Genomic DNA, 144,179 nt, shown 5'->3' with positions numbered 1-144,179 from the left:
TCGCCCTGGGAAGGGGAAAGGCTTAAGATCTCCTGGGTAAACTGAGAGGGGGAGTAGAGAGGAAGGGATGGGAGGTAGGAATATGGGGGAGAGACAGGGAGGGAGAGCAATGAAAGAAATATCTTGACAGAGTGTACCATTAAGAGGATGGGGAGAAAACCGCAGCTAGGGTAACCCCCCAGGAACTCACAAGATTGTCTATCCCCAGCTAAGTCTCATAGCAATGGTGGAGAGGGTGCTTGAGCTAGCCTTCCCCTGCACTCAGATTGGTGTCTACCCTAATTGGCATCATAGAACCTACATCCAGTAACTGGTGGAAACAGATACAGAGACTCACAGCCAAGCAGATGTGGATCCTGGAGTTCAGTTGTCCTCATGTTTTAAAGGACTTGTTTGAAAGTCAATCATTTTTGCCGTATGTCCCTTTTATTAGCCGTTTGTTGCAAGTTAGGTTTTCAGCAGCCCACCAGGCACTCTGGGTTGAGAAGAGTGAGAATGTATCACACTAGGGGAGACTCAGAAATTTATCTCTTGGAGAGTCTGCTGCCTAAGATAAATGCCCATTTGTCTAGAAGAGTTTACATGCTGTTTTGTCAGCTTCTAATGACTTCTTGCTGGGAGGGGGGGCTCCAAATGGTCTTGGAATTTTAGGGATTATTTATACATTGAAAAATAATATAAGCATATTTTATATGATTTTTAAAAGCCACATGCTTGGCTGCTTATGATTTTGGAATTTATTAAGCCAGAAATAATTTCATATCATGAAGCTTTACTTTAGAGAATTCAAAAATTCCTCACATCCACAGGTCCTGTAAATGTTTATATACTTTCATATTGCAAATCCTTGCCTCTTTTAGCTGTCCCCAGCTCCATCCTTTCCTATTTGCTGAGAGCAATCTATTTATTTCTCTGGAAATACCAGCTTTCCCGACGCTAGAGAAACAGAACGGGCCATCTCGTACATGGCTTACTGTGTTGGAAAACTCTGGAGAGTTGGAGAACTCTGACTCAGGTCGGGGTGAAGGCTTGTCTTGTAGCTCTTCACCAAACTTTGCAGACAGGAATCCTGAGAATGCGTTCAGTTGCTGTGACTAACCTGAAGTGTGGACGTGCCTCTGCAATACTCTAAAGAAAATGAGTGCTTTCCTTTAAAGTGTGTGCCTCTGAAAAATGTGATGCCTTCTTAATCAAATCTTCATCATTCTGAAAAGTCAACATGTTTTCCAAAGGAACAGCTCTCCAATGTGGCATTTACTAAAAAAAATATTGAGAAACTGTCTCTCAACAGAGAAATCTGCTTTGTAGGAAAATATCCAGGGATTCACTTACTCCATAAAGTGGGGTTTTTGTATGAAAGGACACCTCTTCTCTACCCTGGTACCTTTGTTTTCTGGAAACAGGGTAGGGGCGGTTCCAGCCTCCGAAGCTCAGGTGTATCTCAGGGGCTTAAGGGAGCTTTGCACCTGCACAGTGGAGGAGGCAGGGGACTAGCCGCAGGGAGATTGCTGCTCATAATCTCCTGAACCTGAGATGGTGACTCCCACACCTGGGAGGCTGGAAACGAGGTTGAAACGTACTCCAACAAATCAGAAGCCCTTAAAAGAAACTCAGAAGGCAGCTTTTTCATCTATTCGGTTCTGTTCCACAAGATCCAGCAAAAACTTTTAAGGCCCTTTAGGGTTTTGATTGGTTGGTTGGTTTCTTTGGAAGTGATACTGCCATTTTTCTAAAATAAATTTTCAAACAGGAGGACAACTGCCAGAGACTTGGAAATATGTTTCTATGTATTGGATTTTTATTCAAATTGTACTTACCATTATGAGGCTTGGTGGTCAGAGCGGTTCTCCAAATATTAATAATCTTAGTGTTCACAAACTGTTTTCATTGTCCACCTCTTTTCATGCTTGCATCATTTCCACAGCTGCCTCTAAAGCCCTCGAGTCTTCAGGTACCCAGCCTTCACACAGACACTCAAATTCAGTTTGCTAAGGAGTTCACTTTCAGAATGTCCGTCCTTTCTCATTAACCATTGTCTAAAGCCCAAATCTGGCTACCTGGGTGCAGGGTTCTCTGTAGTGTGGCTACAGAATCTACCTGTAGGCCTGTGGCCTCCTTTCCCCAGATGGAACTTTTCCATTCAGCTGATCTACCTCCTACTCCCCTGGCCCAAACCTCAATTTTGCTAAATTGCTTCTTTCTCTAATCCGGGTATTTGGGTCCTACAGGCATCTACTACACAGACTCCATTTTGTATGTCCTGTCATCTAATCACACATAGCTTTTAATAGTTATTTGACTTTCTGGTCTATCTGTAGAAGGGCTAGAGAAGTCCCAGTTCCACGTCCATCTATCAAACCAAGCACAAATCAAAAAGTAATCAGAAAAACCATTCTGTCTGTACTGACTGCAAAACCTTTGATTTTCTTTTTTTTTTTAAATTCATTTTTTTTTATGTATACAGTATTCTGTCTACATGTATACCTACAGGCCAGAAGAGGGTGCCAGATCTCATTACAGATGGTTGTGAGCCACCATGTGGTTGCTGGGATTGAACTCAGGACCTCTGGAAGAACAGTCAGTGCTCTTAACCGCTGAGCCATCTCTCCAGCCCCAAAACCTTTGATTTTCTTGTCATTACCCCTGGGACAATACGATAATCACAGTGTTCTTTATATTGGTATTATAAACAATCTAGAGATAGCCTAAAGTTTACAGGAGGATGGCAGAGGCTATTTATTACAAGGGCCTCAAGCATCTGTTGCAGGTATTTCCATTCAATGGGAGTCCTGGGACCGATTCTCCTGGATACCCCAAGAGCATTTGTCTTGTCTCCAAGAAGTTTCAAACTTCTTTAGGTCAGAGTTTGGCTTATGGGGCACTGCTGGTGTTCCCCATATCTTCTAATGCAAAGGTAAGAACTTATAGATAAAACATACATTTTGGTGGACAGACTAACTCATCCATGGGATGGGAATTAATTGATATTTTATATTAGACAGTTCAACTTCTGATTTTGCAAAGACCATAAAATGAATTAATCTGAGAACACGTTGATGCTGGAAGCTTCATACATCGGCCATCAGTTTATTCTATTTACCAAAATTATTGCAGATGCCCCAATTTCCCCTCTAAAAGCAGCCAAATACAGGAGAAGTGAACAACTGCAGCTTTTCATTGAATGCTTAATGAGACGCTGATTCAGTTGAAAAATGTTTGTGAGACATACCTTCAAGAAGGTGGTTGCCATGTGGATGGCAGAGTTAGAGACATGTCAGTCTGCAAGCAGAAGAGTCGATTTTCAGAAGTGGAGGCTGGGAAACAGCCTTTGAGCGCCTTACAGAGCTTTCTCTATAGGAACCCAGAGGCAGGGGAGGCAGGGGAGGCAGGACGGACTCTGCAAGCTTTGCCCTAAACTGCAGTCTTCCTACTGCCTTTTGTCCCCTAAGCTTGCTCATCTCTGCCCTCACTTCTAAACAAACCCAGGAAGCTGTCCTACAGTTCCCATCAGAGAAACTGCTGAGGATCGGGCCATTTCAGAAGTATCTTCCAGCCTGAATACTTTCATGTCTGAGTTTGGGTTGCCTTCCAGCCCGATGGGACAGATTGGCTGGGATATCTTAGTGAATAAAAACTTACATTAAGTTCAGAAGATTATATGGCATAAACTTGTTTATACTCCATGATAGAGACGGAGAGGAGAAAAAGAGGCTAGAGCATGCTCTGTCTATAACCCTCCGCCCATACATTCTCTCTAGGAGGGCATCCAACTGCTGAGCATTGCATCCTCAGGAAAAGCAGCCGTGGGCTGGAAGACTCAGGGAGGGAGAGCAGCAGATGCAGGCAGCTGTTGGTGGAAATGAACCACCTCAAGGATCCTGAGAGGTGCCTCAAGTACCATCCCATAATCACTTCTGTCTGCTGCAACATCTTAAGAGTTTTGCAACTATTAAGATTTTTCAGATTGTAGTAACTATTTATTCTTAAGAACGGAGGCGATGGGTTGGGAGAAAAATGAATGTCTGGGATTTTGTCTACTAACCTTTTTTTTTTTTTTTCCTCGCCCTGTATAATGCAGCTTACTTTTTGTTACAGTGTTTGCATTGAGGCCGATCATCATTGTCCAGGAACAAATGCGGTCTTTTTATATTATTTGGGAGAACAGCGGGGCCTCAGCGAGTTGGTGGCAGTACAATAGCTCCCTCGGACTACTGCAGTCTAGCTGGAGACATGTTAATTAATATATTTCTCTGACACCTAGGTGATTGAAATAGCAATTAAAGAGTAATTAAAATGTTTACTTCTTGTAGGAATGTCAACTAAGATGTGGAATATAGCAATTACCTATGACGGATTAGAGGAAGATGATGAGGTCTTTGAAGTAATTCTGAAGTCCCCTGTGAATGCGGTTCTTGGCACAAAGACAAAAGCTGCAGTGAAAATTTTGGACTCAAAAGGAGGTATTCTTTTGATCCTCGTCTTGAAATCAGGAGCGGTCCTGGCGCCATGGCTGCCGGCTAGCAGCAGCCAACGTGCTTGATAACACCTTCAAATCAAAATGCGTGATTTCTTGTCAAGAGAGCCGCCTCCATCGTGGCTCTGGTTTCTTTATTCTGGCGTGTGCTTCATGTGGTTTTCCTCCTGCTAAGAGCAGTGGCTGCAGGAAAGCAACAAGTCAGTGGCCCGGTGGCTTTTTTCTAAGCGTTTGTTGTTCTCACCAAGGGGGAAACAATGTTGGTGAGAACCTATCGACAATTATTTTCCCCCAGAGTTTGCAGGGCTGTAATTATCTTCCTCTGTTAAAGAGCGCTCTCAGTGCCTAACCCTGGAGCCCCCCACTGTAGTGGGACCAGGGAAATTCTAAGAAGGGAAGGAATTGGAGAAAAATAGACGCGAAGATGCAGCTGGCTGGGGATTTGGGGGCAGCTGGAGAATACTAATGAATGGCTTCGTGATGCCCAGCCAAGCCATCCTGGGAAGGGTATGCTAGAGAGCAACCCGCAAACAAAATAACAAGCAAAGCCCTTGGCATTCAGAGGTTTTGTCCTGCCAAAGTCCTTCTGCTTCTGGTTCCTTATCTATGTGGCATTTGATATGTCCGGCGTGACATTCCATTTTAAGCCTTTATTTTTATGCTTCTCATGCCCCTCTGATCTGCATTTTTTTCTCACCTGTAATCTATTGTCTCCTCACTCACCCTGTAATAAAAGTGGGTGCTGTCTCCCTTGCTTTGCAGACCACATTTCCATGACCTCTCTCATCCCACCTTCCTCCTTACCCCGTGTGCTTTTTTTTTTTTTTTTTTTTTTTTCCCCAGCAGAAACGACTGCTCACATTAAATACAAAAATGTTCCGGGCTGGGAACGTAGCTCAGTGGCAGAGTACTTGCTTAGCTTGTAAAAGGCTCCATGCCCGAATCTCAGTGTAGCTAAAAACTAAGATAAATATCCGGCCAGCATCTGTCTGTAGGTTGTTTTTTGTTTTCTTTTTGATTGAGGTTTGTTATTGTACTTTAATTTTTAATGACTTTTTATTTATGGTGCTGAGGGGAGGTCAGAGGACAACCTGTGGGAATCTGTTCTCTCCTATTATGTGGGTTCCCAGGTTCAAATTCTAGTAGTCAGGCTTGGTGGCAAGCATCTTCAGCTGCTGATTCATTTCACTAGCTTAGTTTCTTTTTCCTTTTTCCATTCGTTTGTTGGGTTCTTTTTTTTTTTTTTTTTTTTTTGGTGACTTCCCAGAAATACTGATTGCCCAGGTTTCCAGTCAAAGCCTCCCTTGTGATTCGCTAGGGTTTTTGTTCCATTATAGTTGATTGCAAATTTTTGGAGCTGCTGTAAGATCACATGACATCTTTAAACAATTCCAGTTTCTACTTCTAAAAGACTGGAGGAAAGCTGAATGCTTTCAAAGGGTGTGTGGGGTGGCGCTTGGTCAGTGAATAAACCCTCGGTGTTGAGGAGGATCGCAGAAGGAGGGAAGTGCGCCGGTTTCCTAAGTGTCTGGAATGATTAGAAAACCATGACGATGATTTTCATCTATGATTTGTGGGATGGATTTCATGACTTTATAATCACCCCATCCATGTGCAGAAGGATACTGCTTTCCCAGGTGGAAACTGATGAAGAGAGGAGTTTCTGGCAAGCGGGCAAAAGGCAACATCTGGTGGGAGATTCATCTGTCTAGGTTTAATGACAAGCTGTTCCAGGAACAGTGTCAATGCCATCACTTATGTGTTTGTGTAGTGTACTGATCGCCTGCCATCTTGCATGCCTCCAGGACGGTGCCATCCTTCAAATTCCTTCAACCGAAGCAAGCACAGCACATGGGGGAAGGGCATTTGGCGTCCGCTGCCCCCAGGGTCATCCTCACTCACCACTGCCGGTTCTCCTCATCTGGAAAGAGGGCCTCCTCCATCTTCCACCAAAGGAGATGCCCTTGGGGGCTTTGATCACACAGAACTCTCTCAAAGGAAGATGAGGACCCGTGGGAATGGCCAATCAGTAAGGATGGGGGCGTTCTGGGAAGAGATGTGTGGGTGCGTAGTGAGAAGTGTCTGAGACACAGCAAAAACTGGATTCTCATAGGGAGTTCTTTGCAGAGTCATGCAGTGCTTTTTTTGTGTGCAAATATCATTATGCTGACTCACTCCACTAATTGGGGCAACTGAAGTGGTAGGTACATTCATTCAGCCATATGATCCTGCTTTGGTCCTTTTAGACCAAGACAGATAGGGTAATCAGCAATCCTAGAATAAAAGCACATTTAAGTGACACCCTTGGGTGTGGAAGCGATGACTCTAACAAGGCACACTCTCCTGTGTGTGTGTGTGTGTGTGTGTGTGTGTGTGTGTGTGTGTATGTATGTTCTTTTGAATCTTTCTGTGCTATAGATGCCCAGCCAGTATACTGGATGCTGAAATCAACACAACTATAAGCTCTGGTTAGACATGATGGTTTAAAAAAATTCTATTGAGCTTGACATAAAAAAAAATCTCAGGAAATGTTCTTTTAAATTTTCAATGATTACAGGGCCTTCCCAGAATATCTGGCTAATTGTTTTTTAAGTCAGCTTTGTGTACATACTGTGCTCTGTTGATTTCAGGTTCATCCATCTTCCATTTGTAGAAATGGAACAGACACCATCTACAATGTAAGCATAGAGAATTGCTGTATGCCATGTTCATGGATGAAAATACATAGTGCAATTATTATATCTTTTCTCTTTGTCTACTTATCTGAAGTTTTTTGTTTATCCAAAATTTGTCTTAGAAGATTGGGTGACCAAGAAAAATCCTTTTCATCTCTTTTGTTGATACAATCTTTTATATGCTCATTATTAGAACAGAAATTTTTGTTTGCTGTCTTGATTGTTTTTTTCTCCTTGTTTTTGTTTGTTGGTTTCCTCAAGTATCATGGCATAGTCTCCCTGAAACTAGACAGTGACAGTTCCTCAGCTCACCAACAGAAGGCCAAAATCTCCGTCATTAGTCGGCCACAAAAGACAACCAAGGAGGCAGAACTTCCTCCAGCTGATAAGGTGGAATCCACAACTGACTCACATCTCCCCAGACAGGTACGGAATTCGGAATTCGTTCTTCCTTCCTGTTTGCCTTGTAGCAAACTGTTCCCTGGGCCATGAACACACTTAATTCACAAAATGGACCACGTTCGGGGGTAGTTTACTCAACGCAGATGCTGTCCAGAAGAGGAAAATTCAAGGGAGGAAAGGGTATTATCAACTTCCATTAAATCGATTCTAAACGACTGCTCTTCACTACAGGGTCAGCTGCCCTTGTTTCCAAAGAACTGTTCCGTGGAATTGAAGGGACTGTTTCATTTTGAAGAAAGCACCCACAGATTGTATCTATGTGATGGGAATGCCTGGAAAGCCTGGAGCCCCCAAACCAAGGTAGGGCACTGGCGGAGTAGCGAAGTATCCTTAGTGGCAATATGCCCTGTGATGAGCTTATCTGAAGACAAGTAATCGGACATGTAATTCTTAACTCATGCTATCTCTGTTTTTACTACACCTGGAAAGCCACGAGAAAAAAAAATGCTACCAAGTGGCTTTTTAAGATCCAAAATATAGTATTACATCAGTCAATTTTGATTACTTATCAGACTGTCAGTGGTATAAAGTTGAAGCGCTTCTGACTGTGGGGGTGCTCTCTGCAGGAAGTCCACTGTCTCTCAGGACAGGAAGCTGCAATGAGGGTTGCCTCTGCCTGGTTGAAGTGCGGAGACACACAGGTTGCTACTGTGAGGTAGTCTCCGGATTATCGAGTTCACTCAAATGTGAACACTGAGAACTGTTTTTACAGGGGCTGGAGGACAAATCCTGCCCAGCTGGATGGCATCTGCACTCAGGCTACTGTCACACCCTGGTCACACAGCGGAAGGGCACCTGGACCACAGCGACCCAGGCTTGCAGAGAACAGTAAGGAGCCTATGTCACATCTGCCTGATGCTTTCTTTATGTTCACATGGAACTGCGACTGCATCAGTCATTGACTGAGTACTGTCTAATGTCCGTCCAGCTTTGTCGAAGAAGGCTAAGGGGAGTTCTTAGTTCAGAATGGATTTGTGGCTGACTTTGGTACTTCATGTCTGCTAAGATCTTTTCTGTTATGGCTGTACTGGTGCCAAAATCTTTTCTTTTTCCTTGTATCTCCATCTTTTAAAGAAAAGGTCAAAGGACTTTCCTGAGTCAGCAGCACTGGAGGTTCTGGTATTTTCTCCTCTCCCTCCCACCCTGCAGATGGCAGACCTCTATGCCCACTGATTTTTAAAATACCTGGTAATGAAAGGCCTTGACATCCAGCCCCTGGCAGTCTGGGAGGCATTGATGCCCATAAAGCCAGGCAAGTAGGACAAAGGCTCATTGGGTAACATCCAATGAAAGATGACTTGTGGTCAGAAAATGACAATGATATTCATCTCATCCAGAAGGATTTTGAAAACGCATATGCAGCAATCCTTGACCAACCTTTTTATTTGATAACCTGGATATTATCCAAACGATGTAATTACACTAATATGCATTCTTGTTGAAATTGAGACTACAGTAATTTCTAGTTAATATTGATCATATCTTATACTTTATTAAATTTAAAAGGGTATGCTCATCTAAAGACACCATTAGGAAAATGAAAGGACAAACCACATTCAGGAAAAGCTGTTCTTAAACCACATATCTGTTAGAGCTCTTGAATAGGGGACAAAGCTCCTACAAATTAGTAACAAAAGACAGCTGAGATATGGCAAGTGAAGATGAGGTGGCTAGTAACATGGAAAGGTGGAGAGAGAGAACCAACTCCACGAAGTGGTCCTCTGCCATTCACACACACATAGCAGTGTGTGTGCATCAATGCACACATATCATACACACAACTAAAACAGTTTTATAAATGACTTAGAGACCTCACAAGAAAAAAAAATAAACAGTAGGTTCCTAAGTAGTGAAAAAGATTCTCAGCATCATTAGAGACCAGGTAAGGGAAGATGAAAACACTTTACAGTCATTAAATGATTTAAAAAATCATAAATTGACCAGGCCAGTGTTGATAAGGGTATAAAGCAAAGATAATTCTCATGGGTTGTTATACATGGAACCACACAATGGAGTTTCCACTTTGTGGGACTGTCTGACAGTTTTTAAATAAAGTTATGTGCCCTGTGACTTAGCAATTCTATACCTAGCTACTTCACCAAGAGATTAAAATATATGCTAGAAAATATGAAAGAACTTTATGTTTATTCATAGTGATAATAATTTGGGTCAATTTTATTATTGATTTATAAAAGTACTGGCTGTTTTCTCCATCACTGAGATAATACATTATGACTGAACTCTGAAACCTCCAATAATGTGGGTACATTATGGATAAATAACATACAGAATATATATACTGCCTTACACAATTGAATATACATTCCATGAGTCCACGTATATGTGTAGGAAAATCTAATCTATGAGGCTTCAATAATAAAGGGTTCTCACAGATTGTGAGGATCAGGAACACCACCAAGAACTTTTCTAGTGCAAGGGATGGAAAGGTTCTGTGTCTTCATCTGCATAGTTATTATGTGGATGTAATACCTTTGTCAAAATCCATCAAATTATAAATAAAGATCTCTGCTTATATGTATATTTACCTGCTTGGTTTTTGCTTTGTTTTGTTTTTTTGAGACAAAGTTCTGTGTTGCCCAGGCTGGCCTCTAAATCATGGGCTCAACTCTCCTGCCTCAGCTTCCTGAATACTGGAGATTATAGGGTGTGCTACCACACCCAGATTTCCTTCTAGATTATTTTTAAAGAGAGTCAACTGTATTTTTTGTTACTGGTGTATTTTATATCTTAACTGTAAATAGAGTCATGACACAGGTTAATCAGGGCCTTTGGTGGTGGGGGGTTGTTGGTAAGTTGGTAATGTAATATAAATCCAGATGTTTAAAATTCTTAAAAATTAGTTAACTCTCTGTTGCCACAATGCTGCATGCTGAAGAATAAATAAGGTATCCTTTTACTAAAACAACCAGATATCCTACATCCATTTGAAGTTCATCTAGGGGATGGCAGGCTGGGGCAGCGGTCCTTGTCTTGCTCCTTCACTTCTTGAGAGATCTGGGATGTTAACATGGAAGCTGTCCAGCTAACCAGGAGAACGATGCTACCAAATCGACAGGGTCATGGATCTTACTGGCCAAAGGGAGGGTGGCGGATGTACCCTGCCGTCCAGGTTGTTAAGATCATAGTGTGGGGATTTCTTGGTAAAATGTAGACAAGCAGAACGGAATTTCCCAGGTTCACACTTGAAGCCGCTTTATTGGTTCATTTAACTGTGGCTGACTCTCAATGGTTAGAGCCTGACCTGTGACATCACTCACTTCCAGTGACTCCCAGAGGACGTAAGCCAGTCCTCAGTAAGCTTTGGGGATTACTTTTAAAAATTAATTTCTCTATTAGTTGGGGGTAATGAGGTGCTGTTCGTGCATGCCTCTGGAGGCTAGATGTTAGGTTTCTTCCTCAGTCACTGTCGTAGTTTTTGTAGATAGGATCTGTCAGTGAACCCAGAGGTCTCTGATTCACTCAGAGTTGCTGGCCCAGAGATGCCAAGGATCCACCTGTCTCTCTGTCTTCCCAGCACTGGGGTTGGAGGCACACGCCACTGTGCCCAGCGTGTATGCGGACCCTGGGAATCCGAACTCAGGTCCCCACGCTTGTACAGCAGTCGGTTCACTGACTGTGCTGTCTCCCAAACACGCACGATTACTTCTTACTTTTCTGTTTGAACATTTACTAATTTATTTACTCGTTCACTCCTCTCTCTCTCTCTCTCTCTCTCTCTCTCTCTCTCTCTCTCTCTCTCTGTGTGTGTGTGTGTGTGTGTGTGTGTGTGTGTGTGTGTGTGTGTGTGTGTGTTGGAGAGGAAACCTAGGGTTTGATAAATTCTGGTCACATGTTCTACTACTGAGCTACACCCCAGACTCTCATGGATTGTTCTTACAATGAGAAAATAAGGTAACATGCCCTGGGAATTGTATTTTCATCCACACAGAGATGTTGGTATAAGGTAGGCTGGTGTTTTTTTTTATTCGAATATCTATGCTTGATTCTGAAATCATGATCTTCTAATTTCTTAGTGTTACAAATCCTTTTTATAAAATACTGCACACTTAGAGTAGGTCTTCCTGTTGGTAACACTGACTCAGTCTCCCAATACCTTTAAAATATTTGATTGTGTCGATACATTTTATTATAGATGGCTTTTAATGGTTAATAGCCTACAAGTTACAGAGAGTTCCGTCATAGTTCTGTTAATACTGTCTGGTTTACTCATGCTCATCATAAACACAAGGCTGAAATTAACTTAAAAGCCTGCCTGCTTCCTCATGCACTTAACCCGAGACTTCATCTGCAATTTGGTGTTAACCACCATCACCCCGACCTAGACCAGCCTGACCTAGTTCTCTATGTTGCCTTGTCAATGACACCTTACTTTCATATTTTGTCATTTACTGAATTCTGTCACATGTATAACTTATCTCAAGTCCATCACTTCTGCAAGGGAAGCCAGTATCAATACCCACAATTTACAGATTTTAAAACAGGTTTAAGGAAGCGAAATCAATTGCTCATTGTCATCTAAGCAAGGAAGGAGAAAGGACTTTTCCATTACACTCCCTGAAAGCTCTCCAAAGTGCAAGGAATTTCTCACCACATATGCACTGACAAGTGTGTCTATTTTAACTTTATGGTAGGCATATCTAACACAAGTCTTCAAAATCATGTATTTTAAAGTCTTGTATCTCTCACAGCAAAGAAATAAAAATTTAAAATTGAATCCAACTGACCCCTTTGAGGAAAACCAAAAGTGTAATTAGGTTTTGAATTTATAGATTCATGTTTTAACTTTTTGTACTGGAATAAAGTGTGTCTAGATTAGAACACACCTTAAAATACTGTTCTTTGGTATTGGTCTCACAGACCAACACCTAAATAATTCCTTATTCATTAGGGAATAGACACCATAGCTCAGTATAGCTATCTTACATGGCAAGATGCATTTTATATTGGTAATGTCACAGACATCAGATCGTTCCTTTCCCACATCTCTTTCTCATAAAGCTCTATTAAGAATGTAGGTATTTCTGAATTTAAGTTCCTAGATTTAGCACTTACTGAGTTCATATCTTACTACAAGTCAAATTAAGAATTCCTCTGCCCATAAATATGAGTTTCCAGTAATATCTGTTGATTACATATAGCAGAACATGATTGACATTTAGGAATACTGTAAATGGAAGATTTTTGTCCTGAAAAATGTCCATCTCCCCTGGTGATTCAAGGGGTGTGCCAGAGTGCTGGCACTGTCAGCTCAAACATGATTTCATAAGGAGCTTCAGAACCACTGTTGTTCAAATTATCTCCAAGTTATTTAGTACACTTCAGTCTTGGGGAATAGTTTTAGGAACATAGTTTAAGAAAACAAACTACAGCTGGGCGGTGGTGGCGCACACCTTTAATCCCAGCACTCGGGAGGCAGAGCCAGGTGGATCTCTGTGAGTTCGAGGCCAGCCTGGTCTACAAAGTGAGTTCCAGGAAAGGCGCAAAGCTACACAGAGAAACCCTGTCTCGAAAAAAACCAAAAAAAAAAAAAAAAGAAAAAGAAAAAAAAGAAAAAGAAAAAGAAAGAAAACAACCTACTATCAATAAAATAAACTCAAATTGCCCATTATCTATTCACCTTGTTGACTAGGAAACTAAACAGCTCATCAAATACCATCTTTTATGGTATTCTAGGGCATGTAAGGCAATGTGACATTTCAGATGTCACTAAAAGCTTCTACACTTCCAATTTTAGTTGAAATATTAAATATTTTATTTGATTGCATTTGCATGGTACTTCAGAATGCATTTGATTTCAAAAGGACAAGGAGAATGATCAGAGATGTACATACTGGTTCAGTCACTTTTTAAAACACCACTGGGAGATTTAAACAAATTATATGATTTCAGGAGGAGCATTTGGGAGTAGTAAGGCCCCTCTCTAGCACGAGTTGTCTCTGCACCCAAGTCACCCCTCTACCATCAGCTTTAGTCATGCCCTGGGCCTCCTGCTTCCTTCACCCAGTTCTTTCTGGATCACCTTTATCTTGTTCACAGTCTGGTTGGCTTGACAATGGGCATTTCACTAGTGCTTGTCAATCCCTTTTTTGAAGTTAAAGTCACACATTTACATTTTGTAACTTACAGCTTTACTTTATCAGTAGATATTTTAGAAAACGGCTTTAGATTCCACCGTTAGAATTAGTACACATACAGAATGTGTTTTGATTGGGCTTGAGGGACTGCTATCTTATACTGTGCTGTTTCTTTGGCCTCTCCCTGGTATATGTCTGACTTTTTTTTTTTTTTTAATTTCCTGAGGGTCATTTAAAATGCCTGTGTTTCAATGAAAACAGTAAATTGTATGTTATCCCTTGTCCCTAATCAGATTACTAACTCAACTCAATCTTTATCTCCCATCTCTTTGCCTCTCTATTGGTGTTTTATTATTTTTCTAACCCAAAGGAGCCAGACTGCTAGATTAGGCATTTCTTGAATTTACATATTGTAATCTCATCTGCTCATTTCCTAAGGCAGTCATTGTACATTTGGTAATTCTATTATTATAGATCATTATCTATGATGCCATTTCCCCATCCCACAGGAGCGTCTGGAACCCCTGCTGGCCTATCCTTAAAGAGTTGCCCTGAAATATCAGGACTTTTGCAAAATCTTTTGAAGAAGTAGATGTTTGTTTTCATAGCCAGAAAAAGTAAAGCCTCTGTTTCTACTCCTGGACTTTGAATCTTTCACATTTTAGAGTTTCCGAAAGGATTTTACTTATATATATTACCTACATATTTCAATTTTATATCTATAAACACACAAGTCTATACAGATAGTATCTACCATATTTTATAAGTATTTGAACAAAATGAACAGGAAAATTTGTTTTTGCTTAAAGCCACCACACACACGCCAAAACATTTGTTTTGTGAATCATTGCTTCAGTATTTTGCACTGATGAGACACAGCTATTTTTCTACCTGTCTTTTGTTTGTTTTGGTGGGGGAACTTCTTGTTTTTTGGAGAGTTAAACAGAAAACTGGAACTGTATTTAAGCAGCTAAAATACATTTTACAAAGTCTGTTTTAAAGATAGTTTCAAAATCTTTCAAGCAGGGGAGATGCTAAGTATCCAGGAATAAACCTATATCCATCCTGGTTATGGTTGTGAGGTTGGTGGCAATTGGTAAGAAAATTACCGGGGAAGGGACAGAGGCACCAAACAGGAAATGGATCCTGCCTCCCTGATTCTTAGTCCAGCACTCCACAGTGATGGGATAGCTCAAGTCCATTTAGCACAAGTTGAACATTGTGTGTCCTGAGCCCAGAGCACAAAGAATGGCCACACTGGATATGAGGAGGTGTCTCATTGTAGTGGTTGTAACTATCAGACACAAGCCAGCAGTAAATAATGGGTTCAAAACCAAGTCATAAAGCTCCAATCCAGCAGCTTGAAGCTCTCCAGCAGTCTTACAGATCTCAGGAGGCCTATAAGACACCATTGAATTACAGAACAGCAAATCCTGTGATTGCGGAAGGAAAAATCATTAAGAAACAAATTGTGGTTACTGACTTTTGGAAAGACATAGGCAAAATGAATGAAGTTTAGCTCCGCAGTTATTTAACTTTGTATGTGTTGCTATTTTATGTTCCATTTGTTTTCATGTCAACAGATGTTGATCAGGCAAGAAAATCAGTGTGGTTTTATTTTCTTGTCATTTGGCTTACAATTTTTTAGGTTACATTTCATTTTCCTTCATTTATGGGCATGTGGTGCATGAGTGCTGTGGTGCCCATATGGAAGTCAGAGGACAGCTCAGAAGGGAGTCGGGTCCCTCCTTCCATGATGTGGGTCCCAAGCCTGAAGTCATCAGGCATGGCAGTACCCACTGGGCAATCCCACCAGTTCTTAACATTTTAAATTCCTACTTTATTTTTATTAGTTGGAATAACTGTATATCTATAGGGCACAATGTGTTGTTATGACATGTTATGTGCATACGTTATGTATTGTTTCTTCCTTGAACCCATTTCTTCTCTTTTCAAGAAGAACAGAACTTACTGGCTTTTATGGGAGTGTTTTTAAAGAGCTTTAAACAAGCCCCATTGGAGAATTCAGATAATAGACTGCTGCTTATAGGAATAACTCAGCTAGCTTCAATGTAATTCATAGAGAACTCTATTTTGAGGGAAAATGGTGTGTGCTAGCAGGAAGGGTTTCTCTAACTTCTGTGAAATGGAGGAGGTTTGATAATGGATCTAGTCTCTTTCACTGAGATATGGACAGGGTCATGTCTATTGGGTTATTTGAATAAACACACCAAGCTCAAAATTTAGACTTCAAATCATCTTAATCTGGGAAGAAAATTGTAGTACCTTACTGATCAAATTAAGTGGGTGACTGTCAAATTTATACTAGCTATAAAAAAATTCCTGTAAGGGGGTCAGAAGTTCAAGGGTATCTTTGACTGTGTGTGGAGTTTGGGGCTAGCCTGGGTTACATGAGATCCTGTTTCCAAGAAGGAGGAGGAAGATAATCTTTATAATATTTTGGTGTTAAGTAATTAATCTAATTAATCTTTACAAGCAGACAGTTGCTAATTTCCAAAAAGATATTCTAATTACATTGAGCTGTGATGTAAGTTGAGCTATGTAGTATGATACCACTTCCGTTGCTGCTGCCCATCTCCTATTCTATAGACTAATCAAAGCAAATAGAGTACTAAGATATTGAAAAGCACTTTCTACATATTTACTAATTTTCTTTTTATATCTATTATGCACATCATATGAGCAGCAATGTAGACTCCCTGGTGCTGAGACTCTCATTTTCATTTGTGTGTATGCAGGCACCAGGGCAACCTTGTGACCGTACTCTCCAGGAGGCATATGCAGTGGTTATGGGAAATCAGTGGAAGAAAGCCCTTCTGGATAGGTAAGTGTCTGCATTCTGCTGAGCAGGGAGCAAACACCCAAACAGCAAGGGAGCTGATGCCTGCCATGCCTGTCCATTGGCCAAGTGGTTGTAACTTATGATGACATGCAAGTGTGAGCTGGTCAGTCAGCTAAAACCATCTTAAGACCAGGAGTATGGTCCAGTGACAGAGCATATTGTGAGCATGTGCAAGACTCTGGGTTCAATACCTAGCATCAAGAGAGAAAAAAAAGACTACTTTAGACTTTTTGGCTTTTTGGAAGACGACTTTCATTCTTGGACATCTGTTTCAAAGACATAATGAGGGATGTAGTTAGACTGAGAGATACAAAAATTCAATACAATGGCATTTCTAAAGTTTAAAAATTTAGAAATATTTATAAATAGAGTAAGCTAGATTATAACATGCCTATGTGAAGGTGTAGTTAATATTTATTGTTCTTACATTAGCTAGTAAGGCTGTAACAATTTCTTATGTGTGTATATTAATTGATTCAACAATTATGTATTATATAAACTATATATTATATATGAAACATGGGATAATTTAGAATAAACAAGACATTTATGTGCAAGTAGAATGTGTATATACAAATAAAGTTACATGCTAAAGTTGGAAATGATTTACCACTACCAACAGTTCTATGTACTTGGAATGTTATTCCTTGATTTTTCAGATTTTTAATATTTTCTCTAATCTTGACAGTTATAACAAATCTTTACAAGTTACTTCAGAGGTAGAATTCTCAGGGCACATCAGAGTCCGTGTTCCCACTGCTCCTTTTAGAGGCATTGTATTTGGGGTAATAATTATAAAGGTAGTCTTTGGTTCTCAGCTTTTTCTGTTAGCTTCACTGGGCCTTTAAATTCAGACATGGTCTAAGAGTGTTGATTTAGTCTGGAACGTAAATTTCCTGTGAATCTGTAATGATTCTAAGGCTTTGTGTTTGCAAAGGCACATGTTATCTGATAAATAACCCAAGGAGGTAATCCAGTGCAGGATAGGCTGCTCCTGACTGAAATGTCAGTGGAGGAAGGCAGCGTGCTGGTAGCTAGAACTGTTGTCACGGTCAAGTCTGAGTGGCAAGATTTCAGACTATGCTACGATTAGAGAGTTCCTTTCTTGCACCCTTTCTTTTTAAAATTTCTATTATGAGAATTAGGGAAAGTGCTTCCTTAAGCAAATATTGCAGATACTTATATCATTAGAATCTAATTTTTAGAAATTGCCAGTGGGAGTAGAGAGGTAAAGAAAGGAAAACTGATTTTTATTGGAATTATAGCAGATTGAAACATCTTGGAATGAAAATGAAGGTTGTCTTACTTAGGGTTATACTGCTGTGAAGAGACACCATGACCATGGCGATTCTTATAAAGGGAACATTTCATTGAGGCTGGCTTACAGTTTCAGAGGTTTAGTCCATTATCATCATGGTGGGAGATGGCAGCATGCAGGCAGACATGGTACTGGAGAAGGATCGGAGAGTTCTGTGTCTGGATCCACAGGCAGCAAGAAGAGAGAATGCCACACTGGGCATGGCTTGAACATCTGAGACCTCAAAGCCTGCCCCAGTGACACACTTCCTCCAGCAATGTCACACCTACTCCAACAAGGCCACGCCTTCTAATAGTGCCAGTCCCTATGAGCCTATGGGCCATTTTCATTCAAATGACAACAAAGGCCTTTAAAGAATAGGAAGGAGGAATAATGGGCAACAAAATATCTGTTTCCCTGTAGTAGAAGCTTTGTGGGTAGGTGCCAGGGGCTTCTGGAGCTGGAGGGAGGGCTCAACAAGTTAAGGACACTGGCTGCTCTTGCAAAGGAGCTGGGTTTGGTTCCCAGCACCCACATGGCAGCTCACAGCCATCTGTAACTGCATTTCCAGAGGACTTTATGCCCTCTTCTGGCCTCTTCTGGCACTGCACACATACTGCTCAGATCTACATGTAGGTAGAATACTTATATACATAAAATAAAAATAAAAATAAATTCTAAAAGTAATAACAGCTGCCATTAAGTAGACACCAGATATGTTGAAAGATTTTTAAAAAAATCTTAAATTAAAATATAATTACGTTATTTCCCCTTTTCCTTTCTTCCTTCTAACACTGTGATTTTCAACCTGTGGGTCGTAACCCTTTAGGAATTGAATAATCCTTTCATAGGGTTCATCTAAGACCATCAGAAAACAGGTATTTAAATTACAACTCATAACAGTAGCAAAATTACAGTTATGAAGTAGCAATGACATAATTTTATGATTGGGGGGTCACCACAACATGGGGAATTGTGTTAAAGGGATACAGCATTAGGAAGATTCTCAAACCACAGCACAACACTTCCCTACCCCGCACTTGCTCTTTCTCAAATTCATGGCCTCTATTCCTTTAATTATATACATTATTATAATAATTATATAATTACATAGTTATATATTCTCAAACATATAAATACAACCTACTCAGTCCATACAACATTAACTTGTATGCACATAAACTCAGGTTTGACCAATTGGTGTTAGCTGGCCAACTGGGGGCTTCTTCCCTGGAAAGGCCGTTTCTTCCCCTCTCAGCATTCTTTAGTTGCCGTAGTTCTTTGTTTAGAGTAAGAGTTTTACATGGGCTAGCATCTTTAATCTTCAACAAACTACAGATACTGTTTCTATGCCCATTCTTTAGACGAGAAAACTAAAACTCAGAAAGGGTGAGTAACCTACCCAAAGAAAACAGAATCTGCTTGGCTCCAAAGTCTGATACTCCTAAGTGTGTCATGTTGTGTCCCCAAATCCTATTCTTGGATCTAGAACTAGGACTCATGTTTATTTATAGCTATGCTTAGTACCATAGACTAAGGCAAGTTGCTGGTACACTACTGTAATTACAACTATTTGGAAGTCTGAGGTAGGAAGACCACGTGTTCAAGACTAACTGGGGAACTTAACGAGACCATACTCAAAAAGTGAAGAATAACAGAGCAGGGACCTAGCCCAGTGGTAGAGTACTTGCCTAGCATGTATAAAGAAATAAACTCAATACCAGCACTGAAGGAAGGAGTAGAAAAAAATGGAAAAGGATAGCCATGGTACCTAAGTTTAAATGTAATAAAAATACTTGGTGTGTTCTCTTGACTCACATTAGGCTTGAAGAACCAAGCACGCACTGACCACTGGGAGTGGATTGGAGGTGAACCTGTTGCTTTCACCAACTGGAGGAGAGGGCCCCCTCAACACCCAAAGCATGGGAAGAACTGTGTTTTGGTTCACAAAAGAGGACAATGGCAGTCAAAGAACTGTAGTAAAGGCAAGGCTCACAATTTTGTGTGCTCAAGGAAACTCCAAATATAACCTGAGACTTCTCACCTATCTATTTCCAAGACCTACGTATATTGCTCAGTAGAAATGCATTGTTGTAGCTGGCTGGGCATGTCTTTGTGAGTCTATCAAGTAAACATGGAAGCTAGATCAACAGTCTCAGGAAAGTGGATGTATGAACATGTCTTTCAAGATGAGATACAATTTCTGTATCTCAATATTTTTCTAAATAAACACCTGCAGTATTATAGGCTGTAATAGTTGTTTCTTCTAGAAGATTCATACTCTTTCCTATGCCAACTCTGATGCAGTATATGTTTCCATGGACCTTAGATATTTTTGTTTCTACACCTCAAATGAGTCCGTCTAGAAAGAACTGTATTGCAGGTGCTCCTACCACGGAGTCTGAGTGAAGCTACCCCTTAAGATCCATTAAACCAAGGTTGAATGCCAAGAGTTGGCTTGTATCCTTAGCCTCTTTAATGTGAAACTTAAAATTAGAGGCTGTGGGTAGACAAGGGGGCTCTCTTTTGAATAGAAGAGTCTTTCAGGAGGATGCTCAACTGCACAGGTCTAATGAGGTAGAGGCAGGGGCCTGCCTCTACTCGACAGATCAAACCATACAACTCATGAACCATGTTCTGTCCCAATGCACTCATGGCATTATGCCATTCCTTGGCTAAATATTGGGTTTCCCTGCCTTCCAAGGTCGTGTGAATTTTGAAGTAGCAATATCTCCATCTCCATTTACTATGCTGACTAATATTTTTAAAGGACCTTTAGAATAAGGAGCAAATATGCATACTGGTTGACACACAGAAGAAAAATACCACTGTCTCAGAAGCATCCCCATGAACTGTACTGATGAACATTGGAAAACAATACTGGAAACAGAACCTTTGAAAGCCCACAGTCTTGGAAAGGGTTTTGATGTGACTTCCAGCCTTTAAATCTGTAATATTTGCAGAGATACTCTGCTAACTAGATTCTCTAATAGAAGGTACCTTATTAATTTATAAACTCAGTTGAGTGAAATGTTTTTGTAGCAATGAAGCATGCTGTGCCTCTCTCAACAATCCCTTCTGGAACCCAGGGTTAATTATAGGAAGTCAGAATGTCCTTTTTGAAATGTTTATTAAAATTTTTCTTTTCACGATCCCTGAAAAATACGGCTGTGCCAAATATAACTTGTCATATGAGCACCAGTGTAACTTTAGAATTAAATGAGGTATTCATGTAGACTAGAGCTTTAGGGCAGACTTTTTAAGTAGAATAATAATATCTCGAGTGTTATAGACACTAAAAATGGCTTAAGAAAGTCTTTCCAGTTTCTGGATATAAAACATGACAGGCCTGCTTCATTTCTGCTCATTTATCAAAGTTTCAGTTCATAGAAAATTTTACCTAAAGAGGTTAGGACAAGACTCAGACACTCTGTCTCTTACTGAAATCCAGATGTAATTGCAGAGTTGGGCGCTCTTACCTCGGAGGGCTGGAGTCCTCTGTAGACAGAAAAATGCAAAGATATGTGGAACATAAGGATCCTTCAGCGTTTAACCAAAACAGGCAAACCCTCCCTCCACTCTGGCTCCAGCCAAGTTCCTTGTGATCCACTGGCTTTTGTATTATGCAAAGGTGGGATCCAGGATGAAGGGAAGAGGATGGATCCCACAGCTCAGAGGGTGAGAAATTCATTCTAAACTGTGTATGGTCTGTTTTCTTTTCTTTTCTTTCTTTTTTTTTAATCAATTAGGAGTAGACCATTTTGAAATTTTCCTGATCATGAAAGCTTTATCAAATTGAGAAACCAGGTAAATGATTGAAAGACCATACAAGTCAGACAATCTTAGGTTCTGGGTATGACATGACCATCAGGGTTGAGTTGGAATGGCTGGAGATGAGAGCAGCCAGGAAGGACATAGGGAGGTGCAATCTGACTGTCCCCAGCCCTTTTCCTCTAACTTGAATGCTCACTCAGGAACTTCCCACATGCAAGGACATACATGCAGCTCAATGGTATATAAATTTTCAAAAATTTTCTAAAGTTTGGTCTTTAAAGAACACATACTGTATATTTACTAAAGAGAAAGATTAAAAGCTACAGTTAATCATTTCTTCTCCTTCCCTGCAGTGGTAAAAACAAACTAGGTAACATTTACTTGTATTTCTATTTTTAAAACAACCAAATATGTATGCATTTTAAAAAACACTATGGTTCTGTGTAATTTAAACCATCAACTGGTGCTGACTAATTTCTGTAATGAAGTAACATATTGAATCTACTGTATTTAGTGTTGTGTCAAAATTAATAAAATAAACATCTCATTCTCAGATATTGTACCTTTAGTTTTTTGTATTTTACATTTTCAATGGAGCCTCACAGGTATTGTTTTATTTCTATCACTTTATTTGCTTTTTCAAGACAGTCTCTCACTATGTAGCCCAGGCTAGCCTTGACGTCATGACCCTCCTGCTTCAGCCTCCCAAGTGCTAGGATGCCAGGCATGTGCCACCATCAGTTTGGATCTTAATGAGTCTATCCCCTTTTGAGAAGGGATGGGTGAGAAATCTCAACATGTCTGTTCTTTTTTTATTGGTTAGACTGGCTGTTAGTTATTAGCTTCTGTGCACCCATATAGTATTTATTCAGTGATATTGAATAGATAGCATCAGCTCTACACCTCACATGGTCTTAAACATCAATAAGATGGTAGTAAGTAGCCGGGTGACGGTGGCACATGCCTTTAATCCCAGCCAGGTGGATCTCTGTGAGTTTGAGGCCAGCCTGGTCTACAGAGTGAGATCCAGGACAAGCACCAAAACTACACAGAGAAACCCTGTCTCGAAAAACCAAAAGAAAAAAAGAAAAGAAAAGAAAAGAAAAGCACAGAGCATATATGAAAATTTTTGAAAGTTTTAAAGCCTGGGTTTCTTCTGTATAGCCCTGGCTGTCCTGAAACTCACTTCGTAGACCAGGCTGGCCTTGAACTCAGAGATCCGCCTGCCTCTGCCTCCTGAGTGCTGGAATTAAAGGTGTGTTGCAGTGGAGCTTGGTAATTACGTCTTCTCTTTTCAGACCAGGGGGGAGGCACACTCAGGGGCAAACGGTTCAGGATGTTTTCTGTTGCATTTCTCCAGATTAAGACATGATCTTAATAATAATCACTTCCTAAGCTTATAATCAAGGCCAAGTGCCATTAATACCAGTACTTCTGAATTCATGTCTCCACTAAAGAGATGGAAACAAAGAGTTTTAAATATGGTTAATTTATTTTCTAACTTTCCCCCCTAAACAATAGGCAGTTTGTGTCTCTAAAATAGATTCCTGGAGCAACAAAAATTAAAGAGAGATCTTTGATATCATCTTATCTGCCGCTCACGTTTTACAGAGGAGGACACTGAGATCCTCTGAAGCCACGATGTGAAATCAGCATCAGGACTGGTATCTTAGAGATGATAGGCAGCAGGATGGAGATGTAGTTAAATGAGTAACACGCTTGCTATACAAGCATGAGGACCATGTTCTTAACCAGCACCCACGTAACATGCCAGAGTGGGGGTTTGTGCTTGCAATCCCAGGGCTGGGAAGTGGAGACTGAAATGTCCCTAAGGCTCTCTGGCCAGGCTAGTCTAATGGATAAAACCAGGTCCCAGTGAGAGGCACTGTCTCAAAATAAGGTGGACAGCTCCTAAGCAACAACATTGGAGGTCAACTCTGGCCTCTATGTATGTACACACACAGATACACAGACACACACAAACACACACACACAGACACACACACACACACAGACACACACACAAACTGGTCTCTATGTACACGCACACTTCCCCCATACATATACTGACTTCTATGTGCATGCTCATTCTCTCTCTCTCTCTCTCTCTCACACACACACACACACACACACACACACACACACACACACAAATGGCAGGCAGACTCTCTTCCAATAGTAATATTCAGGTAGTTTTATTGTATTCTAGTACAACGTCTTTGAATAGTAAGTGTTATAAAATTTATGAAAGACACACCCTAAATCGTATATTGTATGATCCTATTTATATGAAATGCCCAAAATAGGCAAAAACCCAAAGTGGGCCAGAGAGTAGAGGAATCGAGGGGTTGAGACTGACTAGCAATAGGTATAGAATTTCCTTCTGAGGGGATGGAAATACTCTGGAGTTAGGTAGTGGTGATGATTACATAATGCAGGAATACACTACAAACTATTGAAGTGAGTACTTTATTTTATAGTTTGTTGAGGTGCTGGAAATTAAAACCAGCACACATTAGGTAAGCACTCTGTCACTGACCTACAGCCCCAGCCCCAAAGAGAATACCTTAAGAATGAATTCCAAACTGAAGTGCTATGGAAAGTCACCACATAAAATTCATTTTCAAGAGCTGGAAATGGAATGCTGGATTTGCTGTGTGTTTATCTTACTGACTCAGCTACACCTTCCATTGTATTGCCTGATGCTCACCTAGATTTGGTTTGCTTGTTTGTACCATTGGTCCGTGGGCTAGGAATGCTAAATTCGACATTGTTTTAAATTGGCAAGGTTGCCTTACTGATCTCCTCTTTCCTCCCCATCAACCATGGCAAAGAACTGCTACTAACGGCTGAGTGTGTCTGGATGTCTGTAATGTCCAGAACACCAAGATTTTCATGAAATTAATTTTACAAGCCTTTAGAGTAGGATCATGCAGGAAATGAATATACTATCCTCATAACTTACACATAACTGTTCATTTTGAACAGTTTTTATAGGCCCTAAACTCTGCTAGGTAGTAAAACTCAGTTTATCTTAAGACAGAAAGGAACAAAGATCAACCAACACTTCCATTAGTGGCCTCGAGGTAACCTGTAACACTTTCCAAGGAGCGCTGAGTGGTACACCTTCCCTCCTCTCTACACCTGCATCTTTACCTCCCAAAGGCAATCTGGCTCAACATGCTGTAAAGAAAAACCATGTTCAGATCCAACTACATGCTGCCTTTAAGAAACATGCTTTTAATATAAATACTCAATCCATGGAAAGTGGAAGAGTTGAAAAAGATATGCCACCTTAGACCCGGTCAAAGTTGGAGTGGCTATGGTAACATCAAACAGCATAAATTTTAAAGCAAAGAATATTGCCAAGGATACCGAAGGAAGATTAGTTCATAATGTTAAGGGATCGATCCGTAAGGGAAGGTTGTGATCTGAAACATACACGCACTTGGTAATGAAGTTTAAAAATAGGCAAAGCCAAAGCTGGTTGGAGAGAAATGGATAAATCTATACTCACAGTCAGACTTGTCAATGCTCCTTTCTTTAAAATCAATGGGATGAGTAGTGAGGAAATCAATGAGGATGCAGAAACGTGGATACTGCTAACTACATTAACATAACTGAGATTTCTGGAACCATCCAGAAGTATCAGAATCTGTCTTTAAGTGCCTGTGAAACATTTGCCAGGGCAAACGATGTTTTAGGGTGTAGAAATGAAGTGTCTGCATGTTTTTTAAGCCTTTCCCTGGATATAATGAAATTAAATTAGGAATCAATAACAAAAAAATGTTTCTGGAAGATTCTCTACATGGTTACTCACTACATTATACACTTCTTTAATGTGTATGTTATAGATAAAATAAAAAAGATTTTAAAGTATTTTTATCTGGATAAAAATGAAAATATATAAACATTTGTGGGTTACTGTTAAGGCAGTGCTCAGAGGAAACTTTATAATAGTAAGACCTTATGTTAAAAAGTAGATAGATCTTCACTTATTAACCCCCCTTCTACCTTCATAAGAAGAAACAGACCAAGTGTGACAGCACATGCCTTTCATCTCAGGACTTGGGAGGCAGAGGCAGTCAAATCTCTGTGACTTCAAGGCCAACCTAATCTACATAGCAAGTCCCAGGTCAGCAAGGACGACATTGTTGTAGAATATTAGGTGTGTTACTTTTGTTTATGGTGCATTTGTTTAACTCTGTGGAGCTGTGGTACTGGGCCTGTCTAAAACACCCGATGGTCTAATAAAGAACTGAATGGCCAATAGCAAGGCAGGAGGAAGGATAGGCGGGGCTGGCAGGCAAAGAGAATATATAGAAAGAGAAATCTGGGAGGAAAGGAGGAACGAGCCGGAGAAGGAGGAGGACATCAGGGGCCAGCCACTCAGCTACACAGCAAGCCACAGAATAATAGTAAGATTTACAGAAGTAAGAGAATAGGAAAAGCCCAGAGGCAAAAGGTAGACAGGATAATTTAAGTTAAGGAAAGCTGGCAAGAAACAAGCCAAGCTAAGGCCAGGCATTCATAAGTAAGAATAAGCCTCTGTGTGTGATTTATTTGGGAGCTGGGTGGCAGGCCCCCAAAAGAGCAGAAACAAACAACCAACAACACTACATAGTAGACCCTGTCTGGAAAGAAGAGAAATGGACAAGGAGAAGGCCAAAGTAAGGAGTTAACAAACATCATACTAGAACACCATGGAATGTCAAGAGCAGTGGTATACAGGCAGAGGCAGGAGGATTCCAAGTTCATCACCTATCCTGTGCTGTATAATAAAACCACGGTTCAAAACTCCAAAGGCTCCATTGTTGAGGGATTCTCTAGCATGTGAAAGATCTTGGGCTCTATCCCAGCACTATGAGAAAAAGAATGAAGAATAATTGATGATATCAGTGAAGCCAAAACGATGCTTTGAAAAAAAAAAAAAGTGTATGTAAATTCTATCCAGACTGACCAGGAAGGAAAGACACTGATTACCAAGACCAGGAAAGAGGCAGGTGGCAGCACCAAAGTCCCTAGCCATTCATACCAGTGGGGAATGTCACGAATAGTTTAGTAGAATAAATCCAGCAATCTAAACAAAACGGGTGAATTCTCTGAAAACACTAACTATTAAAGCTCAATAAAAAGCACGAACAACTTGAAGAAATCATGTTACAACTGAAGAAATCGAGTGGCTAGTTTGAAATTGTCTGATCTTTGCTATGTCAACAGCTCATCCGCTTTGTTCTTTTATAAAGACACCCACACAGCTTGTTCACTTGCTCACACAATAGAGGACATGTAGGCTCTTCAGAGTTGGGGCTGTTACAAATAAAACTGCTATGAACATTCACGTGTTAGTCTCTGAATGGATAGTTTGCTGTCTTTTCCCATAAGTAAATACCTAGAGGTACCATGGAGGATCATGCAGTGTGTTTTGGCTTCTAAGAAAGCACAAAATTGTTTTCCAAAGTGGTCACTCCATTTTCCATTCCCACCAGAAGCGCCCAACTATTTCAGCCCCTCCACATGCTCAGCAGCACTTATGTGGGCTGGGGGATGAGCTGTTTCTGCTAAGCCTATGGTTCTAGCACACCATGGATTGAATTGATGTTTTCCTGGTGACTAATGGTCATATTTTCATGTGTGTGTTTGCCATCCATAGATCTTCTTTAGTGAAATACCTGTTCAAATCTTGGCCCTATTAAAAATTCTTGTTCTTGAGTTTTACTCTGCATAAGAAAATGGTTTCTCCTAATCCTTGGCTTCTCCTTTTATTCTCTCAGCCGTTTCCTTGGTTGAGATGTGTAGCTAGAGTTTTCCTGCTTGGCCCACGGTCAGGGCAAATCTCTCTCACCCGCCAGTCCCATAGCCGCTTAGACCCGACCAAGTAAACACAGAGACTTATATTGGTTACAAACTGTATGGCCTTGGCAGGCTTCTTGCTAACTGTTCTTACAGCTTAAATTAATCCATTTCTATAAATCTATACCTTGCCACATGGCTCGTGGCTTACCGGGATCTTCACATGCGGCTTGTCATGGTGGCGGCTGGCAGTGTCTCTCTGACTCAGCCTTCCACTTCCCAGAATTCCCTTCTCTGCTTGTCCCACCTATCCTTCCTGCCTGGCTACTGGCCAATCAGTGTTTTATTTACTAACCAATCAGAGCAACACATTTGACATACAGAACATCCCACAGCAGAGATGGGTTAGCCATTTGCGTATGTTGTTGGTTTTGAGTTGGTAAGAGTTTTTTCAGACACTTTTGTCTACATTCATGAAGAACTCATGTGTGTGTGTGTGTGTGTGTGTGTGTGTGTGTGTGTGTGTGTGTGTGTTTTAAGAAAATGTCTATGTAGCCCTAACTGGTCTAGAACTCCTTGTGTACCCAAGGATGACCTTGAACTCTCGATCCTCCTGCTTCTGCCTCTTAAGTGCTAGGAATACAAGTATGTGTCACCACCACTTACAGCTCTCATTTTCTTTCAGAAACTTTATTGACACTGTTTATAAGACAGATAATAAACTATACATTTAACATGTGTCGTTTGGCATAGTATGTTCATATCACTTCTTATAATTAAGATAGTAAATACATCCACTTCTCTCAAAACTGTTCTCATGCCTTTTCTTTTTTTCTCTGTGTAGTTTTGGTGCCTGTCCTGGATCTCACTCTGTAGACCAGGCTGGTCTTGAACTCACAGCGATGCACCTGGTTCTGCCTCCTGAGTGCTGGGATTAAAGGCGTGCGTCACCACCGCTGCCGGGCTTCCTCATGTTCCTTTTCAATCTCTTGATCTTTCATCCCAAGGTAATACCTGATTGACTTTCTGTCACTATAGATTGGCTTATAACTTCTAGAATCTTCTATAAATGGACTACATATGCACTCTACTATTTTTGCCCTTCTCTTTCACTTAGCATAATTATTCTCAGAATCACACCAGTGACTAACTGCAACCAGGAGGAGGAAGTGGGGGGTGAGAACTGGGGTTTTAAGGTTCTGTATTACAAGTGATAACTTTCCCATGTGTTAAGGCACTTGTGTTCAGTGTGGAACTGTTTTTAGGAGACATCCAGATGACTATGAAAGCCCTCTTTGAAAGTCCCATGATGCCTTTCTTTTAGACAAGAACTGTAATGCACAAATCCCATTCTAATAAGAACTAAATGAAGGGATGATGTCCCACCTGACAGCAGGTGTTTGCTGTGCTAATGGGCTGAACTTGGGTATTAGCTATTTCCTGAGCATGGCTCCTGGAGCCACATTATTGAAATTTCCTTTGGCATTCAGCATTTAATCGTTCAACATTTGTTGCATGTACTGAAAAGGATGTATTTACAGATCATGCATCAAATCAATAATCATCTCAATGGGACTACATATGGAAGGAATGGTGGTTGGGCCTGTATGGGAGTGAGGAAGGACTCAGGGTAGAAGCTAATTAACAGGAAGGGTAGCAGGGAAAGTCTCCCAGTAAATACCTACGCCCACTGCTTTCCTACCCAGTAGAATCCAGGTCATTTTAGTGACCAGGTACAATAAGCCCTCTTAGGGTTTTGCATTAAGTTAAGCCGAACTTTGTGTAAATGTGTCTCAGCCCTTCTGAGTTTATGGTCAACCTGAGCCCAGACTCAGGCAAACAGCCTAAACGGAACCTTGGCCAGAAGCTTTGCTCTATTTTTCCATTTTATTATCACTGGGCTTTGTTGTTTTTTTCCAGTTTGTCTCCAGCCATCTTGTTACTTAATTCCCACACCTAGAGGTAATATTATGTGTAATACTTTAATATTTATGTTACAGATACTTAAGATTATGTTTCTGCATAGGTGTTGCCAAGATAGTAAAGCCAACTTTTATTTATAGAGGGTAGAAAATATAAATCTGTCCAAAACCTTTCATGAAATGAAGGTTTTAATATTTTCAAAGAGTTGATTCTAGTGCCTGCTCTTGGAAAGCCTCGGAGAAGGGCTGTCAATACAAGGCGTCATTGTTTTAGGTTTCTGATCCATGATTTGCACCCCACCCCCCCACATACACACAACTTTCCTTTCTTTTGGCAACTCCTCCTGCATTCTGTCCTACACTTGGCCCTGAGTCAGCTGAAAGCTTTGCAAGTTGATTTTCCGTCCCATCTGAATTGCAGCTTAGCTGCGGAACTGTTTTCCATGTGTTTTTAATCATTTGTCCATGTGTTATGAGCTTATAGGGACAATATGGCTCCCCCAAGCTGCCTGCATTGTATAAGCAGAAACTGGCAAGGCGGCCAGGAGGGGAACAGTTTTGAGACAGATGCCCCTGCACTCTCTGTTGGTGATACACCACCTCCATCTTCCAACTGGAGCATACCAACTGACAAGCTGCCTCCGTTACCTGGCAGGAACATCCTCCTCCTGCCCAAGTTACCTTTCTTAGGAGTGTCAAAATCCTCCCGAGAGTTATCTATGCGCTGTAGCAGCAGTATGACAAAGTTCAGATACCCACTCTGAGATGCAGCCAGCCTGGGAAATAAAGAATGGTTTATTCTGAATCCTTCCAGATTTAGTGGGAATTTGATTTTAAAATAGAGTCTAAGCATGGAGAGTTAAGGATAAGTCCTCTAGGACAGAGACCCCTCTCAGAAAGCACAGTACAGCCAGATTCTCGCCAGAAGTTTCCATCCACATTGCTATTAGGTTTGGGAGGTTGAAACAAACATTCACAAAGCTAACTGTAGAGCTCCAGGCCAGGAAAAGAAATGAAACAGAAAATGTGTTCAATAGAATGCCTGTGCTTGGAGTTTTGAACCCTGCAGACCCTAGACATGGTAGTCCTTACCCTGAATAGTCATCTCTCTGTGCTTAAGAAGCTACACATGGATCTTAGTTAAGCCTAGCTCTATCTGTCATTAAATGACTGAATAAAGAAGGAGCTAACCCCAACTCAGGGCACGTGCCTCTAGTACCAGCACTCAGAGTTAGAGATCTACCTAGACTATGTAGAAAATACCTTTCTTGATATTTAAAGAATTGCTCGATATCCTCAGTCATCAGGGAAATGCAAATCAAAATGACTCTGAGATACCATCTTACACCTGTCAGAATGGCTAAGATAAAAAACACTGAAGACAGCTTATGTTATGAAGACAGGATGTGGAGCAAGGAGAACACTCCTCCACTGTTGGTGGGAGTGCAAACTTGTACAGCCACTTTGGAAATCAGTATTGTGGTTTCTCAGAAAATTGGGAATCAATCTACCTCAAGACCCAATGGTACTACTCTTGGGCATATACCCAAGGAATGCTCCATCATACCACAAGGGCACTTGCTCAACTATGTTCATAGCAGCATTATTTGTAATAGCCAGAACCTGGAAGCAACCTAGATGCCCTTCAACTGAAGAATGGATAAATAAAATGTGGTACATATACACAATGGAGTACTACTTAACAGTAAAAAACAATGACATCATGAAAATTGCAGGCAAATGGATGGAACTAAAAAATATCATCCTGAGTAAGGTAACCCAGACTCAGAAGGACAAACATGCTATGTACACTCACTCATAAGTGGATACTAGATGTAAAGCAAAGGATAACCAGACTACAACCCACAGCTGCATAGAAGCTAGCTAACAAGGAAGACCCTAATAGGGACACATGGATCGACCTGGGAAGGGCAAATAGATGAGATCTCCATGAGTAAACTGGGGGTGAGTGGGGGCAATAGAGGATAGGGGATGGTGGATGGGAACATCAGGGAATAGGATGGTCAATCTGGAACAGAGACAGAGTGGGAGAGCAATGAGATACCTTGATAGAGGAGAAACATCACGGGGATAGGGAGAAACCTGGTGCTAGGGAAGTTCCCAGGAATCCCCAAGGATGACCCCAGCTTAGACTGACTATTAGCAGTAGTGGAGAGGGTGCCTGAGCTGGCTTACTCCAGTAATCAGATTGGTGAATACCCTAACTGTCATCATAGAGCCTTCATCTAGTAACTGATGGGAGCAGATGCAGAGATCCACAGCCAAGCACCAGACTGAGATCCAGGAGTCCAGTCGAAGAGAGAGAAGAGGGATTCTATTAGCAAGGGGCATCAAGATCATCATGGGGAAACCTACAGAGACAACCAAACCAAGCTAGTGGGAACTCATGAACTTTGGACCAACAGCTGTGGAGCCTCCATGGCACTGGACTAGGCCCTCTGCATAAGCGAGTTGTGTAGCTTGATCTGCTAAAGGCCCCCTGGCAGTAAGATCAGGATCCATCCCTGGTGCATGAGCTGGCTTTTTGGAGCCCATTACTTATGGTGGGACACCTTGCACAGCCTTGATGCAGGGGGAGGGACTTGGACCTGCCTCAACTGAATGTGCCAGGCTTTGCTGACTCTCCATGGGAGACCTTACCTTTTCAGAGGAGGGAATGGGCAGTGGGTTGAACGGGGAAGGATGGGGTGGGGGAGGAGGGAAGAGAGGGAGAACTGTGGTTGGTATGCAAAATGAATAAAAAATTTCTTAATGAAGAAAAAAATTAATAAAAAAGGAAAAACACTTTTCTCAAGACTGGTAACAGGCTGCTCTTGTAATTCAAAGATTTGAGATTGTCATGGCTTTTCACCCTCTTTCTGATGTTCATTTCTGTATTTAGTCTACTGAGGACTGACTCCATGAAAAAATGAATTCGATGTTGCTAAGAGTTCAGGAAGGCGGAGATGGTTCTCGAAGGAGGGAGGGGGTTTTAAAGAAGTGGAGGCCGGACTTCAGCGGGTGGGTGTGGAAGCAGATAAGAAATTAGAGGTTGGGTTTGAACGAGCAATCCCATGACTGAGTTGTGAATGCAGATGAGAACCCTGGAGGGCAGGACATGGAAGCTTTCAGGACTTCAGGAGACATTTTGAAAGTCTGAGCCTGTCCGACATTATGAAAATGCTAAGGGAGGTGACTAGGAGAGCTTGCTGTGGGGCTGTTCAGTGAAGTGTGGAGAGGATGCGATTCTGGGGGACGGGGAAGGAGACACTGAACTGGCAGGGTTTGGGGTCACATGTGAGAAACTCTTATCTGGTGACTTCTGTCTTTCTTCATATAAGAAGAGGTAAGGTCAGTTGTTGAAAATGAGGACAGGACAGAGTAATCAACGGGCAGAGATGACTGGAGTTCTAGTTTCCATGGAAAAGAAAGAGAGGACTAGAGTAATAGTGGAGTGCTGAGCAGGGCTGAGAGAAAGGGTTTTGTGCAGGACCGTTTGTCCCATCTTGCTGTTGTCTCTGGCAGCAGTAAGGTTGTGTTGTAGCCATGGGCCCAGGTGAATAGCTTCATGTCTCTAGGGTTGGAATGTGTAAAGGGCAGGGAACGGAGAAAGAAATCCAAAGTTATCAACCATGGAATTCAAGCTGAATAGTACAGTAAGTGAAGACCAGAAGATTCATAGATGTACGTTAATCGATGACCTCATTCATTCATTAAACTAGTACTTTTGAGCATTTACACTGTGAAAGGAACTGACTTACATCCTGAGATGGTGACAGGAACCATCTAGTTGATCGTTTTTTAGAATTTAAAATCTAGAGTAGAGACAAATACTAAATAAATGTTCACATAACCATTACTTTATTAGAATTGTGGTAGTAGGGTGATAAAGAAGGACCATGATGTAGAAACAACAGAGTGTAAGAAGTGAAGCCACAAACACGATGTGAGTACGAAACATCAAGCCACAGTTCAGAGGGCTGTGGCTCTTGGGTACAACAGGGGTCAGGTCAGAATATCGTGGGTGAGGAGGCAGATGAAGTGGAGGTTATTCCATTTCAGACAGGGTTGAGTGGGCATCCATCTGATACCAATGACATGTTATTAGTATAACGTGGTCACAAGCCATCCCTGTGGACACAGAAGTCACCCAGAATGACCAAACCAAGAGGCAGTGTTGTCCTTGGTGAAGTTGAGGGACATACAGTGCCCCAAAGCAAACAAGCTCAGGTCACTGGTGATCGTGGCAAGGACAGCAGTCTGGGAGGGAGAAGGGATCAGGGGAAGGCTTGCACTTTATTGTGGAACCTTTTTGTATTATTGAATCTGGTTACTTCTGACCTACTCAAAAAGAAAGGAAAGCTGTTGTATAATGTCTACTGATTTCCTTGTACTCAGTGAATACTTATTGAATAAAATGAAGAAAAACAGTGTGCGGTCCAATGTGTTTTGGCATTTGGGAATAGTTGATAGAGCCTGATTAGTATAAGAATGGTATCTGCCTAAAGATTTCTTACATTTTGATTAAACAGCACTTTCATTAAATTAAATAACACTACAAATTAAATCATCTACTAGTCATGGACAAGGACATCCTTATCGTTAGTCCCTACAATTCTACAGTGTTGGTCCTCACATATACATTGAATGAATGAATGAATGAATGAACAAGTGAATGAATGAGTTCAGGGAATGGAACAGGATTGGGGAAGGGGGTGCTTCTGAAAATGCACTTTCCATAAATGGGCCAGGGAATGATATTAGAAATAGTTCTATATTTTAAGTAACTTACTAGAGTAAATTACTGAGAAAATGGTTTGACGAGAAACCACTTACTCTACCTTTCTCCTTGTTCGAAAAATAAGGAAAAAGGGCTGGCGAGATGGCTCAGTGGGCAAAGGCACTTGCAGACAAGCCTCATGACCCGAGTTTCATCCCAGGACCAACACGTCAGGAAAAAGTAGACTTCTATATATGTTGAGGCTATGTACGTACACACACACACACACACACACACACACACACACACACAATGTAACAAAAACTAAATTAAATATTAAAACAGATTCTGCCTTAGTTTGCATTTAAGAAAATCTGATGTTCCCATGATTCTACTGCTATCCTATGTTTTGAGGAAAAGTAGAAATGAGGGGATGACATGCACCCTAATAGATTTCTCACACAAAGCCATCACACTGAATTTCCTTTTGTATCTCTCAATTGTCCTCTTGAGCTCACATACCTATCTCTGTCTCAGCAGTGGCCTCTCACCCTTTGTTGATTTGAGAAAAGGACTTTCAGGGAAGAATTGGCCTCTGCTTAACCTCAGAAAGCACTCCATGCCTTTCCAGCATCCTTCGGAGACGCTGTGGGAACAGAATTCTCTCATGGGCAGTTGTGAGGCCCTTAACACTTTTTTTTTTGGAGAGGTTGACTTTCATGGCTACCTTTTCCTGATATGCTGTAGAAATGCCACTGGTACAGGAAACAGTTCACACAGGTATCTTCAGTAAGGGCTCTAGGGCTGCAAAAGACACGTGACTTCCCTGAACACGAGATCAATTTAAAAGCAGAATCAGAGCATTTGTGGCCAGATGAAGTGAGTGATTTCTGAGCCTAGCTGCTGTGGCTCTCTCAATTACCTGGGCCCATGAAATGGATTTAGCCTCTTGGGTGTACCCAGCGTGGCTCAGGCTTCTCTCCTTGTGACAGCTGGTGCAGAGTACACCAGGAGTTTGTAAGACTCTTTCTCCACGGCAGCTTCCTGCTGTGTTTAGAAGTCTCCTCCAGACCTGCCTGCAGCTAACTCATCCAAATGGACAGAAGAGATGCCTATGCCAACTGAAGACCAACAGAGGTCACCCCTTTCCTCGGAAAGCAGCAAAATATTCACTTACATGTTTAAGGTTAAATGGTAAAATGTCACATCCAGAACTTTAGAACTGATGAGAATATACAGCACTGAGAAAGATGAGCCTCCCTGCCCTTAGTTGTAAGAGATGGTCTGGAGTTGGCCTTTCAGTCCATGCTTCTCCCACAGGAGGCTTCCTGTCAGTCAGGATATTTGTGTGCTTCAGCACCAGGAAGGAACAGACGAGCAAAAGGAAATTCTCCGAGAGTGATTTGTAATTATCATTTATAAGCACCAAAATTTAGGCCCAGAAGAGCGGAAGTTAAGACCAAAAGAAAATTAAAAATGAGTGACTGACGTCCCCATAGGCAATAAAATGAGAGAACCTGCACCCCTTGAATAGCTAAGCCGCTTAAGGCAGGAGCCAGATTTTAATCATTTTAGTCATTTTCTAGAATCGATTCTGACTTTTCATCCACAAAGTAAGACTTCTACAGATGTCTGTTCAACAGAAATTGTTCCAACTGTATCCAATAGCCAGTAATTCCAGAACCAGGTAAGATGAGACCCCAGGTAGAATCCCTGGATTAGTGCTTAGTTTGGGTCATGCTAGACCCTGCATGACTGACTGACCGGTGGAATTTAAGTCACTGAAAAAAAAAAGGAAGCAGGAAATGTATCCTAGTTGGCTTTCACACCATATTTATTACCAGAAGATCTAATGGCTGCTCTGGAAAGCTCAGCGCATTGGACGGCTGAGGAGAGCTAAGAAATTCAAGTGTCATGCAAGTTTTTAAAAAGACTATTTAAAAATAAATGGTGAATGTCAATGTTCTTGTGGTATGGATCAACAGGCCTTCAGTGAATACCAGGAAAAGTACCAGGGGCGTCTGGAACAAGTAAAATATACATCTTTTAGAAGTCTAGTAAAATGATAATCCACTTACACATAATTTATAAATAGCTTATGGGAGGCTCTGCCTCGTAGAGCTCAGCCGTGACTATCATGAACACAAATGCCTGGGAAGACATCTCAGTGGGAAACTTGTGGAGAGAAAGCCGCAAACTAAACAAAAAGAGAGTGCATTCTGGATTTCCTCTGCCAGCAAACGAAAGGCCTGCGGTGGCTAAATTAAAGGGGCCCTGGGAGATAAGCAAATGTGTTGTTTCCCGGCTGGGGTGCTACTTGGGGCGGAGAGGGCCAAACTGATATGTTTCTTGTACCCTGGGCTAATCTCACATTTGCCACCTACCCCCTTGGTCCCCGAAGAATTGTGTTTGTCTCAGTCTTTATTGAATCTGATCACCAGTTACTTAGAATTACGGCAGAGGTGGATTCAATCAGGTAAGGGCTCCCCACTCCAGCCTCATCCCCAAATCCATCAAGCCCGGTTTTGTCGTCCACATTGTCAAGCCTAGCTCAGTTAAAGGAAAAAAAAAGATAATAATAACAATGATGATGAAGTGGCTTGAGGGACACATTATCGTCCTTGATTGATGAGCTGTCAGCTTATGTCACTGGGGATCCTGTGGAGACATTTGTAAACAACTGCAAGAGTCAACTGATCTCTGGCCAGTTGTGAAATTTGGCACTCAGTGTTTGCTTCTTAATGTGAAAAGATTAACTCCAGAACGCTGAGTCTCCACATGTGGACAGGGAAGATGTATTCCCTTAGCTGCTCGACTGTGACCAGCAGCTCCAATCCACATGTGGATGCAGAGAAGGCTGCTGAGCCACAAGGCTAAGTCCTTTGCTAACCATTGTGGCAGACATCTCTCTCTCTCTCTCTCTCTCTCTCTCTCTCTCTCAGGCCTGGGCTTTTGCATTAACATGTCCTTTTGCTTTGCTTTGCTTTCCAGGCTTCTGGAGTACACGCAGGAGACAGGAGGCCGGGTCTCTTCTACCCCAGTTCAGTGCAGATGTGCAGCAAATGTTAGCGGGCTCTGTTTTTTTCTTCTAATGACAACGATGAGGAATTCAGACAAAGGGTAAGCTGTTTTTGCCAACACAGCCACTCATAAGTCTCAGACAACAGCTAAGCCACCAGCTAATTAACCCCTGGGTCTCAGGCTTTCCCTGGGGGGGGGGGCTTCAAAAATACAGAGCCAAAGTGAAGGCAGGAAGACACCATTAGCACTACATAATGTAAGCAAACACTTAATGTGTTTGCTTTGCCTGCCTGCTGACCACCTGCCTCCCCATTCTCCCAGGCAGGTAGCATATATGGGATGCCCTGGCTGCAGTCCTGCAGAGGGAGCCTCTCCTCTAGGCCTAGCCATCTGCGAATCTAATCTCCGTCTCTGGAACCTGGTAGCATGTATCTCCTCTTACTTCAGCTGCTTATGCTGTTGCCTCTGGGGAAGGCAGGCCGATGTGTGGACAGCTGCCAGAGTCAGAGCTCTTTTTCCTTTGTGCTCCTAGAAAGGGGTCGCAGAGATCTCCACATGGCCAACCATGAGGAAGCAGAAGACAAGCCAGATCTGTTTGTGGCGGTGCCACACCTCATAGGCGCCAGCCAGGCTGGGGAAGGCCAGAGGCAGAGAGAGAAGATGCTGTCCAGGCTTGGAAGACTCTGGAAGAAACCTGAGACAGAACTTCACCCCATAAAGGATGTGGAAAGTGATCATGTCTCACTGGGGATCCAGGCCCTCACTCAGTCAGCAGATGAGAGGAAAGTGGAGAGATCACCTCTTCAGGAGGAAGCCAAGAAATTCTGGCATCGCTTCATGTTCAGAAAAGGCCCAGCCTCCAGGGGGGTCATCTTGCCCATCAAAAGCCATGAAGTACATTGGGAGACCTGCAGGACAGTGCCCTTCAACCAGGTATGCACTCTAGGGCGAAAACAGCCAGAGTCTGTAAGACTTGGGGACAGCTAGGACGAATGGCAGGCTTGGAAGAGGCCAACAAGAGCCTTGCCTTGCCTGATTCCACATTTAGTCCTTGGGTGTTCATTGTGGGATTTGGCCAAAGGTGATCACCTTTCCATTCCTCTCATTTCCTTCTCACACCTCCCATTGTTCCTTGGCATGCTGGAAATGCTCCGTGCTAGCATGGTGGTACAGCCCGTATCGGTAGTCATCATTTGGAAGGCACAGAGCATTGTTGAGTGTGTATGTGTATATTTTTAGTGGGTATTATCTACAGAGAAAAGTAAGGCTCAGTTAGGAAACTGGGAATTTAGAGCAACTGCCAGCTCATCTCCATCTTCATGAAGATTAGAAAAGCATGTAAATCAAACTGGAGGTGAGGTGGGATACCCTGGCTATGTCTCTGGGTGCCCCTACATGCATTTCTGATGCTCACACCTTACTACATCACAGGTTCATGAAAGCTTTCTTTAATAGTCACTAAAATTATTTGATGTTTAAAATGTTCCTGCAGAAACTCTATGTTGTGATTCTCACTATCATTTCTTGGCGTTGTGAGAGCAAAACATAATTTAGAGTGTAATTTATGTTTCTCACAGGTTTTCAAAAATAACGTGTGAAATCACATCTCTTTCCTTATCCTACTTCCTAACTTGTGCTGGCTAGCTTATAGTGACCATGATCAGGTCTGCACCATTAAGACAAAGGAACATTCTACTATTCTGCTTCCTCTAGGCCTGGCAACACCTGCATTCCAAATGCTAAATTAAAACACAGAAAACGCATCAAAAAGACACTGAACCAGAAGCAGTGCAGGAGAGACTAAAATTTTACAGTCTAGTAACACCGCCCAATTAAGTAGGCAGTATTCTAAGGCAATTGACTGTGTAGCAAAGACAAGTCAGTCATCAAGTAATAATATCTGCTTTGCTGGTCCGTGTGCAATTAGAAAATTGCTCCTAAGACTAGGGCAATCAAGTTTCCTTTGAAATTCTTACTTTTTAATTCTATTGCTAATTAAATTAAAAAGAAGGAGTTTGACTCAGATATTTTGAAAGACACATAAAACTGGGCGTATAGGGTTATGAGAAAGTGGCACAGGTGATGTAACATAGGTCCATACATTGGGACTCTGCTGCTTCACAGATTTGACTGCTTTACAGCTAAATTAAAACAGGATGAAATTAAACTCGTGGTATCTGGCCTATTCCATGATTAACTGACCAGTATTTACTGAGAAGCTGCTGTACACAATGCCCTATGGGGGACAGAAAGTAGGATATGGTGGTTAAATAAGAAGGCCGCCATTACAGATTTTTGTTCCCAACTGACTGTATCCAATTAGGTGAAAATTCTTTCAAGTCTCCTGTTTATGATGGGAATGATTTTCATGTTAACTTAAGGCTTTTTAGAGGCTAACTGATGAGTTACTCCATAAGGAAAGCTTGTCCCTAATAGACATCATCTCTTGGCTATCACAAAGTATATTCCCAGTTCAGATTATTCTAAAGCATCCTTCTGTGTCATGAGTGGTATGAAATGCCTTGAGATGACCTAATCTGTTTGCCTTTCAGACAGTTGCCCACGAAGACTGTGAAAAAGTTGTTGTCCCGAACAACCTCTGCTTTGGGAAATGCGGGTCCATTCATTTTCCTGGAGCCGAGACACATCCCTACAACTTCTGCTCCCACTGCTCACCCACCAAACTCACCACCATGCACTTGAGGCTGAACTGCACTAGCCCAAGCCCCGTGGTCAAGGTGGTGACACAAGTGGAGGAGTGCCAGTGTGTGACAAAGACAGAACATGGAGAGGAGCACTTCCTAGCAGCTGGTTCCCACGAGTCCTTCATCCCTGGGCTTTCTGCTTCCAAAGCCATCCCACGATTACCTCTGAAAGCAAAGCCTTTGCAGAACAAGTGAGGGTTGCTCGATCTGGAAATGTTGAGTGGTTGCATAAAGGGGAAATTGTCTCCTCCCCCCTTTTTTCACTTGTGTTTAGACGGGGTCTTATGTATTCTGGGCCTCAAATGCTATATGGCTAGGGATGACAACCTTAAGCTCCAGATCCACTTCCTGAGTGTTGGGATTTCAGGCATTCACTGTAACACCTCGCTCTCAGAAGGATTTCTAAGAGGATTTTTGAATACTTTGAAGCTGTTTTTGAGATTTAGGAAATATTTTGATTCTATTGAGTGGTTCTTGCGGCAGATGTGGGAAGCAGCTTGCTTGACGGCCCATATTTTTCTTTCCTTTTTATACTCTCCACATGAAGTTTTTACTGTTGGTTATCTGACTTTGAAGAAGGAATATTGAGGCTGCTTTTAGCAGTTCACACATGGAGGGGGCTCAGGCACTAGGAACCAAACCATTTCCTGGAGTATGAGGAAAATACACGAACAGTGTTAGAGTCAAAGGCCACTCGTAGAAGTTACTAAGAAACTCAGTAAGTCTCCTGTTAAATACATTGCAAGTCACTTTAAAGGGAAACTGCTTATAGGTGAAATCTTCTCACAGGCCTTTGAATCTTGTAGCAAGTTGGGTTTCTATGTTTGGGCTTCTTGCTCTTGTCTAAGAGTATGTGTGACAAACAGGACTCAGCAGATGCTTCAATGTAAAGTTCTGAACATGATCTAAGTGTTGTAATACATTAAATTTCAGCGTGTGGAGAATTCTCGGAAATACTGTGTCACGTACTGTCTGGTACTGGTTTTTCAGGAGGGTTTCTGAAATGGCTTCATGGGCTTTATGACACTGGCCCTGGCTTCTGATTTCACAAGCAGTCCCTGTTTAAGTCACACAGCCACTGTCCCTTAGCAATTGCCTCCTTCCTGCCTGCATTTATTTGTGTCAAATATTATACAGCATTGGCTTTCTCCAGCCGGATTGCTTTCTAACAGTAGTTTTTTGATTATTTATTTAGAAATTACTTGATTTAAATCTCTTTACTTTTAGTACTCCCCTACACCCCCACACCCCCACACCTCCCCAAGTAATGACTAATAACTGTTTATAAAGAAATTAATTTTACATTTTAATTCTATCCCTCTTAAATCACCATCTAACATGCTGCTCTGAAGAAGCAAACACATTTATAGTTAGTGTATATTATGCAACACATCAATGTAATAGAATATGAGCTACAGAAATACACATGTGGCATTTACAAGAGCATATATTATACCCTTTGGTGGTCAAAGACAACCTAATTGGCCAAGATGTGGTCATAAGGATAAAACTGTTAAGCATTAATGATATCCCAGCTGGTCAATATATTTTGGTGCCAAAAGCTATTGAGCATCTGTTTGGTGTGCAACTGCCTAACCCTGATTATGTAAACCCATCTCTGCCAGTTGGGGTCCCCTTCTCCTCCTTACATCCTCCCAAATCCCTTTTATCTATACTTGCAAATAGGCTCTCAAGCCCGAGCTCCAAACAATTATTAGTTTTATTCAAACTTCTGGCCTGCCCTTCCCTCTCATGTAAACTCCAGATGGGCTAGCTGATAGAGGGGTCAGAGCTTACATTCGTACAGTGATTTGTGAGAACCTCATAAAAGTGCCCATTCACCAACATTTTTACTCGCAAGGAAAAGCAGTGTCCAGTGGCTCGATGTATAAAAAAACACAGGCGTGTAGGACACTGATGAGAGGAAATCACAAATAGTGTGTCATCAGACAGCAGATGCATCTTTTAAATCCATCGACTCCTCTCAAAAAAACTTATGAAGCAGGCAATCACCTATTTTACCAGTAAAGAGAGTCAGCCTTGTAAGACTTGTCTAAACTTGCATGGGCAGTGTTTTCCTTTCTTTTAACAGATTTTAGAATCCAGATTTACTAATGGCTGTATTTCCATCTGTGTATAGACTAGTTCACAGTAAAAGATGACGAGACAGCACTCCTTCTGTCACACTCTGGTCCAGATATATCTGCTCTCCTTACATAGCTCGGGGACCACATGAAACATGGAAGCTTTCCATTTGTGGAACTGACTGATGTTCTACACAGGGTATCCGTGAAAGGCTATAATCAAGGACCTCCTCAGCTCTCCAGTGGCTGACTTGGGTCTTCCAATCCAGCTCCTTGACAGTCTCAGTAGAGTGTCTATTACATTTGCTCATTCCTTCTCCAGCATTCTAGCTTTATGTCTCACAGGTCTATTATTACAGATGTCTCACCTAGTTGTTTATCTGAATGTGTCCCTGGACCAGGTTCTCTGCCAAACATTGCAATGACTTGATTGGTCCTTACTACAAAAGCCTTTCTAAGTCTTGGTTTCATATTCCTCTCATTGAGAGAGAGAGAGAGAGAGAGAGAGAGAGAGAGAGATTGGAGCTGGGAAAATGGCTCCGTCAGTAAAGTTCTTGTCATACAGCTTGGAGACTTGAGTTCATGTCCCCAGTACTCATGTGAAAGCTAAGTGGTGGCACTCCTCTGCAAACCCAGCCCTGGTGCATGTGCATGCATGTGTGTGTGTATGTGTGCATGTGTGTGTGTGTGTGTGTGTGCATGTGCGTGCGTGTGTGTGTGTGTGTGTGTGTGTGTGTGTGTGTGTGTGTGTGTACAGATTCCTGGAGCTGATGGACCAGTCAGCCTAGAGAAATCCACGAGCTCCAGGCTCAGTAAGAGATCCTGTCACAGAGATATTGAGGAAGACACCCAACTTTGACCTCTGACCTCCCCTCTACTACTCATTCATACGAATATGTACTTTTAAACTTTGGATCTCCTCCGGTGTTTTGGCAGTCTTGTGCACGCATTGCTCGGTAGCACATAGTATTGTCGTGTGTGTATGCTTTATTCAGCAAAGGCTCCCCAATTATACATGTGCCGTACTAGCTTGATTGCAAGTTCAACAGAAGGTCGGTTCCTGTAGAGCTTCCATGCCTGTGATGGGATGGTCAAGGAACTTGAAAATCAACCAACTGAAAAGAAGTTGTCTAGGAGGTTTCTTCTCTGCACAGTACCCTGTCCTACTTCTCCAATACCTTTTAGATATTTTTTTCCCTAAATGTTTCTCTATATTCTAGAAAGCTGACATTCAGTATTCCCCATGGAGAATAGCTGAGTGAGATTTAAGATTTTATTTTCCCAGTGTGCACTTGTTTTTGGCATCTGATGACAAGGGTCTATTTGTTTTTCAACATAATGCATTTGTCATTGGTTGGCTTTGCCTCTGCTTCACACTCTTTCGGGGCCTATGAGTTTGACAGGAGCAGACACTTCTGGAATAATCATCTTGTCTGAAGATTGCTCTAGAAGTAACACAAGTGACCTTTATTCCAAGGTTAGCCCAAGCAAGCCACATGGCAATCCTAATATTAATATTATTGATATTATCATTTCAAATAAAGGATTTCATGTGGCCCAGGCTGGCTGGGAACTCACTATGTTCAGAGAATGACTTAGGACTTTGGATTCTCCTATCGCCACCTCCCGGGTGCCAAGGTTACAGGTATTTACCATCACAGTCAGTTTCTGGTGTTTGCAGTTATAATCCTCCACCAAGGTGAGGTACAGAATTTTCTATGACCCGTTCATTGAATCCCTAATTAAGAATGCCGTTCAATCTCGGCATTTTTAGGAGATTTATTCTATGAAAGACACTACACTATTTAAAGATAAACGGGATACATTCCTTTCACTTCAAGCCTTTCTGTGTGCAGCAAAGATGTGTGCAACAGATAAGGCAACGCCTCTTTCAGGCACAGTAAGAGCTTCTAATCGTTGAGACTTTACTACATGTTTGGATGCTTTAAATCCTTCTAGGAGACATTTCCTGGTTGTGTGAGAGTGTGTGATATGAGTGTCTCTGAGAATGGAATCTATGGTCTCATGCATGGCAGGTCAGCTTCCTACCCAACCCTTATATATATATAGTTTTTTTTTTTTTGACCAGGAATTAAAGACTTCATTCATTCAGAAGAGTTAGAGAAGTTGCTCAGAGGCTAGGAGCACTGGGTGGATGCTCTTCCAGAAGACCAGGGTTCTATGCCCAGCTCTTACTTGGTGACCTACAACCATTTGTAACTCCAGTTCCAGAAGCGCCAATGTCCTCTGGCCTCCAAGGGCCCTGCAGACAAATCATATACAGATCTACATAAAGACAAAATGCACATACACATAAAATAAAAATAAAGGAAAATTTATTTCATTTATCCAGTCTCCTATATTTATGTGTGTCTGTGCTGAACACAGTACAAAGAATATGAATAAATAGACACATGATTATCTGGACATAATCCCAGATCTTTGAAGTCTACAGTACAGGAGCAAGTAAAAATACATGCTTTTGCTTCCTATTCATTCTTTTATAAAGCATACTGTGCTGATCCCTCCAAAAATCTCACCCCCAAGCTTGGAAACTGCTTTCGGAGGGAAGCCTTCCATAACCCCAGCCAAGCTTGGGTTCACTGCTTACACCCCTCCATGATACTGCATTTCTTTATATCATACTTCATCTCAGATCATAATTATACTTTTGTTTCTATCATTAACCGAATTCTACGTTCCGTGAGAACAGAGACTATATAGGGGTATCTTTCCCCATTGTAGTCAGTGCCTAGAGGAGTCTAGTACGGAGTGTGTAGAGCTCGAAAAATGGGTTTGTAGGTACAAAAGGTGCAATATTAATGTATGTCACATGCTGAACATATATAATGTGTCAAGAACAGTGCCAAGTTCTCTCTCTCTCTCTCTCTCTCTTTCTCTCTCTCTCTCTCTCTCTGTGTGTGTGTGTGTCTGTCTCTCTCTCACTCACACACACACACACACACATATATATATATGGAGAGAGATTTTAAATATAATTTCATTAAATCTGCATGAAGATGCACAGAGTAGAGAATTCAGTGCCGTTTTATAGGTGACAACGCTCAGGCCCCCACAACAGTAACCTTGCTCAGGTGTCACTGCTAAGGAGTGGCAGAAGGTGAATGATTCCCACCCTTGTTTCTCCCTACACTGTTTCAAGATAAATAAAAACGTGTGTGTGTGTGTGTGTGTGTGTGTGTGTGTGTGTGTGGTGTGTATGCCAGTAAACACATATATGCATCCATATGCACATAAAGACACGCACGCAACAAGCCTGGGGTTCATCTAACGTCTATCCCTTCTTTAGGTTCCAAAGCCCTTTCTAACATCGTAGTAACAGTAAAGTGCTTTCAACTCCAGTGCCAGAAAACACAGCCCAGAAGGCATTAAATATGCTTATTTCACCAAAATGGAAGCTGGCCGAGTCAGCATCTCCACACTCTCTGGGGGACATGGGCTCCTTCCTTCTTGCCTGTCACTGCCAATCCCCACAAAGCTCTTCTCAGTGACAATGTGGTTGTGGCTCCATCATCTACATGCCAATGTCTAGAGTAGAGAAGAAAAAGGATGTCCAGCGGTGTCTCTTCCTGCAAGAGTGTTGGGACTTGAGCCCCAGCTCTGGAAACATTTCTCTTCCACTTTCTTTCCCCTTGTAAAGAACTTAGTACAGTCGGGATTGCCCAAGATAATTGAATAATGAAATGAAGAATAAGAAAAAGAGAGCTGTTGGGCAGCCAAAAATAGTGTCATCCATAGCCATACTGCTTTTTGTCTGTTTGTCATTACTTCCTCTCTAGTTCATAAACCCTTTAACAGAAGTCCTGTGAATTATACACATCTTTGTTGTACTTCTGTCTCTCACACATTGTTTTATAGTGTATGTATACACAAATACATAATGCATCATTTTAATGTTTTAAAAGGATGAAATGAGTATAAATGAGTATGTTTCATGAACTACTCTTGGAAGGGTAGCTTACATGTGTGGGGCTTGTGAATATCAGTGCACACATGTAAACCACACGGAGTTTCTGAGTAGAATACTGTAAAAGGGCCTGAACTGAACTGTGCACAAATGTTGGAGTATTCAGGGCAGAAAGCTTTGCATTTTCCTGAGTGTCTCAAAGCTTGCCGAGGGGCAGAGATCGTACCACATGATAACAAATTGGAATAGAGAGGAAGAACAGAGGTCAGAGATGCCTGAAGAAATCTTAGAACACTCCTGCACAGGCCTCTTCCTGCTGGACGGCCACAAAGCCAGGTCTCCGTGTTGGGGACAGAAGTCACAGTTTTGAGGACAGCTCATGATCTCTGCTTCCTAGTCTAAGCCGGATCTGCACTGTGGAGTCCAAGGTGGTGACAAGGTGGTTACTCAGAGTAACTCAGTGAAGGACACTTTCCTGTAACACTCATTTCCTAAAGCCAGGCCTCCTGTCCCCACCCACACTTACAGCTCAGAGGATCACGGCACTGCTTCCCTCCTTCCTCTTCTCCTTTGTCCTCCTCTATCTTTGAAAAAAAAAAAAAAGAAAAAGAAAAAGAAAACAAACAGAAAACAAACAAAAAAGCAGCAGTGGGCGGGGTTTGGGTTAATACTTTCCAAGGAAATTATTACAACTTCCTTTTGTCTGCCAACTAAAAGAAACACACCTCTTTCACGACCAATGCCAGAAAACAAGAATTTCCAGTAGGCGTGTTTTGTACGGCGCAATCATGTCAATGGGAGGAGCCTGGATTCCTGTTCAACAAAGGAAGTGAACACTTACCTCAGGCAAAGGATGCTCTCTTCTAGATGATTCTACCTAGCTTGATGGTATCTTAGAAGACTGATGAATGCTGCTCCAGGGAACTTGGTTGGGTCATTACAGGGGTTCTCAAAAAAACAAAAGTAGACTCCACGCCCCATTTCCCTGCTTGTCCTTGTAGGTGATGAGATCATGGCAAAATCGTAATGAAAATTGTAAAGCAGGTAGACTTCTCTCTGGTGACCCACTAATCTACTGTGTCCCTCTGAGCTCACTTCGGTGTCTTGCCCCTTGTTCACCTCATTTCCAAATATTCAGTTATCTACAGTTCCCTAAGGCTCCTAATTAAAGTCGGCCAAGGTATCTAGCCCACAGACGTTATCAATTCAAAATAGATACATTGTGAATGGAGGAAGCCTCAGGAACTGGATTGGCTCATGGGGGTACCTTCACTGGCCAAGAAGGGTACCTTTCCGGCTCCCTGGCTCAAGAAGACAGAATGTGCCTTTTTGAGGAGTTTGGGTTTTATTCCATGGACAACTGCTTTTTAACCCTGTCTCTGTACTATAATTCTACTATACTTGAGATTTTGAAATGCAGACACTGTTCTAAGGCCTGGGGGTGGGAGCCAGGGCCAGCACATTGGGTTGCGTGTTTTAAGCCACACAGGTGACTTTTGCCAGTCAGAGTGACTGAAAATCTCTGATCGCACCCAGCAAAGTCCTGGGCTCACACCCAGCACTGGAAAGCAAGCAAACAACAACCGAAATAACAAAACAAAACAAAACTAGGAACTAAAATCTTCGTACGGCAGGAATTCCGAACACTTCTTCAGACTGCGTGAGAGTCCGGCTGTGCTGTTCCCTCACCCTCTCGGGCGGGTGCTGTGCTTTTCTGCCTGGACTCTGCTGAGTTAGTTCTTCAGGTCGGGGTGTGAAAAGCTAAGGAGCCACACTTCGCCCTTCTGATTTACTCAGTTGGTTTTGTTGACTCACACAGGTGAAGCAAGAGTTTTACTCAACGCATTTTGGTTTGGTTTGGTTTTGTCCAAAGAAACTTGGATCTTTAAGTTGATTTATTTCTCTCAATTATCACTTAAAAAAAAACAACACTTTTTAAATTGCATTTACTCTTTTCTTAGAATTCAACTTTATGGTTCCATAACCTTCAACTATTATGGCCAATTTTACTTGCTTCAGATACTCAATAGCAATGTCTGTTTCTGGGAGTCTGATTCAGTGGATTTGGGGCATTCTCTGGAATCTTTATTTTCCATAAAATATTTTAATATGGGAAATAGTTGAAAAAGTGAAAAGTGACAGGAAGAGTTCCAAGCTCTCCACCTCAGCTCAACAGCTTTGACATTCTGCCTTATCTCCCTTGTCGCTCAACTTGTATGGAGGTGTGTATTTATATTTGATATGCATTTGTATTTTGTTGGACAATGTGAAAAGTAAATGCCAGGGTCTAGAGAGATGGCTCAGCAGAGTAGATCACTTAGAGTCTTCTAGAAAACCACCCATCCTGTTCTGCAGATCCTAACCACACATGACTCCAGCCCTAGGGGATTTAATGTCCTCTTCTGGCCTTGGTGGGTGCATACAACACAAACATATGCACACACACACATAGATACATGTGCAAGAATAAAAATAATTTTTTTTAAAAAAATGTGAATTTCAAGTATTCTGACATTTCACTTTTAATGTAGTGTACTTACTTTCTAAGAATTATGGATATTATCATATGCAATTAAGATAATGTCACCATTCCTAAGAAAATCTACATTTTCAAGATATCATCCAGTTGTTTGCATTATGAGAGATACCTTCTGCATCTAGTGCTTTCTTTCTGGCATGATACCAAGGTGGAGCAGTAGAGACCTTTGTGGGATAAACAAGACTTCCAGCATCTGTCCAGTCTCATCTGTTCTGGGTTGACTTCAGGAGCAGATCAGAAAAATGTCTCAACTTGCCAGAATGTGCATTCCACGGCACACACAACCTATGCCAAGCCCGGCTGCTCATCCAGCTCTCAGATGCACCTCCACTCACCCGTCTGAACAGTAAGAAAGGAGAAAGGCTCTCCCTTGTCCTGAGAAACACCAAAGAAGGTCCACCTGCCCTCATTTTTATATGTGCTTATACAAGAAGGCGTCTGCATCATTAACTACACATCCTGGTTTAAGGGAAGAGTCTTGTGTAAGCGTAGGAGTCACTGATCAGGTGACTCCTGGTGTGATTAAAGAGTTAAAATTGCAGTCTGTGCGGTTGCTCTGGGGCAGCGGTAAGAAGGAGGGGTCATGGGAGTCATAGCGTGGTATGTTTTCATGCTGAAACTGTCTCCACAGAACAGCCTCAGCTGCCACTGCATATGCTGTAATTTTAACACTCTTAATAGTTACAGAGCACCCATACAAGACTTCATAATGACAGCCTGGTCGTTCCTGCAGCAATTAATAAATGACAGACAGCACATCCAGGGAAGAGTCTGAGAGTTCAGACTTTCACAAGTCAGGCCCGAGAAGGTTCCTGGATGCAGGACTTCCTAAACCCGAGGTCACATTCTACTGTTGCCTGGGTGTCTCCACATAGTCCCATCCCCAGGATCTTCCTAAGCAGCAAAAGGCAGAGAGAGGAAGGAGTGAATAGGATATTGCTTGCTAGAAAAACACCAACGAGGAGTGACTTTTTGTAACACTGTTGTAGTGAAAGTTTCCACGGGCCTGAGAGGGCCCAGAACAAGACTGTCAGAAGTGTTGTGTGTGCTGTTTATTGTGTGCATCTGGGAGCTTCCTGGGTGTCCCTATCCAGAGCAGCACAGGCAACTAATAAACCCAAGATGCATCTTCAGGGCGGGTGGCTGGTCTTTCACTGTTGATTCTACTGAATTCCCAGCTGCCTGTTTGCTGCAGGCTTTTCTCCTCATAACTGTATCCTGCGTTTCCTAGTAAATTTTCTCAGGCACACTTGCTGCTCCACTCATGTCAATCAGTTTGCACATGCACATGCACGTGCATGCGTGTGTGTGTGTGTGTGTGTGTGTGTGTGTGTGTGTGTGTGTGTAGCATGAATCTTTTTTTAAATTTAATTTAATTTTATTTTATTTTACAATATAATTTGTAGCATGAATCTTAAATGGTCTTAATAAAACCAACCTATAGCCAGATGTTGGGGATATTGGGGTGAATGCTGGAAGATCAGAGAAGCAGAACAAGCCACAGCCACCTCACCTTGCCAATTCCTTAGCTGATTCTGTTTCCTCAGACTGGAAGCCTCTGAGTCCTCATCCAAATGGATCTCAGCTGAACTGTTGCTCAAAAGCCTAAAAGCTTAACCAGGCTCTAGTTCCTCATCCTCATGCCTTAAACACCTTTCTGCTTCCTGCCATCACTTCCTGGGATTAAAGACTCTTGTTACCACGCCTGGCTGTTTCCAGTGTGGCCTTGAACTCACAGAGATCCAGGTGGATCTCTGCCTCTGGAATGCTAGGATTAAAGGCGCGTGTGCCACCATTTTCTGGCCTCTATATCTAGTGGCTGTTCTGTTCTCTGACCCCAGATAAGTTTATTAGGGTGCACAATATTTTGGGGAACACAATATCACCGTGTATATGTGTGTGTGTGTGTGTGTGTGTGTGTGTGTGTGTGTGTTCACTCATGAGCTCACATGTGTTTAACCAGCTAAGTCTGAGTCTTCCTTCTGTGGCACTGTGGAGTGTCAAAAAGGGGAAATGCCAGTGACCTAAATTTTCCCGGTATTAGATGTGGATGTCATGAACTCCAAGATGGTCTGTTGAATTCACACATTTGGAAAATCTGTTAAAAGTTATTTCTCCAGTGTTTGTGGCTGTAAGACACAACAGAAGTGACTGTTTCGTTTCTCTGATTTTCCTTAAAGGACTTGGTGATCTCTCCTGAGGTTGACAGACTCACAGTGAGAAGTGTTGAGTCTTTTTTCCACTCCCCTGGAGAGCACAGCACTTCTGTTCTGCTGCCCTAAGGGAGAGGTGAGAAGCCATTCAGATCTAAGCACTCAGCTCTCCTGCTCTCCACTTCAACACCTCCCACCCACCAGTCCCTGCCTCTTCTTTGTCGTTTGATGTTGCGGACTGAGTGACTGATCCTTTTCCTGGTGGCGCTAACCATCTTCTGGGTCTACTGACTCCACGGGTGTCCCTGTTCTCACCGGGTGTAAGCTCCCCATTCTCCTTTGTCTTTCTTTTCCCACATCAGGATTTTATCCTAAAGACAAACCAGGCATCTCTATCCTGAAACACAAATAAGAAACAACTTCTTTGGTTATCAGCTTCTTGCAGCAATAATCAATGCCTCCATTTCCAAATGATCTACCTTTTCTTGAATTATTTAGTCATTTAAATGGATCTGAGTCCTCCAGGAAATTTCTAATCATCAAATCCAATGGTCTTTCCTCAGCACCATGATGAGCCTTTTTTAGGCTTTCCTGTTTCTGACTGTACCCTCTCCTGACCCCAAGCCTTCTTTCACCTCCTGAATGTCTAAAACCCATCAATGTTCACAAGAGTTGAAGACCAGACTCAGACCAATCCCCAACTGTCTGGTCACCATTCTGACTCTTATTTTGAATGCCTTCTCCCCCCATTTTCCCACAAGGCAGGGGTCCATAGACACTGATGTAATGGGCCAGAGAGAGTCTAAACCCATTGTTGAAATTATAATTTTATTGGTACCCAGCCTTCCTGCTCATTTACAGATTGTCTAAGGCTGCTTTACAGTACAACATCAGAGCTGAATAGTTGCAACAAGAACTATGGGGCTCAAGATTCAAAATCGTTTCTGTCTCTTTATGGAATGTTTTACAGACCCCGTCCTGAGGGTTCTAGTCACTTCAATTGACATTTTCCCTTTTGGATGTGTGGTAGTGGGCAAGGACAGACATACAGCCTTTGGTCTTTCAGCTAAACCTCTGCAAACAACACATTGGCAGCTTACATTCTCCGCTTCCCCCTGCTCCTCTTCTTCTAAGTCATTTACTGTTTATGCTTCCTGCTACAGAAATGGGTGAAAGTTAAAATGTTCACATCCACTTTTGCCTTACTTCTCAGAAGCAGGATGTGACACGTTTCTTGCCCTAAGCTATCAATGGAGATACACATACTTAAAAAGGAAAAGAGGTTTTAAACAAACAGAACATTTATAAGTCAAGAGTTTATTGAGTTGTTTTAGTTTTGTGCATTAACTTAAGTTGTTATCATTTCACATGGGTTTGCATCTCGGTGAGTGTAAAGCCCAAACTAGAATTACCAAGAGATGAAACCTGGTGAGTTCATACATAATCACATAATCCAGGCCCTTTTCTGGGCATGCTCAGTTTAAAGTCATAGTTCAAGAAGGAAAGAAGGAAGACATATTTCGGGGCGTGCTCATCTTAAAGCCATCAAGCACGTGTTAAGATGGCGGGCAAAAATGTATGTAGACAAGCTTAGTTTGCATTATAAAGATGGCAGATGTACAGGGGTGCTTTTGGGCATGCTCCATTGAAAGTTTTAGAGGAAAACTTTCTTAAAGAAATAGACACTTTAAAGATACCAGTTGCAAGAACCATTACATTTTAGTCCTTTCTATCACTCACTAAAACTTTATGTATAATGAGAAATTAAATCTTTTTCTCTCCCTCACGTTTAAGACATTCCTACAAATCTTTTTCTCTGCCCCATCTTGTAAAACTTTATGCAAATGTTTTAATCCCTCCTTTCCAATGACACTTTTATTCACACAAAGATCCTGCTGCATTCTGGGAACTTAAGTGACTAAAGTGGCTTACTCCTTTCTGCTTTTTTCATTTCCTTTGCGATTCTTTTAAACTAGCCAATTGTGAAGACTGAAGTCCAATCCCAGTCAACGGGGAAAGACAACGACCACCTGGGTTAGAACTAAAGCCAAACGTGCTTCTTGCCTAGTGTGCTTGTTATGCTGCTTTTGGGAGAACACCGTTTTCATCAAGAGGAAAATTTAGTCTTGTGGAGTAGTAGTCACTCTCCCCTTGGGGACTGGGAACTTATTTCTCCCATTGCTTCACTCAACCACTAATGAGTTAACAAGAAGTCTTCAGAGAAAATGAAGTAGGGAGGCTTGGCCTGCCTTGGGAAGAACAATAGTACTTTCCCTGGACTCTCATAGCTGGTCCCAAAGACTTTGCATATTTGAGTGCACACAATAAACAAGGGTGTGTATGGGGTGGGGGAGTCTTCTTTTTTAATGTATGAATCTGAAGCTCAATAGAAAGCAGGACTGGATATTGACTTGTAAATAATTATACCACAGGGAATTATTGAATCATTTCCTCCTTTCTCGGATCTTTAATATATACGTCAGCTGGTTCTCAAGATTCAGCCTTCTTCTCTTGGCTTTTACTGCATTCTCTTTCTTGGAGACCTAATCCACCCATCATCTCTATCATCCCTGCTGATAGAACTCTACAGAATGCAGAGAAGAGCCTTTCCCCAGACCAGTCCTAGAATATCACTCATCTATTACTATGATGCTTCTCCATTTCCTTGGTGTGAGAGTTCATTCAATCTCTAGCTCTGATGGTTGTCACCATCAAAATTGTCTTGTAAATTATTATTTATTTATTTGAGGATGACACCCATTACCTGGTATATGCTACGCAAATGCTCCACCACTGTGCCATGTCTTGAACCCTTCTCTACTTTAACATAGTCTTTGTATTGTTTTTCCCAAGGCAGGGATTTTCATCATCTTTCTAGACTCATTTACTGCCTTACTGTTTTGGGGCTCTGCTAATCATATTTACGTAGATATGGTAACTTCAGCTATGTGTTAGTAGGCTGCATTAATAAAGCATTTTTCCAGGGAGGTATGGTAGCACATAACAATAATCCCAATACCTGGGTGGTGGAAAGCAGAGGATGAAGAATTTGAGGCCAGCCTGGGCTACATAGCCAAAACTTATGCACAACAAACCAAGGGCTGCAAATGTAGCTCAGTGACAGTGCCCTTGCTTAGCATGTAGAAACCCTGAGTTCAGTCACTAATACCCAGACAAGATGGTTTCCGCTTTGCCGTCTACTTTGACCCTCATTTCTTCAAAGGCTGAGGGAACAGTGACCATCTCAAAGCATCAGTTCCTCCCACCTTGGTAGAGTCCCTGTGTAAACTGCTGAGCCTCATTGCTGGGAGTGGAAGCTGCTTTACTGCGCCATTGACACAGAAAGGAGCCTATGTCCTGAAGAACATTGACTTAGAGTAGTGACAACGGAAAGCTTTCGTCATTAAATGGTCTGTTAGGACCCAGTCAGCCGACAAAGAGCAGAAAGAGGCCCGTAGCCTGACACAGTCAGATTTATTGTCTCCCAGGGAGGGGAGACACCCCTAGGCCAGAGGGATGAGGGACTGCAGGTTTATAAGGTGGACTTTTATTGAGAAATCTGTAGTTGAGTCTGAGGAAGCACAGGTTGCTTTGGGATTGATTGGCATTTGGAGGTGGGGTTAGGAGGAGGGAATTAACCAGGTATTGAGGTAAAGATAGCTGTGCAATTGAGTGTCAGAAGTAATGTGTGAAAATAGCCCACAGCCTGAGGGTTCCATGGCAAGAAGTCAGTTACCATCAGAGGGCATCATTATGGTGTAGTTTAACTGCCCTGTGACTTCAGCAGCAATGGTGCTACAGTCTACTCTTTGCACCTTGTTCTGTCTGTCTGTCTGTCTGTCTGTCTGTTTTTCCAGCATGGTGAGTGTCAGGCGTTCTTTTCTCTTTTTAGTTGATTTTCATTCTTTCTGTCTCAAACAGATTTTAATTTGTTTAGTGTCCTGGAATCTAAATTCATATGAATACCTACCAGAATATATTTCCCTTTGACATTTATCAAAATGTAGCAATCTCAGGTTAATATTTATTTGATGTAGTCACAACATCCAGAGTAAGCAGCAAACAAATACCAGGTTCAGTTTAGAACATTTAAATCCTTCCAAACATACCGCCACTCTGCTTTTTGACAACTGCAGTAGCAGTCTTTCCCAGCTTAGAGCAGGTAATGACCTTGTCGACTGGCTCTTCCTCAGACATAGCCTTGCTTTTGTGGCTCATCATGACTTGACTGTTTTATTCCATTCTCTTCTCTGTCTTTCTACCTATTCTACACTTGATCCATACCACAGGGGCCCTTACGTTTTCATGTCTTCATGCGTTCATCAGTCACATTTTCCTCCTCTGGAAATTTGAACCCTACTTCAAACCATAAACCCCATGGCCTGCTCTCTTTTGCTTCTCCATGAGGCCACCCCTGACCATGAGGCCACCCCTGACCCACCCTATTGGGACTACTGGCTTCTCCGTAACAGTAGCACTTAGCGTGTGTCTGTTCAGCATCACTTCCACTTTGTCTTCTGAGAACTCGGTGCTCTTCTGAGTTTCCCTAGCTATTTGAAATTTAAAAGCTCACTTTATCTACTTTTAACATCCTAGGGCAAGCTTTTAACCTGGTGTTCATAACTTCCTTGTGAGCCTCTTCAAATGTGGGAAGTGGGGCAGTGTGTAGAACTTCATACATAAATATGTGAAATAATTGTGCACACTCGTGTGTGTGTGTGTGTGTGTGTGTGTGTGTGTGTGTGTGTGTGTATGCTTTTCTGAGGAAGGGATCTACAACTTACATCACATGTTCAAAGAGATGTGCTACCCCAAACAAGGTTAAGACCAACTTTCAGATGATTAGTCTATTCTGGAATGGGCACTCTGCCACTCACACAGATGGAAGTGATGACTGGAGCAACCAAGAAATCATGAATGTGCATCAAATGTGGGTGCTTAGGGCATGGTACCCAGCTGGGCAGGTGGAGAACGCCATCCACCCAAAGCTGCCAGGGGCTATTAACCAGTGCTGATTAAACTCTGGACTGCACTGACTTTTGGAAATTGCAGCCAGACCCAGTCCTCCCTGGCATGGGCACAGGAGCACAGCAGTTGGCGGAGTTTGTCTCCACAAGTGCTCTCTGCCTGTGCCATTGTCAGACATGATGCTGGCAGTGGCAGCCCCTGTTACGTGTCCTTGTCTACTTTTTTTTTTTTTTTTTTTTTTTAAATTCTCAGATACAATCAGTTTGATTAGTAACCATGCTTCAGCATCACAGATCCGTGAAGTAGAACAGAATTCTGGAGGGAAATATGGTGTGTGACCTATTTCCATGCTTAAATTAAGTAGAAAGGCTCTTGGGCTGGGGATGGTGTTCATTGGTCGAGTTCTTGCCTAGCGTTTCTGAGGCCCCAGGTTTGATCCTCACTGTGACAGAATCAAAACATTAAGAAGACCAACAGCAGTAACAACCAAAAACCTCTTCAGGCAAGTATCTGCTACTGATGCCATATTTCTTCTGTGTACTCACTGTGACATGTGCCTATCAATACAATCAATGCTTAGCAGGAATCATGGGATGAGATGATGCAACCTCATGAGGGAGGTGGTCCTTTGTCTATATTCTTTAACTTCCCATGCTAAAGCAGGTCACCGTTGGGGGGATTTTTCTGACCACTGACCTTCCATGCTTTCCCTAGAAAACTTCTGTGGAATTGGCTTGACTGATTAGAGAAGGTTTAATTTATGAAAACAGGCATAAAAAACATGTATACTTTCAGTTTTCATGTGCACTCATATGTCTCAGCTAATTATTTTGGGCAGTGGTTGAGATCATTTGACACAGATTATTCCCCTCCAAAGAGATGTCTGAAGAGGTATCAAAACAATATGTAATTCAGGTCACTGGGTTTGGGGAATTCATTCTAAGTATTCTCCTTCAAAGTTACTCCTCACTTTTTTTTATTTTTGCCTGTTCAAAGAAACCAAGTAACAAAAATTTCACTGTTTCAAATGCATAATGATAACCAAAGTTACTTATTCCAAAAGCAACCGTGACAAGCTTTCCAACACCATAGCTGAGTGTGAAAGGGGGAACTTGTTAATGTGAAACAGAAAAAAAAAACCCTGCATATAGTCAAACCAGTGTCTACCATGGGGTTGCTTTAGGGTGTAACAGTCTAGCTGAACAATTCTAAGACATGAATGTGTGTCGGGGTTCAGTGTTGGGGTTCAGCCCCAACCTATTAAAGGGTCCCTCGAAGGGAGGAATGAGGAATTGAGAAATGCTAGATAGAAATATAGATGAAGAAAAAGGGTAGAGACACAGGATAGCTTCGGTAGGGCCCTGGGTCACTTCTCAGCAGCCTCAAGTTTATTTCTAATAGGCTTTTTATACACTGCCAAGGGGAGAGGCAAAATACCTCCTTCTTTCAAGAACAAAGCACAACGTACAACCAACTGTAGACCCTTCCAAACACCTGGTAACCATGCCCCAAGGCAAAACATCTTGTGATTAGGCCTTGAAGTATAAAACACCTGAGGACCATGCCTTTACACCCTATTATGCAGCCTTGGAGAGTGATATAAACTCTGACTCTCTGACCTTGAGTCAAACCACAAGCTGCAATCTTTGTAGGCTCCCACAAGAATCACCAGGCTGGTTGTTAGAACACAGGTTTGTAGACTTCTCCTCTAAAATTTCTAGTACTGTAGATTGGGGTATGGCTTAAAAATGTGATTTTTCACAGCTTCCCAGGTGACACAGATGCTGCTGGTCTGGGGGAATCACACCATGAAAAAAAAATTAACCTGTGACTTTAAAGGTCATGAAGTGTTTGCAGTCAGAAAGAACACATTTTCAATTCCCAAGCAGCTCATGACAATATGAAGGTGTAAGTGCTATACAAGTTCAGTAGTGACTCAGAACTCTGTTTTGGCAGGGTTCCAGATGACCCGCCTTCCACATACACACACAATTTGGGTAGTATTAAAAGTATCATGTCCAAAAGACGGACATAGAGCCACACTCTTGTATTCCCTCCACTCAGGAGCCTGAGACAGGAGGCTGGTCTTTAGTTGGAGATACAATACAGCATTGTCATTGGAGGACCTCCACAAAGGTAAAGCCTGAACTAGATTCAGAAAAGAATTCAAAGACTATCCAAGGCAATGTGAATTTATTAAGTATCAATAAGGGACAACACACACTTCAGATTTAAGTGCATGTGGGGGTATTTAAGTGCATTATGGGAGTGAGGAAAAAGAGAAAGAAGCACAAAAGAGGAGAGAGTGTGCTTGAGGAAAGGACAATACTACACACCTGAGACGTGATTGTGTGTGTGTGTGGGGGGGGAGGCAGTTATGCTAGGAGTCTGTATGATATATGCATATAAGTTTATATATGTGTGTATGTGTGTGTTATACACACACATATAATTCTTCAGCTTTCTAAGTTAACGTGTTCAAAGTACATAATTTACAAGGTTTAAAGATTAAGCAAATTTAAAAGTTAAGTACAGCTTAAAAATAAGAAAGGGCATGATTTACTTATTTCTCTTATCTTAAAGAATGCCCTTGAGGCAGAGGCAGGTGGATCTCTGAGTTCAAGGCAGCCTGGTTTCCAGGACAGCCAGGTCTACACAGAGAAATACTGTCTTGAAAAACAAAACAAAACAAAACAACAACAACAAAAAAGAATGTCCTTTTTTGTAAATAAGATTGTAAGGTTGTTTTACGAGGTTCATTGTTATAGATTTAGAGTTGAGAGAGTGGTGCTAATAGAGTTAAACTCAAAGCCACAGCCATTCTGGCTCTAAGTGACCACAGTGACTTTTAATATTGTTGTTTGAGATGTATCGGGGGAGGGAGGAATGAGCATTATTTCTGAAGGCAGCCTTGGCTTTACGTTGTTGTGTTATAGTTTCTTGACACCCAGCTAAGAGGAAATCAAAGGTAATCTTAGGGTGAGATTCTATTTTCCTTCCCCATGTCCCCTTTTTTTTCTCTTTCTTCCTATCATGCCTCAATCTAAGAGGAGAGAGAAGACATTTTAGGGAAATGAAATTAAAGAGATTCTATGGGAAATGACGCAAGCTAGTTGAAGGGGAGTTTAAAGTTAGTACAGCTGTCATCCCAGGACCTGAGTAATTGGTACCACCAGGAACAATTCCATCTGGAAGGTTTTCAATACCATTTAAAAAGAAGTACATACTTCCCACAGCAGGCAGTCTCTCTCCCATTCACACTTTGTCTCCTCTGGGTCAAGTAGGCATAACCAACTAGCTCCACACACCTTGAACAGTGGTAAGCTTTCCATAGCACTGTTTTAGAAGCTGGGGTGAGTTGCAAAGAGTTTTACTCACTGTATCTCAGGCGTTTGTGAGGATAACAACTTAGATTGGGAGATGGGTTATTTGAACTGTTGAGTCCAATAATTTTTCCTAGGTTTCACTGATTGGAAAGCTGGCAACTTATAGAGATCTCCTGAAATACATACAAAGAATATTTGAATGTGGATTTAGGTTGCCAACAAGAATTGGAAAAAGCTTGGATGGCTGGAGCATCCCAACAGAGGGTCTAGAGGCCATAAGACTGAACACTGATGCTTTTCAATCTTTGGGTTGCACTGATAGGAGTCACCTGCAGATCCTATTAAAAATCAGGTATAGAATGAGCAAGCCTGAGACTATGCATTCCCTACAAGAGCCAACGTTGGAGATGTCAATGTTGCAGACATTTTGAAACAAAGTACATGTGCAAAAAATCCATAACTTGTCACTGGGGAGAGAGGTCTGTCCCCTAGCAGAAGGAAGACCAGAGCTCTGCTTAAAGCTAAGGGTGGTCCTATGCAGGAAGAGTGTGGGGGACACAGGCGGGCCCCCTGGGCAGGGCCGGGGCAGCAGGGCGGGGAGGCGCAGGTAGCCTTAGGTGAAAGCCAGCCGGGCGCAGCTCTGGGCTGCGGAGCGCTTTCAGGTCTTTCGGCCCTCGGCGGCTCCCATCGCAGCTCCGGGGCGCGAAGCGGAGACGGCGACGGCGGCCGTGCCTCCGCGCGGGCGCGCGGGCATGCCGACACCCACTCGGCCGGTCCCGGCGTCCCGGCTCCCGGAAGCGGAAGGGGAGCGCGGCCCGGCCTGGGCGGCGGAGGCGCGGAGCCGAGTGGAGAGCTGCGGAGCGGGCGGCGGTGAGTGTGGGCCGGCGGGCGGTCTACTCCTGCCGCGGAGCATCGGTCCCGCAGGCCGCGCGGCCCCTCCCGGGCCGGTGGATTGACTGGGGTGGTGAGAGAAATCCGCCGAGTTCTCCCCGGGACTCCGGCTTCCCTGCACCTCCCGGGCCCGGGCTGTCCGTGCGACCCGGCGTTTCATTCATTTCGAGGTTGCCGGGGTGCGGAGCTGCCGAGGGTCCCCTGGAGAAACCGTGCACCTCCGTTGACCTTCTCTCTCCTCTCCCTCGGCCACACCGGTGGTTTTGAGAAAATGGCTTTCCGCGTGGCAGCACTTTGCACTTGTTACCATTCTCTGTAATCGCTACCTGGACTTACACTGCAGTGATCGTTTAAAATTTATGGTCTTTCTCGAGCTGTATTTGGGTCACATTTTAAGATCCCTTATGAGTCAGTGGAAGATGTTTGTGTCTTCAGGGCTAAGAAGACCTGGTCGATTATTACTTGAAAATACTGCAGTCTAGCAGCAGTTCATAAAAGTACAGGAGGGGAAAAAAAAATCAAGGTCATTGTGGGTGGGTCATAAATCATAGTGTAAAATTGCAGCTCAAAATAAGGGCAAATAAGGGTAATTAAGTGTAAGTTAAAAAGACTTGTCAAATGGGTCCTCCACCCACTGCTAATATGTGCACCCCCCCAAAAAAAATTCACTACCTACTTTGTGGTAAAAGATAATAATAGTACTTGCCATTTGATGACTGCTTAGTATGAGCCGTTCCTAGATGAAAGGGTTTGGTGCAGTATCTCATTAAGTTCTTCCAGTGCTTGAGATTCACAGATAAAGTTCAGAGGGGTCCTCTGTTTTTCCTTAGTTGTGCCCTCTCTCAATAGTAAGGCTTTTGAAGAGGTGTGAAATCAGTTGGAAATAAAACAAATAGGATTTGGAGTTGAGGAAAGAAAAACCAGATTCTCTTTTGGTTTCTGTACTATCCAGCTGTGGGGTCATGGGTAGGTCAGGGATCCAGTTTATTTTCTCATCTATATATTTAGGTAGCCAGGCTAAACTTTTCCAAAAACCGTTTTTTTTAAAAAAGCCTTTCCATGTTTATTTGGCAAATGCCATGTTTTTAATTTAACACCTTTTGACATGGTGAGGGGACATTTAAAGCGTTACCTCATGGGAAAAAAATGCAAATATGTTTGTAGTACCAGAACTCTAGAATTCAATTTGGATGTAAAAGAGTGCAATTATACTAGACATCTTCAGACTGTGGAGATTTCTGTTAGTACTATAGGAGCTGTAGCTGGAAGAAACCAAATAGTACTTGTTCAAGAGAAACTGCTGTCTAAGTATGCTTTGTTTTATTAAGAAAATTTAAACACTTAAGTATCCACACATCAATATAGCAATTAGGATCCAGACAAAAGGAAGTCAGTCGATCATAACATTTGTTCTTATTCGCTTACTGCCTGATTCTCTAGTTCATAGTGGGTAATTCAGAATCATAACAGAAAAGCACATATATTAGTAAAGAAACTGAGAACTCTGGGAATGTCCACATGGAGCCAATCGAAGTGTTTTCAGCATAGGGTTTTACATTGAACACTATAACTTTGTTAGACATAACTAGGAAAGCAAAGGGATGTAGACTTTTTTTATTTAAAAAATATTAAGACTTAGACTCAACTTTTCAAATGTTCTAGAAATAAAAGAGCATTCATTTATCATCTAGTGGACAGTCAGTGTATAAATGGCTCTTATTGAAATTGAAAATGTTTGATCTCTGCCGCATATATTTGAGGGGGAGGGGAGGAAGAGAATGGAAAACAAAAGTAGAAAGAAACACGCCTCCTGTCTTGTCAGGATTATGATTTGTTGGTTGAGTCCCCAGTAATTTGTATCTTTTGTTTGTTTGTTTTTGTTTTGTAGTTGGAAACAGTGTTTCCATGTGTAGCCATTGCTGTCCTGGAACTCAGAGAGATCCACCTGCCTCTGCCTCTGCTGGGATTAAAGGTGTGCGCAAACATTGCCTGGCTAAGCTGTATCATTTTAATTGGCATATTTTTCATGTGTTAGGCAGCTAGCCAACCCAAAACACCTTATTATAATGGTAGTCTATTTACTTGTTTCCTGGTTTACATCTCCCTGGGGTAAATTGTGACATTTTCTGGGTATGTCTTTTGCATTATAAGGCTCCTTTTCTTCTGTAGTCATCTTAGGGTAGATTAAGCATCTTCCAGGACTGAAAAGGCTGGATGTAGATATCTGTGTATTGTACATGTGTGTGCACATGTGCACGAGTGCACACACACACACACACACACACACACACACATACACACACATGCCATAGATTGATCAGATTAGGTACAAATTAGTAGTGCTTGATGGTGATCTCCAGTTTCTGGTCTTAGGCCTTTTTTCTGTGGTTATAGAGTTCCTAAGTTGTTCAAAACTTGTGGGTTTTCATCGTTAGGAGCATTAGTATTAGTGTGCTTAACTCATACTTGTTTTGGTAAATTCTGCTATTGTGGGCAACCTAATCTAGCTTCCTTTTCTTCTCCCAGGATGTCTTGGCCCGGTGGCTTCTTGAAGGGCACTGGCTTACTTACTTTCCTACTTGGAAGAGCATGGGGGTCAACAGCCAGGAAGAACCTTACTTAGCTTCTTCATTTCTGGCTTTTACTTTATATGAACATGTGTTTTTTGTGTTTTTTTTTCCTGGTACTATTTTTGGAGGAAGGTTATTATTGAACCTGTCCCTACCCTACGTTAATGTTGCCTTTTGTGTTCTTGTACTCCCATGTTCCTCAGTGAAAATTCCCACAGAACTTCTGTATGGGCTGAAACAATGTTTGGTAGTCTGTCTTTAGTTGATACCATTCTACATCTTCCAAGTTATTTATTTATTTATTTTTGTTAGAGTTTACTGAAGTATGTAACTCTAGCTCAGTGTTGAAGTATGTTCTTGGTGGTTATTTCACTCATGAGACCAGTATACAGAACAGCAAATACATGTGAAGAGCAACAGCCATTGTTCAAATTCAGTGGCTGAAAGCCTTCCACAGAGTCCATTCTTGAACCGCTGGAGGTGCAAGGGTGGGACACTTGGACACTGCTGCACCCACACCTTCGGACTCTTCTTGGAGAGCTGTCTCAGAATGCCTTCCTTGCCTGGACTTGTTCCGAAGTCAAGTGCTGATTTCCATCCACACTTCACTCCCTAGTTTGACGTCTTGCTTTGTACTTGAGACTTGGAGTAGGGGCTTTGTTTCAGATCAAACCCATAGTTTTCTTTTTCTGCTTGAAAATCTATCAGGCAGCATGTGGCACACCTCTTTCTTTCCTGCATACTTATAATGCAACACAATGCCAGTGGCAAGACTGCAGTAACTGAAGGGGTTTTCCTGACTGTTTAGTTATTTTGTGTGAATGTGTGTATGCATGTGTGTGGGCGCATGCTTGCCATGGCGCGTTTGTATAGCTCGAGGACAATGTGAAGGAGTTGGTTCTCTCTTTCCACCATATGGGTCCGAGGGATTGAACGCAGGTCATCAGATTTGATGGCAGGTGCCTTTAACCCACTGAGGCATCTTCCTGGCCCTAAAGGGTTTATTATGACAAATAATTCCCTGGCTTTGGTAATAAACAAAGTACAAAGTAGATGGATGGCTAAATTTCTGTACCACTTTTATTGATGGGATACAGGCCTACTTTTTTCTAGTAATTGCTAAAGGTAGAAGCAATACTTTAATTCACTTCCCTTCAAGTTACCTTTGGGCAATGCTGCTTCCTTGCTAAGCAGCTTCTCACTGAAGTGTGACAGCAGTTGGCATTATTACCTCTGTTTTGCCATGTTACAATGAAGCTTGGAAAGTGAAACAAGGCTGTGCCACCATTTTACCTAGCTCCTTATTTTTAATGCCCATACAAGATTTAGGTCTACTTTGTTGACAATATGCTATCTGTGATATTTTAAAATTTGCATTAGCTTATTGGCTGATTCCTAGAGTCAGTCAGAGACTGGTATCTCAGAGTTAACTGCTATGATTAACTAATTTTTAGAGTAGAGTAAAATCAAAATAGCTTTGTGGGTGTCTTTAAAGATATCCATCTGCAACTTTGGTTTTTATTGTGGTATGTTTGAAAAATTATTTAAGGAGTTATTTATATTCTTTTAGATGTAGAGTGTTAATAGGTGTACAATGTTAATGTTTTATGACATTTTATAGTTCTGAGGCACTGGGATATTCTTATCCCCTAACTTTTGGATTTAGGGGCTAAGCTAGATATTACTTATATTCCACAGAGAGTGATGCCTTTCTTGATTTCAAGTCAGTAAGTGCCTGGGATTTGACTCATGGATGATTATCCTGTGCTCTTTCCTAATAATGTGACTAACAGAAAGTGCTGTGAGGAAGCCACTGTTGAGCTCCAGCCTTACAGCATTATTGACTTTGGCCATATTTCAAAATGTACTACACGTAATGCTCAGGATTTTTTTTTCCTGGGAAAAAATTTATTTACCATTGAGGGGTAGCAGCTCCTCAAGTTTGTCATAAATACTTGGCTTCTAAGACTAAGGCAAAGAGGAGACCCCTTTGAACTTGGTTAAAGTTAGTGGGAGCTGTGAGAAGGCTCAGTGCCTAAGAGCACCTGCTGTTCTTCCAGAGGACCTGGGTTTCTTTAATATCAGTGCTCTAGAAGATAGTATATAATTAATAACTTGGTTGAATAAAGGAGTGAATTGGTATATCCTAAAGTTCTTTATAATATTATCTTTTAAATCTTGAACTGTAGGAATTCACTTTTGTGGTTGACTCTCCATGGTTTTGTTACAGGAAGAAAATTCTTTTGTTAAAAAAATTTGAATGAAACATATATTTTACATTTACTCACTATTCATCAGTCATGCTTAGATACGTCTAGCTTCACATTTTGATCATCATTGTCCTGAGTCTCACCCAAGTGAGCTCAGAATGCACTGTGACTCTGCTTTGTGGCTAAGGAAGTTCAGTAGAGTCCAAATGCAGGACATAGGATTATTTGGTTTTATGGGAACTGAGTGATTTCAAAAAGGAGAGCTTCCAGGAATAATGGCCATGGGTGCTCCTGGGGGTGGGTGGAGTATGAATGCACACGTCAGGTGGGGTGGGATTGTCTTATTTCTGATTTTAACATACTTAGTTATTGGCATTTTCTCAGAATGACTACCTGCTTACTATTTTTATCTCTGAGCAGTTATTGTTAAACTATTCATAGGTACTTACAGGGAACTGTTAATGACGGGAGGCCCATATGATGGAATAAGTAAATAAAGAAATAAATAAAAGAATGACTCAAGAAGATAATACTTCTCAATGCAAGTGCCAGACAAAGTACAGCTCATCTCAGTGAATTTGCAAGTGGTAAGTGGGCATTTGATTTTACATGGGAATGTGTTTGCTTTCTGGGACATAGTATGTCCTTGGAATCTAGTGTTTAGCAGGTTGTTCATTTGCTAATGAAGAATTAAAGACAATTTAGACTTGTTTGACTTTTTTATTTTAAATTTTGACAGAATGTATTTTCTTAAATAAGACTTTTTCCATTAGAAACCTCAGAAACATCTTTTAAAATTATACATTTTACATTGTTTATGCAGATCGTTCTGTACCACTTTAAAAAAACTAATTTGAAGTGAGAAACCTCAAACATTTTGTTTGTAAGGTCACTGGTGTCTGTGCTTTAGGCTATTTCTATTTTTCAGTTGGTTGAAAAGAATTTAGAGTTACATGTCCTCACTAATAGACTCCAAAGAAAGTTAAGTATGTACAGAAAACATAAAAGTCATCTTCCTCCTTACTCTGTCTCCATGTGTTCTGTGTGGTCTAAAGAACGATCTGTGCTGGCCATGTGTTCAGTCCCGGGTGAGTGAGTATAGCGAGCAGAAGGAAAGGAATACCAAGAAGTGAGTAGCCAGAAGCAGCACTTGGCAGCAGACTGTCGTCACATCAGGATTTACACTTTACACTGTCCAGTAGCGACCCTGCAGTGGCTTGACTGAGATAGCAAACACAGGTGACGTCAAGCCATGGGCTTGCCGCGCCAAGCAGAAATCCATTGGGGAGTTGAGGCAGTCAGTGTACTTCCGGTTCAGTTCAGTCAGCATGTGAGCTTTCTCTCCATGGATGGTCCGCCCATGGCTGAACGTCCATTCTGAGTTGGAGACGGTTCACTTTCTACCGTTCTCAAAGACACAGAGTTTTTACTTTTAGGCAGTTTTCTTCCCTCCTTGTCACCGACTTAGGTTTTGGAGGACGTATGAAATAAGCGTGCTTGGGTCTGAAATGGGGTGTAACCCAGCTTCCCAGTGAGCTCAATCAGCACGGGGAGAGTTGAACCCATCTGTATCATGGATGAGCACGGTTAGCAGTTTGGTTACTGTTTCCTTCAGGCTTTCCCTGTCTACTCTGTAGAAATCTCTTCTATTTTGTCTAATAAAAACTATTATACAAGCTGCTCTATAATTTAGGCCCCCAAATTTTCACATTGAAAAAATCTAAACGAACATGGAAATAAATTTGGAGGTGTAACAGCTGGATGCCATCACTTGGGTTCTATAACTGATGGTCTGAACTTCATCATATACTCACTTGTCTCTCTGTCCATCCATTAGTCAACTTCGTTGTTATTCTATTTCAGAGTAACTTGCAGACATCAGAAACCCCACCTTCATACTTCAGTATTGGTCATTATTAACTAGAGTGCAGGATTGGCTTATAGTGTGTCTTTGTAAAGTGCCATGCACATAGCACAGAATGCCTTAATCTTAAATGTGCTTTTCCCAAGTTTGGTAAATCTATCATAGGCTTTAGATGGTACTGTACTTTAATGATTACTAAAAGTGTTGTATCTCTGTATATCCTTCTTCTGTCTACTTTGTACACTTGGGAGTGTGCTTTCATAGGTAGTATAAATAAAACTGCTGGGCTAAAGGCTTTCACGTTTTGATGGGTGTGCCAAATTGCCCTCTCAAGAGGTCTGTATCATTTACATGCAGGTCAGCAATGTATGGGAGTGCTCTTTTCCCTGTGCCTTCTCAACATATGAAAAAAATACCTAGTCACTCCACATTTCCTCATCAGTAATGACGACCCATTAGATTTTCTTTCTGTTTGTGAGTTGATGCCTCATATATGTACTTTGTTGCTTATCAGCCATACATACTATCATTGTGAACTAAAGGGCCAGGGAAGTTTGTATTAGCTTCGGATCGTGAGTTAAATTTAAACAGTAAGCAGAGTGCTGGGGATACTTCAGACATGATCAACAAATGATGAATATTTTTCATGCTTATGGAATAGTAATAAAACCAGTTTTAGCTAAATAGAAAACTTAAGTTTACAAATATATGTTTGACTTCATTTCTTGTTAGTTATTTTGGCTAATCCTTATTTTTCTCTAAATCTTCTGTCATTTAGTCATTTTTTTGTTATTTTTTTTTTCCCCTCAGTGACTCAAATCTTTTTTCTGAAGTGGCGCACTGAAGGTTCAAGACAGGAAAGATCGTATACCTTCAGAATAAACTGAACATTGTAAATATTTCCTCAGGGCAGTTTATTATAGTTGAATTATAATTTCTTTAAAAGTAGTTTGTGCTGTAGTAATTTACATCCATATGAAACTAGTCACTATACTATAGTCACCAGATAGCAATTCGGTGTTGACGAACCAGTTTATCAACTAGTCACTTCAAAGTTTGATTATGAGCTCACATTTAATATACAAATTAGCATGTGGGGATCGCCAGCTAATGAAAGTATTTGGCAAATGCCGCCCGTAAGCCTGAGCAGCGCTGTTCAGTTTGATTGTTGCTCAGAGTGTGTAATAGTTTCTGTCCAGCCATCAGCCACACCTGGTAGCCATCCACACTGGCGTGATCCTGCCACTTCACCAGTCACAGGCTCTTGGCTGTAAGCAGCTGTGGGCTCTCAGAAGACCACGGTTCTCCCGGCCTACTGTAAGGACCATGTGCCGCTGATTTTTACTGATCAGGTATTTGTTCTCAGTATTCAACAGTGTGTTCCCTATTTAATTTCTCTGGGCTCGGTCTTCGTGAGGATGCTGTTTTAGAGTTTCCCATCTATATATATTTTTATTCAGGGAAACAGACCCATCTTACGTGTAGTAGTTTCTGTTGTGAGGGATTGATCTTTAATAATAAGAAAACATTGTCACTTCAAAACTGAAGGAATTAAAAAACAGTTCAAAAGGTGAATAGATGATGATTTTCCTACTTGCTTAGCAGATTTGTATGTGTTTCTGTTTCTCGTGGTAACAAGATTAGGAATGTGAAATGAGTTTTCAGTCTTGGGTAGAACCAAAGCATGGAAAGCTGAAGAGGCAAATGAAGTTTGTACTGCTGAGTATGTTGGGAGTCAGAGCCTCTGTCTTTTCTTGTAGCCCTTGATAGTTACACAGCAAAGCCCCTGTTCAGCTTCCCATCCTCCCAAATTATTCTTTGGAATGTGTCTAACTATGTATGTATTTGTATTTGTGCTTCTTTAGTTTTTAGTGTGATGATTCCTAGGGAAATACACAATGTGCTTTATTCTCTCTGGTTTTCTTTACTTTAGCGACTCTGAACTGTCCTGTAAGTTTCTGACTAAATGGTCTTTTTAAAAGACCTAGGTTCTATTCCTATTTTAGCATTCTTATGAAAATACTGATTTGAGCTTTATCTGATTTAAATTGTTGAGAGTATTTTGTTTGATTCTTGCCATTTTTTCCCAAGGGGAAACTAGTACCTTTTAAATTAAATATATATATATAAAGTTAGTTTATTTTCATGGTTGTTCTGAGGATTGATATTAGGCAAGAAGTCTGGATGGAACTAGAAAATATCATCCTGAGTGAGGTAACCCAAACCCAGAAGGACAAACATGGTATGTACTCACTCATAAGTGGATACTAGATAGAAAGCAAAGAACAATCAGACTGCAACCCACAGAACCAGGGAGGCTACAGAGCAGGGGAGACCTAGGATGACTGTGGCTTATGTTAAGTTTTGGTTTTATTCAATTACTAGGCAAGCCTCAGTGAAACATTTCACTATTAGGATAAGAATTTATACTGTATCAAGCTGATAATAGAAAAATAAATAAATAAATAAAAATGGAAAAAAAAAGGTAAAAAAAAAAGAAGTCTACTGTTGCTTAGCTGAGTTCTTTTTCTTCTGTTGCTTCAGGAGTTGGGAGTTTCTAAGGATGAGAGAAGAGGTATTCTTTTTAACTTAAGTGGCCTTTGATCTTTGTTTTGGTAGCCTATGACCCCGCTGAGCACCCTAAAGGCCTTTGGTGGGAGAATCACGTAGTTGGGGGTATCATATCAACTGCAGATCTGAGAGTCATCTTTGTCTATTCTTTAACTCCTAGTAGTGAATCAATTAGTAAGGCTCACTGATTTGATTTTACTTCAATTGGTCTCTTCTCTAAAATTAATTTTGGCTTTTGTATTCTTTTATTCTAACTGATCTGTCTTTAACTTTAGTCTCCACATGAGTGTCAATAACGAAGTAGAAATTTTACTTAACCCCCATTTTAATAGCTTTCCTGTGGGTAAGAATAAAGTTTGAGCATTCTAAATGACATCTCTGTTTCCCTCATGGTAGAGCTCCTCTGTGTTCCCTGAGTCACAGTCCCTGGGAGGTATTATGACTTTTGGTGGCAGATTGTGACCCTCCTGTGATGCTCAGGTCAGAGTCACCCTGCTCTTGCCTCTCTTTGCAGTCCCTTGCCATGTTTTTTTTTTTTTTTTTTTTTTTTTGCCAAGGTAACTTCTACATCTTTTAAGATTGAGCTGTTTGTATCTGTTCCAGGAAGTCCTGCTTGAATCCCGATGTAACTAGGCCCCATCTTCTGTGCATTAAATGTCAACTTGTTCATAGATCTAGAACTTACCATAGTAAATTTAATCCCTTTAAAATGACTTCTTCTAACTGGACTTGTATATTTAAGAAAGTGGTTCTCAACCTTCCTAACGCTCCGACCCTTTAATATAGTTCCTGTTGTGGTGGTCTCCAACCATATATTTTCATTGTTGCTTCATAACTGTAGTTGTCTACTGTTATGAATTGTAATGTAAATATTTTTGGAGATAGAGGTTTGCCAAAGGGGTCATGACCCATAGTTGAGAACCACTGATTTAAGCAAAGATCATGCCTTATTAATAATTGTATCTACAGCTGGGCATTGCACTCCTTTAATCCCAGCACTCGGAGGCAGAGCCAGGCAGATCTCTGTGAGGTCAAGGCCAGCCTGGGCTACAGAGTGAGATCCAGGACAGGCACCAAAACTACTCAGAGAAACCCTGGCTCAAAAAACAAAAAAAGATAATTGTATCTACAATGTTTAGGAAACAGCTGGTACAAGTATAAGTACTGAGCCAGCAGCAGTCATCTTGGGTTTTGAGCCTTGTGAGGAATTATTCAGTGGCCCTAGAATGGGGTCTGGGAATCTCTCTCTCTCTCCCTTTTTTTAAAGCTTCCTAATTGATTCTGGTTTGCTGCAAGTTTGAGGATGACTGGTCTAATTTATTATTATACCACAATAATTTATGTCAGAGATGCCCTAGACTATATACAATAAACTGCTGTTTAATCTTTGTAAGTTATACCCACTGCAGAATGGATATGTTGTAGGTCACTTAATGGACATCACTTGTGATTGAAATTTCAGCTCACTTGGAGATTGCATCATATGGGGATCTGTTGCTGTTGTTAACTCTCAGCTGAATGAAAGTCCCATTTAAACAGGAGTCTTCTTTAGTTGATAGTAATGAAATGAGTTGGGCTTCATCCCACAAATTTTAATCATTTTAACTATTTGTAATTTTCACTTAGTTTTAGCATTTTAAAAATGGTTTATAACATTTTTCATTGCGGTTTTAAGTACATATACAGTCTTTATGTTTATATTTACATATATCCACAAAGTACTACCCAGATAAAGGTGCAGATGCTTTTGGCCCTTTAGCGGTTGAAATTCCTTTCCAGCTAGAACACACCTCTTCTACTGTAAGATAACCAGATTCGAGTCTGTGATGTTAGGCTCCTGGTTAAAGTGCTAAGACTTTTGTACATGTCTTTCGGTGGAATAGTCACTCTTTCTTTTGTGTCTACACATGGCATTTGTAGTTAAGGATAAAAAAGTATTTTCATTTGAGCAGATAATGCCAACTTTCACTTTTACTAGTGATGATTTAGAATGAACAATTAAAATTAAATTATTTGAAGATTTTAGTGAATTTTCTATTTGTTCCCCTAAATTCCTAGTGGACAAAACCTAAATATACAAAGAAAATTCAGTAAATGTTGTTAAGTAGTTTCCAGGGACACAGTTTTTCATTGAGTAATTTTTTCGTGTTAGTAACTTTCCCTTTTCCTCTCTCTTAGGATTGTCTTCCTGTGGGTTGGCAGGCAGTTCTAGGACTGCAGAATGGGTCTTCGGATTCACTTTGTTGTTGACCCACATGGTTGGTGCTGCATGGGTTTGATTGTCTTTGTCTGGTTATACAATATTGTTTTAATTCCCAAAATTGTCCTCTTTCCTCACTATGAAGAAGGACATATTCCAGGCATTTTAATAATAAGTAAGTTTCTAAGTCTTATTACCTTATATAAAGATTTTTTTTTTATCTCATTGTGAATGTTTTGAAGTACACTGTCTCCATGACTTCCTTTGAATATGCTATTTCAGTAGTACTGCTAACCTTTTACTTAAATTACAGTTGTATAAAACAGTAGCTTTTTTGGACTTGCAGAGTTAAGATTCTACCTCCATATTCATTTCCCTCTGAAAAGTACTTGAAGACCATTTTGTTAAGAGAAGCCTGACAGCAGTTTTATTTCTCTTTTGGATTTAACTGCAGATATGGGAGGTGATTGATTGATTGATTGATGTTTTGAGACAGGGCTTCCCTCTGTCACCTAGGATGGCTTCAAAGTTGCCATTCTTCTGCTGCCTTCTTCATGCTGGGCCCCAGGCATGTATCACTGTGCCTGGCTTGAAAATGGAGGCATTATTGAGAAGGGGATGGGATATATTACTGGTAGATGAGAATTTCATGACCCCAAAAATGACTCATGAGGTCATCCATAGTGTTTACAGCTTTCATGTTCTTCCCCTCATTTTGATCTCCTAAGAGCTATGAGAAATTATAATCCCTATTATACATGTGACAAGACTGATCCATATTGCTAGATATGATCATGTATACAGTAGTCCTAGCACTCAGAAGAGTGAAGCAAGAAAATGGTGATGCCTAGGCCAGCCTGAGCTCCATAGTAAGATGTACATCAGACAGACAAACAAACAAACACACTTACATTGCAGTCAGACACACATTCAGTGAACACTGTTTGCCTTTCATGTGTTCAATGTGTTGGCTTTTTAGTCCACTACAAAAGGCCCATGTTTTAACTTCAATTGTGTAATTATAGTGACTGAATCTCAGTTGCTCCTTAATATTATTTTTATGGTTACTTTAACATTCAAAAGTTTCTAATTCTTCATTTCTTAATTCTTAAGAGTACATCTCTTAAGATTCATCAAAGGAAGCAATTGAATTTCACTAATAATCAGGATAATTTTGAAGACAGAGTTGATGAAAGGTTAAATGTAGAATATTTTTTAAAGGCTGTTTTGATCCTTTTAAATGAGTCTATCTATTTATTTATCATTATCAGAGGTCACTGTGTGAAAGAATCTCATTTATTTTAAGTTTATCAGTTATTTTAGAAAATCATATTGAAATTGGTACATTTAGTGTAGTTATCATCTTGGCAGGACTATTTGATGAGTAAAAGAAATCCTCTTCATTTTAATATCTAGTCTATTGATAAAGTTATCTTGATGGGGCTGATTAAAATGCATTTTTTAAACTTTATGCTTGTTGATAAAACATTTTAAAATGTGAATGACTAATTTCTCTATTTAATTTCATATTATAGTATTCTATGGCATTTCCATATTCTGTCTGGTTGCCTTAGTGAGGGCCTCCTTAACTGATCCTGGAAGACTCCCTGAAAACCCCAAGATCCCACATGCAGGTAGGGTTCTCTTTAGGTTTATCCATTTTGCTGATGCTAGAATTATTAATATTTATTAACATATCTTATTACCTGTAATATATGGGTTCTGTAAGTCATTTGAAACCACTTTTGAAGTCTTTGCTAACATGTCTGTTTTCAGTTGCAAGACCCCTCCCCACTCCCTCCTTTTGACACTTTCCTCCTCACCCCTTAAATCCATATCTATTCTGAACATGTAGGTTCTTTTCCCCTCTGTGTGTGTGTGTGTTGTTGTGAACTGTGTCTCTAGTCTCCAGAAGAGTCTGCCACTTACAGCAAATAACTATCTGTTAAATGAAACAAATTACCTGAGAAATTCTGATTTATTTAAGAACAGGATTTTCATCTTGTGATATTGATAAGTTGCTTAGAGCAAATATTTTCAGTGTTATGGACACTATTTCCTGTCTTCTGTAGATTCTAACAACTTGATGAAGAATTGAAAACTTTTGATCTTGATATCAATTAAAGATAATTTTTATTATTCTGTTGCCAGATAGCCATTCAAATCACGAAAAAAAAAATGAAAATGGATTGTTTATTTTGTTATATGCCACGTACAATAGAAGCTCACTTTTATCTCTCTTGAGCTCATTTTATTATTTCTATGTTAACTTTTAGAGTTCTGTACTTTTCTATATGTTTTTGTAGTCCATGTTGGAACCAGAGCATTTTCCATAGTTATTTAGTGGTTTCCTAATTTGTACTTTAAATTACCCAGAGAGCTTTAAAAAAAATCTCACTGTCCAGGTCACAGCCTGTATTAGTTAAATCAGAATACTTGGGCACTGACACCGGTGTGTGTGTGTGTTGAAAGATTCTCCCATGGTTTCAGTGTGTAACAGAGCCTGGGAACCAAAGTGATAATTCCATGTGAAATGAGATTGACAAGTCACCACACAGAGCTCTCCAGAAATCCTGGTTCTTGGTTTTTGAGACCTGCCATTCAGAGCCTTACTTGGTGCACAAATGTATAGATTAGATAGGGGTTTCACACTGATGTTTGTATTGCTGTAGCATTGTATTGAATATGTGATTTTTATTCACACAGAGCAGTAGCAGCACAGCCTCTCAGCAGCTAATGTGCATTTCTTTGGGGGTAAGAACAGAGAGGTGGTACTCCGTAATCCTCTTCCTCCCAGGCAGTATATCAGAAAGATGTCCATATCATATTCCTATGTTGCTACTTCAACACTGAAGTCCAGTAGCCCCAGAACAAAGAAACAGGCCTTTTGTAACTCCAGACCCACTTCTGAGGAACACTTCTGTTTGCAGTGTTCACACACTCAAATATCTATAGGTTCCTGACACAGCTAGTCCATAAAAGACAGTGTAAAGGGAGTGGCCATGATTCAGCTATTATGGAATTGTCACCCAATTAAATTACTAGATCTTAAAATTTTAGAAGAGAAAAATGGGCACATTGCTAAGTTTTTGTCATTACAATGAAATACCCAAGGTAGGCAAGTTTTATGAAGAAAAGATTTATTTAGCACACATTGACATGAGAAGGCTTCCATCAAACATTAACTCCTTCCTGAGCCTCCTCCAGAGTTGCCCATAAGGCCTTGCTTACAGTATTCTAGGCTTTTCTAGTGTGTTCTCCCTAACTCTTCCAGAGGTCTAATTCTAAAACCAGTTGCACATTTTCGGTAAAGAGTTATTGTAACAATCCTCCCCTTAGAATCCAGTTCTTTGTGTAGTTTTGTGTTATTGTAATGAAATACTGATGGAGAAACGAGATCCATTTACCTCATAGCCTAGAGGTGCAGGGGAAGGTATCTATACTGGCTCAGCTTTGGTTGAACACCCTTGTGTCATATCTTCATGGATAGCAGTGGCAGAGATGCTCGCAAGAACAAGCAATCACGTTTCAGAGTCTGTCAGCGTTCACATTTCCTGTTCGCAGCCAAACTCTTAATACATAGACCTTTGTGTTCAAACTTCACCCAAACATGAGAATTAGGGAATCTCAATTTTTATAAGAGATTTTATTATTAAAAAATCAGTCTAATTGAGGATGATCTTGAATTTGAGCCCAGTTGAAGTACATGGTGACATAGACACTCACATTCACTGTCTCTCAAAGAACCATCCAGACAAACAAACAAATCTACTACCAATAAAGCTCTGAATTCAAACTCTTAACATTGGGGGAAAAGCCAAAAAACTAATAAATAAATAAATAAATAAATAAGCAAATAAATAAGCAAATAAATAAGTCAACAAGTGATGAAATTATAAAAGCATTGAACACTAAACAAATAATATAGTTTTATGGATTCTTTGTGTGTGTGTGTATGTGTGTGTGTACGTGTACGTGTGTGTGTACGTGTGTGTGTGTGTGTGTGTGTGTGTGTGTGTGTGTATGTGCTTGTCCTGGTTTCTTTATAGATGCAGTGACCAAGAACACCAGGGAATCTTGCTGACTTAGGGGGATTCACATTTTGTCTTGTCTTATTTGATGGTGGCAGTTTTCTTCTTAAGAGACCAAAGAACTTCTCCATTACCCAATTAAAACAAACAAATGAACTCTCTTCATTACATTTAAATTTTTTTTCGAAGTCTACAAGTCTCATATCACATGATTCTTATGACAGTTGAGGCGGATGAGCTGGGTAGGAGTGTGATTGTCCTAGGTTACCTCGCTGGAGAGTTACATTGCTGTCAACACACCTAGGACTGTCACTGTCTTCTTTTCAGCTGTGTGTGCAGATTCATTTTTCCTTTGTCATTCACCTTTTGTGTAATTGATTTGGGGGATTGGAGTTATCGTGTACTTTTTGGCACTGGTTATCGGACACATTTGTAAGTATGTTTTTTAACTTAGTAAAATTGCCAATTTAACATAGGAAAATAATATAGCGTGACAGATGTTGAAAATATAGAATCATGATTTTTAGTGAAATCTTGAAGGTTAAGCAGTTTCATATAATTGGATTCTTCAGAAAAAGAAACTTAAAGCCATAATCCTTACATGTTATTAACCATATTTATTGAATCACACAGGACTACTTTATATACAGTTTCTTCTTATCTTTTCTTCATATTTCTTTCTGTGTGTATGAGAGAGAGAGAGAGCGAGAGAGAGCGAGTGAGAGAGACCGAGAGAGCGAGAGCGAGAGCGAGAGCGAGAGCGAGAGAGAGAGAGAGAGAGCGCCACAATGTGTATGTAGAGGTCAGAGGACAACTTTTGGGAGTCATTTCTTATTGACTAAGATGTAGAATGTAATAACCTTAGGAAAGCATTGGAGCAGGGTGTCCTGTCTCTACAACTACATGGAATACTCCAGACTGGGTAGCCTGCAAGCTTTTAAGCTGATTCTGCTACCTCTGTCTCTCATCGACATGTTGGTCTTTTTTTTTTTTGTTTGTTTAAAGGATACTGTAGCTAGAGTTTTCCTTCCTGGCCCACAGTCATGACAAATGTCTGACACTCACCAGTCCCACAGCCGCTCAGACCCAACCAAGTAAACACAGAGACTTATATTGCTTACAAACTGTATGGCTGTGGCAGACTTCTTGCTAACTGTTCTTATATCTTAAATTAATCCATTTCTATAAATCTATACATTGCCACGTGGCTCGTGGCTTACCAGCATCTTCACATGCTGCTTGTCATGGCAGCAGCAGGCAGTGTCTCCCACTCAGCCTTCCACTTCCCAGAATTCTCCTCTCTCCTTGTCCCGCCTGTACTTCCTGCCTGGCCACTGGCCAATCAGTGTTTTATTTATACAGAACGATATCCACAGCAGCATATTTTTAGCATACATGTGATCCACTAAATATGAGGTGAAGTTAAACACAAGGTTTTTTTTCTCTTGAGAAGGTCCTTGGAATTTGATTTCAAAACCTTTGAGCATGTAGATGTAGTAGTCAAATGAGATTATTATACATATATATTATTAAAATTATTTGCATGTATATTTGAAATAACAAGTATAAAACGGTAACCTAACTTAGAAATATCACTATCATTTTCAAACTGTGTGGAATAATCTTATTTGAGCTCTTAAAAAATGGCTTTGTTGAGGGGACGTGCTGTGGATATTGTTCTGTATAAATAAAACACTGATTGGCCAGTGGCCGGGCAGGAAGTATAGGCGGGACAAGGAGAGAGGAGAATTCTGGGAAGCGGAAGGCTGAGGAAGACACTCCCAGCCGCTGCATGACAAGCAGCATGTTAAGATGCCGGTAAGCCACAAGCCATGTGGCAAGGTATAGATTTATAGAAATGGATTAATTTAAGATATAAGAACAGTTAGTAAGAAGCCTGCCACGGCCATACAGTTTGTAAGCAATATAAGTCTCTGTGTTTACTTGGTTGGGTCTGAGTGGCTGTGGGACTGGCGGGTGACAGAGATTTGTCCTGACTGTGGGCCAGGCAGGAAAACTCTAGCTACAGGGATGTCACCTGTCATTTAATTCATTCATTGAAAGTATCCAGTTTACTATGTGGCCATCTCCATAGTCTGCTTTGGGACACTTTTACAGCACCACTGACAGAACATGCTGTATTTTTTTTAAATCGAAGATTTTGTTTTGTAATACTGTGTCACAAGTGTTCTTGGGTTTTACAGGAAAGGAGTGGACTTGAGTGCCCTGCATACTGGAGTTTGCTAGTCTGCTAGCCTGGGCCCTAGCTTCTTAAACTGTGGGTCCTGTAACTGAATGTGGGGCTCAGGAAAACTTGAGCTACAGTAAAAGATTTCTGAGTTGCAAGCTTAATTCTAAATCAAATGAATGATGAATCTGAGGCACCTTTGGTAGCATTTGCCTCCACCGAGCTGGGTGGAGTCACTGAGTTCTAAATGCACAGCCTTCCCCTTGTGGATGCCGCCTGAAACACGTAGGATCAGAATCGTGGCTATTATATTATTATATGTGTGGATTGTAGGGTTTTTAACTGTACATACAACGTTTTCTCCTCTTATAGAAACAGTAGTCTAAAGAAAACAAGGACTTAGTATTTCCCCACCATCATTCCTCTGCATGCATGTATCAAATGAGCATATCCTGGGTTTATCGTACTGGAATGTTGGATCTTAAATATTGCTGTTTGAAGAGCTGGGTGAGGTGGAACATGCCTATAATCTTACTCAGGAGGCAGAAGCAGAAGAGTTACCCACAAATTCAAGGCCACCCTGGTCTACATAGTGAGTTTCAGGCAAGCCAGGGTTAAATAGCAAGATGTGTTTCAAGAAAGAAATTTGGCCGGGCGGTGGTGGCGCACGCCTTTAATCCCAGCACTCGGGAGGCAGAGGCAGGCGGATCTCTGTGAGTTCGAGGCCAGCCTGGGCTACCAAGTTAGTACCAGGAAAGGCACAAAGCTACACAGAGAAACCCTGTCTCGAAAAACCAAAAAAAAAAAAAAAAAAAAAAAAAAGAAAAGAAAAAGAAAGAAAGAAATTTGTATTTTTTGCTTAAATTTTTGACTTGAGTTTCATTAAAAAAAAAATCAGTAAATGATTTTTGGCTTGGTATTATGACAGAATTTCCAATAATTTCTGAAATGGCTTTAGACGGTCTTATGCCATATATGTGTTTACGCACAGTGTTTTCAGTGCTGAAGATTATAAAATCAAAATATCAGTCAGCTGCGAAATATTTAAAAGCTTTCTGTCTTGCAGTATCAAGTATTCATCAAAACTTTCTTTTGTGAAACAAGCACAAGTATTATTGGTATGAAATTCTTTAAATGTTAAAATCTTGTGTAAACCAAATAATTGCTTTCAAATAATCTGTGATTCATCAATAATGTTTGATTTGTAAACTTATTTACCCATATAGCTGGGGTCCTATAAAAATGTCTGGTGAGAAGGGTTACAAGTGGGGCAAGTTAAGAGCCCTGGTTTGGGCAGCGAAGTTACTGTCCTTCTCTATAGCCAGATGTTCTCTTCCCTCAGGAGGAGGATGTTAGACATGGATAAAGCACTGATTCTCCATCGACTGCTCCATGCTAATTCATCAGAAAATGATAGAATGAAAACATGTTTGTGTTTTAAGGATTGATTTGTAGAAATTGGCCCACTGTGGAGAATCTCCTTCTGTCTGCTTGTTTGTGGGAATTGTCAGTGTCAGTGTTGGGTGTCTGGTGTTGAGTGTAGCCGGGATGTGTGCTGGGGCCACTGTGCAGGTGTCTCCATCCTGTGTGCTGTAGCAAGACCAGCTCCAGGTGTTTGCACTGCTGCCATAGTGTCTCCCATGATAGGTTTCCATTAAAAAGGAACTGTAAGAGATCGTTTCAGATAGTTCATTGGGTACAGATGTACTTTTACTTACCTGTTTCTTCAAAACGTCTACAGCAGTGTTTTCCTCACACTTTCCTGTTAAGATTGGAGTATGCTGATCTATTCCCAGCCATTAAACCAAAGTAATAGAACTTAAAAAGGGAATCCTTTCAGAAAATTGAACGCTATTGTCATCTTCTTTTAAAAACATTTAGAATCTTTTTTAAAAATTTAACTTTTGTATTTGAGCAGGCATTTAGTGATTCCCACTGTATGCAAGGGCCACACTCTACATGATAATATTCTACATCCCACACTCTACATGATAATATTCTATATCCCACACTCTACATGATAATATTCTATATCCCACACTCTCCATGATAATATTCTACATCCCACACTCTCCATGATAATATTCTACATCCCACACTCAACATGATAATATTCTACATCCCACACTCTCCATGATAATATTCTACATCCCACACTCTCCATGATAATATTCTACATCCCACACTCTCCATGATAATATTCTACATCCCACACTCTCCATGATAATATTCTATATCCCACACTCTCCATGATAATATTCTACATCCCACACTCAACATGATAATATTCTACATCCCACACTCAACATGATAATATTCTACATTCCACACTCTCCATGATAATATTCTACATCCCACATTCTCCATGATAATATTCTACATCCCACACTCTACATGATAATATTCTACATCCCACACTCAACATGATAATATTCTACATCCCACATTCAACATGATAATATTCTACATCCCACACTCTCCATGATATTATTCTACATCCCACACTCTACATGATAATATTCTACATCCCACACTCTCCATGATAATATTCTATATCCCACACTCTCCATGATAATATTCTGCATCCCACACTCTACATGATAATATTCTACATCCCACACTCAACATGATAATATTCTACATCCCACATTCAACATGATAATATTCTACATTCCACACTCTCCATGATAATATTCTACATCCCACACTCTACATGATAATATTCTACATCCCACACTCTACATGATAATATTCTACATCCCACACTCTACATAATATTCTACATCCCACATTCTACATGATAATATTCTACATCCTACACTCTACATGATAATATTCTACATCCCACACTCTGCATGATAATATTCTACATGATAACACATGAGAACTGCTGTGTCTGTCCCTTTACTGTCAGATTATGAAGGTAGTGGAAGCATAAGTGCTGAAATTTTAAGAATTTCATAATGGTAACATTTCATGTTAGTAACTGCAGAAAATATGCATCTCATATAAGGAAGCAATTATTTTATCTTGGAAGATGAATAAATAGTTTTTGTGGATGTGGTTAGAACCATTTATAGTGAAAACAAAGTGCCTTTTCTTTTTACTTCTGTAAACCTGTCGTTGTAGACTGTTTCCCAGTACCCCAAAGGAAATTACTAACTGGATAATAGGCAAAGCTGATTCCAGTACTAGGAGGCTGTAGCAGGAGCTTTGGCAGTTCAAAGCCTGCCTGGGTTGCATTGTAGCAAGACCCTGTCTCATAAAAACAAAACTCATCTTGTTATTTGCATTATATACTAGTGATATTTCTAACCTTCACTTTTTTTTATTGGGTGTCTTCTAAATCCAATATGACCACCAGCCTATTTCTAATACATATGTTCAAATTAATTCATTAATAATTAAAAAATAAAATGCTTCAGAGAAATATTTATAAGATTGATTTCAATTTATTTGTCTACTGAAACTAAGACTTAGTCTTATTTCTTCTTTAGTGCTCTTAGATAAAATATTTTGTATAAATTAATTGACTTATAAAATTCTAATGTTTTGATTGAGTTTCGAATTTTATAAGATTTTACTTATATTCTCATGATTTTTTTCAGAACCATGCTTTCTGTCATTTACTTTGAAATGATGATTTCTTATTTTTGTAAGGTTAAAATAGAAATGTATAAAACACAGAACTTGTAGCAGCAGTTATGGCAAAGGTACTTGATTACTTTGGAGACTCAGAAAAAAGAGAAATGTCTTGGAGAAACAAGTTGAAGAGTCTGTGGAATTTGGTTGCTGAGTCTCAGCATCACTCACTGCTGTAACTGCGTCTCAGCACCGTCACTCTCCTGCTGTCTTCCTAACTGGGTCTGCTCTCCTTCTCAGAACGGGAGCTCTGGGAGCTATGCAACAAGTGTAATCTGATGAGGCCAAAGCGCTCCCATCACTGCAGCCGCTGTGGCCACTGTGTGAGGAGGATGGACCACCACTGTCCTTGGTGAGTAGATGACCGGCAGTGCTCACAGACAGCAATAGGATTACTGGTGAAATCATCCTGAGCGTGTTAGTGCACATCTGTAATCCTAGCACTCAGGAGCTGAGGCAGGAGGATTAGTTAATGAAAATAAAAACAATCTGAGAACCTTCCAGCTTTAAGCAAAAATAATACTTAGGTCATTCCATTAAATATTCTTTTAATAAAAAAAATGGTTCTTGCAATTTCCAGAGCAAATTATCTGTAGAGATTTATCTTTGCTAACAAGAAGACATTTGAGCAGAAAACTTCAGAATTAACACACACCAAATATACGGGAGGACTAAGGTGCTCACATCAAATGAGGCAATTTGTGCAGAGCATTTGGTACATGGACTTACCTAACAGCTGTTTCTCTTCCTGAGGTTCTGAACCGCAATGGCCACTGCTTAGATTCCTCTTTCTTACTCGTTGAAGAACAACACTTTTCAGATTTGCTAAGAACTCCCTTCCACTCCTTATGCCTTTTATAGTATTTTCTGTTGGATATTATTAACATTTTGTGCGTGTTGGATATATGTAAGTGCTAATTAGCTGTTTCTGTGGAACTGCCAATATTTTTGGCCAATAGGGGGCTCTGTTGTAATATTTAAAGACATTCTGTTAAAAAGTAGATTTAAAAAAAACGAAACAAAAAAAACCCACAAATGCTCTGAATCTATTGTATTTCATTTCAGATTTGCTAAGAACTCCCTTCCACTGTCACAAAACCTCAAGTACTTTTATTTAATAAAAGTCACAAAAATCTTTTAGCAAGATACTATATTTAATTCTGCTTCTCTAACATTGGATCTTGTTTAAATATTTAAATTGGTATAGCATTAATAAACTGATATAGCACTTTATAAATATATGTCCATATATATTTGTACATACATACATGCACATATATATGAAGTTAACTATGTAATAGCACCCTTTAACTTAAAAAAAGATATTTACCTGCATTTGGCTAAAGAAGACACTTCACCTTTGTCTAATGATGCTTGTCAATTTCACTTCCCTTATTTATAATAACTTTATTATGATAACTTTCTTTTATTTATAGCTATATTTTGATAGCATTGCTAATTAGCAAGCTTGTAGTTTAAATTGTATTTTTTAACTATAACTGTTTATTTTAATAGATTCCAGAGACTAGAAAAACAGAAGAGCATTTTAAATAAAAGTACTTGAGGTTTTTTAATTGTGTAAGTCTACTATAAGATACTGTATTCTATGTCATACAGTGTTCAACAAAATGTGCCTCACATTTTAAATAGATCAGTTCTCAATTAATTAATTTAAACCTCAGTGATAGTTACAGCCACAGTAATAGTACATGAAAAATACTATGTGAAATCTGCATTCAGATAAGTAGTAATCACATTAAAAAGTCATAGCACTTTTTTTGTATTAGTTTTCCTAATGAACTAAAATGATATTAAATATTCATGGTACAGTTGGGTGTTAATCTTCCTTACAAGAGAATACCATAATTTAAAGTTTAAAAACATCGTCTGGGCAATGTGCCTGTTAATACTAGTGATATATTTTTAAGAGGTAAAGAGCAGCTTGTTGGTGAGGAAATGAAGCACCCTTTAACTTGAAGTGTGATGTTGAGATATTTCTGTCCCCAGGCTTCTTGCTTCTAGTGTCTGTTTCAGGGTGTTGGTGGGAGGAGAGGGGAGTCGACAGAAATTGGAGATTAGCAAGGAAGGTTGACAGATCTCGGCTTGGGGATTTCCTCCATTGAATTTCGTACAGAGCGCTGCTGCGTCCACGGTATTGGAAGCAGGGGGTTCTTAATGTTCTCAGAACTTCAGCATTGAACTGTCACAGCTTCAGAGTCAATCACGAGCTCTCAGACACTTTAACGGCTTCGGTTTTTGTCTCTGAGCATTCTTTCTAAATAGTTTAAGCTCAGGTGGACAGATGGATGTGAGTGCTCTGTGCCTGTCAGGGCTCCTTAGATGCTGTCTCAGAGCCTGTTCTGGAGCCTGTGGAGGAGAGAAGGGGTGAGGCAGCAATAGCTGAGAGCCTTTTCAGGTGTGAATGAGCTCACTTCTCTTAAAGCCTCTCTTGAAGATAACAAAGCTTTGAATTGTCCTGTTTATCAAGTATGTGCTCTGTAGCCTCACATAACCACCCATAAGCATTTCAGCTCAGTTCTATGTTTGATTTTTAAAAATAATGCAAAACTACACATCTTAAAAATAACAATTTAAGGTACAAATTGAACTTGACACACATATATATCTTCATATAAATATATATACATACATATGTAGACGTATACACATACACATATATATTCACACTCCCTTGGTGATAGTATAGTCCTATTTTGAAAGGAAAACATTTATATAATTTTGAGAAAAATAGTTTCATATTGGAATTTTAAATTAGATTTTTTCTATGGAATCTTAAAATATACTAATTTTGTAACAGTAGCATTTACTAATTTTAAATCAACCTTGACAATTTATGATTATAGCATCATCATCTTCCTAGTTAGACTTTGCTATTGTTTTGACAGAGTACATATAAGTGGTTTTGAATACATTTTTATTTTCAGCAGCCAAGGATCAATTTTTTTATAAAGTAAAAATATAAAAATAAAATTTGTGCCTTGCAATTCTATCTAAGTAGTAAGTTTGAGCTGTTTTCCTCTAAAGTATTCAAATTGCTCTCTTCTGCTAGAGTGCTCTGTAGAAGGGCTGGAATGCCAGAGAGAGGTTCTCCTTGCCCTCTTGGTCTCACTCTCTTATAACTGGATATCCTTTGGCCAGTGGCCTAAATGCTGTATTTCTCTTCCCATGTCTCTAGCTGGCCTCCTTTGGAAGGAGAAGGCACTTTATAAATGTGGATCTTTAAGTAGTTGGCTTTTAGGTTTGGGAAAGGCTTCCCTTCCTGATCCTGATGTGAGCACCGTACTAAAGTGTGCGTGTTTCTTTCTTTTTCCAGGATAAACAACTGTGTGGGTGAGGACAACCACTGGCTCTTTCTGCAGCTCTGCTTCTACACCGAACTTCTCACTTGCTACGCACTGATGTTTTCTTTCTGCCACTATTATTACTTTCTTCCACTGAAAAAGCGTAATTTGGTAAGACACGTTTCTGTCCCCAGTGTCCGAGCAGCTGTGGTGTACACCTGTAAACATGGTGGTTCCTCGCAGTGCAGGAGTGCAGGCCGACTAACAAAAGCTGTGCGTAGACCAGTGGACTCTGCACTGGGGCCGACAAGGTGTCTCTGGTTCTTTCTACACAAGTCTCCTTATGGTTATTTGTGCTGAGTAGATTTCTTCAGAAAACAGAATCCTAGCTCTTTTAGTATACAAGTCTTAGTTTAAAAATAGCCTAAAATCGTGACTACAAAGGAAAAGTATCAAATTGTTGTTTTTTTAAAAATAAAAACAGATATAGATTAGTTTTTTATTATACTTTTTTACTATTATAAAAATTTCTTCTCTACTTCTCCCAGACCCATCCCACCTTCATGCCTACCCAAATTCATGTTCTCATTCTCTCTTGTGTTTCTCTCTGTGTTTCTTCAAAAACAGAAGCAAAAAACCAAGACAACAAAGACCACCAGACCATAACCAAAACAAGAAGACATAAAACATGGAGTCTGTTTTGTATTGGTCAGCTCTTCCTGAGCATTAGGCCTACCCTGGAGTGTGGATAATTAATTTAATTTTTAAAGGTTCTCAAAAGTAGTTAACTTTTTGAGAAGAGGACTCCTTTCTCTCTTTTTTGTTTTTGTTTTTTAAGATTAGATCGTGGCATGTAGCCCAAGGTGGCCATGAACTCTCGGCCTTCCTGCTCAGTCTCCTAAAGTGCTAGGATTACAGGCACGTGCTACTATACCTGTTCTTCTGCCTCCAGCTCTCCTCAGTAGTAAGATGAATTTCTAGGATGTTGTAGAGCAGTGTTCTCAACCTTCGTAATGCTGCAACCCTTTAATACAGTTCCTCATGTTGTGATGACCCTCAACTATAAAATTATTTCTGTTGCTACTTCATAACTGTAATTTTGTTACTGTTATGAACTGTAATATCTGATATGCAGGACAGTCTCAGGCAACTCTTGAGAAAAGGGCCTTCAACCCCCAAACAGGTCACAACCCACAAGTTGAGAACCACTGTTCTAGAGTTTTCTTTAGGTACACGTCATTTAAGCAATGCCCAGACTTGCCTACATGGTGATGCTGTTAGCAGCTCCAGAGCCTTTGGTTTTTTATTGTGTCAACATTGTACTGTGGACTTCTCACTTTAGTGTTCCTAATGTTTACAAGAGAAAATTGAGGCTAAATGGAATGAAAGAGGTACTGGACACAGAAAGGGAGGGGAGATTGCCCAACAGTCGTATGTTATTTTCCATTTTATTTGGACTTTGCTTATATTTAAAAAAAAATACTCTGTGTGTGTGTGTGTGTGTGTGTGAGAGAGAGAGAGAGGGGGGGGTGGGGGGAGACAGACAGGCAGACAGACACAGACACAGAGAGACAGATGGGGGAAAGCAGGAAAAGAGAGAGAGTGTGCATGTGAGTGCATGTACAGAGATACAAGATTGAGAAAGAAGAACAAGTGGAGGGGTACTCTCTCTCTCTACTATTTGTTCTGTTTATGTCTTTGTATGTGAAATGTCATGTGTAGGTGAGCCGTTAAGCTATGAAATGTGAGTGATGGGAGTCTCAGTTCTGTGTGTGGTTGCTTTGGTGCACAGGCTTGTTCTGAGACTTGGCTGTTATGTGTGGCTGCTGACCTTAGTGGTGCTCTGTTTTCAATGTGATTGGATTGTGATTAAATATGGTTATTAAATATTAAGTATTCGGTTATTAAAACTGAATGAAATTCAGAAGACAGTCTTGCCTCTTGTTGTTACTGGTCGTTAACCCTCAAGCTCCATGCACGTTGGACAAGTGCTTGGCTGCTCAGCTGTAGCCCCAGCCTGCTTGTTTGGAGGCAGGCCTCACTAACTGGCCAGGTTGATCTTGGGCTTACTCTCACTCTGGTGCCCAGCCAAGCTTGGAATCTGTAGTCTTCTTGCCTCTGCCTTCAGAAAAGAGGCTTGTAAATGTGTGTCTTTAGCATTTTCACACTGCAAATACAGTGCCTGTTTCTATTAGAATTTTAGAAATGATTCATCTTGCTAAGGTTAATCTGTGGCACAATTGGTATTAGTTAGAACATGTGAGTTTTCCAAGGAAACTGTTTGTGTTATAGCCTCAGAAGTGTTTTAAATTTTTCAGGGGGCATAAGATCGTAGTTTTTCAAAAAGAGAGGGAAAAGATGTAAGAGGAGTCGATGGAGAGGAAAGATCATGAAGAGAGGCCACCTTGCAGGGCAGGGCGGAGGTCAGCAGCCTCTGCCTCTGCAGGTTAAGTGGATCTCCATATTTAGCTAACTTTGTTAGTAGGTTTTACTGGGGGACAAACCAGCTATTCTCATTTTTCCATGCATAATCTATGACTACTTTTGTGCTACAACAAAGTTGAATGGTGGTGGCAGACTGCATGGCTAGCAAAACTCAGAAGTATTAAAGATTTGGCTCTCAATATTAAGCTTGCTGACTATGGTAGTGGAAGGGTCACTTTGAAAACAGATACTCTAGGTTCAGACACTTAGCTTCTCTTATTATGTGTATAACCTTTAACCCCTCTGATCTGTAATTTTGTTTTCACACTGAAAAGTGTGATTAATAATGAAACTAAATAAGTTAATAAACATATACAGCCAGGCATGGTGAATTTTGTCTGTAATCCTAGAATTTTGGAGGCTGATTGCAGGAGCATCAGCAGTTGAGGGTCAACCTCAGCTACATAGCAACTTTGAGGCTAGCCTGGGTTATATAAGACCTTATCTCAAAAAACTAAAGCAACTAAGAAAAAAATATGATATATGTAAAAATACCTGGTAAATAGTGGATGTTTAACTTATGTTACATTGGCTTTACTAAAACTCTCAAGCAGAGAATATTTTCTTTAGCCTATTCATTTTAATGAAAAAATTACAAATCATTGAACAATATTGTTGGGGGTTTGGTGACAGACAGAAGAAATTCCAGTAAGAAAAGAGAATGACACAATAATACTTATGTAGAAGCTTTAGAAATTTGAAATTGCACCAATTCTTTTTTCTTGAATATTAGAGAGATGAGGACATGGCTTAGTGAGCAGAGTCCTCGTGGCCCAGTGTGGTTGCACATACTGTAATCCCAGTGCTGGGGCTGGAGACAGGAGGAGCCCTGGAGCTTATGACCAGTGGTCTAGCCTAATTGGTAGGCTTTAGGCCAGTGAGGGAACCTGCCTCAAAGTGGGTATATTGCCTTCCCAATGATACCTAAAGTTGTCCTCTGTATCACCCTACATGAACATGGACCTGCACACATGTGTACATGCACACTTGCATGCACACACACATAATTTGAAAGATAGGAACTTTGGGTAAATTAATGTCAATTAGAGGAAGAATTATATTTTAAAGTAGAGAAACTGGTTGTAGGTGGCATTTGAATGTATTTTCATACATGTACTGTGTTTTTGTACATACATACTGAATGTTAGAAGAAAGATTAACAGCATAAAATATATCAAGAGATTAAAAATACTAGGGAAAAAATAACGCAAAGCTATGTTTTTGAAACTCAGATAAGAATAATGCAGGTTTTTAATAGTAATAATATCTTAGTATTAATGACAAGTTATCAAAAATGTTGATTATATTAAAGCTATTTTGGTCAGAGTAACTCTGACCAAATGGTAATGGAATATTACCATTGTTTATGCTTAGTAATGTTGAACAGCATTGTTCTCTTAGCCTAAGCTTTTTCAAGCATGTTGACATTAAGTGGATTGCTTAATAGTTTATCTTTTTTTTCCTGTGCTTACCTTCCTGTTAGAAGTGATGGAATGGCAACTTAGAAATATTCTTTCCAAGATCGCATGCATGGAGGAATCTCTTGCATGTTCTTATTTAGACATGTTTTCTGAGCTAGGGCTGACAGTTCATTCATATAATCTCAGGCTTGGGAGTCTGAGTCAGGATTGTCATGAATTTGACATAGTGAATCTCAGTATGAACTACTTTACTTCAACTCTCCTAGGACAAATTATCCCAGTTATAATCCTGAAAGTATCTTCATTTCTTCCATTTTAAAGGGTTTACTGGTTAGCACAGGTTAGCACAGATAAACAATTGCTTTCAGTTAAAAAATATTTCTATTGTCTGTAGTCAAAAGTTTCTCCGGTCCCACCCATCCCTGTGGTCCCACAGCTGCTTATAAAATAACCATTCAGAGGCTTAATATTATTTACAAACTGTATGGCCTATGGCAGGCTTCTTGCTAGCTAGCTCTTACAACTTAACCCATTTCTGTTGATCTATAAGTTGCCACGTGGCCGTGGTGTTACCAGTCTGCTGGCATCTTGCTTCTCCTTGGACAGTAGCTGTTATCTCCTCTGCCTCTGCCTTTCTACTTCCTATCTCTCTCTTGGATTTCCTGCCTGGCTATAACCTGACTTGCCATAGGCCAGAGCAACTTCTTTATTAACCAGTCATAGCAACACATATTTATAGTGTACAGAAAGACATCCCACAGCACTACCCCTTTTCCGTCTAATCAAAAAGGAAAGTTTTAACTTTAACATAGTAAAATTATATATAATAGAAAAGTTATCAAACAGGAATTACAGTTATATGGTTTATTTGTATTTGGCAAAATTAAAGAAAATATTCTATCTATTCTATATTTGTAAGTCTAAGGTTTCTTATCTAATTTATCTTTTTATCATAACCAAGGAAAATTATAATTATAACTGTCTAGTCTTCAACTACATCAAAGACCCCAGAAGGATATAATATTACCTAAGTAAACAGGAAAAGCATTGTAAGCAACTTCTAAAAATCTAGAATGACAGAGACAGCTGACTGCCTGGACAGTCACCCAAAGTTCCTCTGCAATGTTGGGGGGTCTATCTTCAGCCTAATCATGCAACACCAAGATGCCCTAATCTATATAAATAAGAGTTCTGTAGAGTTTTAAATGCATGTGGCCCTAAGGTTTGAGTACTATTGGGCTCTGGACAGACTTTATAGTGAGATAGAGATTAGCAAAACAGAAAGAAGAAAAACAGTGTGAGACAAGAAAACTATAAGAGGCTTAGTGGAATGGGCAAATTTGGGGTTAAATCTACTATAAAATACTGACTATAGCAAGTATTGTTGGGCTAAGTAATAGTACACTGTTTTTTATAGAAGTCCTTTTAAAGATGACATTGTAAAGCGTTACCACTAATTTTAGTAGGGAAGTCACCATTACCACGTTGACCTTAACAGTAATTCTAGTCCATATGTATTTTTTTGTAGGACCTTCTTCATACCCTTTTCATTTTTCCTGTGACCAATAAAAACCTGTGGCCTGCTATTGAGTATGTGTGGACAGCTGGCCAGATAGTGTCAGCCCTCTTTCATCCACCTTCTGCCCCCTGATTACTTGAGATGTGAGATAAGAGGCCCAGGCTCTTTTGGAGTTAATGAGTGCTGGGCATCCTTTGTGCAGCAAGTGTGTGCTTGACTTTGATCCTTTGCTTTTGTCCTGAGAGAAATGGGAAGTTTCTACCTGCTTTTCTGGATCGGATCCCCTTTCAGGTAGACAGGTGGCAGCAGAGTGTCTTTTCTCCTTCTAGATCCAAAGCTGAGGGCTGGTCTTCTAGGCTGGGAAACAAAGTGTTACCAACTCTCAGGTGCCCATTAGTTTTGAAGATGAAGGTGTTTATTCACTTAAAAGAATAGAATTGCCCTGTGAATGGCACTTGACCAGTGTTGGTGAGAAGCTTGTAGATTATGAATAACTCTTGAAAAAGAAAATTGAGAGAAAGCAGGCTGTTTGCAAATTCTGGGTAATGAACCATTTGGGAATCTAGTTTTCCATTTCTTATTTTCTGTTTCTAGGAGACCTCTTTCTGAAATGGATTATTTTAGTTTCTTTGCAGTTATCCCTGTTTTTCTTTTTCTTACAGTAACTTCATGCTTTAAAAAAAGAATCGTATTTCCCCCTGAGGTATTGGGGAGTGAGCCTAAGTTCTGTGCATGATTGACAGGCCCTTCAGCACTGGACTGCACTCCCTGTCCCAGGCTTCATCTTGATCTTTACCTTCAGAATACCACCTTTCCTGGCTACTTGTGAAGTTTTCGGGAATACTTAAACATACCCGTTGTTGAGGGAAGGAAGGTAGAGAAAGTATAATGGCATAGTTCAACATGAATTGATACCCCAAATAGAATTTCTTTCTTAAACTGATTTATATTGTAGGTCTTCTGCTAAGGACAGCCCATGAGCTAAAAAAAGAAAAAAAATTAGTTTATATGATTTATCCTCATTGAAAACAGTAGTTTAAAGATTCCAGGGACTGGATAGATGGCTTAGTGTATAAGAGCACTTGCTGCTCTTGCCGGATCCAGGCTCAGTTCCCAGCACTCCTCTAGTGGCTCACATTATCTGTAGCTGATGTTGTCGGGGATCTGACCACCCTCCCCTGGGCTCCCTGGGCACCAGGCGCACATTCGGTGTACATACAAGGATGCAGTCAAAAGACTCAGGTGCATGATGTAAAATAAATAAATCTTAAGTTAAAAAATTCCAAAGATCGCAATTAGTGTAAGAAAATAATAAATGAGTGTCCAGAAATTTTCAGAAACTTGAGTAACAGGCTCAGTTTTTAAACAAATAGGATGAAATAATCAATTTGGGAAAATGTGTAAAGTGTATAAGCTTTAAGTCTAGAAAAGCCTTTAAAATGTTAGGCACTGAATTTCTTTAACTTTTTCATGAGTGTAATGTTGAGTTTTTCTTAAAACTCTTGAAACTGATGTCTTACTTTAATTATTGGAATAAAAATTATTATAGGATTTAACAAACCCATTGTTTGTGAGGTCATTTACTATTCTAATTAAATAAATTAAATGAATATTGAAGAAGATGAACTTTAATCTTTGGCCAAGGTCTATATGTGACTGTTACACATACGTATAAGAGTTTCATCAGCAGATTTTTAGTCACTTAGTGTATTACTGAAACAAAAGAAAACTGCAGATTTTTAATTAAATATGAAGGAAGGTATCACTGTATTTAGAGTAAATGTTCTTAAGTTATATCTGGGGCATAAATCTTTCATCAGTCATGTATTTTCCTACTTTTATCTTAGATTGGGTAATTCTGACTTGTATACACTTGGAATAGTGAGAAACATCTCTTTTGGAGTGTCCCTGTGACTGGTGAGATGGCAGGGACTCTGTGCTTATCTGTTCACAGATCTGACAAGGTGATTGGGCTGGCACTTCTGGCATAGCAAGCACCAGCCTGCAAACACTGCTTCTGTTTCCTCTTGAAGAACTTTGTTTCTAGGGTTGGGAGGGACCAGTGTCTCAGGTAGCCTAAGCTGCCCTCAAACTTACTATGTAGCCCAAGGCGACCTTAAACTTCCGATTTCCCTGCCCCGTCCCCAAGTGCAAGCATTGTAGGTAAATGCCACCGTGCCTGGTGCATCTGAAAAGTTTCTAGGCAATTTAAAAGATGTAATTATAGATTTGAAGTATACGATCACACTACAAAATTTGCTATTAAAAGAATGACAAGCCAATAGATTCATACATTGATGATTTCTTTTCTTTTTTTTTGAGGCAGCCTGCATTTAATATTTTTATCTAACATAAAGACTGCTCATTCTATCTTATAAAAATGTCATATAGTTTAAATTTTAAAACATGTATACCCACTGCCTACTAGATATTGTAGCCGGTAATTACTATCTATGAGAGGGAAAATCCATATTTTTAAGTAAATAATTTGTAGTGTTAAAGTAGGAGTTACACAGCTAATCATTTGTGGAATGCCACTTCAGTTCTAAAATTATGCTTTTAAAATTATTTTTAGATGAAGTAGATTCAAATTAACTTCTGATTGATTCTTTTATAGTTATTTTTATGTGAAGGTCAAAATTATACAAATTACATTTAATGATATGTGAGCAGGGGTAACAGAAGGTAACAGAAGGGGACGAGGAGGGAGAATTTAAACAAAGGACTTGCTGCCATTATTCCTAAGAGAGAAATAAATAATGTGCAGTAGCCATCCAGATTCTTCTGCTAGCAAGATACATTACTGCTATCCCACCTGGTGGATGTCTAATAGTGTCACTATTTGGATTTTGTGTCATAGAATTGTGCCACACAATTCTTTGCCTAGGCTTTTGGCAAAAAAACAAAAACAAAGACAAAAAACAACAACAAAAAACAAAGAACAAGAACAAAACAAAACCAAGAAGATTTGATTGCAAGTATCTTTGGATATTTCTAAATCTCATAATTAAAAAAAATTTTTTTTGTATAACCATCCTTAAAGGTAATCTGACTCTTTCAGCTGTTTATTGCCATTACAGTACTTTAGGCCTTAATGATCTTCATTTTCTTATCGTGTACAAGGTCACTTATTTGTTAATGCTCCCTGAAGAATGGAGAATACTGATGAAATACATATTTAGTTTATGAACTTTTGATAAGTATAACAAAGAAGAACGTGGGGTTAAGATCAATATGAAAAAAATAAACTATTAATGCTAGTGTGAAGGTAATCTAGCTTCTTTGTTCATGTGTACTGACTTACTGCTGGGGATGTTGTCTGTATAACATTTACCGGTATTGGTAGACAAAAACAATCTAATCTAACAGTTGTCAGTTCTTTGTGTCAGTGGATTCCTTTTCTGTTTTGACAGATGGAACATAGAAACCTTGTATAAGCCCTGAGCATGTGCTGTAATAACAGGATGGCTGTGCACGTCTCCATGAGACTGTTTCTGTGGCATCAAGTTCTAAATAGAGTAGCATTTCACATGGGAGACACAGCAGCTCTCGCATCTGAGACTGTCAATCTCCTTGAGTTTAAATGGTTAAAACCTGGGAGCACTGTTGCCACTGTCTTAATTCTACCAAACACTGCAGTGCTGCATTCAGTTATGAATCTAACGAGAAAATATGTTACCCAGTTTCTTATGAATTGCTCCATCCTTTTTAGAAATCCTACTGATAAAATATGGAAAGATGAACAAGACAATTTTTCTTAAGTATTCACTGTCTGCTTGGAAATTAGGTGCTGGTCGCATTTGTTCAATAATAACAAAGTTGCACGTACATACATATATACAAAATGTAATGTTTGATTCTGGGCATTCATTGATAGTCACTAGAGAGGTATAAATTGTGAGTTTCCCTTTAGATATTAATTTCCATTAGGATGTAATGAGACTGAAAGAATTTATGTTCCTTCAAAGAACGTGGGAGGAGAGGAATTACATAATAAACTTCTAAACACTCCAACTATATTTTGGAATTAATAAACTGCTGTGGGATGTTCTCTATGCTGTGAATGTGTTGCTCTGATTGGTTAATAAATAAAGAACTGATTGGCCAGTAGCCAGGCAGGAAGGATAGGGTAAGCGGGACAAGGAGGAGAAGAATTCTGGGAGGTGGAAGGCTGAGGCAGAGAGACACTGCCAGCTGCCACCATGACAAGCAAGATGTAAGGTACTGGTAAGCCACAAGCCACATGGCAACTTATAGACTAATAGAAATGGGTTAATTTAAGATACAAGAACAGCTAGCAAGAAGCCTGAGCCATTAGGCCAAACAGTTTAAATAATATGTGTCTGTGTGTTTATTTTATAAGTGGGCTGTCAGACTGCCAGGGCTTGGTGGGACCAAGAGAGAAAACTCCAGCTACAATAAACAAAAGGCCCAAATATGCAGGAAAAATAATACAGCTATACAGATTTTTAAGACTAAAATAAAATGTATTTTATTATAAAATGAATTTTCATATCAGCATTAATCTCTGCATATAAAGGTGGTTATTTAGTCATTTTGAAAACTCAAATCTCTATGTTAGATATGTCAGATGGGATCAAATTTATTTCTTTTCTTAGAAAACAAAACAACCCAAATCCCTCAGTGATAGGCTGATTCTCATGGGGATGGGGCAGTCATTTTTAAGGAAAAGACCATAAGCACACAGTGGTTGTATTGGGGCATCCTTCCCTCCACCTGTTGCATCTAAGAACTGGCTGTTTTACTTACACGTTTAACAGCAACAGGCTCCTGGAGAATCCTAATTCAGGAACCATGATGCCAAATAAAGTGTTTTTTTGTTTTTCTGTTCTTAGAACGCAGTTCACTTTAAGAATCCTCAGTTCCATTCCCTGGAAATGACCAAATGACCTTTGCCTTATCACAGTTCCCGTTCCCCACCGTGTTCCTTTCCATCTCTGCAGGACTCTGTGCCCACACCTCCGGTAGTACAGCGTGGTACATTTGGGAGTTTTACCAGTGTAGTTCTGGAGCGTGTAAGGCACATCATTATTGTTGACCATGTGTGTCACAGGGCTGACTAATGGAAGAATGAATGGAGTGTGCTTGAAGAGGCTGTCCCCGTGTACTGTTATGCAGGTTTTCCCCTCATTGGGGTTAAATTTGATAATTATTAGGGATTTGGGTCACTTGAATTTTAATATTATAAATCATGTCTGTACATTCCAAAATTTTGGCAGTGTAATAACAAACTTTCTGCTGTGGACCAAACATCCCATACTTTTTGTGATTTTTGTTTTCTGCCACAATGTTTAAAAAAAAAAAAGTAGCTTCTAACCCTGGTATTGAGAGAGATTGTTATTTAAAGATATAATGTAGTAGTGAACTCCTGTAGTGTTCAACTTTATTGTTGTAAGTTCTAAAGTTATTTTTGAAAATTTCTAATATTTGTGTATTGATGACATGGAACAAGAGGAGGAGGTGGTTTCTTTAAAGCAGGAAGGGGAATACTTAGGCATGACATATTGGTTATGACTTCAACAGTAGGCAATTCTGCAAGTCATTTTTAAGACTTTCTTTCTCTTTGTAGGACCTCTTTGTTGTTCGGCATGAGCTGGCTATCATGAGACTAGCTGCGTTTATGGGCATTACTATGTTAGTTGGAATAACAGGACTCTTTTATACACAACTGATTGGCATCATCACAGTAAGTATATTTTTTATGTAAACTGACATGTATGAACAGATGATGTAATTGCGGTTATAACTAAATGATGATGTAATAACTAAAAAGTTATGTGAAGTTTACAAGTTAGAAGAGAATATTACCTACAACTGTTAATTATGTATAAAGTATACATAAAATTTTGCACCCCTCTTAAAAATTAGCCGAGTATTTTTTATATGACAGCAGACCTTGTGTTTATAGTCTTAATAATGACATATACTTTTTTCTATTATTAGCATCTAGTGTGAAGTAATTTTTTCTAATCTTTTATACCACACCAATCATTTTGTTTTCCTATGTTACAAATAACAACACTATTTCAACATTATGTTTTCCTTTAAATTATTTAAGATAAATTCCCAATTGTGAAGACAAACATTTTACTTACTAATTAAACCATTCTTTGGATGTCCTAATTGATTTATTGATGGGCAAACTAATTTAATAAGTCATTATCACTGTTTAGTATGTCTAAAAGACTGACAGCTCCTCCTTTTATATTTGATATGGAAAAAAGTCTTGAAGGAATGTAAGGTCTACTCTGACATTCCTCTACATTGGATGCAGTCATTTTTCATACCACGTAATTGGAACATTCCATCAACCACTTGACAGTGTCAGGTCCTATTCTTTTCATGGGTGCATTTATTACATGTGTTTCTTAGGTCAGTTTGAGAGTATAGGGAGAGAAGCAATGGGAGAGAGAAGACTGGTGTACTTGCTGTAGTGTCAGTCATTTTTTAGAAGAACCATATTCACACCCTTTTATCATGACAAAAGAGATTGGAAAATCGGAGAAAAATTGTAAGGATTGAAAAAAGAATACTCTATTGGAGAGAAGTAGGTCACGTGGGCTTCTTCTTCTTTTTTTTTTTTTTTAAGATGTGTACTACCAAATCCCGCCAGAGAGTCAATTCTTTTTTTTTTTTAATTAATTTATTTATTATACAGTATTCTGCCTGCATGTGTCCCTGCAGGCCAGAAGAGGGCGCCAGATTTCATTACAAGTGGTTGTGAGCCACCATGTGGTTGCTGGGAATTGAACTCAGTACCTCTGGAAGAGCAGTCGGTGCTCTTAACCACTGAGCCATCTCTCCAGCCCCCAGCACGTGGGCTTCTTAAATATTATTGGAAGGAGTATAAATTTTTTTTTTTTTGTTTTTGTTTTTGTTTTTCGAGACAGGGTTTCTCTGTGTAGCTTTGCGCCTTTTCCTGGAACTCACTTGGTAGCCCAGGCTGGCCTCGAACTCACAGAGATCCGCCTGGCTCTGACTCCCGAGTGCTGGGATTAAAGGCGTGCGCCACCACCGCCCGGCCGGAAGGAGTATAATTTGACTTAACCTTGTTGGAAGGTGAATTGTCAATGCTTATCAAAATTTAAGATGTACATTTCTTTTGACCAACCTTGTCAAAATAACCTTGTAGAAGCTGTGCATTTGAATGTATGTAAACATGCTCAGAGGGGCTGCAGCATTGCATTATGTTTAACATCTATATTGCATATGATCATTTAAGTGCTTACCAGCATATAATGAATAAAATAAAGAAAGAAAACCTCAAAGCCTACCATTAAGCAACAGTATTCAAGAATTGTGGTACTGACCTAAGGATGGACATATATGTACATGAACTAGAATTGAGAACTATACAGTCCCGTGCTATCTGTAGAGAATTGGTTTCAGAATGCCCTGTGGATACCAAATCTGCAGTAGGTGCTAAAATCCCATATTGGAATAGCATAGTATTTGCACATACATCTTCCTCTATCCTTTATAATACCTACTACAATACCAATGCTATATAAATTGTTGCTATCCTGTGCAAGTTGTTTAGGGTAAGATGTCTAGACAAGTCTCTGCATGTTCAGTGTGGGTAAAATTTCTTCCTGGTATTCTAGGCCCGTGGTCAGTTAAATCCACAAATACAGAACTCATGAAAATGGAGGGCCAGCATAGTATATATGTATGGTCAATAGATTTTTGATTTAAAAAAATGCCAAGACTGTTCAGTGCAGAAAAGATTAGTCTTCAACAAATGATTCTGGGACCGTTAGATATTTACATGCAAAAGAATAAGATTGTCTCTATGCTTCATGGTATAAGGAAAAAGTTATCTCAGAATGGATTGTAGTGCTGAAGTGTAGAAGCTAGAGAATAACTCTCAGAAGAAAACATAACCAATAATCTTAGAGCACCCAAAGTGAAAACTACCAGAGAAAAATATTTGGACTTCAACAAAATGACAAACTTTTGTGCTTCTATTCAAGGCAGTGTGAGTGGACTTAGAACTCAGTTGGTCTTCACACACTGATGTGGTATAATATTGTGCAGTGTTGCAAAGAGCAGCTCCATAGTTCTTTAAACAGAGAACCACAGAGTTCTTCTTTAGACTCAGCGGTTCCTTTTCCATATCCAGGATAAAGATGGGCATGTGTGTACACAGCAGCTTTATTCTGAGGAGCCCCAGACAGGAGGAAGTCCAACACTGTTGATTATATAGATGCCAGAATTGTGATTTGTCCATGAGAATATGAAAAGAATGAAATGCTGGTACATGATACCACACATATAACATTGAAGACAGATGGATTTAAAGATTACATACTTCAGCAAGTCTATTTGTGTGGAATATGAAGAATAGATACATAGAGGAAGAAAATGGCATACTGATTGCATAGGGTTTGGAGACTAGGGATGACAGTTTAGGGGTGTAGAGTTTCTTTCTGCAATAACAAACTTGTTCTAGAAGTGAAATACTGGGTCACATGAAGCCTATCTCCCCCCCCCCCCCGCACCCGCACCCCTACTGTTGGACCTTTTATCAAGTGAGGCGCAGTCCTCCAACAATGCATGAGAATTTCTGTTGCTCATATCATTGCCATCTCTTGATGACAGTCTTGGTAACTGTAGCTATTTTGGTGGTTTGGAATAGTACTTTTTTGCATTTGCATTTCTCTGATGATGGGTGTTGAACACTATATGCTTATTGGTGTTCCATGGAGTTTTGTGACATGTCTGTTTTAATCTTTTTTTAATTTTTAATTTTTTTTTTTTACCATTGTGTGTAAATATTCCTAATACCCTTTGGTAGTGATAATAATAAGTGACGTGGCTATGAAGAACAGTACTGAGGATAAGATTATTTTCCTAAAATTCTGTTCTCTCCTGTTATGCCCATTCATAAGTACTTAATAATGATGAGCTTCTAATTCAGAAGACATATCAAAATCAACAAGTTATGTACATTGCTTAATTTCCAACTTTGAATTTGCCAGAACCTATAGTGGATATTTAAATCCCTCAAACAGAAATTTTCTGATTCCCCTGTTCTTACTGTTAATAGTTAGGAGTGGACATGTGGAAACATTCAGCTAAAAGTGCCCATCACTCCTGAAGGCTGGCAGGCTTGTGGCTGAGTAGCAACTTCCTTCCCCTTGTGAATCCCCATTAACTTCCAAGACTATGCTTTGATGGCAATTATTTCAAGCTTTGTAAAGGGCCTCCACTATAAAGTTTGAGCATTCTGAGTTGAACATAATAAGTGAGCTATTTGTTACTTGCTTGGTTCTAGCCTGATACTATCACAGTGTGACATGTTAATAATTATTTTCAGATTGTATATATTTTTTAAATATTGAATAGAAGTTCATTGTATTAAGCAGGGAAATTGAGGTCATTTCTAAACTGAGGAGAAACCACACAAAAATACAACAACTTGAGACATTCAGAAACAGATGCAAGTGCTGAGAGGGAGGGAATAGATTTTGTCAGTCTGATATTTAACCACTGTACAATACTTATCATGGAAATTGTTCTGAGTTGTATTGAGGAGATAGCTCATTCAGTAGCCCAAGTGGGAGGACCTGAGTTTGGGTTCTCAGAACCCTACATAAAAGCCAGGTGTGGCAGCACCTATCTGTAGCCCTTGTGTTGGAAGAGGGAAGCAGGTGGAGCCTTGGAATTCATTGGCCATCCAGTCTAGCTGAATCAGTGAGTAGTAGGTTCACTGAGAGCACCTACCTCAAAACCAAAGTGGAGAGTGACTGCGGAAGGTACCTGGTATCCATCTCTGACCTTTACATGAGTGTGCACACGTGCACACACCCACACAAACACCACACATATGTGCAGGGTGACTGTACACACACACATATGTGCAGACACAGAGGGTGACTGTACACACACATGTGCAGACACACAGGGTGACTGTACACACACACACATGTGCAGACACAGAGGGTGACTGTACACACACACACACACACGTGCAGACAGAGGGTGACTGTACACACACATGTGCAGACACACAGGGTGACTATACACACACACACACACACGTGCAGACACAGAGGGTGACTGTACACACACATGTGCAGACACACAGGGTGACTATACACACACATGTGCAGACACACAGGGTGACTGTACACACACGTGCAGACAGAGGGTGACTGTACACACACACACACATGTGGAGACACACAGGGTGACTGTACACACACATGTGCAGACACACAGGGTGACTATACACACACATGTGCAGACACACAGGGTGACTGTACACACACGTGCAGACAGAGGGTGACTGTACACACACACACATGTGCAGACACACAGGGTGACTATACACACACATGTGCAGACACACAGGGTGACTGTACACACACGTGCAGACAGGGTGACTGTACACACACACACATGTGGAGACACACAGGGTGACTATACACACACATGTGCAGACACACAGGGTGACTGTACACACACGTGCAGACAGAGGGTGACTGTACACACACACACATGTGCAGACACAGAGGGTGACTGTACACACACATACATGTGCAGACACAGAGGGTGACTGTACACACACACACATGTGCAGACACAGAGGGTGACTGTACACACACACACATGTGCAGACAGAGGGTGACTGTACACACACATGTGCAGACACACAGGGTGACTGTACACACACACACATGTGCAGACACACAGGGTGACTGTACACACACACACACACACACACGTGCTGACACAGAGGGTGACTGTACACACACATGTGCAGACACACAGGGTGACTGTACACACACATGTGCAGTCACAGAGGGTGACTGTACACACACACACATGTGCAGACACACAGGGTGACTGTACACACACGTGCAGACAGAGGGTGACTGTACACACACATGTGCAGACACAGAGGGTGACTGTACACACACACACATGTGCAGACACAGACGGTGACTGTACACACACATGTGCAGACACAGAGGGTGACTGTATACACACACACATGTGCAGACACAGAGGGTGACTGTACACACACATGTGCAGACAGAGGGTGACTGTACACACACATGTGCAGATACAGAGGGTGACTACACACACACATGTGCAGACAGAGGGTGACTGTACACACACATGTGCAGACACAGAGGGTGACTGTATACACACACACATGTGCAGACACAGAGGGTGACTGTACACACACATGTGCAGACACAGAGGGTGACTGCACACACATGTACAGACACACAGGGTGACTGTACACACACACACACACACACACACACACACACACACACACGTGCAGACAGAGGGTGACTGTACAAAACGTGTTCTATTAGTAACCTCACACTTGCCGGAAAGCTGAAAGAACTGAAAATCTATTGCTTCCAAGTGAAAACCCAAACTTAACTACTTTCACATTTTAACACCAAAATTACACTTCTGAAGAGGTTTCTGGTTATCAGTAACAGACAAGAGTCAGGGAACTGAAAGAGCCTTGGGACTAGGGCTCGGCAGGTCACCAACCAACCAATAGAATATAAGAGACACTTGGCTTTCCTTTGGAAAGAGATTTTCAGTGGCTACAAATGTAAAACCTCCTGCCTCTGTACTATTGTCCTGTTACTGATGAAATGTTTATGTGAACCTCACATTTCCAATAAAAGATACAGCTGGTCCTCTGTTAGTGATGGCTGCTGAAGAGCTGCCTGTTTCCAGGGAGTAAACTGACGAGCCCTGGAGGGCAGAGAGAAGGAAGGGTGGCAAGGCTCCCTTGCTTTCACATCCAGAAACACTTAAAGAGAAAGAATTATGCTATTTCTAGTGTGTCCAGTTAGCTCAGTCCTGCAGACGGATACCAGAGATGCCCATTTTGTACAGCCCTGTCCTGCTAGGTGCTTTTGACTTTAAAGGTAAGTGGGTGGGGATTAGAAAGATGGCTCAGAGGTGTACTGCTCTTACAGAGATCTCAGATTTGGTACGAGCACTTGCATTGGATGGCCCGTAAGCGCCTGTAACTCCAGCCCTGGGGGATCTGACACCCTCTTCTGGCCTCCATGAGCACCTTCATTCAAGTGCGTACCTCCCCATCCCCACCATACACACACAGCACATAAATAAAAATAAAATCATAAAGATTAAATGTACTACTATTTATATACTAGTAAGCAATCAAATGAAGCTTTTAAAATTAGGAGAACGCAGAGACAGAGCAGGTCCATGATCTTGAGCTACAAAAAAACCTTCCTGAAAAGTGTTTCCAAGGCTACATTAAGTCAGCATAGAGTCATAAGTTAGGTAACTATGTGCAGCATAGAGGCTTGATGGCCACGGAGACCTACAGTGAGGACTGAGTTCAGGTGATTGTGGATGCGATATGGAGCTGTCTTCAGGGGTCCCTCTCTGACGGCCACCTTTACTTTCATCAGGTCTTGATGTTTGGTATGCTAAGAAACTCCTTTTGGAAGCTGTTTCTAGAGTTAAATATGCCCAAAGACAAGGGCTCTTCCATCTCTGAAGGTAGTTATTGGAACCAGATGGACTGTTTATTCTTTATCTGTTGTTCAGTGTGTAGAAGGCCTCTCTCCCTTACATCCTTTTCCCCACAGAACACCTATGTGTCCAAGTGGTGGTGCTTGATGAGAATGAACTCAAAGGAGCGGCTGTCAGCTTTCTGTGCTCAGGGGCCGGGCTCTTGGCCCTGTTAACATGTTAACTAAGAAACCGATGGTGATAAATTCTTGCTTTTTGTACTATACCTTATTCTAATTTTCCAATAAATCTGTTTCTCCCTTCTGCTAAGAAACTTTTTTCTCTCCATTCTAGGCATGATCCAGTCTTACCTTCAAACATAATTTTACACTGAATCTGAAAGATCCCTTCTTACGCCAAGATTAGCCATTAAGAAAAGACAAAGTATTGAAAGAGAGAATATGAAGGATAATACCTGTCTCTGAAAATCTTGCTGGGTTTAAATGCAAAACTCCAGTTTTTAAAATAGGCATTCTTTTATATTGCTTAGTTATACAGGCCGATTGAAGTATTAGACATTTTGATCATTAGATCATTCCAGGCATAAACATTTCTCAGAACTAACTGTAGCAACACCCAGTAACTGTGTGACTTTCACATTCCTGAAAGAATGGTTATCTGCTAGCTAGCTGAAGCTGTATGTTGTATTGTGTTCCTCTGTAGCATTGGTCTTGTTGGTCCTCCCTAGTGCCACTAAAAGGGTCGAGTATTTTCATTATGCTTAAAAAAAAGTCCCACATTGTAAAACAAAACAGAGTAGGCTAGGTTTAGCAGTTTGCATGGTTTGCATTTTCCTGTAGTGACAGAGTCTGTCTTGAGTATCTGGCCTGCCTGTAAGTGGTGAGGTCTGGCTGACTCCTGCTTGCTCCTCCCAGAGTGAGAGCTCACTGCTCCGGTGTGCAGCTCCAGACTTCTGCTGTTCGTGTTAACAGTATTCTGGATGCAGAGGTAGAGAGTGGTGAGCACCTGTCATTCTAGAGAACACAGTGGCTTAATTTGGGCAGCCTCCCAACTCCTCTTTATCACAGAGTAAACACCTCATCCTCTAAGAGAGCAGCTATCTACTCCTGGTGGTTTAAAAAGGAGTATTGTCTATTTCCTGAAGTATGTTCTAGAAAGTTGTCTGACTCCTTCAAACGGTTTCTATATATGAAAGCTGAATTTGGGGTCTTTAAAGTTGATTCTCTTCAGGACCACAAGTAAATTAATCAGTATAGATTCTGTGCAGTAAAAGTTGTCCCCATGATTAATGGTGACAGTAGATGGACCCTGCCTTCCTGTCCTCACATAGCTTTCAGGCGTAAAGGTGTTGTCAGTGGCTGTATTTCAGGCATTCACATGCCTTTAAAGGAAGTTCTCAACATGTGGGTCATGATCCCTTTCCCAGGAGTCACATATCCAATATCCTCTATATCAGATATTTATATTATGATTCATAACAGTAGCAAAATTACAGTTCTGAAGTAGCAACAAAAGTAATTTCATGGTTGGGGTCAGCACAGCATGAGGAACTGTTAGAGGGTCACAGCGTTAGGGAGGTTGGGAACCCCAGCTCTAGAGCTAGCATGTGGTGAGTGCCCTCTCTCTCTCTCCCTCTGCAGTCTCACGGTACGTCTCCACCCTCAGACATTATTAAAATGACTACCCACTTCCTTTAGAGATGTGAACCTCAAGTCCAGCTTTCCTCTAAATTCTTAAGAAATGTTCTTATATATTTGTAGGCTGTGTTTGTGTTTAGAATAAATAATTGTTTTGAGAGGAAGTTATATAACACAATAAAAAGAAGCTTATTTTCATCAGAATTTTCAAATACCATCAATTTCAAGGCATAATAAAAAAGGCTGATGTATATAGAACATGTAGTAAATCTGCCCTCTTTTTATAAATCTTCAGGAAACTGTAAATGAACTGTTTGTTCCTAGTCTCCTAGACCCAGATTTACTTCTCCTTTCTAGAGGCTAGCTTGCTCGTTCATCATTTCTGACAGTTTGTCATCACGGGTGCTCATCTAGCATGCCTAAATGTAAAGGGCTGTGGACTCACACCACTAAAGGAAGTTCTGTAGTTCTGTGAGTAGTTCTCATTAATGTTGTTGTTCTCCACTGTCTGCCGTGTGAGCAAGTCAGTAAGGTCAAGTCAAGGGAGAAGGCAACAATTTAATGTTTTTGCACATTTGAAGAATATTTCCTTTGTATTGCTTTAAAGTGTGCTTACGCTCTTAATTTTTACCTAAATATAAGATTGTACAATTTATTTGTTGGGTATTTGGATATTGTAACAGTTTGTCAGTATAGTTGATAGGTCCTCTGTTATTACAGATTGCATCAGCATGTTCAGAAACTGTCTTCTGCTGAAGTGCTTTCTTTCTGTGCCTGTATTACATCCTTGTTCAGACACCCAGAAGAGAGTGTATTGCTGTAAAGATTTGGTTTGTTTGTTGGAAAAAAAAAAGAAATGTTTTATTTTAATGAAGGCATATTAATCAACTACCTTTAATTTTCATACTAAAAGATGTTGTAACATGATCAATTTATAGATTGCCCTATGGAATTTTGTTATTTATAGAAGTCTGTAAAGCCCATAGTCACTAGTACTCTTTGCATCCTGGTAGTTCTGTATTCATTGATGGTTTTTATGTATCATTTGATATTCATTTATTTTTAATGTTTATTTGCAGACAGTTGAGTTGAGTGGAAATAACTAGGCTTTTAAAAGAATTACCAAGAAATCAGGTGTCCTCAGAGGTTGTAACTGAATGAAATGGTTCTTGTAGAGGTGTTTGACACTTCTGTAGTTCAGTAGTTTTTTGACGTGATGTAATGTTGATTTTATTTCTCCAAGGGGACTCCAGGATATATGTAGACATAGAAACGTGTTAAATCTTTAGAATATTTTCTGAATAGGCTTAAATATTCCATAAAACAGAAGTATTGATAAATTTGTTACATCTGAATATAATTTTTCTATTTTTAATAGGATACAACATCTATTGAAAAGATGTCAAACTGTTGTGAAGAAATGTAAGTATGAAGTCTATAGTGATCTTACTTAAAAATAAAAACAACTTAGAACCTTTGAGAATTGTGTGCATATGTTAATAGTAGGAAACTAATATAATAATGACTTTTTCTTGGTGCCCTGTCTGAGGCCCAAGCTAGACAGGCGTATCCCACTCTTACAGTAGGGGTCTTTCAGCCATCAGAGTTTTTAAACACAATAAGTACTGATCACTCTTGTTTCCTGTCTCGCAGAAGTAAGTTAAATTATTTGTCCCGAAAGTACATCAAAAGAGATTTGCTACTGTGTTGTTGACACACATTCTGTTATGCTGAGCTCCTCCTCTGCTTCCAGAGTTACCCTGGGTTGATTGACGACGCAGATACAATATCTGCTATCTAGAGCTGAAGTTCAGCTGCATGCCACATTGAAAGAAAAGCTGTATTTGTGATGCTGGGACACAATGCATCAGAGTCCAGTAATGGATCCCCAGCCAACCTGTATTGTTTCAGCTGACTGAAGTGCACCATGGGAGTGCTGTCTCTCACTAATAATGCTGTCTTCTGTAGATCGCGGCCCCGGAAGCCATGGCAGCAGACCTTCTCAGAGGTTTTTGGCACTCGTTGGAAGATCCTGTGGTTCATTCCTTTCAGGCAGAGGCAACCACTGCGCGTTCCCTACCACTTTGCCAATCACGTCTAACAGATGGATGGTGGGCACAGATGGGTCCTCCATGCTGGAAATGCGTTACAGGTTTTATGAGAATAGAACTATGACAGTCTTCAAGTCAATTAAAATCCACCCACCAATCTTAGACATCATAATGTGCCCCAGGCTTTATTTTAATAGTGATCTTGATCCTGTTGTGGGACTAATACAAGATCTATATTTAAGTTTTAAAAGCATGTTTACTTTCAAATTAGCCTTCCACTAGGATTTCTTTAAATGCTTTTGTTACTAAACTCAAAAGGCAGTGATTCGGATGAAATAATTGTACATAAATTTCCTTCAGTACTCACAGTATCTTAAATTTTAATTTATAGGAAATTTGAGATGTTTAATGTTTACCTTTAAGCAGTACTAACCAAATTTGAATTTAATTCTTCAGGTTTACAAAACTTGGTACACTTTCTTATGTGTACATTTTCTTTTTTGAATGTGTTAAAATTCTTTTCACTACGTCCTTTTATAGTGCAGCAGGGTTTTAACATGCAGGGTAGGGTGAACAACAAAGGGCAGTGCTGGCCGAGGAGCAGCTCTCTGAGCCTTCCTTCTTTCCTGCTCATCAGAAGCGAAGTAAGGCACACGAGTAATGCCCCAACTGCTGCCTTATTATAAAGGAGAACTTAACTGTCCCTTCCGCTGCGATTAGTGATTGTTATACAATGTTTGCTCCCAGGAAAAGTTAGTGACCAGTCAGGCATATATTCCTATTTTGCCCTAAGATTCTAAAGACTGAAAAGAATAGGAAGTTTGCAATAATTCCAGTTACTTCTTCAAGTGCAGTTATATCAGAATGCAGATGTTTTAAAATGCTAATATAACTGGATGGTGTGTAATACACAGTATACAAAGGAATACTGTGTTTTAAAGTATGTATATTTTTACTTACCTGCCAGTATATCTCACTGTACACATTGATGGTTTATATATTATATAATAGATACTGGTCAACTCAGATCAAAGTTTAAAAGTAGGTCATTAACTTTATATATCAGTAATCACCCAGGTTGAAATTTAATTTCCATTGCCCAGTTATGATTTAGATCACTCTAGAGACCTTTTATTAATAGCTGATGCCAGGAAATTATCTTAAAGAAGAATGGTCCATGGTAGTGATGGTCCTTGACATGGAGCCTTTTTGTATTTGAAGACATTTTGTATAATTTAATTTTTTCATTTAGAACACTGCAAATCCATATGTTTGAAAAGTGTGTGTGCTAGTGATCTTTCCCCTGAAAATAATAGTGAAGAAACCTACTACTCCTGACCCATATACATACTTTTCTTAAGGTCGTTGTAAAGTCCAGAATCATAGCTGGGAAATGCTGAGACAGAGGTTATTATTGTTAGCCAGTTAGCTGTACTGTGGCTAGTTCTTTCAGATACTGTAAATGTCTTATAAAATATTCTGAAGTAATAGAATAAGCTCTTTTCAGAAATATTAATGCCATATTTTCATGTTCTAATTATGTTTATTATTTAAAGTCTTAGAAGTGGCAGATGAAAATATTTATTGGTGCTAAGACATTTAGTAAGTTTAATATAAGAAACATTTACAAAGGTTAGGAAACATAAAATTAGTATGTTTATTTTAAGAAAAGGGGTTGGATTTTTGTGCAAGCTGATTGACTAAATTGGCTGATGACAGATTCTAAAAGGAAGTGGTGTATATATAATGTAGGGAGATACAAGTTGATACCTTCAGCTGTATATATTCTATTCACATAAGACCTGGAGCATCCATAGCAGAGCCAAATAAAGGCCTGGTATGGAGCTTTGTAGACTTGCTTATATTCTGGAGTAGCAGTAGCTCTGACACAAGGTAATGGGAATGGTCTCTTTCCCATGCTGAGGATTTGTGGGTATGGTTTTCTTAGGTTTACCACTTCTAGGGCACATTCTCTTCCCTTTGTCTTTACTCTCCCGGGTCCTGATCCTCTCCACAGTTTCTTTGAGTCATTGGACTACAAACTAATGCACTAGTTTGAGCTACAGAAATGCTACTGTCAATGTATTTACATAATCTATATTGCAGTATATCTATATATACTTATGCAGTATTGTCATATGTATGTCTAACCCCACGAGGGGTTTGTAATCACTGTTAGATTCCTGGAGAAACGCCTATTGGCCATTTCCTAGGGATTAAGCTCCTATGTTCTTTCTGCGCCCTCTTTTGGCTAATTGATGTAATTATACTGGTTCTAGGCTTTCACTGTCCCATTAGTGGGTTGTATCTCCAATTTGTGAACATGTCAGAGGTACACACTTATGGGAATATATGTAGAAAAGTGTAAAATTTTATGAAAATTGAAAATGAATGTGTTACTGTTGGTGATGCTCCTTCTAGGTAAATTGCTTGGCTTCATGTATGTGTATTCTTGTACACTTTATTGTCAATCACAAATTTAGATTAGGATAAGCTATTTCATATTTTACTTTAAACCTTATTTTGGTAATTTAATTTGTTATCATTATGAAGACTTACTTTAAAATTACTATTTTATTACAGAACAAAACATTTATTACAATTGCTGTGGCAACCATGTTATCCAGTGTGTTTTACTGAATATCTAAAAAATACATTTAATTTTTCAGTTCAGTTTTGGAATGGTCTCACACATACACAGACTCAGTTGCCTTAAAATAATTAATAATTGATTAATAATACTATTTTTTCTTTGCTTTTTAAGAAACCTTCTCAGTCAGTTAAACCTGTAGATTCCATAGTCGCCTCCCTTGTCACTCTGAATAGCCCTGGGAATGACGCATGTGTGGCGTGCTGGAAAGCAACTAGCAGTGAGATTGCCTTTCAGTCTGTATATTATGTTGAAGTATTTATTTATAAGTTTCCCATTTAAGTTTAGCAAAATGTGTGTTAAATGATATTTTTCCATTAGCAGAATCATTTCTTGGGCTTCTGGAGTTAAATTTTTTACTAGGCTGCAGTTACACTTGGTAAACAATTAGGGTTGGGCCTGCAAGGTGGCTCAGCACAGAAAGGCATTTGCTGTGCAAGACTGCTGACCAGATTGTTTCCAGAACCCATTTAAAGGTGAAGGTAAGAAAAAACAAAACAAAAACCAAACCTGACTCCACAGAGTTGTTCTCTGACCTCTGTGAACATGCCTTGGCACACAGGCTCCCTCCCCAGCATCATACGTGTGCGCTCGCGTGCTCTCACACACACACACACACAATTTTTAAAACTTTAATTAGATAAGTTTAATGTAGGCAACAATGGACTTAGTTCCGAGTCTCCTAAACATTAAGTGATCTATTGAAGAGTCTTGGTACTTTGTAACCAGACTTGTTTCAAATTACTAAGCTAGCTGATGTTACATGAAAATAAAAACACTATTTTGTTTAAAAATTGTTTTAAAATATTTTAGTTAACATAAAAGAGCCATTTACAATTGTAGCTAACATAGTAACTCTGTTCCGGAAGAGAGTTTACTTAATAAAGTAGGGGCTGGGTGGACCTCAGTGACGGTGCACAAGAGGCCCTGGTTCAAGACCAGGAGGAGAAAGGGAGAGCTGTAGAAGAAGTGAGGCAGCCATCTCCGCTAACGCTAGAACATCTCACTAATGTGGAGAGGCGGCTCCAGTAAGGATGGTAGCTCATTCTAACCAGTCTTAATCGACTTCAAGTTACTTCCAAACAGGTAACTGTTTTGTGTAAAGGATGTGTTAATTCTAAACACTAATCACAAAGATCCAAATTATGAGCACACTTCCAAACAGGAAGTACCAATGAATTTAGATGAAAGCCACATAGTTTCCTATGTTAGATCATAGGTAGTTTGAATGTTCTTACATGCATTGCTGAAAATCACAACCTGTCTTGCAGTGGCTTAATATGGCACTAATATTCATTCACATTTGCTGATTTTTGTCTAGACTGTCTGTTCTCTGGCTAGTTAGTGCTCTTGTATGTCATGTGTCCGATAACCTAGCTACAGTTCACTAAACTATAGAAGTTCATTATGTAAATTTTGACATGAACTCTACTACATAGATATATTGGGAATTTATTACAAACATTATGTAATTTACTAGTAGTTAAAACATTAGACTTTCATCCACCTCTATTAATGCTTTGGAAATTACAAGTATTGGCAAATGTAGATAGTAAGTCCTATAAACTTAGTGTGTTCTACTTGCTAGTATTATTGACCATATAGTTAACTAATGAGTGAGTATATGATTCAGTACCCACATCTGTTGCCTCTTGTTGTACGTACCATGCTCAGAATTTATCTACAAATACAGATTTTAGGATAGTTATGTTTAGCTGTTCTTAGATTCTACAGTACTCAATAGCAGATGTGGGGAAAGATAGAAGCTGTTTACTTGAAGTATTTTATACCAGTATTGTCATTGACCAGAGGAACCAATATTTAGCATTTATGCTGCCTTTGTGATGGTTTAACTTCAAGAAGTGACTTTTCTCACTTCCCTTATCTTTCTGCTTTTTTTAAAAACAAAATTTATTTTTAAAAGCCATTTTGTTAATACCAAATAACATTTTTATCAGTTCTTTAGATGTGGCAATATTATCTGCTAGTGATAATTTGGAACAAATTATTATTATTATTTGAAGACAGTGTTTCACTGGCTTTGAACTCAGAATCCTTCTACCTTTGCCTCCCAAGTTCTAGGGTTACAGTCAATGCTGCTATGTTTGGCTTAATGCTTAACATTCTTGAGTCGTTGGTATTACTGATGCCATTATCATATCTTTTACTATATTGTTGTTTTTCCTCCTCGCATACCCTAGAGTTCAGGTACCAATGAGCAGCGAATAGCCAAAAATTGGATAAATAAAGTAGGAACATTAGTAAGATGGAGAAAAGGCTGAATGGACATGAATAGTCGGCCTCTCTGCAAAGGAGTTGACTAGGCCTGGGACTGGGATATCAGAGACTCCCCTTGCCATCTCCTCATCCCCGGCTAGCACTGTTTACTATAAGAGTCCTTTGTTCTGGAAAGCATCTGCTCTGACTTATTTCATCTCCACTTAATTGGTCTTTCCCTTCAGCTGGCCAGATGCTCTTGAGAGATGGTTTTTAATTTTAGAGAATTGTGTAGGATATGTTAACCTGCATCGTTTTTAACATGCACATGTTAAAAATAACATGGAAGTGCAGCTGTGTAATACAGAGGAGAAATCATAGGTTGCCCGAAGTTTGAGAAAACAGGAACCTATTTTAGCAGTCTCTTAGGGCAAAAAAGAACACTGAATCACCAGAGAAAATCAACAGTTGAGGTATGAAGGATGGTTTACTCTTTAAAGATTGGGGTCTTCTGCTGTTCTTAAGACCCTGGAGGTCTTAGTTTCTGTTGGCATTTTTAATTTATTACCTTGTGTGTGTGCTAGTAGTGCTTCCCACACTTGCTCAACTGTATAATTAACTAATTACACACATATAACATATTTTTCATCTCAGAAGCTTTATATGTAAAGATGTAGCCCAAACTGCCATAACCAGTCCATCTCCTTTTGTAGCTTTGCTTGCCCTTTTCACTCAGCATGGTGTCTGATCGTTTGTAGGCTGTCCATTAGGAGGGAAGATTGTGTGTGTACTGTGAGCTTTGTGTCCGAGCCAGTGTGGATGGATGGTGTTTTAACCTACTGGTGCCTGAAACTTGTGTTTTACAACCTGAGCAACTAAAACATCCTGGTGCTATTCACTTTAGCTTTGAGTTACAGTCTTAATTCTTGAACCAAAGAGTTAATTTTCTTTTTGGTTGGCTGGAAGTTAGCTTCTCACATCTATGTCTGAAGAAGTGAACAGTTGATGGAGCTTTCTTTCTCTGTGTGCTAGCTTGGCAGAGTCAGTTGAAAATGATTGTTATTTAGACTTAGTTTTTATTCTGTTATGCAGAATGGTGTGGGTTTTAATTTTGTATTTTAATATAGTGTGGCTACTTTATAAGGTCTTTTAATAGCTGAAGCTACTAAAATTATTGAATCACTTTTCCCCTTGGTTTCACTTTGGCAGAGAAAAACATTATTTCTATAAGCAAAACATTCTATTAGACACAAATGCTGAAAGAAAGGACAAATAATGGTCCATTTTTAATTACAAGTCAAGAATTTAGCATTTCTCTCTATGTGGGTATAATCCTTAATGGCTTAAAGAATGGTATAGGTATTTGCCTATTTTTGAAAATAAGATGAAATTAAAGGACACTTTAAAAAAATATAAATCATATACACACTTTCCCAATAGGAAATGCAAAAGTACCTTGACTTGAGCAAACATCCTAACAGAAGTTGAGCTTTACAACAGAAGCAGTCTAGATGCTGCTGCTTACATGGAAGTTAGAGTGAGATTGTTTTACAAACGAATTTTTTTTGTGATTCATTTCACATGACTGGCAGAACACAGTCCTACGGATGGACTTGTGTGGGGTAATACTGCTGCATGTGATTGGTGTCCCTGTTCTTCCCCAGAAACTCTACAGACACTCATCAGTGTCTCCTTAAAACTGAAGCTGAGTGACTGACGACAACTCAGGCCAGGAAGTGACAGAGCAGGCGGCTGGGAAAGTCGACAGCCTCACTGACAACGCTGTGTTGTTTCTATCGGCTTCAGTCTGTGTCTCCTTAATGTTGATCCAGTATGTGGTTTGGCAGTGAATTCCGAATGGAAAAAGGAATCAAGTCTAAAACTTGAGAGGTGATGAACTCATGTGCATGAAGTATGTCCAGATGAGCAGATAAGAGAGGAAGCAGGGCCTGGGTGGGGAGGGCGGCACTGTGTCCCTTGTGAGTTGTGTCGCCACTGGATTGACTCTTAAGAATCCTACTGCTTGTCCATTGTTCAAAAGGCAGAATGTAGTAATGTTTCCCAAGTTGTAGATAGGAACAAATTTACCACTGCTTTCTGTGTCTTGGTGTGATTATTAAAAAGCAAAGAAAAAATTAATATAGATAGAAAAAAATCAACTGAAGGTAAAAAAGGAAGAAATTCCACCCCAATCAGAGGTGTTTAGATCAATGGGTTGTGAGCCCAAGGACAGAAGAGGCTCCTGGGAAAACAGAGTTCGTGGACCATGATAGATGAGCACACTCTGTGCCTGGGATTACTCTGGCAAGTGCAATCACCACCCAACACCTGTGTCATTTTGAGACTCCTGAAATTTGATGTCAGCCCCAATTCTCACATATTCCTAATGAAAGACCCTTCCTGAGTTTTGGTAATGGTATTCCTGTAGGTGTCTAGGAAGACCCTGTCTTTAGTAATGGTATTCCTGTAGGTGTCTGGGAAGACCCTGTCTGGAAGCTTGCCGTGTGCTGCCCATGCAGCTGTAGTGTGGGGGAGTCCGCAGGCGATTCCCTGCCTCGTCTGCTGTTTTGTGTTGTCTTACCCTCAGAAAATCTTCACTAACATTCGAGTGTAATGAGGAGGAGGAGGAGAGTGCGTAAGAGAAGCAAGAGTGCTTCGAGGAGAGGGAGGATGCTGAGAGGTGGGAACCATGCGATACCCTCATTTGTCTACATGAGAATCCACACTGGTTCTTGGAGGGAAGACGAACTGTGTGTCTACCTTAAGAACAACATTGCTCTTAATTTATTTTAGTGATTTGTTTTATTCATGTAATGTTCTACTTTCTTTGCAAATTGCTTTTAATTTAAATTGTGGAATTTTTACTTCTCTTGAGATGTACTATGTACTGTATTTTTAGAAATCTTATTTTTAAATAAATATTTTTGAAAAACATAGGAGTGTTTTTATCCCCTTACCTCCTTATTTATTAAAATCTACCCAAATTCTGGATTTTAGAACTACCATGTTTTAAGAATCCTCCCTTCCTACGCGTTGTGCCATTTGGATGAATATTTAACGTTAGTGGCCCTCGGCTGTTCTTCTACCACAGTCACAGAGCTCATTTCATAGTCAGGAAGAACTAGCTGGACATAGTGGACTCCAGTGTCAGAAGTCCTAGGTAGGCAGATTAACTCGTCTAGAGATCAGACTGCTCCATTCAGCTGTGCAGTGTGGCTGCATTATGCTAGGTGCTGTTTGACGGAAATACTTGTCTTGCACACAGTCAACTGTAGTTTTAGTCTAGATGCCGCTTTACATCTGAGGTTTGGAGTTACAGAATGTGTTAGGACATTACTTTATACAGACTTTAAGGGCTTTTATGGACAAGCCTCCAAGCCTCAAGACACTGCTTGCTGTGAACACAGTGTATTAGTGAGAATGAGCTGAGCACCAATGGGTCAGGGCCACCTGACAGGTCACCCTGGGGATAAAAGAATGAATAACCAGCCGGGCGGTGGTGGTGGCGGCGGCGGCGGCGGCGGCGGCGGCGGCGGCGGCGGCGGCGGCACACGCCTTTAATCCCAGCACTCGGGAGGCAGAGCCAGGCGGATCTCTGTGAGTTCGAGGCCAGCCTGGGATACAGAGCGAGATCCAGGAAAGGCGTAAAGCTACACAGAGAAACCCTGTCTCGAAAAACCAAAAAAAAAACAAAAAAAGAATGAATAACTTTTATCCTTTGATATCCTTACATTTTTTTAACAGAAAAACAATTTTGACAAATACTCTGTATTAACATGACTTGTAGATGAGACTGTAAATTTTGTTGTTTGGTGAACCAAAGCACTCATTGCCTTCTGACAATTTCAGATACTATAAAACTTCTACCTGGTTCTTTTCACATTTTTTTTTCTAATTCTAGGTGGCATATGCTCAGTGGGGATACATTACAATAATTTTTATGTTTTAGCCTCAGGCCTCCTCAATATTCATAAAAATTATTGCAGATATTGGCATTTTTAACATGTTATCTTTATTGATATTTACTGTACCCTAACTTTAAGGGGGGGGGGCTAGGAAGATGGGTCCACAGTCAAGAGTGTTTGTTGTCCTTGAAGAGAATTGTCCTGAAGAATTTGGTTCCCAGCATCCACATCAGGCAACTAATAATAACCAGGACTCCCTCTCCTGGGGATCTGACGCCCTCCTCTGCCGACTGCAGCTGCCTGTACCCAATCGTGCATGCATACACACAGAACAGACAGACACACAAATGACAAGGGGGAAAATTAGATTGTATGTATTTAAACATAAGCTCACCATGAATTAACAATTTGAATTAGGATTTCTGTGAAACAAAGCTCCCTTCACAGAAGAAAGTTGGCTTCACATTGCTTTATGATTTAGTCAGCTCCCTTGTTACCCTGAAGTCTGAAGATATTTGGTCTTGTGCAGAGAATGTGGTTGGAGAAGGAAGGGATATTTTACCAGCCTCTTCAAGTAACTGATTATTCTTTTGTATGAGACAAAACCACAAGTGTGTGCCGGGGTCCTGTGCTCATTGCATGAGTTGGCTGTTTGAAACCTGGGGCTTATGCAGGGTCGCTTGGCTCGGCCTGGGAGGAGGGGACTGGACCTGCCTGGACTGAGTTTACCAGGTTGATCTCAGTCCGCGGGGGAGGCTTTGCCCTGGAGGAGGTGGGAATGGGGGGTCGGCTGGGGGGAAGGTGAGGGGGGCGGGAGGGGGGAAAACAAGGGAATCCGTGGCTGATATGTAGAACTGAATTGTATATTGTATAAAAATAAAAAAATTAAAAAAAAATCTTGTCAACAATGGTATATTTAGATCACTATATTCTTATACATTTTAATGTTAAATTTATTTTGAACTTGTTTAATTATATGCAATTATGATTATTTCATATAACATTTAGTATAATGTGAACCCATAGTTTTCTATATTCTCTTCTGTTTTTGGTTGAAGGTTCATTGGTTTATATCAGGTGTTATCCAATCCATGGCTAGGCCATATGCAGCCTGCGCTAGCTATGAATGTGGCCCAACTGAAACTAGTAATTTTACTTAAAATATGATGAGATATTTTTGTTGGTTTTTGTTTTTCTTTCTGTAAGTTGATTGAACAATTCTCAAGAGTAAACTTCATAGACAACAATGTCATGCAAAAATAAAAAATGTAATGTTCTTGCTACCTGTAAAAAAAAAAAAACCAAACAAACAAACAAACAAACAAAAACCACAAGTGTGTCCCGGGGATGATGGCAGTCACCAAGTGACAACTAGTGCTGGTGTGGATGTGGGAACAGAAGAAGCCTTACATACCGTGGCTGAGAATGTAAACTGTTGCAGCAACTTTGGAAATCAGTCTGGAAGTTTCTCAAAAAAACAAGAAATAAAGCTACCATATGACCCAGCTACAGTATGTACCCAAAAAACTGTCACACTCCGGAGATGCCTGCATATCAGTGATGCTTATTGCTGTAGTCCAGATATGTAGGCAGAGGAAATAACTTAGCTGTCTACCAACTTACGAATAACAAAAGTGTACATGCGCACAATGTAGTTTCATTCACCTGTAAAGAAAAATGAAATGTTCGGATAAATGGAAGAAACTAGAAGAAAAAGAAAAAAGCACACTTGTTGAGGCAAACCAGGCCCAGAAGGACGAATGCAAACTCTTGCATGGATTAGGTCTAACTCTAGTACATGTGGAGTCCAAGAAACTAGGAAACAGAACGTGGGGCAGGGGTTCTGGATAGGAGGGACGGGAGATACAGGAAGGAAAATAGAGGAGGGGAACGTTAAGAATGAAAGGTTTAAGCAGGGAAGAAGGTGGGAAGAGTGGGGGAGCTAGAGAGGCAGTGAGGAGGATTAACCAAAGTTAACAGTAAATAGAAAACCATGTGGAAACCTATTGTGTTATAATTCAAGTAAAAAAGAGAAGTTGAAGCAAGTTACCCTACATAACTGATAAACCTACTTCTAAAAGCAGTGGGTTACTAAACAACCAGACACCTTCACAGGAGCTGGTCGGAGGTCCCAAAGGATCCCAAAATAATGAAGCCCTTGTCTGTCTGGATTGCTCACTAGAACGAGAGGCTAAGACTATTGCTGAAGGCACCATGCACCTCCGTTAATGAGAAAGCAAGCTGGAACTAAGCTGAAAGCTTCCTCCTCCTGCTGGTTAGTTTTCATAGTGGTTGGTGACATGTAGGCTCCTGGGGGTAGGGTGGGGAGGCATCAATGGTCTCACCCAGTTGTGAACCACTAAACCAGTGTACTAGGCAAGATATGCCTACCTGTACAGTGGTGGCACAACCATTGTGAGCATAACCAACTGCCTGCTGTGTGTGTTTAAGGCCCACTCCACAGAGGTTAACAACCTATGCCTGGGGAAGCCATAAGTCTAAGGAAGAAACTGACTACTATTATCTAACCTGATTGACATAGTGTCAAAGTGCTGTCCAAGTATCTGTTTATAGAGATAGACAAAAGTAAACGACAGTGAATGCAGAGACTCAAGGCTGCCCAAGATCCCGAGCGAAAGTGACAAGTTAGGGCTAAAATCACCCCAGCTAAGGCTCATTACAGAAGAGGGAGAAGAAAATATGTAAGAGCCAAAGTTAGTGTGGAATGCCATCCTCCAGATTCATACAACTGTTGTAATCATGAACTCAAAATTGTGGTTACCTGCACTGTACGACACAAGACTGGCCTTGTCAAGAATCTGAAATGGAAGGGAGAGGAGCCGTGGGGCCCTACTCTTCAGTGCTGAACTATTTTTAGATTCTGGGAGAGGGAGTCATTGACTTCAGATATGTGCACCATGCTGAATCTGCCCAGCTCAAATAGACAGCTCCAAACCCCCATCACACAGGTGGCCTCTGGTTAAATTGAATGTGAGGAAGAGGTTTGTAGGGAAGGATGAGGATAAACAGGGAGTGGGGAGGTGGGAGAGGGTTGGGGGTTGGGAGTGGTCAGCATGCATTATGTATGTGTGTCAAAGAATTGTCAAAGAATGAATTTAATAAACTCATACATAATCCATACATAATAGTTTCTTATAATACTCATTAAAATCCGTTGGTCTTATTCTCTCTGAATGTTCATCATATAAGATAAAATTGACTGGTATCACCATGGTTCTTGAGGAAATTGAGGAATTCTGGAAGCTGCTGAGCTCCCTGGTGGATGTAGAAAGCTTGAGTATTAGCCTTGGTAGCCTTCCGGGACCATTTAACCTTGACTTGTATTTGAGAAAACGTCCACTACCCAGGTACAAAAAAAGCCGAGTTCTCCAGTTAGTCAAGTGTTCAGGGTGTTTGGTCAGCTCAGCCTGCAGTAACACTAGCGCTTTCCTCAAGAGTGAGCAGCCATGTTCCCAAATTCACCCGAAGGGAGTGCTTTCTATGTATCACCCATCTCGTTGGGGTTGAGAATGTACTCTCGATGGAGACTTGATACGGTGAATGGGTTTTGTTTTTTTTTTTCATCATCAAGGGCATTATTAAATAAACTGGCTCACTACTACTCTTTTTAAGCCAGACTTTGTTCAAATCTAATTCTTCTGACTGTTTGGGAAGGAGAGTGGTGGCAGACAATAGAAGAGGAAATATGTATTTGAGTCTTGATTTCATTTGCTTTGTATTTCATCGTGACAAGAAACACTGGCTGCTGAAAGATATTGTAGCTTTTGAGCACTTAAAAGTACACTCTCCCTTACAAACCCACACTAGTTAGCCTTATTATAAAGCCAAGAGCTGAAGATTCATGCTAGTTCTCTAAGACAGCAGAGTCATCCGGGAAGCTGCCAGACAGTGCAGATGAACGAATGCGTTCGAATGCTGCTCTAGGCTGACCAATTACCCATAGAGCAGCAATTATATTAGCATGCAAGGGCAATTGGAGGGGAAATTGGACCCTGTGGACATCCAGCTGAGCAAACAGCACTGAGGAAGGAGAGAGGATATATGCTTGAAAAAAACCGACATCCCAGCTTACTTATAAAAACATTTGTCTCAGTCACAGCACATTCTTTGTGTGGCCTCTCATGTATAGTGCTTTTCCAATTAGTCCTTGTCCACAAATGAACAGTGCCTTCTCTTCAAGATCAAATACCAAGTAGTAACCAATTTTTTTTGGTAAAAATGCCAAAAACATCCAGAACAAGGAAGTTGGAGTATCCACATCCAGACGTTCAGATGGTACTCTGGCCATGCATGTGACTCCCCAGTCAGTCTAACTGTAGCACAGCCTGAAAGCTCTCCTCAGCACTGAAATTCATAATGCTGTAAAGCTAGATGGGTTCCTGAGATCTAATGTGATGATTCTTGGCAAAACCTGAATATTTGAGGGCAATACGATGTGGATGCTTTCTAAGTCCATGTGGGAACTCTGGGTGTGTAATTCTTTGGTAAGCAGTGATCACCAGGTTAATGGCATGTTCTCTAAATGGGTAAGCTGTGGAGTTGTAGGGCAAATACTTCATTTAATCAAACAGTTTTATATTTTGTTGTGATCTGGAAGCTACCAACACATCTTTTTTGAGGGATTGTCTGCTTGTTATAACTTGGTGTCTGACTTTGTTGATGAGTGTTTAAAGCTTTTCAAATATTCTCAACATGGAAAAAGCCCCTTGGTGTGGAAAAATGACAATCCACTTCAGACAGTATTATGAAATGTGCTAGTTTTTGTCATTTATTTTCCTTGTACATTTTCCAAATGAGGAAGTTTCTGGTAATGTGATGAGCACTCTAAGAGGGGTGCTCCCCAGTCTACTTTGCCTTCAGACTCTCATAGAAAGTCTTTCCCCTTCTTATAAGTAGATACTGTCCTAAGTTTGGAATGTAGCATTTCCACACATGGATATATACTTCTTTGTAAAGAAAGAAAATATTGTTTGATTACTTTTCAATTTTGCATACACCTTTCAAAGAAGTCTCCATCTCTCTTTTAATTATTTTCTCAATAACCCTCCCCTATAGAACAAAATATGGAAAATGGCTGAGATCCCCACTCTAACCCTGAGGCTTTGGATGAACTGTCTCTCTGGAATAGTTTTCTCCTAGGAAGTTGGTCTTCACAGTGGTCAGACTAATTCTCACTTCAGCTAGCATGTTCCACCCCCGCCCTTCACCAACTCCTGACCTTGTGCAAATATTTTTCCAACTCATTTCTTATCTTTATTTTCATCTCTTCCCAAATCATTTGCCAGTCCAGTAATTTGCTAGGAGTCTAATGTCATTTTCTGTAAAAAGCTGCCATATACATACACACATACATAGAGAGAGAGAGAGAGAGAGAGAGAGAGAGAGAGAGAGAGAGAGAGGAGGAAGAAGAATAAGAGAGAGGAAGAGAAAGAAGAAGAAGAAGAAGAAGAAGAAGAAGAAGAAGAAGAAGAAGAAGAAGAAGAAGAAGAAGAAGAAAGAGAGAGAGAGAGAGAGAGAGAGAGAGAGAGAGAGAGAGAGAGAGAGTTGAATAATGCATGGTGGAGATTTTCTTTAAAGGACAAAAGTCAAGGAACAAAGGGGCTGAAGTCACCATGTCAGAGGATACTCTGAATGAAGCAGTGTAGCCTGTGGACGTGCTGAAGCTTGGGGTCACCTGGGCTCTGCCTGTTCTTAATAGCTGCAGTTCCTTTTGCTGTCTCGCTGTTGGGTTGAAGTTTGTGAAATCCTCAGGAATTGATCAGTGTTGCTGGTGGATCTTGGCTTGCCTGTTTTGTTTATCTGGGAAATCAAGATCAGCTTGATAAGATATATACTTCACTTGAGGGTAAATTAATGAGCTCTGGGTTTTCCTTTATGAAAGGAATTGGATCCAAATGTTTTGTGTTCAAATTTGCTCGCTACCGAGGATTCACAGAAATTTAAAAAAAAAAAAAAAAAAAGGTGGAGAAAATATGCCATCAAAATAGTGTTGTGGGGCCTGGAAAGATGGCTCAGTGGATAAGAGCACTTCATATAAAACCAACTGGACTTGAGTTCAAATCCTGGACATGGCTCTATGTGCCTGTATGCCCAGCTTTGGTGGGGGAGAGGCAGGCAGATCCTGGGAGCTTTCTAGCCAGCCAGCCTAGCTGAGAGGGTGAGCATCAGGTTAGGTGAGAAACCCGTCAGAGCATACGACACACATACACAGTTTTGTTCATTTTCCATATCTGACTTGTGTTACCTGTGTCTTTGACATTAAAGTAGCATACATTTAATTTTTCTAGTAATTATTATTAAGGTATTTCTGGAGCATTTCATCTACATTTTTATAATTGTAATCCTTACATAAAAGTCATATCATTAGTTCTTTCCCATCTGTAAAAGTGTTTCATGTTATAACCCATTTTTAACTTGTATGAATATAATTTGGGGTTTAGATTATGATTTTTTGTATTCCATCTTGAAACCTATTAAGACATAGTTTATCCCAGCACTTGGGAGGCAGAGGCAGGCGGATCTCTGTGAGTTCGAGGCCAGCCTGGTCTCCAAAGCGAGTTCCAGGAAAGGCGCAAAGCTACACAGAGAAAACCTGTTTCGAAAAACCAAAAAAAAAAAAAAAAAAAAAAAAAAAAAGACATAGTTTATATACAACAGAAGATCCACTTTATACATTTCAGTGCACTTTAGAAATATATACATCCATAGGGTTACAGTCAGTTGCCTTAGGCCCCTTGATAGCACAGAAACACTAGCCCGCTCTGTGTCACTTAGAGTAAATTAGCTTGTTCCAGAATTTTACAAAAATAAAATTATATGGCATGCCCCCCCTTTTTAATTTTTTTTAGTAGCTTCTGGTCAGAACAATGATCTTGAAGTTCACCCATTACCGGTTTGCTCCTGTTTGTTGCTGCATTGTTTTCTACACAGAGTAACTCAGTTTCTTATCCACTCGGTATAAACGTTTGTTTTGCTGTTCTTCCGTTATCAGAAAAATCGCCGTGAGCATGGATGTCTTTGTGAAGGCGGATTTCCATTCATGTGGATGAATGCTATAGAGGAGGAATGCCCATTAACAATGTGCGTTTGACCTTGTAAGACACTGCCACGACTGCCCAGTGTGCTTGTACCGTTCTACAGTCCATCAGCAGTTGTCGGGTGTTGTCTACATCCTCCCCAAACTTGGTGTCTCTGTCTTTTTGAGTCTTTGACAACTTAGTGAATTGTGGCTTTGATTTTTAAAAATTTTATTAAATTTGTATGTGCATACATGCATTTATGTGTCCATGTGTGTTCGCACATGTGTATGCACGTGTACTTGCGTGTGTGTGTGTGTGTGTGTGTGTGTGTGTGTGTGTGTGTGTGTCCCCGTTAGTGTCTGTGTGTGCTTCAGAGGACAATATTCAAAGATGCATCCTCCCCTTCCACCATGTGTGTACTGGGGGTTGAACTTGGGTCATCAGGTTTAACAGCAAGCACCGTTACCTTCTGGGCTATTTTAATGGACCTAATTTCAAGGTGAATTTACTAATAGCAAGTGACATTAATCTTCTACATGCATATTGACTAATTTTTTTTTGAGATGTCTTCAATTTTTTTGGCTATTTTATGAGGTTGTCTCCTTACTGAGTTGAAGGTATCGGTAGTAGATCCTAGATAAAATTACTTTAACACTTTATACTTTCTCATAGTTTGCGTTATTTTTTTAATTTAATTTTTTGTTGTTGTTGTTTGAGGGGCTGGAAAGATGGCTCAGCAGTTAAGGGCACTTGCTACTCTTGCAGAGGATCTGGGTTTGGTTCCCAACCTTTGCATGGTGCTCATAACCATCTGTAATTCCAGGGGATCCAACTCCCTTTCCTGGCCCCCATGGGCACTATGTGGACTCCCCGTGGTGATGCACTTACATGCAGGCAAAACACTCATACACATTAAAAAATAAAAATAAATAAATGAATTGTAAATGTGTAGCTGTTCAAGCATCACCAGGGTCCAGTTTCAGAACAGTCAGCCTGGAAAGCTTCCTCACTCTTGGTACGGACACTGGCCAGATGGCTTCTACAGGCTTGCTTTTCTAGGCAGATACTGTAAATGGAGTTGTATGCTCTCTTGGCTCTTCTGTCTGGCTTCTTTTACTTAATGAAATGCATCATGTGTGGGTCAGATGCCCCTAGTTGACTAGAACACATCCCATTGACAGGCCATGCCATTCCATCCCTCCATCCCTCCCTCTATCCCTCCATCCAGCGGCTCACAGGTATTTGGTGATTTCATCTAGGGTTGTTGTGACTGATGCTGTCCTCACCAGTTCCACCACGTATGCAGTGTGTCTTATTCCTCTGCATTAGCTGCATAGCAGGGGACTGTGTCTTGAGCTTTACATTTACGTCTTTAAGGAACTGCCCAACTAGTTTGGCTCCAAAAGTGGTTGTAACACTTTATCAGCCTACCAGGGATGTTAAAGAACTTTTGTACCCACACTAATGCCAGTATTGTCTTCTTATTACTGCTATTCTAGTGACCTTAGAGGTATTCCTGTGATTTTAACTTTTGAGTTCCTACATGGCAAAATATCCCGAACTTGCTTTTCAGGGCTGGTGCTCAACCCTTGACATGTGCTCGGTAAGTACCTCACCTGCACCCCAGCCCTGTCAATCAGATTGATAACAATTTGCATATCTTCTCTCTAAAAGGTTTTTCCCACAGTTACTTATTCATTTCCTCATTTATTCATTTGTCTGTGCATATGTGTGAGGGTGCATGTGTGTCACAGCGTGCAGGCGGGGCGCAGAGGATGGCTTGCAGGAGGTGGTTCTCTGTCCACCACGTGAATCCCAGGCGTGGAACTTGATGGTCAGGCTGGGAGATAAGCACTCCACTGCTGTGTCTCACCAGCTCCATTCGCATATCATCTTTGAAAATTGTTTATTCGTGCTGGGCAGCAGTGGCGCACGCCTTTAATCCCAGCACTCGAGAGGTAGAGCCAGGCAGATCTCTGTGAATTCGAGGCCAGCCTGGTCTCCAAAGCGAGTTCCAGGAAAGGCACCAAAATTACACAGAGAAACCCTGTCTCGGAAAAAAAAAAAAAAAAGAAAGAAAAAAAAAGAAAATTATTTATTCACATCTTTGGTATATTTATTAAATTGGGCTTTTTGTCTGCTATTCATGTAAGCATTCTTTATAAATCCCAGTATGAGACATACATCAGATATATGAATCACAACTGTCTTCTTAATCTGTGGCATCTTTTCATTTTCTTAATGTTGTCTTTTAAAAACACCAAATTTTACATTTCAGTTAATTCCATTTTTTTTAAATGATCATGGATTTGGTGGTCTGCCTGTCTAAGGATATGATTGGCTTTGATCCAAGAATGTTAGTTTCAGGTTTCACATTGAGGTTTATGATCCATTTTGAGTTGGGTTGGGGTCCCCCCCCCCCCCCGTTAGTGGAGAGTGAACCCAGGGCCTTAGGCCTGGGTTCCTGTTAGGCAGGCACCTTACCACTGAGCCACGTCCCCTGCCCGTGAGCTAAGCTTTATGTGTGGGATTGAGAGCCTATGTCTGTTTTATTTTGTGCAGTGCAGACCTGCTCACACCAGGCAAACATTCTACCATTGAGCTTCCCACCTCCTTCGCCATCTACACTGCCTTTAAGAGATAAAATTCAGATTCTAAGACGTAGATAGGTTGAACATACAGTAATTAAAATAATATTCAGGCAGTAATCAACAGCTGGAGTAGAGTCTTCATAAAGATGGATTTTATACTAAGGAAAATAGAAACTGAGACAGGAAACACTGTAGGGGATATACTGAGGGATAGTGATGTCTGTAATTTTTATGCTTTATAAAGAGTTTTCTTGAGTGTGAAATCTACTTCCTGCTGCTTCAGTTTTTTGGTTGTTCTTTTTTTTTGTTGTTGTTGTTGTTTTGTTTTGTTTTTTTGAAACAGGGTCTCTCTGTGTAGTTTTGGTGCCTGTCCAGGCTGGCCTCGAACTCACAGAGATCCACCTGGCTCTGCCTCCCAAGTACTGGGATTAAAGGTGTGCACCACCACCACCCGGTGCTACTTCAGTTTTCATGAAGATGAGCAGGAGGACCGTGACTCACAGTCCATACTGATGTCATCTGCTGATTTGAGTCTGGGGCTGTGGACAGTGGGTTTGGAACAATTGACTTGCAACATTCACATTTAATATAATGGTTATTATGGCTGTGTTTGACTCTGTTATCTTTCTCATCGTTTGCCATTTGTCACATATCATACACCATTGTGGTTGCTATAACAAAATAGTTTAGACTGGACAACTTATAAAGAATAAAATCTGAGGGTGAAAGGTGGGAGTTGTTTTGGTGCCTGATGAGGGCTTTCTGGCTGTGCCCTCACATCCAGATGCAAGAACTATGTTCTCACGTGACTGAAGACAGGAGAGCGAGAGCGGGGAGCCTGGATTCCCTCTTCCAAACCCTTTTATAGATGTTCCTGGCCTGATCACTTCCTGAAGGCCCTGCCTCTTTATATTGTGTTAAAGGTTAAGTTTGAATATGGGTTTGGTGTCACAGACATTTGAACGATGGCACCCCATCTGTTCAGTCCCTTCCCTGCCTTTGGTGGAGTTGGTGCATTTGTTGACCCCATTTCATCCCTGCTCTCGATGTACGGGCTGATTTCTAGTGTTTCATGGTTTTTCTTAGGACTGCAATCCTCCCTCCCGGCGTAGAGCTCCCCTGTGTGGGGAGGGATACAGCTGCCTGGCTTCCTGGTCTTCTGCTCTTTGTGAGCTGGTGCTCCTGGGGGAAACCTCCAGATACATGCTTGTTTGCTTTCACCAGCCAGCTATCTTTTAAGTAGGAAAAGCATCTTCCAGGTTTTCCCATACTTACATTTCTGGTGATCTTCGTTCTTTTCCTGGATCCGTTTCCATGTGGTGTCTTTTTCCTCCTGTCAGAACTTCCTTTTACAGTTTTGTGAGTCGTGGCTGCTGCTGATAATTCCCGTAGCATCTGTTTGTATGAAAAGGGTTTTTTTTTTTTTCACCTTTGTTTCTGAGGAATCCTCTGCTGTACACAGAATTCCAGGCTGCTGCATTGTTTCCTCCCTCTGCCCAGCCCTTTTATCCTAGTGTTTTCTAGTATCTGTATTTTCTGGTACAAAGTCTGTTCTTTCTCCTCCTCCTCCTTCTTCTTCTTTTCTTTTGCTCGCTGTGTTTCTTTTCACTGTTTTTTGAAATGACACTTTTCTCTCAGGTTTTAGCAGTTTCATTATGAGGGGCTTCCTGTGGGTTTCTCTGGATTTACCCTGCTTAAGGCTAAGTCTATGGGGTTATTCCCTCTAGCTTTGGAGACCTTTGGTCATTATGTCTCCAAATATTTTATCCACAACCTCACTTCAAAAGATGTCATGTCGCTTTGTGCTTGTGAGTGTGGGATGTCAGAAACATAGAAAGTCATGTTGGTGTTTGTCTTTCCATAATGTCAAGATTTATTGAATAAAAAATTCACCAGGTAAGGTAGTTTGCAATTTGCCACATAGTTCCACTGTCCTTGGAAACCCTGGTCAGGGCCAGTGCAAGTTCTTTGATTCCAGTCTTAATTCCTAATTCTTTTATTAGACAGCACAATCATACAAAATGTGTTTATGTCTATGTAGGCTGCACACTGACTACAAAGGGTTAAAGAGGCAAGGAATTTCGAGAAGTCTCCGAAGCCAGCAGCCGGAAATGGGAATAGGGTCTGTGTTGACACAATGACAAATTAAAAACCAAAACTGAAGTCAGGAGCTGCAGGAGCAGAGCGGAGTCCAGCTGCAGAGGTGAAAGGAGAAGACGGTCCAGAGGAAGAAGCAGGTGGGCAGATGTGGTTCCAGGTCCACATGGGTGAAGAGGATGGGCAGGTGGGTATCAGTTGACCACACTGCACCAACCGTACAGAACGAGCTGGGTGAGGCCCCTGGGATAGTCAGGAGTGTGCTGCCTGTCAGTCTCGGACACACACTGGGCGGTCAGATGGCAGGGCTGTGGGGCCATCACAGAGTGGGTGTCTACTTCGTTATGGGTCCGGGTGAGGGAGGTAAACCCTTTTCTCCATCTGGCCTTTTCCCTGTATGGTGTGTCCAGTTCGTTCTTGATATGATTTTAATGTGCCCCTGTGCCCCTGCAGTCCCGGTTCCCCCCTAATGAGTTGATAGTATGGCACCCTGTCTGCTGCCAGCAATGCCATTCAGGGCTGGGCTGCGTGGGTAGTGAACGGAGAGAGACTGTTATTCACATGTCCACTCAGTGCACTCTTCAGCCCTCAAACATGAGTCAGACCTTGACTGGAAAATGGAGTCTCTCAGGCCAAGGCATAATCTAAAAACAAAACCCAAACAATCAACCCCTCCACCAAAAAAAAAAAAAAAAAAAAAAAAACCACCCCAAAAAAACCAACCACTATTTTACAGCGTGTGGAGTAATTTCGAGCAAGATATCTAGCCTGGTGTTACAGTCCCAACTTACTGAGTCTCTCTGTTGATCTTCCTCAGGGTTCTTTTTCCTCTCCCTCTGTCGGAATTGGTTCTGTGTTTCAAGTGTGGATCAATTCTGTGGGCAGTCCACACAGTGAACTTTGAATTTCATCTCTAGAGCTTGTATTCCGTTCTCCTCTCTCTGTTTATTGTTTACCCGCTTTCCTCTAAATACCTAAACATCCCCTAAAGCAGTGCTTCTCGACCTTCCTAATGCTTCGGCTCTTTAAAGCAGTTTCTCATGTTGTGGTGATCGCCAAACATAAAATTATTTCTGTTGCTACTTCATAACTGTAAATTTGCTATTGTTATGAATCATAATGTAAATATCTGATATTCAGATGGTCTGAGGGGACCCCTGTGAAAGGGTCGTTCTATCCCCAAAGGGGTCATGACCCGCAGACTGACAACCATTACCCTAAAGGCCTATGTGTTAAAAGTCTCCAAGAGGGTGCTGTTGGGAAATGGGCTTTAATGGAAGCCTTTGGGTTACAGGAGGGTGAATTTTGAGGGGTCCGGAGCTGCAGGCCCTTCTTCCTCTTCTGCTTCCTGACTCTATCGAGTGGGCAGTTTGCCCTATCCCCAGCTTCTACCCTGAGGTAATACCTCCCCAAAAGCAACAGGGCCAGACAGTCATGGAACAGAACCTTGAAAACTGAGCCAAAATGGACCTTCTTTTTGTAAGTTCATTGACAAAAACCTGAGCATTTGCTACAATGAAAGGAAGCTGCTACAACCTCCAGTCTCCGCCAAACCATGGAAAATTCTTCTGCCCTCTCATGGAAACTACAGAAATGTAGGTGGCTGGTCAACCCCCTCGCCCTCAAACCCAGCACCTCTGGCCATCGACTTCTAAGCCCAAGAAGTGTACTAGCTATTCATCTAGCCTTGTGCTCTCCAGCCTTGGGAGGAGATGCCCATTCATTTCTTGGCTAATTAGTGCGGTTATGCTGGAAAGTCCAAATGTAGCTGGAATTCCCCTTAGGACTTCCTTTCTTAGCTCCAGAAGAAAAAAGCCAGGAATCCTCCCGGGGGCAAGGAAGGTGTTTCGTGAGCCTCACTTGTGGCATGTTCACCTGGAGGAAGAAGTAACACTTCCTTGCCAGCTCTTTGGTTGGATGGCAAGAGCCGGAGGCCAGAACGGTGTTCTAGCACCTTCAGTCAGCCTGTGTCCTGTGTCATCAGTGTCTGTATCTGCCACAAGAACTGGGCTGTGAGCAAAGTTCAGTTTTCACAGTAGAACCATAAAACCGTGCTGCTAGGAGTGAGCGGGAACCCAGTACTTAGGGGCCCAGCATTATTATTGAAGACATTAGCTCTTCTGCTCCTCAGAACAAGCTTAATCAGACCTGCTATCACAGTTTGGGGGCATGAAGATCACTCAGTGCTTACATACTGGATCCAGAGTTTAGAGCAGTCTGCACTTTTAACCATCAGTAGCATGTTTTTCCAGATCACAGGTTGGAGAAATTGATGCAACTGAGAATTTCCAACTTCGGGGAGAGACAGTTGGACCTCCCTTGAGCTTCCGGACAGAAGCCTTCACAGCCAGAGATCTCGCTGTCCTCTTGGAGTCTGTCACTTGGGGATTCTGCCATTTGGCCAAGAAACATGGTGAATGCGGTTTAGTAGAGGTTAATGAAACCCGCAGGAATTACTGTTACTGCCAGATTTACTCTGGGTCCTCATTGGTCTGTGTTCTTAGGAACTAGCTGCCGCTTTGGGAATTAAATTCTCCGTGTGGATTTGAATTAATTCCCTCAGGCCACAGAACAGTAATCAGGAGAGTTCATTCAGCGGTGGCACCCAGCTCTTCTCACTCTGTTCTGCCAAAGACACTGTGAGGCTTTGTTTGAACACAGGCAACAGTTCTGGGTGGCAGATGTTTGCAAATACCATTTGTTTAATTGCTCGGGCACTTTATAATGTATACTTGTCCTAAGCGATGGGAAACACATCCTTCATTGGCTTTAAAATGGGGTGTAACTTTGGAGGGCCATTCAGGTCCTCTGTTTTCCTTGTGCATGGGGTAAGCAGATGGAGTGAACAAAGAGAAGGGAATGGAGAAGACATTGGCAGTTAGCTTTAACATGGCCTCTTTTTAGCCACTGTAGCAATGACACTATAGAAATGGGTATTCCGATGTTTCTTCCCACCCCCTAGCAGAAAGAAAAGCCCAAGTGACAGACAAATGCTCAGAACCATCAAGCTGGGCAGACAGTCTGGGGCAGTCATGAGCTGGCAACACGCCCCAGAGGCTCGCCTCAGCATCTGTAGTCAGTCAAGTGTAGGGCTGCTACAGGGATCTGGCGTAGCCTTCCTGCCCAGCACAAGTGCTACTGTGAGGCGTACACAGTCACCAGAAGGTGTCCAGCATGGCCTTTTACCACGCACATACCAGTCTCTATGTGGGCTGTGGGCCCCAACAACTAACTGCACCTTGAGGGGCTGTGGCTATGTGCTGGGTTGACCCAGGTCAACCCTGAGTCATCAGAGTCATGACGGTTGTAGAAGTGAGACACTCTAGATGCCTCCAACCCACTCAGGTCTCACCTGCCACCCTCTTTGTATTCAGTAGGTTATGATGGCTCTTGGGTATTGGCACCCATTAATCAACCATCGGTGATTCTGATGTACAGGCTGGGTGGATGCTTGCTGCTTTCTCACATACGACATGAAATTTATCCTTTGTATGACAGTTATAGGAATGGTCTAAGACCAAGATTCTAATCTGACTGGCTACTTACTATCTGACCTTGGACAGAGCCTTATTTTCATAATGACAGGCAGTGAATGGTAACAATCCTACTTTATGGGGTAGTTTGGGGATTAGATGGGTTCTCACATGGAAGGTTCTTAGAATGCAGCCATTGTCAGTAAGTGGCTGTCATTTCTAAGTGCACAGTTATGTATAAGAAGGATGACTGCATGTTTCCCTGGAAGTTTGTTTTCTTGGAATTACACATCTCTCCAGTCATCACACAGCAAGAGCCTTGGAGCCAGCCTGAGGCAGTGGATTGCCCTTCAATGCCTGGCTCCATGTATAGTATCCCACTTTCAGAAGTCAGCTTCCCTGTAGACCCTGGGTTTTCAAAGTTTTTGTTTGTTTGTTATTGTTTTTTTTTGTTTTGTTTTTATCTCTGAAGGGATTACTCTGGATTCTGCAGGCATCAGTCTGACAGCCCTATGTGCCACTAACCCACCTGCAACAAATTCTAGACATAAACTTTTAGCATTGCTGAAGTTCAGAGAGCTATACCAAAACCACGCTAGGTGTATATTACATGTGAGGCACTTTGGAGAATGCAAGCATTGAGCTGCTACTTTAGGACAAATACAGTACTAGAGACTTTATAGTCATGCTATATGATGCCTGCTATGGTTAGCTAGCGGTACCTTGCAAAGAGTCTGACACTCCTGGAGTTCACATCCAGCTCTGTCTGAAACCCAAGGCTTTCCTCTTTCTACTATGTCCTGGTGCCTCAGAAGACTCAGAGATAAAGGTGGAAACATCTGGCCCAGTGGGGATTTACAATCATATGTGTGTCCTCACTGTGTTGGAACTGGGGCTGAGTCCAGGGCTCTGGCTCTCTGCTGTGTTCTGTGTTATGTTCACATGGCTGATCATAATGTGCTTGTGGAGCTTTGATACTGGGGAATTATTTGTCGTTGCACACACTTGTCACAACAATCTTATGAAGGAACAAATAAGAAACTAGAGATGAGCATTACTGAATATGAATTTATTGTGTACCAGGCATCATGCTGAGACATTTCCATTATGTATTATTAAAGTAGCTGGTAGGCCCTATTCCCATCCATGTTTTACAGATAAAACGACCAGCTGCGTGTGGTGGCACACACCTTTAATCCCAGCCCTCATGGGGTAGATGCAGGCAGATCTCTGTGAGTTCCAGGACAGCCAAGGCTACACAGAAACCTCGTCTTGAAGAAAAAACAAACACAAAAAACTTAAAACAAAACAGCAACCAAACAAAAACAACAACAACAAAACCCCCAAAAAACCACTGACGTCAGCCTCAATGCTAGTGCTGAAGCTCACATTTGGGTCTCCTTCTAGATTCCAAAATCTTCGTCACATTTATCTTGTGAGGACACCAGGCCGAAAAGAGTTGTGGCCTTGCCCTAGGTGTCACAGCTCGCCCAAGAGTCACCCCACCTTCTGATGGCACCTATCTGGTGAGCTGGTAGAGAGGTTAGGTTGCATGCAAGCAGCACTGGAAGGCAGAAGAGGAAAGGAAATGGGACAAATGTCCTCTGGGATCAGGAGAGGGATGTGTAGGAAATAAGATGGGACCATAGGATGAGTGAGAGCCGTGGAACTGAAGGACCCAGGAAGGATACTTAGGTGAACGGAAGAGAAGGAGGACAAACAGACTCCATGAGTTTAACAACGAACACGTTGATTTCAGCACAGCATGAGGTGCAGAGTGTGTGGAGGACCAGGCTAGAAAGCCAAGCTTGCTTGCCTGCACGTCTGAGTTGGGCGCTCCTACATGGCTCCACAATGGGAGCATCCGAAGGCTTTTGAATGAGGACCATGTCTCAATCAAAGCTAACCTTTATGGAAGATCTGTGTGGTGGGTAATGTGGTGGGTAAGGCTAAGACTAGAAGGAGGCTGGAGCCATGGTCCTGAAGACCAGCTGTCAAAGTGGAAGAGGGGAATTCAGAACTTACTGTGGTGTAGACGTTCAAGAACCTTACACTGCCTTGAAGTTGGAGGCCAAAGAGAACAAATACAGTTCTGTGTGTATAACTAGGTCCTTAAAAAATTATGTTGGCCTGTATAAAAATAGGGAGTTCAGGGTTTGCTCAGTGGTAAAGCCCTGGGTATGCAAGCATTAAAAATTGAGTTTGAATTCCCAGAACTCACATAAAGCCAGGTGTGAAACCATGTGTCTGGGATTCTAATGCTCCTGTGGTAAGAGATGGGAGGGGGAGATAGGATGACTGTCCAGAACTTGTGGGCCAGCTAGCCTGGTGTATACAGGAGTGCGCACACACACACACACACACACACACACACACACACACACACTCACTATACAAACACACACACAGATTAAAAAACAAGAATTTTTAGAAAGTAAAATTAAGGACAGGCAATGATGTCATTTGAAGCAGCTCACTAAGCTGAAGTATGTAAGCTTGAGTGGAACCAGTGATCAACCAAAGATACGGTCTGGATGAGGCAGGTTCTGGTACCCCAGGTCACGGGAGGCAGGCATGAAGGGAAGAGGAATGAAGCACTGTTTCGGTAGTTAGTGAGCAGGCAGGTGATGAAGAGCCCAGGTGAGAGGCAGCATACAGAGGAGGGGACCAAACGAGAAAAGACATTGTCAAGAAACTTTAAAAAGGAAGTTTCTAGGAAAAAAAAGGAAAGATGAACAGTAGAAAATGTGCAGACAAGAGAGATGAACTCAGATAACAGATGTGAAGCAGTCAGAGTAGTGAGTCCAGAAAGCAAGGGGTTAAAAAGAAATGAATGAGCAGGACTCCATAGAGCGAAGGGCCACTGACTCAAAAAAAAAATCTGTTAGTAAAAAGTCTCTAAGACACATGGTCAATTCAATCCTACTTTACAGTGTCAAATAGCACACTACATTCCAGTCCAAGGGAGTAAATTCTTTTAATACACCAATCTGTATTTGCAGGAGATTTAGAGAAAACAGAGGTTGAAAAAAAGAGGCATAGGAATCCCCATAAGGCAGGTCTCTAAAGGGGATGGGTGAAAAATGCAGTGCCGCTTGCGGATGAAAATAACGTGCAACCTAAGGCAAGGCTGCAGCCCTGGCTCGGAGAGCGCATTCCATTAGTAATTAGAGGAGAAAAACTACACCCTCTGGGGAGGAGCTCTCAGTCACTGCCAAGCTGGACACCCAGTTTCTGGAGTAACAGTTGTGCACCTGGCTGCACATGGGCCTCATCCTGTAGATAAACAGCAGTTCCCTCGCAGTGACAGGGCATCCAGAGTTCCCGTGTTAGATGCTCCATTTCAAAGCGGCCACCTCTTCAGATCCTCACAAAAGGAAGAATTGCTTCCTCCGGTGCTACAATCACTCCTTTATTCTTTTCTTTCCTCTTTTGCAATCTGCTCTTGGGAAACACATTACAGTGGCATTGTGAATAAAATAGTGAAATTAAATGGAACTTAATAATAATGGAAAGACACTGACGAAGGAAGGAAGGAAGAAAGGTTTGCCTTTTGAACTGGTTGTGTCTAATTTCCACTCCCCTTCAGCTCACTCCCACGTGGTGGAAGTGGGCACCAGCACCAAATTAATATTTCAGAGCTGAACTCAGCTTACTAGGAAAGATGGAAACGCAAACAAATGGCAGACAAGCTGAGGGTGAAGGCTACGGCGTGAATACCTCCCTGCCAGTGCGTGAGCTGAGGAGCATTTCAGCAGACGTCTGTGAACACAGCCCTCTGCAAACACACCCAGAAGAGCTGTGGGCTTGCCTGGGAGGCAGGAGCCTTAGAGCTGAAGAGCGGATGTTTAAGCAGGCTTCGCTAACTAGAAAGTCCCTCTCACAAAAGGATGCTTGAACATGGGGCAGCATGTCTAACAGTTTTATAAGTTTGAATAAAGCCCTGCCTGTTCCTCGGAGGCAGGATTTCCAGCTCTGTTCAGAATTAGTTCTACTAGCCTTGTGTGTTTTCACCACATGCTCCAGTGCTGTCTCGGACATTTTCTGATCTCGGCGCTGTGTGCTGCCTTATTTCCCTGGACGTTGTGGGTTTTGCTGCATTATTCTGCCGCCTCCATCACCCACCTCCTGCTTCTCTTGTCGGATGCTGGTTTTGTTGTCACAGTAGAAGCAAGGTCACTTGGTCCTTGGCTGGCCGGTCCTTATAAGGGAGTCTGAAAGATCTGTGTAGAAGGCCCAGGCATTTTGGGTGGAGACTTCTCCACCCGGGGTTCAGTCAGATATCCCGGGATCTTACTGACTGGTTTAAAGGGCCATTATGTTTTTTAAGACTTAATTTTATTATTTTTAATCATGTATTTTTATGTCTGTGTGTGGGTATGTGCACATGAGTGCAGATGTCTGCATAGTTCAGAAGAATGTGTCGGATTCCCTGGAACTGGAGTTACAAGTTGTGAGCCACCAGAAGTGGGTGTTAGGAACCAAACTCAGGTCTTCTGTGAGAGCAATAAGCACTCTTAACTGCCGAGTCATGTCTCCAGCACCCCAAAGGCCAGTATTTTTAAGTCTTCTCCCTTGAGCTGGTCAGTTTCCCCAAAGAGGAATCCCACAGCCTGAGCTGTGCAGAGGTTAAGATCTCAGCTTTTGCAGAGCCCAGATCATCACACATGTGGGAGTTCAGCCTGATGGGAGGACTTTCCCTCAATCCTGATCTCTTCAGAGTGTCCTCCAACCCCCAACACGGACTGCACCTGCTCCAAGTTCAGAGTCCAAGGAGCTATCCAGGTTTGGGATGTTAAACAATCTTCACAAGTTCATGACAGCATGAGAGGATGCTGTGGGATGTTCTGTATGGCAAATGTGTTGCTTGGATTGGTTAATAAATAAAACACTGATTGGCCAGTAGCCAGGCAGGAGGAAGTATAGGCGGGACAAGGAGGAGAAGAATTCTAGGAAGTGGAAGGGTGAGTCAGAGAGATACTGCCAGCTGCCACAATGACAAGCAAGATGTAAGGTAAGCCACGAGCCATGTGGCAAGGTATAGACTTATAGAAATGGGTTAATTTAAGATATAAGAACTAGATAGCAAGAAGCCTGAGCCATTAGGCCAAACAGTTTAAATAATATAAGTGTCTGTGTGTTTATTTTATAAGTGGGCTGTCGGACTGCCAGGCTTGGTGGGACCCAGAGAGAAAACTCTAGCTACAGATCCAGGACTCAGCTGCCTCCTGTGCATTCAGCAAATCCTCCATCATCAGCACCCCATCCTGTCTCCCGTGGTGCTCGGGACCCCCAGTTCCTGAGCCCTCTAGTCCTGTGAGGAGATGCATTGCATGGCTTGGCTAACCCCCACTAGCAGGTGTTAGTTTCTCTGACCTGGGTTGGGTACCATACATCTGCTTTCCACATCCCACAGCTCTTAAAGGACTTAAACTGCCTCTTCTTGGTTCTTTTGTATTTGTGCATTTTAATAAAAACTCCTTTTTATATTGTTTTCCTAATTTTTTCACAGGCTAGAATCTACCTTCATTTGGCCCCTCCTATTTTGAAGTCATAAATTACATTTTAAAGATTCTCAAAGGGCAAAGGCATGAGGAGTGAAACTGCATTTCATTAATGGTACCCAACGATTCACTCATTCATCCGTTCATTCATTGTGGCTTCCTGAGACAGGATCTGGCTTTGTAGTGTCCTCAAACAACCTCTGCCTATCCACTGCTGAGATTATAGGTTTGTGTCACATCCCTCAGCAACAAGGAGTTTTGATTCAAAGAAATAGCGGGTCCCCAAATAGGTATTTTAAGAAGACTTGGCTCTGTACTTAGGAAATAGGGATTGCAGTTTGGCTAAAGTATGAAATAAAATGATGGGAATCTAAGTGAGGTAGAAAAGCTCCTGTTTGTTTGTTTGTTTGTTTGTTTATTTATTTATTTAAACTGTCCCAATTGTTTCCCTCCCTCTCTGCAGATTCTTTGTGAGGTCACTTTGCAACTTTGCTGGGGGATATCTTTCTGTATGCTGTAAATGTATGTTGTTCCCAGTGGTTAATAGATAAGCTGCTTTGGCCTATGGCAAGGCAGCTTAGAGGCAGGTGGGAAATCTAAGGAGAGAGACAGGAAAGAGAAAGGCGGAGTGAGGGAGACACCAGACTGCCATCCTAGGAGCAACATGTAATGGGATGCAGGTAAAGCCACAGAACATGTGGTGATACTTAGATTAATAGTTATGGGTTTAGTTAAACTATAAGAGCTAGCTAGCAAGGGGCCTGCCATAGGCCATACAGTTGATAATTAATATTAAGCCTCTGAGTGATTATTTTATAAGCCACTGAGGGACCTTGGGGCTGAGTGGGACCAGAGGAGCGCAGGACTGTGGAGCCTGGTGAGATCTGAGAAAACTTAGGGCTACACAACTTCTTCCTCAATAGGAAACATTTCTTGCTAGCCTCTGGAGTCTGCCTTGCAGTGTTTTAGGATGATAAAACATGGCTGAGGGATGATGGGTAGGCCTGGCTAGAACAAGAGGTCCTGCATCTTCCACTTGGTAATTTGGACCCTGCCCAGCTGTCACTAGCGGGAGCTTAGCTCAGCTGCTGCTGAGGTATGAGGGGCAGGTGGTCCAGTTGTGCCCTATTGCCCCAGGGAAACCATTCAGTCCTCAGAGGCAGTCACTGGGCTGACTTAAAAAATTGGCTGTGCAACTTAGCGTTGAGCAGTTGAGACAACAAAATCAGATGTCTCAATTGAGTACTGAGCTGGTGACCCACAGAATGGTGGGCAAAATATGTGATGGCTGACTGAGTTGTGTTTTAGTTCTTTCACCGCCCAGCCAGAGCTAACTAGTATAGTCCCCAAATAGAAAGCTGAAGAGGAACCTGGGGACCAATAACAACTCCTTAGTGGTATGAGATCAAATGTTACCTCTTTCTTTGCTGCTAGTGATGTGTCCTTAGGCATGGCCAGTCACTTGATCTTGGCTTCATTATTTGTGAATTAAAAGGTAGAGTAGATGAGTGGCTTTTCAAGCCTATTTGTATGCATTAAAAATAGATGTTCTACCAGACATAGTGACACATCACTTTGATGCCAGCATTTGGGTGGCAGAGGCAGAAGGAGTCTCACAAGTTTGGACCATCCTGACCTACATAGTGTGTTCCAGGTCAGCCAGGACAACACAGCCCAACCTTGTCTCAGAACTACTCAAATCAAAACCAAGCCCTAGTTCTGTCCCCAATCCTGTAAAATGGAAACACCTCTAGTTTTCTTTAGTTCCCTAGTGAATCTGATGCAGTCGGGCCAACAGGCTTTTCAGACACGATGGCTGAGAGCCACGGTACCATGAGATTTTCAAGGTCCCTTCGGCGTTAAAATCTCTATGAACCAAAGTCATAGATATTTATTCCTAACTCTACCACATACTGTGCTTCTACCTGAACATGATCTTCCCCGCTGGTCCCCACTCCTGGGCTCTGTCACTTGTCACCTCTCCTCACTTCTTGATCCACCACAAGTCCCACAGCCCAGGCAACTGTTGAAAGCACAGTCTGAGCCCAGCTGTGACTTTGTCATTAGCTCTGGGGCTCACCAACAGCCTGTTTTTAATACGCATTGCCAAGTCTACCTCTCGGTTCCCCAAGAACTCCTTAGGTTGTTGAAGGCAGGGTTGTTAGATCGGAGTGTCTTTATCCCTCCATCTTGAAAGGAAAGTGGCCTGCTTTCTCTTCCTTCCTATCTTTGTGTACTGTTTGCAGATTGATAACAAGTGACAGGTGTCAGGGGTTCTTTGGTGACCCCATGCAATGTTATCCCCATCCAGTCTGCTGAGTTCTTAGGCTCTCTGAGCCAACATTTCTAGAATGCACAGTCCTCTTCCTTCTGGAATGTTCTTCCTTTAGGTCCTGGTTGCCCAGACTAGAGTTTCTGGTAGGTGGCAGGTGACAGCTTCACTATGAATATTAGCATCCTCATCTTTCACATCATAAAGCAAGTGTTCATCAAAGCCTTACTCTCATTTGTTCTCAAATTGTGTTGGTGTGTGTGTGATGGGGGAGACAAGAAGATGGAGACTTTCCATCAACTGCATCCATGTTACATTCTTTTTCTCACCCTAAGGTGGGAGGGACCATCTTAGGACAGCAGACGAAAGCTGCAGGGCAGCTGGTCCAACCTCAGTAACTCCTATCCTGGAGACAGTGGGTAGGAATTGAAGGAGGCAGACCTCTTATGTAACATGAATTGCTAAACGGTCTTTTTAATAAAAAACCTGGAGTCAGATATTGGGATGAAAGCTGAGAGATCAGAGGAATGGAACAAGCCAGCCACAAGTTCTTACCGCTAGGAAATCCTCAGCCCAAGAGAGCTACTTCCTGTATACTCACGCCTTCATATATATGTACCTCATATATACCTACCTTTCTGTGCTCTTCCATCTTACTTCCTCTCTCTGCCCAGCTACATCACTTCCTCTTTCCGCCCAGCTCTATCACTCCCTGTCTGTCTGTACAGACCTACAGACCTCTATGGTTAACTAGTACTGGGATTAAAGGCATGTGCCACCATGCCTGGCTCTGTTCCCAGTGTGGCCTTGACTTACAGAGATCCGGATGAAATCTCAGCCTCCCAAATGCTAGGATTAAAGGCATGTACTACCACTGCCTGACTTCTGTGTTTAATATAGTGGCTGACTTTGTTCTCTGATCCACAGGCAAGCTTTATTTGTTAGAACACAAATAAAATATCACCACACTCTTAGGACAGCTCAGGAGATAAAAGATACCTTTTATTGTTGCTGGGTGATTGAAAAATCTGGTCCTGTATAGCTCTAAATGAGCCCATCACTGGATTCCACTCTGCACCAGCTGGCTCCTGTTAACACCAATGAAAGAAATCTGGATAATTTGCAGATAGATGTCAAGTCCTTTTAATATGTAAAAATCACTAGGAGTCAATAAAGCTATTTTAACCTTTTTCATTAGGAAGCAAGGGCAATCTATTATATGATACCCATCTTCTACATGGCCAACCGGCACTCAGAAAGCAAATACTACACTTTCCTCCCTGTAAACAGAATGGCATCACCATAAAAGCAGCCCTTCCGTACTTACAGTGGAACTAAACACAGACTCGGTTTCTTTATTATTTGACCATGGGTTAAAGTTACTTCTCCACAGCTGGGCAAATGCTTGCTGGCAGTTTGCCGAAGAGCTGGCTTGGAGGTAGAGCGAATTGTTTTCCTTCCCAGAGACTCCTGTCCATCCTGGAATGCCCTTCAGAGTCTGTCTTCTTTACGTGACCACAAACTCCACAGAGGCAAGTCTCCTGTGATCGACGCAGATGTGTGTCTCCACGGGGCAAATGTGACTCTGTGTTAGGACAACAGAGCTCATCCACGGTTGGGCACCACCAGCCAAGACACAACTCAGTTCACACTTCTGCCCACTTGTGAAGGTGAGGCAGAATGTTCCCCACAGTGCTTTGGGCTTCAGTGCGGGTGGTATGGACATTCTTCTCTTCCTCCTTCAGTCCTAGGAGTCCTAGTGTGTGAGCTCTGAGCACTCACCCACAGAGGGCTTGGCTGACAAAGCTGGAGGGGTCCTCCTGCCCTTAGTCAGAGGGAAACATGAGAACTTTATTATGTTTAAGATAATGTCTGATTATGTAGCCTAGGCTAGCCAAACTCACAGTCCTCTTGCCTCAGCCTCCCAAGCACTGGGATTAGACACACACTACCATGTTTGTTATACACACTACCTTTTATTTTTAATTTAAAAGGCTTTCTGCCAGGCAGTGGTGGCGCACGCCTTTAATCCCAGCACTGGGGAGGCAGAGGCAGGTGGATTTCTGAGTTTGATGCCAGCCTGGTCTACAGAGTGAGTTCCAGGACAGCCAGGGCTACACAGAAACAAAACAAAATACAAAACAAAACAAGTCTTTCAACACTAATTCGTTGGTATTCCAGATGTACATTAGAATATGTTTCCTTATCTGGCCCTCACCCTTGAAATGGGACCAGAGCATTGCGCTGGATGGAACACACAGTGGGCCTCACTGCCCCTAAGCTATACACCCAGACCCATTTGCCTAGTGTTGGTGAAACTTCAGTAGAGCTCAAGGACTCTGGACCCCAAACCAGAGCTGTCTACACTGTACACCATCACTGCATAAAGGAGGCCGGTCCTGAGAGGGGTGGGACCCTTGTTCCATCTTCCACACACGTTTCCAGAACTCCATGGGGGGGGGGCTGGTTACAGGCAGTTGTGAGGGCTTCTTCATTTTTACATGTTCTCCACGAATTACTCCCTACTCAGGAAAATGAAAAGCGAATGGGACATCCCTGTAAGATGGGTAGTCAGTTCCCTCCTGCTCTATCGTCCTTGGACAGGTGCAGGGGCCCTCTGTGCCAGGAACAGTGGGTCAGACTCTAGGGGCTTGGAGACTTGGGAGGGAGCAGCGGGGACCCAGTAGGCGGATGGGAGGCAGGAGTTACAGACACGAGGAGCAGTCACACACGAGGCTGTGAGATTGCCAAGCTTAGGCTCTCTTTCACGTAGGATCAAAAGGGCAGTTAGTTGACAGTGCTAGGGCACAGATCCAAGAGAGAGTAATGTGAACTTGGATGTAGTTTAAAGTTTCCAGCAGTTACAGTTAAAAAAGTTAAAAAGCAGGGATTGAAAGTAATGATCTGGTTTTTAATTCAGGATACAAAACAGTTAACATTTTAGCATGTAACAATACAAAAAAATATGATTTTTGTTATCATCATTATCATTAATTGGATGCTGAGGATTGAACCCAGGTCCCCATGCATGGCAAGTATCTTTACCATCTCAAACACCTCCCTGCAGACCAGCCACATTTCATGTCCTCTTTCAGTTCTTTTGGAGGCGCTGTCTGTCATAAGGGCCAGCTTCCTGTAACCTGTACCTCCTGGCAGGGTGCTACAGCCCCACTAGTTCTGGACAGAGGACTCCTGCTCTGGTTTTTCTCTGCAGGGAGAGGCTGTGGGTGAGTGGTCAGCAGCACACTCGGCCTCCACGGTCTCCTTTGCTTATGGTGAAATATGATCACTGGCAGAGGCAGGCCTGTGGGCACACCTAGGGACAGGCCCCTGTCTGCAGCCCATGAATTGCCCTTTCTTCGGGCAGCACACAGAAAACATTGCCCTGACCCCTTTTGCTGCCCTCACAGCAGGACAGAGGCCCGGAGGGAAGGCACACAAGCCTGCCTTTGTTACTCAGCTTGGAGCTGAACAGTGCACCTGCTTTAGATGAAAGTCTTGCCCTGCAAAGCCACGTCTTGGTCCCTTTCTTCCTTTTCCATTTCCACAGAGCCAACAATACAACCTTCACTTTTAACACTTAACCTTATCAACTGTGAGTTAGGTTTCCACTTGGAAAGTGGGTTTTAAAGTTCCCCAGCTCCACACCTGAAGTTCAGCTTTCCAAGAGGAAGATGTAGAACCGGGCACCGGTTCAGAAGGCTCCAGAAATCCCCTTGATTGCCCTGCGAAAGTGGGGCCCTTATATCCTCTGTTCTTTACTAAAACCATATCCCGACTTTGAGGGCAGGTGGCTCTTTGTAAAGAGCTGGGTGTGGAGAAACTTCTAAGCAGTTAGCTTGTCCTTAGAAGGAGCCAGGCGTGCATCGGTGGACAACCCTGCTCTCTCTGAGGACAAGCAGCCAGTGTTCAGACCAGAGAGAACCCAGACCCTCCCTGACCTCATCCACAGGCCTCAGCTAACTAGCTCTGGAGAGAAGGTGCCTCTGGGTCACGCGCAGTTCTGTTCCCTTATTTTAAACCCCAGGATGCTTGTATCTGAGCCATGGAGAGCCTGTGGTTTCGAACCAAGGTTTCCTGTGTTGGTACCCCCTTTCCTCCTTCACATGCCTTTGATTCTCCCTGCTCCTTCTGCAGGGTCCACATGAGCACTCAGCACACAGACTGGCCACCGCAGCATGGTGACACACTCATGCTGAAACTGGGCTTCTCCTTTGTAATATGAAGGATCACTCCGTAGACCAGGAGTTGGAAAATTACAGCTTGAGAGATTTGGCCAAGGGGCTTTATTTGGGTGCGGGGGTGGGGGGTGGGGGAGGGGGTTTAAAATATGAACAACAAAACTCACCATTTTCACCACTTTTGGGAGGCAGGGCCAAGGCTGTGTAGCCCTGGCTGTCCTGGAACTTGCTCTGTAGACCAGGCTGGCCTTGAACTTGGAGTCCACCGGCCTCTGCCTCCTGAGCACTGGGATTAAAGGTGTGCACCACCATTGCCTGGCTTCATTGCCATCATTTGAAGAATGTCATTATTAGTGTGGCGTATATTCACAAGGTTGTGTACTCAAATCTCCAAAACTCTTTGCACTTTGCAAAAATGAAACTGCCTCCATTAAACAATTCCATCTCCACTGCCCACAGCGCAGCCGCCGCCATTCTGCTTCCTGTCTGCCATTTCTGCCTTTTCTCTATCTGGGTACCTGGTAGGAGCAGAATCCTGGGTCACTTGTCTTTTTGTGTCTACATTATTTCCCTGAGTGGAGTGTTCTCAAAGATTCTTCCATGTTACAATGTTTCCTTCCCTTTTAAGGTAGAATGACATTGCCTCGCATGCGCAGTCTTCATTTTGTCCATCCACTCGTTCGTTGATGGACAATTGACTTCCTCCATTTTTGGTCTATTGTAAATAATTCTGCTCTGGTCGTGGATGTACAAGTGTCTTTTCATGACTTCCCTTTTAATTTGTGGCCCTATACTCACAAGGATGATTCTGAGTCAAATGGTAATTCCCCTTGAAGTTTTCTCAGGAACAGTGTCCTCCATTCCAGAGCTTTCACCGCTTCCTGCATCCCCCTTCCTCCAAGCACACTGGACCCCAATTCTCTACATCCTTGTTGATGTGCCTTGATCTCTGTGCTTTGTTATTTGTTATGAGCAATCCTGGTGAGAGTGAGGCAGCAGCTCGCTGATTTTCAGCTGTGCTTCCCCAGTTATTGATAATGCTGAGATTTGGGGCCATTAGTATGTATGTATTTATTTATTTATTTATTTATTTATTTATTTATTTATTTATTTATCTATCTATTTATTTATTTATCTATTTGTTTATTTGTTTAGAGAAACATCTGTCTAAACCTTTGACATACTTTCACCTGGGCAGTGATAATGCCTTGCTTTCTGGATTTTTCTTGGCACACCTCTTCACCTGTTTTTTTGCATATGTATTGTATGTGGTTGCATTTGATGCAAAGACCAGTGATCCAGGAGCCTACAGTATTTCCTACATAGTCCTTTCCAGAAAAAGTAGCCAACTCTGGTTCAGGTAATAATAAAAATCAGTTAGATAAATGTCCTTCATGCTCTTTAAATAATTTTTTTTATTGAGTAGTCTCATCCAACATGTTTTTGATCTTATTCATTCTTGCTTCCCAGATTCACAACCCTCCAACCAACTTTATGTCCTCTAAAAACAAAAACATCAAGGCAAATTTGTGCTGCTCAAATATTCTTAGATGTGTGGCCTTACACTACAGTGTGGTTGAATTACCAGGGACTACCTTCTTAGAGAAAAAACTGTCTTTCCCTCTCCCAGCAGCTAACAATTGCCAATATGTCCGTGGCTAGAGGTGAGATTTTGTACCCAACTCCCATATTCATGCTGGGGTTCGGTCTGGTTTGGGCTTGTAGAGGTTTTGTGCCTGATTTTGCAACCATTGTGAGTTTATATATGAAGCTGTCCTGCTGTGTGTTGTGGAATATTAGTTTAAGATATGTTGCATTAGTTTATGGTGTGGAATATTTGTTTAATGATGCAAAGATGTGTTACATTCTTTTATGTTGCATTTGTTTAACTCTGTGAAGCTGTGTTGCTTTGCCTGCCTAAATAGCAAGGCAGGAGAGAGAGTAGGCGGGGCTGCCAGGCAGAGAGAATAAATAGAAGAAAAAAGAAGAGAGAGAAGGAGGGAGAAAAGGAGAAGGAGAGGAGGATACCAGGGGCCAGCCACACAGCCACACAGCCACACAGCCAGCCATGGAGTAAGAAGGAAAGAAAGTATCGAATAGAGAAAGGTAAAAGCCCAAAGGCAAAAGGTAGACGGGATAATTTAAGAAATGCTGGCTAGAAATAAGTGAAGCTAAGGCCAGACATTCATAAGTAAGAATAAGTCCCTGTGTATTTATTTGAGAGCTGAGTGGTCGATCCCCAAAAGAGCTAAGAGTAAAAAAAAGACAACAGCTGTGTCTAAGAGACACATCTTGTAGTCATCTACCATGTCTGGCTCTTACACTTTTTCTGGCCCCTCTTCTACAGTGGTTTTTGAGCCTT

The 144,179-nt window shown here is 41.1% G+C and overlaps 3 protein-coding genes across 3 annotated transcripts in view; all 3 read left to right on the top strand.

Annotated features, from left to right (window-relative positions):
- The window catches only part of Frem1 (FRAS1 related extracellular matrix 1), a 120,644-nt gene extending 98,539 nt beyond the window's left edge, over positions 1-22,105 (top strand). The window contains exons 29-36 of the mRNA XM_059255951.1: positions 4,311-4,460; positions 6,280-6,503; positions 7,105-7,152; positions 7,411-7,575; positions 7,783-7,911; positions 8,324-8,439; positions 16,466-16,551; positions 19,690-22,105. Of these exons, the coding sequence (XP_059111934.1) occupies positions 4,311-4,460; positions 6,280-6,503; positions 7,105-7,152; positions 7,411-7,575; positions 7,783-7,911; positions 8,324-8,439; positions 16,466-16,551; positions 19,690-19,895 (1,124 nt within the window). The 3' untranslated portion in view covers positions 19,896-22,105. The remainder of the gene's footprint in view (positions 1-4,310; positions 4,461-6,279; positions 6,504-7,104; positions 7,153-7,410; positions 7,576-7,782; positions 7,912-8,323; positions 8,440-16,465; positions 16,552-19,689) is intronic.
- Positions 22,106-37,522: 15,417 nt separating this feature from the next.
- On the top strand, positions 37,523-39,996 carry Cer1 (cerberus 1, DAN family BMP antagonist). The gene is made up of 2 exons (XM_059255820.1): positions 37,523-38,029; positions 39,649-39,996. The coding sequence occupies exons 1-2, from the start codon at positions 37,523-37,525 to the stop codon at positions 39,994-39,996; spliced, it is 855 nt and encodes a 284-aa protein (XP_059111803.1).
- A 19,549-nt stretch (positions 39,997-59,545) lies between these two features.
- Positions 59,546-108,507, top strand: Zdhhc21 (zinc finger DHHC-type palmitoyltransferase 21). The gene is made up of 9 exons (XM_059254484.1): positions 59,546-59,669; positions 64,912-65,057; positions 71,084-71,280; positions 72,641-72,739; positions 81,207-81,318; positions 84,301-84,439; positions 95,283-95,399; positions 105,215-105,258; positions 105,805-108,507. The coding sequence occupies exons 3-9, from the start codon at positions 71,127-71,129 to the stop codon at positions 105,935-105,937; spliced, it is 798 nt and encodes a 265-aa protein (XP_059110467.1). The 5' UTR covers positions 59,546-59,669; positions 64,912-65,057; positions 71,084-71,126; the 3' UTR covers positions 105,938-108,507.
- The last annotated feature ends 35,672 nt before the right edge of the window (positions 108,508-144,179 follow it).

Source organism: Peromyscus eremicus, chromosome 2, assembly GCF_949786415.1.
Source record: "Peromyscus eremicus chromosome 2, PerEre_H2_v1, whole genome shotgun sequence".
In the NCBI taxonomy this organism is placed as follows: Eukaryota; Metazoa; Chordata; class Mammalia; order Rodentia; family Cricetidae; genus Peromyscus; species Peromyscus eremicus.
Note: the sequence above shows the minus strand (reverse complement) of the source record. Positions and strands in the feature narration are given on the sequence as shown.

Excerpts from the sequence above, each read along its gene's own strand:
- Cer1 (XM_059255820.1), top strand. The coding sequence starts at position 37,523 with ATGTATCTCCTCTTACTTCAGCTGCTTATGCTGTTGCCTCTGGGGAAG. Across the intron at positions 38,030-39,648 it reads GGACAGTGCCCTTCAACCAG|ACAGTTGCCCACGAAGACTG; the intron begins GTATGCACTCTA and ends TTTGCCTTTCAG.
- Zdhhc21 (XM_059254484.1), top strand. The coding sequence starts at position 71,127 with ATGGGTCTTCGGATTCACTTTGTTGTTGACCCACATGGTTGGTGCTGC. Across the intron at positions 72,740-81,206 it reads CCCCAAGATCCCACATGCAG|AACGGGAGCTCTGGGAGCTA; the intron begins GTAGGGTTCTCT and ends TCTCCTTCTCAG. Across the intron at positions 81,319-84,300 it reads ATGGACCACCACTGTCCTTG|GATAAACAACTGTGTGGGTG; the intron begins GTGAGTAGATGA and ends TTCTTTTTCCAG.